The 144,179-nt window shown below is 41.3% G+C and overlaps 4 protein-coding genes across 10 annotated transcripts; 1 reads left to right on the top strand and 3 right to left on the bottom strand.

Moving 5' to 3' along the window:
* Positions 1–28,322: 28,322 nt before the first annotated feature.
* tmem121aa (transmembrane protein 121Aa) lies at positions 28,323–56,016 on the top strand. Of its 3 annotated transcripts, none has more exons than XM_048975736.1 (3): positions 28,323–28,578; positions 53,685–54,052; positions 54,164–56,016. In XM_048975736.1, exon 3 carries the CDS (start codon positions 54,197–54,199, stop codon positions 55,133–55,135), a length of 939 nt encoding a protein of 312 aa, XP_048831693.1. In that variant the 5' UTR covers positions 28,323–28,578; positions 53,685–54,052; positions 54,164–54,196; the 3' UTR covers positions 55,136–56,016. The 3 variants fall into 3 exon arrangements, with proteins under 3 accessions (XP_048831693.1, XP_048831694.1, XP_048831692.1); XM_048975737.1 differs by having other exon boundaries at positions 53,685–54,382; positions 54,482–56,016; XM_048975735.1 differs by having other exon boundaries at positions 53,685–56,016.
* A 4,432-nt stretch (positions 56,017–60,448) lies between these two features.
* pth2 (parathyroid hormone 2) lies at positions 60,449–68,008 on the bottom strand. 3 transcript variants are annotated; one of them, XM_048975389.1, is made up of 4 exons: positions 65,560–68,008; positions 62,866–63,099; positions 61,367–61,455; positions 60,449–61,092 (listed from the first exon to the last, which is right to left on the bottom strand). In XM_048975389.1, exons 3-4 carry the CDS (start codon positions 61,453–61,455, stop codon positions 60,729–60,731), a joined length of 453 nt encoding a protein of 150 aa, XP_048831346.1. In that variant the 5' UTR covers positions 62,866–63,099; positions 65,560–68,008; the 3' UTR covers positions 60,449–60,728. The 3 variants fall into 3 exon arrangements, 2 of the variants coding, with proteins under 2 accessions (XP_048831346.1, XP_048831347.1); XM_048975390.1 differs by lacking the exons at positions 62,866–63,099; positions 65,560–68,008 and adding an exon at positions 62,147–62,248; XR_007382393.1 differs by lacking the exons at positions 60,449–61,092; positions 61,367–61,455; positions 62,866–63,099 and adding an exon at positions 64,792–65,258.
* Positions 68,009–68,016: 8 nt separating this feature from the next.
* Positions 68,017–77,785, bottom strand: rin3 (Ras and Rab interactor 3). 2 transcript variants are annotated; one of them, XM_048975387.1, is made up of 10 exons: positions 77,698–77,785; positions 77,009–77,303; positions 76,770–76,890; positions 76,231–76,303; positions 74,922–75,013; positions 73,010–74,311; positions 71,557–71,865; positions 68,773–68,904; positions 68,425–68,588; positions 68,017–68,332 (listed from the first exon to the last, which is right to left on the bottom strand). In XM_048975387.1, the coding sequence occupies exons 1-10, from the start codon at positions 77,739–77,741 to the stop codon at positions 68,018–68,020; spliced, it is 2,847 nt and encodes a 948-aa protein (XP_048831344.1). In that variant the 5' UTR covers positions 77,742–77,785; the 3' UTR covers position 68,017. The 2 variants fall into 2 exon arrangements, with proteins under 2 accessions (XP_048831344.1, XP_048831345.1); XM_048975388.1 differs by having other exon boundaries at positions 76,776–76,890.
* Positions 77,786–79,545: 1,760 nt separating this feature from the next.
* slc24a4a (solute carrier family 24 member 4a) lies at positions 79,546–124,572 on the bottom strand. Of its 2 annotated transcripts, XM_048974852.1 has the most exons (18): positions 124,502–124,543; positions 123,883–124,262; positions 114,545–114,652; positions 94,531–94,607; positions 92,777–92,851; positions 92,605–92,689; positions 92,285–92,388; positions 91,651–91,725; positions 91,418–91,443; positions 91,281–91,334; positions 89,744–89,889; positions 88,261–88,430; positions 86,511–86,646; positions 85,064–85,230; positions 84,819–84,933; positions 83,946–84,058; positions 83,606–83,671; positions 79,546–82,706 (listed from the first exon to the last, which is right to left on the bottom strand). In XM_048974852.1, exons 2-18 carry the CDS (start codon positions 124,037–124,039, stop codon positions 82,560–82,562), a joined length of 1,821 nt encoding a protein of 606 aa, XP_048830809.1. In that variant the 5' UTR covers positions 124,040–124,262; positions 124,502–124,543; the 3' UTR covers positions 79,546–82,559. The 2 variants fall into 2 exon arrangements, with proteins under 2 accessions (XP_048830809.1, XP_048830810.1); XM_048974853.1 differs by having other exon boundaries at positions 89,801–89,889; positions 123,883–124,572.
* Between the last annotated feature and the right edge of the window lie 19,607 nt (positions 124,573–144,179).

Raw genomic sequence — 144,179 nt, 5'->3', positions numbered from 1 at the left:
CTTTCACCATATTAGGAGTGTAACAGCAAGGCCACACCATCATAACATGTCAAACTGCGATAATTGCCAGGGCAATGTAAAAATAATGCATTAATGGTGAATAAACACATCAAAATAGATTAGATGCCATGTTTGGGCATAGTAGGCATGGCGTGATCCACGTAGTGTATTTTTTGACTGTAACTCCAAAAGAGCTAGATACTGGGATTTAGCAGCTGTTCCTCGTTAGAAAAGGTATCCGCAGGCCTGGCTAATGTGCTTTTTATGTTTTTAGTGAAGGTCTTTAGATTAAGGCTAAATGTCCGTAGTGCCATTTTACTACAGGTGAACCAGTGTTCCTGGCACTGCCAGCATACTGGCCAAATAATATCATTGCCTAAAGAATCCCCCTCCCCCCAGCAAAAAACAATAAAGGCAGTACATGGGAATGGGGAAACGGGGGTCATTCTTCTGGGATTCTGGGACTGGAATATTTTTGTGGGGGTCGACTCCCGTATCCCACTCTAATTAAGTCCTCTGGGGAAGGAAGACCTAGAGGTGGAATTAAGGCATTTTCTCATAATTCATGTTAATCTAAGCTTTGAAGCATGACCTATATTGTAAATGTCTGTCATGGCTATTGCCAGATAATAAAAAAAGTATAGATTATGTAATACATTTGAATGTAATCTGCCTTTGGACAGATACCTTTATAACAGCATGTACAATATAATATGGTATAATACAAAATAGGACTATAAAATGTAATTCATGGACTTAGACCTGTGCCTCTGGTCACAGATTGTGTGCAAAAATTCATATCTGCATCCGGAATTTAAAAATAGAATTGGTGACATTATTCCAGTCGTCATTTTCCCAATGAATGTCTTTAATATAATTGCATATAATTTTGTAAAATAACATTTCATATCCGGCATAGCTGGATATTAATGTGAAAGTCTTTTAGTAAAACGTCCTGCTCCGGGGTCAAACAGCTGTGCTTCTCTCATTTTTTTCCACCTGCACTTGCCACCTGTTGAAATTAATTAATTATCCATGTTCACATATCTTTTCCAGTCAATCTGCATACAGCCCCCCTCCCCCCCAGTAGGTCATGGCCCCCATCACTCCCAAACTCCATTGCCTGCTCCATTTCTGCAAATCTAGATACTTAGCTCCGCTTTATGCTAAACTCAGACTTCCTCAGTTTGGCTACATCCAATCCAACAAACGCTGCACTCAGTTAGGAGCAGAACGTCAAACGGCATGCTTACTGCTAATGGACGCCCATTACGCACTCCCATGAGAATGAGCCTTCTTTTCCAGGCATTTCTGTGTTTTGCTTGCGGGAAGCGACTAAACTATAGAGAGAAAACAATAAGAGAGGCGGCGGAAAAGTTTAGTTCACATTCAAGATACAGAATAATATTCCCTAAACCTTGGAATAAGACCCTAGAAGAGACAGAAAAGGCACACATGTAATTCCTAACTCTGTGGTCAGCAGGGCGGTAAGAACTCTGAACACCTTGGATTGACTCGAGCCATGCTTGCAGAGGTGTACATTTTTAATGCTATTCCATGATTTTATTAATAATAAGTTCCAGTGGCAATGCTGTTGGAATGTTTTTGGGAATGCAGTCCCACCTGCGCGACATCAGCTGGGCCACGGGGAGATGGGAATTCTCTCTCAGGGATAATGAAATGCTCACTGCCTTAGACGTCAGGATCAGAAGTGGATAGGATGGGTTTTCCAGCTCTTCCTTGAAACATCACAGGGGTACAAGAGCAATACCTAGAACACCCTGACACACGAAGGCTATTGGATGGGTCAACTTAGGGCGGGTAGCACAGGGAGAAAGAATCTTTGGGTCTGTCAGGGGCTGATATGCTTGCAAATGGAGAACAAAGTATAGACCTCAGAAATGGGAGAGATATATGGGAAAAGCTGCAGCATATAAGAATTCTATTGATCCATTCATCCACCTTCCTTAGCTACTTATCCAGTACAAGGTAGTGATGAGTTTGGAGCATATCGCAGGAAGCAGAGGGAACAAGGCTGAGGACATGCTTGATGCAATCCCTGTGTAGGGACCTCAGCACCTAACGGACGTCCACACACACCCCAACAGTGCTAGTCACATTGCTTTTGTTAAGCCACACTGAATTATTATTCTGCATATGAACAATGAATGGCCCTCTTTTTTATCTTAATCTTCTGTCCCACATGACAGGTCTCTCCCTGAAGCGCGAAGAGCCTTGTGTGGTCTCTGTATCCAGTTTAGGAAATGAATGACCCAACAAAGCATTGAGGACTAATTGATGTTTGTTTATTTTCTTTAGTGGAACTCTGACAACGCACAAATGATTACATTATGCAAATCTGCCTCTCCAATGACCATGAAAGCCAGGCTTTGTCATGTTTACACCCCAACTAGGGCTGAAAACGGGCGACCAAGGCAAACTCTAGTGCGCACTTAGAGACAATTTTGCTGACAGCAGGATATCAATTTTTATTTTATTTTTTTTTTGCACGGTATGTCGCCCATTGTTGAAACAGCGATTCAGGTTATTGCCCAAATATGTCATAATGCACAGGCTGCTTGAACCGAACTGGAATGAGCCACAGAAGCATTGAAAGAACGTGAGGTTTTTCGCCTCGACAGAAGCACAATGGCTCGGCCAAATCATCACTTACGCCCCACGTAGCGAGGTCTGCTCTCTCCGAGGCGTAGGTGCTGTGGCAGATGACGGTTGTGAAGGTTGCCTTTCATTATTTGGTTAGTAGGGGAAGTGTAGCGTGAGCTAGGCAGCACGCGTATACACAGCCCTTTACCTTCAGTGACCAGACGTGTGAAGCATACAAAATTTCTCATCCTAGAAAAAAATCTGCAGCTTTAAAGACTGTGATGACCCCTGTCCCATTTGGGGGTCGTTCGGTTTGTGCGTATTTTGGATCCTCCTTGTGGGGTTTGGTGGAGCCACTGGTTGTATAGGACAATGGTTCTGGTTTAGCCTCAGGGACCCACATTATTTCTCAGTCATTAAGCCACCACCCCAGGATTCGCTCTATTCATTCTTTTACGTCACAAAATCCCAGGACGACATTGTGTAACATTTGCTACCACGAAAGACATTACAAACAATTTCTAAAGCAATTTTTCTTTTCAACCACACAATCCACCACCTGAAGACAATTGTTCTGTGACCCACTTTTGGGCCACAAGCCCCTCCCCCAGTTGAGAACCACTGGTGTAGGGTACACCTGAGGCAGTGTGCCACTGGATCTGTTTGAACCAGTGCAGGATGACAGTGAAGAGCCTTTTTTTTGTTCCCCAGTACTGATCCTGTAGTTTTATCTGCGTTGCGGTTTTGGTTTGCTTAGGTAATCTTCCCCTTAAATAAATGTATGCCTGGAGGTGTGTGTTTCCAGGTTGTCCCAGTCCTGAGCCAAACTGTGACAAGACCAAGACTTTCAATACAAGCAATCAAACACTTGTTTCTTCAGTCTTAATTTAGCCCAACGCACTTGATAAAGGCATCAAATGGATTAATATAACCCTTCCTTTGTAATATAATTAAAGGAAATATGCACTCTTTGGGTATCAATCCCTTGAAAGTACGAGAATGAATCCCTATGTGCTCACCTGAAAATCTTTATCTAAACCTCAGAGCAAGGTCAGTGCATTGCACTGTGGGATTCGCATGTTCCTGTGTTTGCTCAGTCATCCGTCTGCACTGGAATGCATGTGGTTAGAATTCGAAATGGTGTCTGTAACTGGCCCATCCAGGGTAACTCCCTATTCCATGCCCATTGCTTCCTGGGCTAGATTTTATACTTCCAGTGACCCTATGCTAGGTAAACAGTTCTGGAAAATGTAAATAAGGACATAACGAGACAACAATGATTTGAGAATATAACCGTTGTTCCTCTTGCCTAACTTCAAACAAAGCATGTTTCAAGCCTATAATTTGCAAAGTTTAAAACTGCTGTTAATATCAAAACCTTATTCATTTTTTTTTTAATAAAAGGGGATCGCTAATGAGGATTCCTCTAGCTATTCAAATCAGCAGCTATTAACACTGAGACAGCATTGTACAAATTCTGTGTAATTAACCAGAAGATATGCTTAAACACATAATTACTTATTTATATGAATATGAACCATAGAAGGTCTTTATTTCTTCAGTCTTATCACGCCCTGTTAATATCCCAGTTAATCTGCTGATTTTCTTTCACAATCTCAAATTCCACCATCGCTTTATCAATTTTAATTAAAAATCTTGGGCGAATCAGACACTCAGAATGAATGAAACAGTGTTATGTGCAATGAGAGTTGGAGAAGTTTACAGCAAACGCCTTCACTTCAATTCTTCTCTGTGATCAGAGATATAATCGATTTAATTATCAATGAAATTCAGCATGAAATAGTCCAATTAGAATTAATTCAAAGCAAGGACACCTTCCGCTGAAAACCTGCACTTTAATAGTTCACTGAGACACTAAGAATAAAGCATTACATATTTATGCATTTTGTACCAGTCTTCAGAAGATTCACAACTATATCCAAGGAGGTTTCCACACTCTTTTTCCACAAAAAATATTCAACTGTAGCTTGACAAAATATGCAACCTTGGGTCTATCTGCCTTCCTATGTCACTACACAGTGGCAGACTGGTGTTGTCATATGTGAGATACATTTTTATCTGATATAAAAAAAAATCTGTTCTATTTGATTGTGGCATCAATAGCAAGTGCCAAAGAATGTATCGTAATAATGCAAGTACCACTATTTTCTGTTGGTTCCCTTACTATTACACAAATTCTTTGTTCCCAGTTAATACCATAAGAAATGTATTACAAGTGGGTTTTGCCAAGCCTGGCTTGAACAGCTTTCCGCACACGTTCTGACCTGTGCTCAGAATTACATCCGGCGTCTTCTACCCCGGATGAGTTCTGGCAATAACATACAATGATCAAAGTTACATCTGTATGCTTCTTCACAGAAATATAAGACATAGATCACGGTCTGCTGGCACTCGCCATATATATGGCATATCTCTTGTGCACAGTTTTCTACTCTCAATCCCTGTCTCTATAGAAACACTGCAGAAGGAGCATCATTCAGCACACCCTCCTATTCACGCTGAACAGTGGCACTGCTGATATTGTTCAGTTGTAGGGATGGTAAGGAATTTGATCAGGTTCTTTTACTTGAACTTTGGCAGAACCAAAAAAGGTATCACTTAAAATATGAGGGCTCACCTAACATGTCTAATTCTTTTGAAGTGAAAATGCTTGTGTATTACTGTGAATCGAATGAGCGAATCTAATGAGAAGCCAGTAAAACGCATAAGGAAAGAACAAGAGGTGTATGGCAAAACTCCATCACCCAAGGTTTAAAGATCTGTTTCTGATCTGAGCTGTTCCGAAGTCAGTCTTCATTGTGGACTGGTGTTCTAGCCTCCTCTGGATTTTCTCTCTTTCAGTTCTGTTCGTTTTCTGTTGCCTTTGTGTGACATAGAGATTTGGAGAATTGAATCTACCCCTTGTGCAGATTCTAAAGCATCCTTTGTTCAAATACCTCTAATGCAGAACTATCCTTTTTTGATGAGCGTTGGCTATAATTGTGCACAATATTGTAGGACTGACTATTGTAATATTATACAGCTTGGAGCTTTATACAGACTCACAAATGTATCCAGTCTTTGTGTCTGGGTTTTTAATTACTTTGCTCGACTGTCTCAGCCACTATGACGATATTTTTCACGCACTTCTGTAACCCCTCAGATCTGCTATCACTTCATATAGCGTAGTGTGGAAGGAGAGGGTTAGGGTCAGTGGCAATTGAATATCGCCATGTAACTGGGTTTCTTCATATTTATTTGTACCATTTGCCTCTCCCTCCCCCAAGTACTTTGGATACCAGGTTGACCTATAATCTTCCAAAAGACCCATTAAGTCCTGTATACAGACAGCCCACCTCTCTTGGAAGTTCCGGGAGTCTCTCGCAAATTGAGAGCTGGTACCTGCCAATAATGTGCCACGTCACGGAAATCTGTCGGTCCGCTATTCAGCGATGGTAAAATTAGCCTGCAAGAAGTTTTACCGCTGCAACCTCGCCCCAAATTTTACCACCACTCTCTAGTCCCGGTCGGCAAATTTTACCCGCCCACTTGCCCCCACCTTAGTCAGCATATATATATATACACGGTATTACTAACACCCTCATCTGCCTCCCTGAAATCAATATCCCTAAGGTGAGATGTCTGTGTGTACGTGCTGTGTTTCGTTATTTTTATTTGTATTTTGTAACCCCCCCCCCATGTCCTTTTCTGTTTCCATAGTCTACTGTTTTACTGGTTGCTTGACATGCAGTTACTGTGTTCTGACCTTTCAGCTTAATCCACTATTTCCCATTGTACACGACACCATTGACAACAGTATTGGCTTTTCAAGCTTTAAGGAATTCCACTGCTCTCAGCCCAGAATGACATACGACTTTCCACATATTTAATTTAGAAGTTATTGTTTATACTTTCCCGGTTCCTAAAGTGCAAAAACAGGAGAGGCTGGACAGAAGGGTTTGTATATACAGAGAAATGAGCAGGTAAGAGAGCAGCAGAATATTACAATGGAATAAATACAATGGCTAAAATAAATAACAATAAATGAATAATAGAAAATAATAATAAATTAAATTGACCAGTTTCATGTGTTTGATTGTTTTTATATGGATCTTGGCATTCCAGAAAGGGAATGTTAGGTGAGAGGAGAAGCTAAGTGTGGGATCTACTGCTTGGACAATACTGAGTGAAAGTAATCATGGTAGATAAAAATAATAATGGATATAAATGTTACATTTTGTCAGGGGGTCCAGAATTTCTAGATACCCCCCTGCACTCATAAGGACTGGGGTGTTAGAGTTATGGCCAGATGATCACCCAGCACCACGAGCGCTAAGAGAGGCGTCCATCCGTCCTTCATGACGCAGGATGGTGTCCCAGAGGTCCTAGCACCTGTCCGAGGTAATGTGGGACACACACTGGGGGCCATCGAGGAGCAGCAGTTTGCTGGGAACACGTGCTTTCGGACTGCAGGGGGAGCCACGGTGAGAGTGAGCTCACTCACGCAGGAGTGGGAATTGAAGGTACAGTAAGAGACACTGGTGCCAACTGCTGAACCGCGGCATCTTTCCCAAGGGCATCTCCTCTCCGTTCACTGAAAGTTCACACTAAGGAAATGTATCTGTTTTGCATTGCTGCTGAGGCTTAAAGCACACACACACACACACACACACACACACACACACACACACACACACACATACACACACACACACACACACATACACACACACACACACACACACACACACACACACATACACACACACACACACACACACATACACACACATACACACACACACACACACACACACACACATACACACACACACACACACACACACACACACATACGCGCACACACACACATACATACACACACGCGCACACACGCGCGCACACACACACACACACACACACACACGCACACACATACACACACGCGCACACACACACACACACACACACACACACACACACACACACACACACTGTGTTTACACAGCTACAAAAATCTAGGACAGTTTGACTTGATTTTAAACCTCTTCAGTGAAATTCTATGCCTATCTCACACGTTCCGTAACAGACCAGACACAGAAGACTAAAAAATATAAAATATAAAATCCAATAGGCACTGCTCAGGTTTTCACATGGCTGATTTATTTAATCTCCAAACTAAAAAATATTAAATTATAAATGCATTTTTGTGCTGAAGTATTTCACAATCTAGCTAGTAAACTGCTGGCTGTGTAGGACTAGATAAGCATATAAGCAGTGAAAATGTCCTTTATACTGTATAAGGTTTGTTTTAATTATTTAGGTTTTGCTTCAGGTGCTTCCAGTTCCAACAGAAATGAAATATGATTGTCAGTATTGGACAAGGCTTGTGTGGCAGGGTGACTGTGAGGGTAGTTCTGTTGCCTCATACTATCATGGCTCTGTGTGCATGGAGTTTGCATGTTCATCTTGTACATTTTCCACCTGCAGTCAGGCATTTAGGCTAACTGGTGTCTCTAAATTGCCCGTAGGATGTTTGTGCCCTGCAATGGCCTGGCATCCCATCCAAGGTCTATACCCGTTACGCTGCCTGGCACGGGCTCCAAGTGGCGACCTTGCTCAGGATTTCAGGTTGAAGGATAAGTGTGTAAAGTTATTATAAGTGTTTGAAATGTCTATACAAATTAACAGCTGATGTTACAAAACAATGATGTCTGCTTATGCTGAACTGGCAGCAGAAAAAAAAATAAAAATAAAAAATTGGGACCCCTCTCCCCTGCATCACGGACATTTCCCAGAAACACTGAAAGTCTTTGTCCTGCTCCCATCTGGCAGAAGGTGCCGGAGCATCTGAGGCAGCACTGCCAGGTTCAGCAGCCGTTTATTCCCCAGGGCTGCCAGGACTCTCAATACCCTGCTTCCCACCCTAACCCCCTCACCCATTCCTGAGGTCATACCCACCCCCAGACCGCCACTGCTCACTTTAACTCGTTTGTTATTGTCTGTTTGCCGTTACTTTGTAACCACTGCATTTATTCCAGCCTGTTATGCTGTTGCTGTCTTACTTCTTGTTCACATACATGCACATCGCACTTTGTATATAAACCCTTGCCTGCCTCTGGGATCGGCTACAGAACCCCTGTGACCCTGAACAGGACGAGCGGTTTCAGAAAACGGATGGATGGATGAAAGGATGGATGGATGGATGGATGGATGTAAACACTTGTGTCCAGCTCCCAGATTACGCACTGTTGTGTGTTTTGCACTTTCACTATTGTGAAAACCGTCCCACCCCTGCGTGTTGCACTGTATTCATGCCACTGTATATGGATGGCATGACAAAAAAGTCCGCTTGACTCGACTTGACTGTATTCCTCTGCATCGGGCAATTTCATTTGCTGTTATTATACTACAAGGGTTAACAAACCTCGGTTTAAGGCCCTAAATCATTGCTATGTGTCACACTAGTGTATAGGAACGGCTCTGTTGATGATCGTGAAAAAACAAGTTTTTCAGATAACTGACCTCAGATACAAGGAACTGCTCCCACAGGTAATACAGAAACACTGTGCAGGTATATGATAGGAGGACTGCTTGTATTTTGGTGCCTTTCACACTCACGGTATTTTATCGGAGTCAGCACTGAGGTGGCAGTTTGCCCCTGAGTGAACCCTGATGGAGCCACAGGACATTACTCGACATCTTTGGCTCATATTACTGCTATCCATCTTCGACGTGCTTCCGCTGCTGCCTTCGGCAGTGCAGGGTCTGCCTTCAGCGCAGGGAATTGAAGGGGAGCTGCGTGTGTGTGTGTGTGTGACTCTGTGTGTGCATGTGTGGGTGTACAAAGTGCTGTGAGAGAGAGAGAAAGGTGAGCACTTTGGATTTATTCTGACAGATAAGCCTGTAGTTTCCCCTCTTAGGGTCCTTTGCCATGAGAGATGCAGTGGCTGAATCTAGGCTTTCATGGCTCAATCTTTCATAACAGAACCCCTGTCATGCCACGTATTAGAGCCGCTCAAATCTCACAGGTTCGAGGCAGAACCTTGTATGCCTACAATCTCCCATTCTCAGTGTACACACCAAAAGACCAGCTCATTCAAAACAAAACTGTTATTTTATATTCAGGCATCTTTGCATTGGGAAATCTTTCATAACCAACATACCCAATATACCGTTTTGTGGCATAAAGCCGTAGGATGCACGTCAGCTTTATGGTACAACAGCATGTTCCCGGTGGTCACATGACCTACACCAACCCCTGTCATCTCAAACACTGTAAGCATCAATGATGTGACTAAAGGTTATGAAGACATGGATGTGAATAGATACCTGGAAAAAGGTGGTCTTTGGTCACAATATATTGTGGTACTGTATTTTAAATTAAATTGCCATTAGCCTGCGGTCTCTTGGGAACAATCCATCAGGATATTTAGGCAAGGTTGTTTACCGCTAATTCATACATGATAAACAGAAACAAAGGGTTTGAAGCTTTTATGGTAGTAGATTGTTAGGACATTATATCGTCAAGCACATTCAAATTAACAATAAATATGCAGGACAGTGTTTATGCATTTTATTTAGAGGTTTGTAGAGAAAGGCCTTGTACGTTTACAAAGGACTGGATTTTTTATTTATTTATATTTTTGTTTTCTGCTCTCCATGTTTTCTTGAAATTTTGATATTTCAGCATTAAAGGGGCCACTCTCAATGAGCCCAGTGTGCTCTGATTGGTCAGCTTGCCCTACACGTTCCACACCTGTCTTGCAGTCTGCAGACAGATCCTTGCAGGCAGGTGACCAATAAGGATTGTGTTGTGGTGAGGGTTTACAGACAGTTAACATGCACAGAAAGCTATATGACACGCTAAAGAAAAGGGAAAAAGCAGAAAACCATACTAGGGCACCTTTAACAAGGAAACACATTGATCCATCACTATCTGCTTATACTAGTTTGGGTGGGTCGGGGGGGGGGGGGGGGGGGGGTCAGGAGAGGTGGGAATTTACCACAGGCAGCACAATTAGGATGCGCCCTGGATGGTCCATTGCAGGCTACAATTTAGGCATTATTCTGTGTCACTGATCTGCAGCGAGGAACCTGGACACGTGTTGGAAACCCACACAATATAGGGAGAAGATGTCAACTTCAAAGGTGGGATTCAAAACCGCAACCCTGCAGGCCTCAGTAGTAGTACCCGCTGAGACATGAACATGGAAACTGCACAGCATCAAAATTGATAATTTTACACAAGACCCTTGAGGTATGGATGATTATAAAAAAAAAAAAACAAAAACAAAACAATGAATTGGTCCATCTGTTCAACCTCTCTGTTTACTTATTGAAGTTTGGTAAAAAGCACCCAGGGTAAATTAATTACGAGAGTCACAGCTCAGTACAACTACAGAATTTGTATTCCCATAAGGATACCAAATGCCTCTCATGCCTTTTCTCTCCCCCAGCGCAACCTCCTGTTTCATGAAAAGGGGCATAGTTTGCTATTAGATAGAAAAACGAGGCGAGGGCCGATGAATAGTAACGCTTTTCTAGCTAAAACAATTTAAGAACAGCCATTCATACATAAAGAGTGGGGGTTATCAGTTACAGAGACGTTTATGGTGCAAATTCACTTCGGCTTTAATATTGTGTGCATTCAAAGGATCCGCGGGTTTTCATTGTCATGTACCTCGGCTGCTGCCTACAGGCACAGAAGAGAAACCCTTACTGTAGCTTCTGAAGCATTCGCAACATCACAGACAGAAAAGAGAGAGAGAATAAAGGAAAAATTAATAATAAATAGCGAATAAATAGCAGAAGTAGGCATAAACAAGCTGCTAGCAATGACAATGTGTGACAATGACAGTGTCAGTTGCAGTGCGAACCGTGCAATGTGGAATTGTGCAATGCTAAGTGAAGTGACAATGGGGGTGAGCTGAGTGTAGGTCCGTGTAGGTGGATGCCCCGGGATGTTTCGCAGCCTCCTGGCATGGGGGTAGAAGTCTTCCGGTTCTGGAAGCTGTGGTATCAGCTGCCAGCCTTATGGAAGGTAAATAATCCATGGCAGGGATGACTGGGGTCTTTGACGATTTTGTGGCCTTTCTGCACAGACCTCTCCATATAAATGTCCTCTAAAACTGGGATGCTGCTCCCAGTGATAGTTTGGGCCACCATCACCTCCCTCTGTAAGGCCTTGTGCTTCCTGCTGGTACAGCTGCTATATCAGGTGGACAGGATACTTTCCACGGTCTACTTATACGCCTGTCAGAAAAAAAGTACCAATTTCTACCTCTGAGGGGACAATTCCTTGTCACTGGGGATCTGCCAATTGTACCATAGCTGTTAGTAAATGTACCTTTTAAGGTACAGAAATGGACTCTGAGGAACATTTTTGTACCATAGCGAGTACATTAATGTTATTTATATCTTAGGGGACAAAACTATACCAAGGATGCACCCTGTTTTCTGAAAGTGTAGCCAATGAAAAGGCAGCCCATGGGAGTTTTACTTAGACAAAAATGTTCTGAGGGCAGGAGGAAAAATGATTGGTTAGAGAGATAAGGAGGTTGGTTCAAGCAACTAGAAAAGGCAGGACCAACCAATCAGATGTGTTGGTCCCACCTCCTCTAGTAGCTTGAGCCCACCTCCTCTACAGTCTGATTGGTTATTACTCTGAACCAACCATTTGTCATTCTGCCCTCAGAACATCGTTACGTAAGTAAAACTCCCATGAGTGCAAAGGCAACAGTTTTGTCATAATGTCGGAATGTAGTGACCAATCCCGTCTGTGAAGAAGCCTGAGGAACCTCGAGCTGCTGATCCTCTCCAGATCGGCTCCATTCATGTGCCTGCCTCTCCACTCCCTGTGGTCCATCCTCATCTTCTTAGTTTTGCTGACACTGATGGTGAGGGGGCACCATGGCTCTTACTTGTCTGTTGGCAGCCTCATTGTTTAAGTGATGAGCCCTGTCATGCTGGTGTCACGAGGAAATCGACGATGGAGTTAGAGGCGTGCTTAGGTACGCAGTCTTGGGCTGTGCAGGTGTACAGGATAGGGCATTCTTGTGGGGCTCGTGTTGTCACGCCCTGCTCGTACGATCCTCTCGTGTGCCACGCCCCCTCATTAACCCCGTGTGGAATCCCTACGTTCACCGGCTGTTCCGCATTTCCTGCCTTCAATCCTGTATGTTTAGTCCGCGTTCAAGTCTGTTTCCCCAGTCTGGTCATTAACGTTGCGTCTGCCTCGGTGTCCTGTGTTTGGAAATAAACTCTGCGTTCCCTGATTTTGGACTCCAGTCCCTGTTTCCCCGCTCCGTGTCTCCTGGAGTCGTGACACGTGTCGAAGTACTGATTCTCACCACCTGGGGTCTGCCTGCCAGAAGGTGCACTATGATATTGAATGCTGACCTGTGATCAGTGTGCAATGTCCTCATACTGGTAATGTCATTCTCCAGGCAGGATAGAGGTGTCTAGAGTGTTTCAGCGGTCACGCTGTCCGTTGAACTATTGTTTTTATATGACAGCTGGATTGTCAGACTGGGTGGAGATGTTTTTTTTTACTGTCCTCTCAAAGCATATCATGATGATAAAGGTTTATTCAATAGTAAGATAATCACTTAGCCATACTGCTCTGACTTTTGTGGGAACTGGGATAATGTGTGGTATCCATGTATTTCATGCATAGCTGAAGGCTTGTTTATAGATGGTTGACCAATATATTGACAGACAGTTACAATGAATCATTTGAAAGAAAAAATATAGACAGCAATTGCGTGATAGTAAATGGAAACAAATTTATTTAATGTATAATTTGATCTACAGTAGGTTTGCAGATATTTTACACATGATGAGGAGATGTGTATTGGAAGTCGACAAACTATGAATCAGAATTCCATCAGAAAGCGTTAGGAATGTTTCAGATAAAGTGAAGTATTATCAAAGATCCTAGTCTTTTATATTTTGTAAAGTGCACAGATATTTAACCTATTCTGACACTATTACAGACGTCAGCTGTGATTGGACACTTGCTGAGCAACAAAGTTACCTCTGCAACTCTGACAAGAGCAAGAGATCGGTCACACTGCTATTTAAATCACACAGATGTTTTCAGTGTCAGGGAACAATATGATTCATCACCTGCAAGCTTATTAAATCCCATGCCTCACAGACATTTAATCATACTGCTTCTCCATGAAGGACTTTAATCGAAAATCAATGTTATTTATTTACAGTAGCTGCCGTTTTGTTAAAAATTATTGAACTTGTAAAATCCATTCTGTCAATGAAAACTGGCAGCATATTTTGATTCTGTTTCAACATATGTTGAGCGGATCTCAAGGTCAGAGAAGGCTGACAATGCATTTGTGGTATCCGGAAAACTTCGGCTGAGTATGCTGAGGTCTGGAGGGAATTGCCGTGGGGCTAGGCTGGTGGGATGATCTGTAGATTGGGGGTGGACAGACTGCAGAGGCTGTTATGGGCCTAGCCAGAATCCTTTCCCCCAACACCGGTAGCTTGTTCATTGCCTCTGTGATGTCGCTCTGAAGCATTCCAACTGTGCCTTTTGTTTTCCCGAGATAAAAGCAGAGTTATTTTGTTCCATAAACATTTGTGTTTATACGCATTTGCCTCTACACTGATAGAAAGTGACAAGTTTTCTGAATAATGAATTTCTGCATGTGGGCCTGCCATATGGATGAACACATTTTTCAAGTTTCATAGCTACAAGACAACAGGCTTTAATGACGCGGGGAAATCTCCTTTTCATTAGCCAGATCACGCAAGCTGTAGAAGACAATAATGGTGATCCTTGGAAATCCATATACGTGTTTCCTTTAGTAGATCAGCATGTATCTTCTGTAGGCTTCTGTCCAGTTGATGCCGTTCCATGGAAGCGCAGCGCAAAAGGTTTGAGGAAATCCTGGATGGATACCAGTCCATTGTAGAGCACAAACGTTGCTATATACTGTACGGGGTTGCCAGCTTTGGGCAGCAGACTGGAAAGAGATTTTCAATTCGAGACAAATCTGCACACACATGCACACGCATTTATACGTATGTAACAGTTTTATATATCATAGAAAATGATCAACCAGAGGTAATAGTCTTCAAATATGGTGAAAAATTCAAGGATATTTTACTTACATTTAGACTACATGATCATTAGCAATGTAGCACGTAAAACTGTGACCTGAACTGTTAACAGACAGTTAATTAGCTGTGGCCCAGAAGAGTATAAATTCTCTGTCTAAGTGTTCAGGTTTGTTCTCTAAACAGCTTTGGAGCTTGTGAGCGACATTTCCTGCTGACTGTTACCCTTGATGTTGCAAACGAAGGAACTGCCCTGATTCTGTCACCGGGAAATGTGAAAGCGGAGGTGTTTTGGTTGGATTGCAGCCCTGCTTGGGAGTAGACATAATCGTGTGATCTGTAGATACAGTGTGACTAGCAGTCTGAGCTCAATTTGCATTGGAGAAATTAAACTTATAGCAGCTAATTGTGGGTGGCTACATCCCTCAAAGACTGGGTCTTTAAAGGACAGTTGAGAGATGGGACACTGCTGTGACCAAGGACGACGATCCTACAGGTTTCATGATGCATTGTAATTATCTCTTGATTTATGCCAGAGGTAAGGCGAGGTGACTTGCTGTTTGAATAATTACTTCAATAAAGTAATTAGCTGCTGGAGAATGGCCTTTGAGGGTTGGAGGTACCCACCTATGTTAATATATAATATCACTAAGGACTCCTTCTGAATACCATCAATGATACACCCCTGTTCTTCAAGTTCACCATCTATAGCCTTCTTGGACATCAACCCCATTCACGTGGCTTAAATATATGGGGGTTTTGCCTTTCACAGCACTATTTGAGGGCCAGCACAGAGAAACTCCACCATATTCTTTCGAAAAATTTAATTAGGCCTTCTCTATAGCAATATAATATTGGCCGATGGGGCTGACTGGGCTCGAGTTTCATTACACAGGTTTCCTGACAGTATGTTTTAGCACTAAACATTCAGTTCAAGCATATACCTAGATATATTTGCGATGTGTTTTTTTTTTTTTTTTTTGCTATTTTAACATTCTAAAAAAGAAATTAAAAGTAGCTCTAACCATCTGTGTGAAGCCAATATCGGTGAACAATATGACTACTGACAGTCTGTAATTCTCATATATTTCCAAGGGAAGAATGGCTTTAGATTAGTCTTGTGATGGAGTTACATGGAAGAAATATCTTTAAAGGAAAGAATGTCACTGAAAGATGATTAATGCTGTGAAATGAGGTTCTGAACGTTTACCCAGCAACATGCCAGATATGCTTATCTATTAACTATTTTCACTAAATCAGAAATTAATTTTTTTGCTAAGCTGCTGCTCCCAGCTCATTTACTCTGGAGACTGGGCTCTAATATTCAATACCAGTTTCGGAATAGTCTCACACCATTACTGTAATTACATTTATAACGCCACAATTAATAAACATTTATATTAATTTTAATTACATGGGTATAATTGAATTCATAATCAATTACCTCTGCCTAGAGTGATGTGTCATTATGCCTTGTTAGTGCTTTCTGCTGTATCATTACTCTGTAGCTGTGAAGAGAAAGTGGGGTTTCCCTGTCCAGTCTGTACGAGAGCAACCCTCATCACAGACATAATGCTGTTGGTTTGTTTGTTGTAAATCCAATTTTCTGCACAAGTGACACCCAGGTGGGTTATTTGTCCTGGAAGGACTGATCGATCACTTTAAATGCTGACCAACCCCCCCCCCCCCCCCCCCCCCATATGCTGAGGCAAGCCAGACACTCTGGATGTTCATTACTTTAATTACCCAGCATGCCTCATTAATCCTCTGGTCCACTGGCAGAAACTCTGATCGGCGAGCACTGAAGAATTACCAGAGGGGTATCCCCTCCATGCCACCCAAAAAGGATCCGTTTAAGAAGCGGGCGGGGGGGGGGGGGGGGGGGGTCTCCAAAATACTTAAATAAATTCCCTTTGTGCATATATGGTAAAATACGCTACTTTCCTTTGTAGATAAAGAAACTCATAATGGCTGTCAATTGAGATGAGCACTGGTCCAATTTATTCTTGCAAAGGCTGCCCAAGACACGTGATAACAGGCATGAAATATTAAGCTGTTTTTGGCTTCTACACCTTGAGGCACCTGATAAAGACCCCCCCCCCCTCCCCCCAGCAGTCAATGAGATCCTGAATTGATAAAGAAGGGACTTTAAGATCAGAACCATAAAGGAAGTGCTGTTTACCTCCTGAAGGTAAATTAGGTTACAAAATGTTCATTTGTATGGCCCTCAAGAAACAACTGAAGCATTTTTATCTGACACCATTAAAGGAATTAACTAATGAACAACAGTAATCCTTAAACAACAAGACAAACAGGGGTGAAAAAAGAGAAAGGTGTTAGAAAATATGGAGGAAAACAATACTGATAGTATCATGGAAATGAGACGGACTTAGCCGCCTGATCACTTAAAGAATCAAAGATTTCTCAAGATTACTAGATATAAGTATATAGGGTCAGCTTCAGAGGGCTATACTAGAGTTCATGGCAAATTAAAGCACACACACATATATATATATATATATATATATATATATATATATATATGGCAGGTTGGGAAACCTTGAACAGCACGAGGAACAGGTCTTTGAAAGGGCTGGTAGTCATTCATCATCACATGTTCTGATGATAAGACTTTGGTTACTGCTAGTTCTAGAAGGAAAGAGAGGACTGAGGTGATGTTACATCACTAGCTGGTCAGCGACTAAAGGGCATTTGAAACAAACAAACAAAAAATCCTACAGTAGCCGTCCTCAGGGAAGCCGTCTGTTCCTCTTCCACATCTCATCTGATGTTGACAGCAGTGGCTGACGCTAAAGAGAATTATCACAGGGCAGCTTTTCCGTGAAGAGGTAGGCTTCACATTTTGCGGCTCTCTTCACATGGAGTGGAAGATCACTGAAACACCAGATCCTCTTTCATATTACACAAGCATATTGATTTCTGAAAAGTTCTGAAATGAAATATAATTCATGACTTTTTCATCAGAACAGTGTCTTTGTAACTCTTTGTAGGCTCGCCTGGCACTTGCTGAGTTCTCTGTGATCATGGTTATATGGGGATGAGCTACGACGCTGCAATATTCTTAATACGCTGTGAGGCATAAACAGAAAATGTGAGGAAAATGGAGAAATTAGGAGTATGACAGAAAGGCATGTCCATGAAACAATGAAAGCATTATTCATTTAATAATTTTTGGAATTTAAATTGAACAGAATTTGTATTTAATAAGTGTGTTAAGAGTTTTGCTTCTGAGTCTCTTCTGAAGCTCTTATTCATTAGGGCGACTCAGCCGCTTCTCCTGTATGGATGCACATTTGGGTCCAGTGAGGCAGAGTTTAGGATTTCCCAGGAAATTAATTACGACTTTTCAACTACAGATCCTCCAACTACCATACAGCATTGATTAAGCCATTATAACCTAATTACCCGGATAATCACAATGATAAAATGCAGCAAAAACACCTTGACCATTGGGCGCCTCCAGGCCAGCTGGGCGATTAATGTTAGAAGTAACATGTTTAGCTTTGAGATCTTTTTGAAAGGATCCTGCAGATGTATATGCAGATTGCATCTCCGACCCAATTTCAGGGCTGCAGCAGGGAGATGGAGGATGAAAGTAAGGTTAACAAGAGAGCATACGGCTTGATCGCTTGCTGTAGTTGGCTGACGGGGGAACGACCACCCTGAAGAGGACCATCTTGGTTGACACATCCAGACTGGAGAACTTGCACCTACATCTTCAGGAGAAGAGATTCTCCCACCTTTGAAATGGCAGCCATTGATTCTTTGTTCCTGCAACTTGTGCGAATTTCCTGGACCCTCCCGGGACGCTTATCTACATTTTTGCCCCTTGTGCCTTCTCACCTGCCATGTGGTGTGGACTGTTACCACGGTGCTCATTCTCTCCACATCATGCTATGAGGGAATTCCATGCTGCACGGCTGTAAAATGATTATAATGTGCATTCAGAAAGTTTCCTGGTCGCTTTCCTGTAGCCGAGGGTTTGCTATGTGTGGGAGTGAAAACAGCGTGATCCACTTCGTATGAGACTTCAGAAGCTCTAGCCAGGCTGGCTGTCAGAAGACAAGCCAGGTGAGATCCAGGCTCAGAGAGCATCACACTGAGGATGCGTTCAGCTGAGTCGCCATAAAATAAAGCGAGAAGCCATTTATGGAAAGCAGCTGCAGTGCTGTGTGGTTTTATGCCAATGAATCATGAATTTGTGTGTGTGGGTCATGTATGTAGTACATTATGAGGACCCAATATTCCCCAAAAGTAATACAAACCTGTTATTTAAACATTATGGGGACCAATTTTTCGAACCCAAAAGGGGAAACTCTAAAGATATAAAAAATATAAAAAGATATAAAAATCTGTGACTGCAGTGAAACAACAAAAAAATGCTAAAAGTATTTTGTTTGATTACTTATGGTTAAGGTTATGGCTGGGTGGGGGTTAAGGTCGCCATGTTGGGATTAGAATTTTTCCCATAAAAATGAATGGAGAGTCCCCACAAAGATATGAATGCAAACCTGCGTGTATGTGTGTGTGTGTGAGAGAGCCCTGTGATGGATTATTCCAGGCAAATCCTGCCTGCCCACAGCTCCCAGGCTCCCTACGATTCAGCATCACATAAGTGGTTACTGGAAAATGAACAGATGAAGCTAAAATATTATCATTTTACCCAATTATAATTGATAGTTATATATTATATGACTGTAACCTTCGGTTCCTTTTTGTGATTTTGAAAGTGAATTTTGCAAGACTTTATGATACTTTCACTTACACTTATTGCTCATTTTCAGTTCGTCATCATGGTGCTGTAGGGAGGAGAGAGAGATTAAAAAGTAGCAGCACATTGAGATAGTTGGTCACTCACTTAATATGGAGAGTCGGGCAGTTGAACCCTGTCCTCCTGGCCTTGGTGAGGGGACAGTTTAAAAGAAGTGGTGTAATCAGCCATGATGCGTTAGGGGTGGGATGTCACAGCTATGATCTGATTGACTGTCCGAAAACCAGATGCTGGCAGGTGACTCCCAGCTAACATTTAATGTTGGCCCAACGTTGGTAGAACGTCGGACATTACGTCGGCCCAACGTCATTAGCAGACGTTGGCCGGACGTGCATCTGCACATCGGGTTTACTTGTCCTGTTAACATAGCTGTTATCATAACAACTAGAATGTTAAGGGTTACCTGAAATAAATTATAGGCAACAAGTTGTGACCTCAATTACATATTACATGTATTTGGGTTGTTGATGTCATCCTGGGTAATGCCTGGTGTTCAAGATGCTGTGTATTTCTTGATGTCAGTTTTACTTGGTACCTCGGAACTTTGTACATGTAAAAAGTTAGATTTTATGGGGATTTTAATATTTCATATCCCTTGTAAAATTTATTTTAAGACAATATAATAAATTTCATTTGGAAAATTTGAGTATGTGTGTCTTTTTATTCCCTTTTTAGAGAATTTTGATCATTTTCTTCTTAATTATATTTAGTTTACTGAGCGTTGGCACAACGTGCATTTTACGTTAGCTGCAGACGTTGAGTTGACGTAACCCAGACATTGAAGGTAGGTTGGCACATGGTCCCCATAATGTCCGTGGGACGTTGGTTTTACGTTGGCCCCAGGGAATTGCACACATTTGCTTATCACTACATGGTTTACTGCACGTTGGGACAACGTGCATTTGACGTTCGCTGCAGACGTTGAGTTGACGTAAACCCGATGTGCAGATGCACGTCCGGCCAATGTCTGCTAATGACGTTGGGCCGACGTTATGTCCGACATTCTACCAACGTTGGGCCAACGTTAAATGTTAACTGGGAAGCTGTCATGGTTGTCGTATACTGTACATTCTGGATGTTGGCTGCACGTCTGGACAACGTCCGGGACTGACCATGAGTTAGTCAATACCCGACGTTGTCAGGACATGAAGCCAACGAAGAAAAGGGATTGTTATGGAATCCTTTGAACTTTTTCTGTGGAGGTATAGGTTGTACAGTTCATCTTGATCTGAAAAGAAATCTGTATAAATTCGATCTTGGACATAGAGTAAAGGTCTATGACAGACGTCTGCCAGACGTTACGCCGACGAAAAATTTGGACGACATCAAGTGTATTTCATCGATTCAGAAAGAAAGGAAATTAGCCTATTAAAAGGCAGTTAGTGTATCTAACAAACAATAATATCCAAAAATCTTATTTTCATTATGTAGACCATTATGTTGGCCAGACGTTGTGTCGACGTCCGCTTTTGACGATCGACATAACAACCAACAGCCGACGTCGGCCCAACGAACCAATGCTAGCTGGGCTGCTGTTGGTGGTGCTGTAATTCTTTTGCATTTATATTTATTTTTTTTAGCAGACACCTGTGTACAAAGAGACATGCAAGTAAGGATCAGAGAGCAGCGTCCCTGGAGCAACTGGGATCAAGGACTTTGCTCAACAGTCCAACAGCAGCATTATTCTACCAGGCACAGGATTTGACCTTCCAATTGACCTGTAGAGCCACACACTGGCCCGCCAGTCATTTTGCAGAGGTGTCTTGGTGACACTTGTAAAGATGGACCATTTGCATAAGTGCTGGGTTGGATCGTAGTGTGGGGGCTTGATTTTACATTCTTCTCGCTCAGTTTGACTCCATCATACAATTCAGCAAAAGGCCGCTTGCTCATTTCTCCCTTGCTTACTCATGCCATAACGGCAGGTCAACTATTTCATGAGAAACTGCTTCGTTCTCACTCTAGCTAATTGCAAACCACTAACTGTCGGCCAGCCGAGGTCTGAATTTTACCACTGGCGGCAAACGTATTCAGATACTTCAGATGCTGCAATTCTGCGAATTCTTCCCCGTTAAAATGGTTGAAATTCTTCTTAGGCAGAATCCTCCATTTACAGCTGGCCTCCTATAACTGTCCCCTCCTGTATTAATAAAACACGAGCTTTGCATTCTTGGTTGAAATACCCAAAACTTTTACAGCCCCCGGTCGCTACTTTGTTGTAGCACTGAACACATTTTCATCACCGATAAACAAACAAAATGAGAAATGAAGTGTATACAGTCATGCAGGATATATAAATGAAAATTATTTTTTTTCTTGGATATTACAGAATTATATTTTATATGGAAAGGTAGCTTTTTACAGTGTACCCATTTTGCAGCTGGTCCCTTAGAAAAGATTCTGCCAAAGACTGAAAGCAGTAAACTTCCTCTCTGAGATTCAATTTAAAACTACATGCCCTCATCACGTGACCTAAAATATATAAATCAACCAAATGACTATGCTTTGTCCAGTGAAAAAAAAAATATGCCTTAATGTTGTTATGCCACAATGTTTCCAAAAATTCCGACTGTATTCCCTAGACAGGGATTTCACATAAGACATCAGAAAAGGTTGAAGAGTGAAGATCTGAAACTAATAAAATTCTGAGACAAACTGCATCAAAACTGAAGCAGCACCCGACTGTGGTAATACATGAACGGACAGCCAGAGATGTAGATCTGATGAACCTTATTACATTGAGACAAGTCAAACAAACTGGGCTTTTAATAAAGATGCTTTTTGGAATAATGGGCAGAGTGTGTAGTGGGGATAGAGATTGTTGAGATTGGGGAGTGTTAGAGGAGTAGGGAATAGCTTCGGGGAAGAGGGGTGATGGATTCGTCCGAGGAAATGTTTTAGTCATTCTGGCAGAATCTTGTTTCTTTAACATCTTCCCTCCATGTCCTTCTGTTTATTTGCTGTTTCTGGAAGGTAAAATATAAACGTGTGCTGCAGGTGTAACAGGTGCACATCAGTCACGGCGACTAAACATCAAAGCTCATTCGCTCAATATGCTCCGTAAGCAGCTGCAGCCCTGAGCGATTTCACCTGGGTTAATGTTGACCGCCGCTCCCACATTACCATACAAAGCTCCACACCCAGCATCTTGAGAGGGCAAGGCTCACAAGCATCCCATAATGAAAATAAAAGCACACTGTGTATCGTCATCTGTGGGCTCTATGATTCCCGTGAGGCTGCTGAGCAAGTGATCTGCACAACCAATCCATCACTCTCAAAATGCCCACATGCGATGACCTTGCTTAGATAACGCATAGAGTATATAGTGTAAGTCATTATCCAGCTGTTATGCCGCCATATTGGTGCATATGCATTTTTCATAACTGCTTATCCGGTATAGGCTCAGGGGGAAAGACCATGCCAACATACTCAGGAGCCACACGCAGTCACGCACTATGGACAACTTAGAGTCACCAGTTCAGCATGTTTTTCTTGAATTATGGAAGGAACACCCTCAGGTGGGGTTACCACTTACCCCACACCCCAAGATTGGCTTCAGGCTCTCTGTGAAGCAGAAGAAGGGTTAATGGAATATGAATAGAAATATATGCAGTATATACAGTAACAGACACATAGGTAATAAACACATGATGTGTGTAAGGGGAGTAGAGATAACCGTGGTCTTATTAACATCCCTCTTTGTCTGGTTCTCTTTCAGCTAATACTAGCAAAGTCATGAGGGCATATTAACATAAAGTAGATGATAGAAAATGAAAGCACTGGTTTAAGACAATAGTGTAGCATCAATTTGCCATAATATTTACTCAAAGCAAGTTGTAATGAGGTTTAGTCTATAGACAAAGCCAGACATAGTAATGTTTCGGGATTTAATGAGCTTGCTGCATGCAGAGATGCGTTGAATAGTCCCTTTGTCTCCGTCAGCTCGAGGATTCTCACTCCTACTTCCCCTCGGCCCCCAAGTCAGTCTGACATCTTCTGTGCAGTCACAGCAGTGAGAAATGTGTCACTGGTTTTAGCAATTGTAACCCAGTCCCATTGACACTGGACATCAATGTGTCCAAGTCTCTCTCTTGCCAGCCACTGACCACAGCTATGACTAACCATGGTCATGTGTTAATACTAAGACCAGGACAGATCCCCAAAAATGTATATTAGTGCCATCATTAATGAATGAATACATATCAGGGTATGAACGTCACAGAACATACAGAATTTATTTCAAATGATGCATAATATAGTAGAATACTGAAGAGTTTTATTCTCGGTCAGCATTTCTCATTAATCAGTTCAGTACTGAGAGATGACCCCAGATTACAAGCTCAGATGTCGTTCTCATTCGGCTTTTATTGGCTCATCTACTCCCTCACTTGAGTATAATCATGTTATTCAATTTCCCTCTGTTTTATACCCAGCCTCTCTGATCTGACATTATTTTGCAAGGCGAACACGTTACCCAACAGCCATCTGCTTTTTAATTGAATCTTCTCTGTACCATATTACACACACAGGGATTGTAAGGACCAGGAGTAGTGAAATGTTGTGAATAAATGAAGTAGATTTAGAAATATGAATTAAATTTGGCGTATGAGCCCCAGTAGTGTATTATTTCCTCGTAAAAGACACAGCGAATGTTGTTTTTCTTTCACTGAAGGTTAGCAGTCGATACAATAGGGCTAAAGAGATGGGAAACTTATGGAGAGTCCATTTTCCCTGTGAGCCTTTGAGGGAGCAGTCGGCCCTGTTCCACTATGAATGCATTTTGGTCTGCAGGCAGGACTGAAAGGTCAGCATTTAAATGGTCAGTAAATCCATCAATAGGCTGCCCTGAGGCTAACAGGGAAAGCTGGTTTCCTCTAGGTGACGGGGCACTTGCTGGCTGACAGGAGCTACTTCCCATTCCTTTTTGGGATTATTTGTCAAAAGAAAAAAGGAAAAAAGTCGAAGAGTAGACTTAAAAACAAGGCCTTAGTGCAAACCGTGAGAGGTGTACATTCCAGGGAGAAACCAAGCTGTGATCAACAGGGAAAAAAAATAAAAGTACTGTACTTGTGTACCTGTTACTTGAATTAAAAATATTTTTTCAAAAAAAAAACAACGTCACCTGTGATTATTTGACGCTAACATGTAGACGGCAGCAGACCAAACACTGGTGGTTGACATGCATAGAAATGTGAAGGATGATGGGGAAACCCCCTGTCTCTCTAGCACATGAATATCAACCTAGAGAGGGTCTGCTATCTAACTATGCATGTGGTGCAGATGAAATCGGAACAGCCACAGGCAACGCGCTGAAAAGGTCATCGACGGCATGTGGTACTCAGGGGAGAAAACAAAGAGAGGTAGAGTGTTCATGTTTGTGTTTATTCGTTATTCCGTTGCTATATTGTCAAGCAAAGCTGATACTGGCTAGCAACTGGAGTATTGTTAATGAACGTTACTACTGTGCTGTACTGAGTCTGTTATGCTGTATTTCCTTGCAGAAAGTCATAATGAGACCAAACAAGGAAAAATCAAAGACAACTATGGACTGGGCTGGATTTATTTATTTGTTTTTCCATTAAGATCAGAAGCTCACGGTATGGATGCAATAAAAACAGCTTGAGGTAGAAGTATTAGCTGAAGTCACCTAACTAGCGTGTTTCTTTGTGCTTATGCATAAGGACACAGAGTACCTAGGGCTGTACAGTGGAAAAATAAGGCATGATTTATGCTGGATACTTCGTGATTTCATGTTTTTGCATTGGTTTTCCAGAACCACTCATCCAATGCAGGGTTGCAGTGAACCTGGAGCCCATCGCAAGGTAGAGAACATTCCGGAAGGGATGCCAGTCCTTCACAGCCGCAAACAAAGGGCAATATGTAGGCACACCATAGATATCACCTGTCTATATAGCATGGAACAAACCCACTCCAACCCAAGAATTATGTGCAAAAGCTATACACCAAAACCACAGTGGGAACTGAATCCCTTACAGAAGTGTGAGGTCACACTACCTCCCACTTTTTCAGTATACTGAATACATACAGTACCGAAGGGAGACACTCTGGATTTAATGACATGTCTTATAACAGCTAAACAAGTACTTTGCATATAGTGTTTAGTTCATTAATCCTAGCTCAGTAGATTTCTTCCAGCTCTCCAGATTGACGTGTTCTTGGCCAAACTTATTACTCTGCATTCCTGAAAAAGAGATAAAGCTAAAATAAAACTCGACAAAATAAAACTCAGACCTGGTGCTAAATTCCCCTGTGTCTGACTCTACTCACTGAAGCAGGGAAATACCATACAGATTTCTACAGATTGCTGTGCCAGTGTGCTGTAGACAGGGGTTAATTACAGTCATTGGGGTGAGAAATTAATAAAGTCTGAACACTCAGTTGTAGTGGAGTATACTGGGAATTGGTCCCTAAAATACTCATTCAGGAGAAGTGGCAAGAGCAGGTCAAAACATTAATACATTAAGTGGAGGAAGGGACACACTCTAGACCACTGTTTCCCAAACCGGTCCTTGGGGACCGTCAGACAGTCCACATTTTTGCTCCCTCCCAGCTCCCTGCCAGACAGTCCACATTTTTGCTCCCTCCCAGCTCCCTGCCAGACAGTCCACATTTTTGCCCTCTCCCAGCTCCCTGCCAGACAGTCCACATTTTTGCTCCCTCCCAACAGGGAGCAAAAATGTGCACTGCCTGGGAGTCCCCCGAGGACTGGGTTGGGAAATTCTGACTCTAGGCTGACCAATGGAAGGCATCAGAGGGGTAGGCACACTTAGGCGTCTTGTTTATGTGTCTTGTAGCAAGAACAGTAATTTAATATTAATCATTTTGCGATATTGTTTCTGTCAAAACCCTGTGCCATAAATTCCTTTCTTACACGCACAAACATAAAGTCACGTAGCTGATCGGTTCCAAGAATGCAAGAGGAATTTTCAGGTAGTATTTCGTAATGAGTTTTCCTTGCCAGTTTAAATAAAATTTGATTAAATCTAAAATTTTAACAGACTGATACACAATTTTATGTCATGACTCTTCCTGTTAAAGACAAGCAGTTAAACAGACACAGAAGGGTAGCTAGAATACATATGACAACTCCCTGTGTTGTTACAGATTACTTTAACCTTATGCAGCTGTAACATAACAATTCTCCAATTGTCAGTTTCTTTATCACTGTTTATCACTATCCAGCATCTACTCAGTCTTTTTAGAATTGGCCACTGAGCACATGAGTTCCCCATGGATTCAGAAATACAGCTACCAGTCCGAGCAGCAAAGGCAAAAGCCAAAGCACTAGATGCATATGGGTGGAATCCGGATTAAAGTGGCAAGCACTTTTAGGGAATCTGAACTAGAGTGACACAGAAGTGACACTTTTAGGGAATCTGAACTAGAGTGACACAGAACGAGCACTTTTAGGCAAAAGTATGGTCTGAAAATTGACAAAATAAGAGAGGTGCTCTTTGAAGTCACAGTTACACGTGACAGCAGTGGGATTGGGGCACGGAAGGCAGTATAGTCATGCCAGTGAAATATGAGTGACAGGCAATTAAATCATAGAGTAAATCCGGGTCGAATGTGACTGTCTGACAAGAACAGCACTGTTTAGCTCTTTGGCCAACACTTCTTACTTATAAGTGTGCATCAAGGAGCGCTGAAGGGCACATCCTCACCTCCTAATCAAGAGCAGAATGCATCAGCCACACAAATGCATTTACAGTCAGGTGCTCTTTCTCTCCTTTGATGTTCCCTAAGGCTCAGACCGAGATCTAATACACACAATTACCCTTGTACTGAATGACACGTAGTAAGAGCCTCCTAATATATTATGCATAGTACTCCATCCTAAAATAAAGATATAGTGATGCTTTATGCCAATGACAAGAAAATGCGGGCATATATCTTTTCTTTTTTTTTACATTTTATCATTTCATAAATTATCCTATTTAACGAGACACTATACAGCATTTAATATTTTGTAACGTATGTTTTCAGTATGACAGATATACATATTTCTGATTGATTTTTTAAATTCAAAGTTTAACAATAGAGCCGTTGTTTCTGCTCACATCCAGATTCCACTGCGCATTTCAGGGGATGCTTCATATAAATTGAAATTAAAAAAGAAATTGCAGGAGCATGTTCCACAAAGCAGGATTTCCTGGTTAGCTGCGTAACTTAAGCCAAATGTGGATGCTGTCCAATAGGAGGAGAGATAAGTGACATTCCTTGTGGACAATCCTTATATTTGGCTTAAACTATCTGGCTAATGAAAAGAAAATCCTGGGGGTGGAGGGGTGGTGTTTCACGGAGCAGGATTTCTCTGCTAGCTGGGTTAACTTAAGCTGCAAATCATGATTGTTCAATAGGAATGCTCCTTATCTAAACTCATGTTAGATGATTATTATTTCTAGCTTAAGGATATCCCAGCTATCTGATAAATCCTGCTTCTTGAGCACCCTTCAGGTCCGGTTGCTTAAGGTCAGTGTTTTGGTTTGTTGAACTCACTTCGTAAGTGAACAAACAAACAAAAACAAACAAACAAATAGATAAATAAGGTCCAAAAAAAAAAAAAAAAAAACCCAGAAACCTGACAATACACCAGACGCTTTAAACATTGCTCGCACACTATACGCTTCTGCAGGAAGCTGTTGCATCGTGCAAGAGGCACATTAGAGGGAGGGGCGCGTGGCTTGCGCGCTCCACATAAGCAAATTGCCAATAAATTATGCCAGCTGCTAGGAGGGAGGGGGGGAGATTAAACGAGAGGGAGCTTGAAAGTGCCCGAGTGTGTGTGTGTGTGTATGAGAGAGAGGGAGAGTAACTGAGAGAGAATCTGGGAAGGGGATCCGCTGTGCAACATGCTGGTGGGGGCGCATGTTGCCATTGCTGATGGTCCTGCGATGCTTCTTACAAATTTGCCGGAATTTACTCTTTTCCGCGGTCGCTCTGCGCATCATCCCACCGAGCTCCGTACCGGACTCCGTCTCACGAATGTGCGACGCGCAGCGGCTTAAAGCAGCGATCGCCGAGTGCCCGTCATTGAATGAGGGGGATCAGCACTCCGGACAGAAACTATCCGTGAGGTAGGGGGCTACTCTGTTAGAAGCGATTTTTCCCCCTATATCAATATAAAAAGGAAGTCATTTGTCAACTGTTGTGATAGAGGTGTGAGTTTGGACCACAATGACCACCGAAAGGTTATCTGAATAACATGAAATGAAAAATTAAATAGTAAGATGTTGCTCCGAAGGACTGGAATTAAAAATGAGATTTCATGGTGGAAAATACAGATCCATTCGGAATCCACAGTTCATTTCCACCTTCTCTGATACGAGCACCGTGATTCCCGTCGCTGCTTTTGAAGGGCTGCGCTTTCATTCGTGCGCCGATCCCTTAGCCAGTCCTTGGCTGGTAAATATATTTACTGTACAAGTACTTTTTATCAGATCTAGTGCTTCGCTTCTTGCCGAAAGTGATGGAAAGTTCACATTGCATTCGGGTTCGCTTGTCTTCACCCAGGATATTAACTTATTTCATTTAAGGCTATGTTTAATCCGCCTAGAGGCAATTTTGCACAGGAATCGTCTTTGACTGTGTCTGGTTTACGATAGTCGGGTTATATAAATTTCAGACGGATTGTGGTCGGCTGAGTGGTTTGGGGTAAATGGAGCATTAACGTTACATATGTCATGCGCTAAAGCCGTAATATACAATAGTCCTATACGAGGTAAATGTATTCTGTCTCGTTTTCCCAAGATGGTCCGGCGGGGTCCCAAACCTATATGCACTTCTTACTTTGGCTTTGGTCCTGCCAGCATTTTGTCCTGCCTTCTAGCCCAATACTGCAGTAGGGTTCATCAGTAAGCCAAAAGCTGTGGTCCTTCGAGAGAAATCCTATTGTGTGAAGCAGGAAATTAAATTAACAGCTAACAGTAAAGGCTCTTAACCGTATTATTTCCTGCTTTCTACTTGTAATTTTTTCAAGTTTAACTGAATTTGTTGAATTGGGTTGTTTGTCTTGTTTTTTCTGTAAAATGAACAAAACAAGCATTTTAACGGCCTTGGTTTTCAATCGTACCAAATACCTCAAAACTCAGATTAAATACGGTATTGTATAGAAAGAATTATATAATAATAATAACAATAACAACAACAATAATAATAATAATAATAATAACTGGTAGGATTTGTTGTCTTTTTGAAATGTAGTCCTTACAAAAGACATAAAAATGGAAGTGTTTCTTTTCTGTGTGAATTTGCTTACTGAATAAAGTCGCCCTGCCCCCCCCCCCCCACCCCCCACCCCCCATTAGCGTCCCAAACACTCCTCTTCTTCGTCATTCATCTGCCAGTCATCTACCCCTTCATGCTTTTTTTTCGTTTCCATAACTCAATCATTCTTAGAATGCCTGATTAAATTAACAACCCTCTGTACAGTAATAACAAGGTTAATTTGCTCACGGGTAGAATCGCTTTGCCAATCCTGAGAGCATTTACTGAGGTGTGCATGCACTCAGATGTTTGTAGATTGCATTTATACGTAAGTTTAAGATGGGTCGCTTTGTTGGCTATTTAACTGAAGTGTGAGGTAAGAGAAATATTTCTGTTTATTTTTATTCCGTCACTGACTTACACTCCTCTTGACGTCAGTGAGAATGGTGTCATTTGTCTAGCCATTTCGCCCTCATTTGCTGCTTTGCTCCAGATCACAAGTGACCTGATGTGGCTTCCTTTGAGCTCTGAGTTTCAGTCCTCGTGCATGCCCCCCTCCTCCCTGAGTGCTCTCTTATCACACTGGATGGATGACCTCATTGCCACCGACAGTACGTCTGCCCCTAACAGGCTTATTGTTGTTGCATTGTCGAGGTAGATGTCTGTAACAGTAACTGTGGTAGACGGAGTAATTGTGATCTGCCGGATTTTTCCAGCACTGCTCATACTCAGCTACAGCATCTACAGGTGCATGAGGAAATGGCCTCAACGCTTAGCATGAAGCTGCAAGTTCATGTTTCTGAATCGAATGATATTGAATCGGTCAGTAATCAGCGGGAACAAACGCATTTCTTCATACACTAAACCAGGGCAGTAGGTAGCATGGTTAAGTTCCAGTCCTAGACGGTTCTCTGATACAGTACTCTTTAGCATGGTGCTTTACAAGAATTGGTCCAATGAAACATAATGATACATATGAAGTTAAAACAGCAAACCTGTACTTGATTATGGAAGATGGGTGGATGGTCAGACAATCAATAAAACAATAACGTTACTCAGTGTCCAGTGCTTGATATGTGAATGACAGTAAATATTGTAATTATAACATTTCCATTGGAAAATAGTAACAGTTTCCTCCCTTTCATGTTGCTTTTTGTAACGTGAAACTGTAAACTCCTTACAAAGAAATTCAGACCGATTTCCTGGACCTTATAGGAAGGAAAACTTTTATCAAATCAAACTTAAAGCAAATATATCGATAAATGTATAGTCGCTGCCAAGTTGCTATTATTATACCTCATATTGGATTGGTAGTATCGGGTGAACAGGGTGAGGGTGAGTTATAGTTCACAAACAGGTGGTGGGTCTAGCACCCGATAGGGAGAGAAATACATCCTAAACGTGTCGGGCGGTGCAAGGTAAAGAACCAAAATCACAAACCACAGAGGAGGAAAACACGGAATTGGGATAATGAGTAAAATGCTTTGTAATGTTTAGACAATCAATGCTTTGCAAAGAGATGCCTGAAAAACCAGGTTTATATCATGCCAGTTAATGAAGCAGATGAGCTAAAAGTGTGCTGTAGTATTCAGGGGAGGTGGAGCAGGACCTGCTTGGTCCTGACTGGATGGGTGGCTGGCTGACTTGATGGCCAGCAGCCTAGGACCAGCTACAAGGTGGGCCACTGTGGGGTTGAGGAACAGAAGAGTTGGGGTGAGAAAGGTGGAAATCTTATATGAGGGAACAGTCCACAATGTCGCAGGCACAGACCTACAATTGCTTCTCTGAACAATAGTCTTCCCAGCCCACTGGGAAATGTAATTGACCCCTGTGGCACATACAGTAGGACTGTGTAAGCAGGTACCCCAGCACCATATACTGAGCAGGCCGTGGCTCGGCAGGGGCGGAAGATGAGTTCACTGTCCTGTAGAAAACTGACTTTAGCAAGAAGATGTGGAATATAGATGAATCTAATAACAGGGTGATAACTGTAAATGGTAGATAACGGGGGTTAATATGTTTTATGATCTTGAAGAAACCTATGTATCGGTGGTTGAACTTTTTAGAGGGGAGATGGAGCTTGATGTCCCTGGTGGATATCCAGACTGTTTTTCCAGGGTGGATGATAGGGCAGCAGTGATGGTCAACGAATTGCTTTTGTGTCTTTCTGAGAGTGAGTCATGTAGCAGTTTGAAGTCGAGTGTTTTCAGCCCAAGGAAGAAACCAGCTCAGATCGGTCTGATTTGAGGAAGCAACATTGGCTTAAAAATCACCCAATTTGTTGGTTTAATCTCACAGTCTGGCGATTATTTTTGGGCAGAAGAAAGACCAAGGATAATACTCAGACGATCACAAATGACTCTCTGTATTCAGGATGTGAATTTCAATTATCCATTAGAACCAAAAAAAAACACTTGAACACACGTTCAGCTAGTTCCCTGGCAGTAGGTGGAGCTGAGACGGTTATCAACCAGCACATATTTACATATTTGAAATATTGTCACCAGCAACCAAGATAGTAGTACCTACTCAAGAGGGCTAGATTTGTTACACACTATCTGTGTCTGTGAGGAATAGGTAGAGGTTTTCGGGTAGCTGCGTGGAGTGAACATTCGGGGGAGTTTTTAGTTCAGAGAGATAACCAAGACAGGTGGGATCAAGACATTTGATTGTTGGTCCAGCCTCCTCTAGTTGCTTGGACCCACCTGCTCCACAATCTGATTGGTTATCTCTCTGAACCAATTATTTTTTTCTTCTGCCCTTAGAACATATTTGTGTAAGTAAAACGTCCATAAGCGGAGTGAGCAGTGAGAGTCTTGGGCTGTACGCAGACGGGACGGAAGAGCACAAAATCCCTAATGTCATCCATTTTGGGTCAAAAATTTTGAGTGACAGATTATACCTTAGTGACTGGCACTCAGGGATGTGTGCACCCACTGTAAAAGCTGAGGTCAAATGCTGGATGAAACATAGGTAGTCTTTTGTGAATTTTCCAAGGAAGCTGAGTCAGAGGGCTTCGTGAAGGACATTGAAAGTCTCCTATTTATTATGTACTACAATGAAAGAGGGAGGACAGATGCATGGATCACAGGACTGTGAAGGGGCTCAAATTGGTGTTCTTCATTCCCAGGCAAACCATAGCTTTGAAGTTGAGCATAATGAAAAACAAGGACACAAGACCGGCTGAGGGTTGAGTCTTTCAGGTCCTCGGATATACTCTAGATTCCTATGATCTGTCAGAACCACAAAAGAATGATTTTCTTCCTCTAGCCAATGCCTCCATTCTTTAAACGCCTGCTTGAAAGTCACTGATTCTATTCTTCAGTGCATCATAGTTTCTCTCGGGGGAGGAGAGTTTTTCAGTGGAGAAAATACAAGTAAAATGCCCGGGGGGGGGGTTAGGTCTGGCTGCTTGATCATGGACACAGGTGAACAGCTGCTTCAGCTGCTGGAAGACTGTGAGAACAACATCATCCTGTGTGATTATCTTACATATGAGGGAAATCATTGGGGCGATGGCTGTATAAAGTTGAGATTTAATCTACGGTAGAAGTTTGCGTTAGAGGCATTGCAGGTCTTTGACTTTATTGGGTTTGTGTCCATAACAAACAGCAGATACAAAAGTGTCATCCATACAAATTCTGGTAGCTTAAGGTATGAATTACGTGTGGAGGGCAGGTCCCAGGGAGCATATCATAGCAGGATCCTTCAAGCCAGTGTTTCCCAATCCGGTCCTCGGGGACCCACAGCCGGTCCACATTTTTGCTCCCATCGAGCTCCCTGTCAGAAAGTCCACATTTCTGCTCCCTTCTAGCTCCACTAAAACATGGACTGTCTGTGGGTCCCCGAGGACCGGATTGGGAAACAGTGCCCTAAGTAATGAGAGAGTAACTCCCACTATGATTCCTGACTATTCCATTCTCAGGACATGAACTGAACATTGTCATTGCAAGTACCGCAGGTAGCTTTGGAACTGCTTTTATTTTTCACTTGAAAACATTTCCACACTGCATACATTTAGCATAATTTACGTGCTAGCACTACCCTGTACTGTATACTTTTAAACCTCATTGTCAGAAGGTGTGTAGTATACATCACATACTATACACTGCAATATAAACAGAGCAAAAATGAGAAAAAATACCTAAAACTACATTAAAATGGAATGAATCAGTGACAATTGCTATGACTGACTCTGATGCCGATCGTATAGATGAAATCGGGACATTCCTATAATAGATAGACGTGTTGCAGGCGAGTTAATTAATTATTGTGTCTCGGCAGTGATGCTTGTATGTGCATGTCTGAGCATTCCGTAGATGTCCAGTTCCCATGACAACCCTAGTTTGTGTATTCATGTCAGTTAATGCACCCCATTAGGTGACAAGTTCAGAAACAGAGTAGTGAGGCAAAGGGAAATGTAATGAAATGCTTCTGCTTCATAGGATTGGCAGAAAAAAAAAATCTCATCCGAGTGTAGAATGCCAGTGTGAGGCTAATTATGAAAGGACCTGGTATTCGACACACACTCAGCGTCTTAGTACACAGCAATATGAACAAACTAAAGCCGTGGTTGCCATGGTGAGTTGTGGACAGGCATGGTTAGAGTCATGCAGCTTCATAAAAAGTTCAGTGCTTTGCAGGCAGGTAAACCTGAAACTCTTGATTGCAGGCTGGCACCGATGTATAATTTGCAATGACATAAAAAGGAAGACAAGCTCACGGTAAATGACTTTGTCGCAGTATGTAAATTCTCAGGGTGTTTGCTATAGTGGCAAACATTTCCCACCTTCTGCTTGGATTGTGCATTATTTTGTATGGTTAGAAAAGATTCTGCATGTGCTTGTTTTGAAGGTCTGTCCTCCTTTGTTTTCTCAATATGGTTGAAGTATGCTTTAGCGTGGAAAAGTCCCAACATTAGTTCTTAGGTCCTAACCTTGGTCCTTTGTTTCCTACTCATGGTAAATGGACTGCATTTATATAGCGCTTTTCTACTCCTACGAGTACACATAGCACTTCATATTTTGTGCCTCGCATTCACACACCGGTAGCGGAGGCTGCCATGCAAGGTGCCAACCTGCTCACCGGGAGCAAGTTGGGGTTCAGCGTCTTGCTCAAGGACACTTTGATGGGGTCAGGAGGAAGCAGGGCTTGAACCTGCAACCCTCTGGTTGCTGAACGATAGCACTACCTCCTGCACCGCCATCTTCCCCAGTCACTCATCCCTATGCTTTGCCACCTTGTATTGAAATATAGTTCTGCCTGAAATATGCCTTGTTGCTAAAGGATATTTCACTGCAATCTCTGCAGCCGAAGCCCAAAGGGTATCAACAAGGTTTTTTTTTGCCTCTGTAATAATGCTATCTAGATTCACACCTTTATGATGTGAAAACAAACAAAGCATAATGTGACTGTTCTGCCATTCTGGTTGAGAACGTAGGAGAGATGGTGAGATATTGTATTAGTAAAAATTTGAATATCTGCCTCTGTGGGGAAGCTGAACTGGGTAACAATCTGGCAGAATTGCACATTAATTGGGTTTGTGTCGCGATGTGCTGATAGAGAAGGCGCCCAATGTGGTTGGCTATTCTGACTCCTATACGCAATTAAGGACATTCTCTCTCTCAACTATGTAATCTCAAGTTGACTTGTAGGAAAGGAATAGAGGTAGTCAGCCAACCCAGTTAACGTACTATTGTTAGCCTACATATTTATGCATCTACTGGTATATATAAGTATATATTACAATGCTTCATTGTGCTAAATGGGAAATTAGGCAAAACAGCATGTAGTATATATGTCCTGGTGCCTGTAAACATGGTCAGTTCAACATTTATTTTGTGAAATTTATACTTGATAAGCACCAAGTATTTTACACGAGCTTTGGAATTGTCTGCTGAAGATTAACGCATATGTGGAAGCATTATCAACAGCAGAAAGGTGTTGAATATGTTAGTGTTATGTGGTTATGTGTTATATTAGGTGCTGCCTGGTATTTGCTTGTCTCCTTGTGTCTGTTTGTGGCCCCTTTTCCCGCTGAACCCTTGATATCCTCACTGTTGTAGGACCTTCTTCCTGTCAGCCTTCTCCAATATACCAAAAAAAAGCGTTGGCTACACGTATGTTGCAATTACGCCATAAAAATCACTGTCAGTTTGGTGTTAGCTTTTAAGCATTCCCCCGACAGGGAAAAAAAAAACTATTCCCCACTCTGTACCAACAACACAGCATCTCCCCGCTGAGACGGAGTAAAAACAGCACCTCACAGATGCGGGGAAAGTCCAAAATTCCCTACCTGATGTTCGCTATTTCTGCAATTTGTGAAATAGCGATGTCGAGAAAAGCTTGAGCGAGCTCAAAGAAATCAGTCCCTGCACTCCACCTTGCAGTTATGATTTATTAATAACACATGTTGTCACATGAAGATCTGTTAAAGGATGAAAAGTATAGAACGGAAAAAAAAAACCTCGTGCCTGAATGTGAATGTGGATCACGTCTGTCGCTCTTAATGCTTTGTGGGCTGCGTCTCTGATGGATTCTTTTCCAACCTTTTGTTTCACTCGGTAGTTTATGATTATTGCCACTTGGAGTCGACTCTCTGTGCCATTTGAAACAATGAAACAGAAGTGAGCAGAAGAGAAGTAGTGGCGGTTTTCTGAATGCACGCTTCCATCCATCATCCGTAGCTGCTTATTACGCGCAAGGTCACAGTGAGCTTGGAGCCGAACCCAGGAAGCACATGGCACGAGGCCCCGGGAGCCCAGGACGGGATGCCAGTCATTTCTGAATGCGCTGCCATTCAAATCCCAAATGCTAAAAATATTTCAAATTGTGGAGCTAATCTAGTAATTAAGGGACAAAGCTGCAGAAATATCAGCATGCATATTTGATGCCTGGAAATGAGTATGAATACCTTTTATAGCGGAATATGGGGAATGACTTGGTTTCATAGAACACGGAGAATTTACGCCAGGTCTGAGAAATAATCTGAGCTTCTCCATGTGAACAAGGGCCATTTTTAAAAGATTATTTTCATATCCCATGAAAGCTACAACAGAAGCCTTGTTCAGTTTATTTCTGATTATTTATAGGGTTTTTTTTATATTTCATTTTAATGACCACGCAAGGCCAGTAAAAAATGCACTGTGGGCCAGCTTTCTACACTAATGCAATAGAGAATAAATGGCAATCGAAGTTGACTGTTTTTTATTAATGGGAAAGTTTTCTTTTTCCCTTCAAAAAAAGCAGTTATACTAAAGTTTGATGTTCTGTTAATAGGGGTCTTGCATGGTTTGTGATGCTGGAGAATAATATAACTGCTTTCAATACAGTGTCTTATAAAGTCTCCTGATGTGAAGTCAGTTTCTGGGCAGAAATTAAATAGAAAGTTCTGAAGGTAACTGTCTGTATTTAATGGCTTCCTCTTCCTATGAGGCAGCGAAAAGGGAATGATAAAAAAAACAGTGAGAAGGAGCAGAAGGAATAAAAAACAGCAGGAAGAGGAAAGAGGATGGAAGTGAGGTAATTTGAACATCGTGGGGAAAACAAATCTTGGTTTTGATTAAGCATTCTCGAACAACACGAAATATATGAGTTGTTGTCACGTATTTATTATTCATTATTTGAAATTTCAGCCACATTTTTATGTCATGCAGTGAGTAAAAACAAGACGGTAGTGAGAAGCACAGATGGGCAAACATCATTCTACATTCTCTTCTGTCTCAAGCTGAATATGAATCTGCGTCAAACAATCAAAGTGCGGGTATAAATGCTGATGTAAAGATCTACTGAAGCTACTAAAAATCACGGTGTAAATTCCGATCAGACAGTCAGTATTTTTACTTAAATTATTGAGAAAAAAACCTCAGCTACCAACAATGCAAATGATATGAGATCAAATATGGTTTGGATTATAATTATAGGTTATCTCTAAGAATATAATGTCTGTAAAGAGAAGACAGTAACTGATTGACTGGTTGATTGGCTGAATGACAGAAAGAAACAAAAAATTGTTCCATTTTAAAAATAATTTCGGATAGAAGGCCAAATCTGCAAATTAGGCACATCTCTTAATCTCTTAACGTTAATCAGGTGAGCACTGTAACATGGGAACGAGCTGCAGACACTTTGATCCTTCTAGATAACAACTGCTCAGTTGTGGTGTGCCACCACTAAGGTGCCTAACTCATTCCGTAACACCGCTAAGGTGCCTAACACATTCCGTAACACCGCTAAGGTGCCTAACTCATTCCGTAACACTCCTAAGGTGCCTAACTCATTCCGTAACACTCCTAAGGTGCCTAATTCATTCTGAGTCACCGCTAAGGTGCCTAACTCATTCCGTAACACCGCTAAGGTGCCTAACTCATTCCGCGCCACCGCTAAGGTGCCTAACTCATTCCGTAACACCGCTAAGGTGCCTAACTCATTCCGCGCCACCGCTAAGGTGCCTAACTCATTCCGCGCCACCGCTAAGGTGCCTAACTCATTCCGTAACACCGCTAAGGTGCCTAACTCATTCCGTGCCACCCGCTAAGGTGCCTAACTCATTCCACGCCACCACTAAGGCGCCTAACTCATTCCGTAACACTCCTAAGGTGCCTAACTCATTCCACGGCACCGCTAAGGTGCCTAACTCATTCCGTAACACCGCTAAGGTGCCTAACCCATTCCGTGCCACCCGCTAAGGTGCCTAACTCATTCCACGCCACCACTAAGGTGCCTAACTCATTCCGCGCCACCGCTAAGGTGCCTAACTCATTCCGTAACACCGCTAAGGTGCCTAACTCATTCCGTGCTACCCGCTAAGGTGCCTAACTCATTCCACGCCACCACTAAGGTGCCTAACTCATTCCACGCCACCACTAAGGTGCCTAACTCATTCCGTGCCACCCGCTAAGGTGCCTAACTCATTCCACGCCACCACTAAGGCGCCTAACTCATTCCGTAACACTCCTAAGGCACCTAACTCATTCAGCACCACCACTAAGGTGCCTAACTCATTCCACGCCACCGCTAAGGTGCCTAACTCATTCCGTAACACTCCTAAGGTGCCTAACTCATTCCGTAACACCCCTAAGGCGCCTAACTCATTCAGCGCCACCACTAAGGTGCCTAACTCATTCCACGCCACCGCTAAGGTGCCTAACTCATTCCGTAACACTCCTAAGGCACCTAACTCATTCTGTAACACTCCTAAGGTGCCTAACTCATTCCGAGTTACCGCTAAGGTGCCTAACTCATTCTGTAACACCGCTAAGGTGCCTAACTCATTCCGCGCCACCGCTAAGGTGCCTAACTCATTCCGTGCCACCCGCTAAGGTGCCTAACTCATTCCGTGCCACCCGCTAAGGTGCCTAATATATTCCATGCCACCGGTATGGTGCCTATCTCATTCTGTGCCACCACTTAACTGACCTAAAAATTTTATACACATTAAAGAGGATTTCAGTTAAGCTAAGCTGTTTTGAATGTGACAACAGCTTGTGATGTTTCCAAAAAGCATCAAGGAAGTGAGTATAAAAACAAGAGGGTGGAGATATCGGTCGAATGTAGGCTATGGAATTGTTCCCACGGGCAGTATAGACTACTGCCAGTTTTAGGAGTGCAAATAATTTTAATGAAATGAATCAATTATCTCTGATGGACTGGCACCCTGTCCTGGGCGTCCCCTGCCACATGCCCTGTGCTGTCTGGGATGGACTCCAGGATAAACAGTTATGGGATATGGATCGATGGGTGAATAAATTATTATATTAAAATCTTTCTCTAGTTGACTATTGATTATCTGTTACAAATACACAAAAACAAATGAAAGGGAAGGATTTCTACAAGAGCACTCATTTCAATTAATAAAGGAAAAAAAGGTTTAAAAAAATATGAAGAGACAAATGGTTTGCACTCACAGAAAGACCCTCACTGTACCTGTGAAACCATTTATTTCTGCGGATGAAGTAGACGCTGTTAGGCAGTTAGATGTTGTCAGCAGGAATCAGGCCAATCTATTTGCCAGTCTTCCCCTATATATATTTACCGTACATAACTATGTTTAATAGCAAAATGAAGTTCAGTGCACACAGATAAAGATGCTGAGATCAAAGGTCAAACTCAAGTAAAACAGAACCACTTCTATGTGTCTGGACTGTAATATCAATTAAATTTTTTCCTTGCCCTCTTTTTTTTCAGAAAACGAGGAAAATCCATTAATCGGACTGCATTGCAGGCACGTCCTGAATGATATGAGTTTGACCAAATGTGACATTTATCTTTTGAAATATGTTTTTAAGTATCAAATCTTTTCTGCGGTATGAAAATGCATCGGACTTTCATGACACCCTATCTGCATTTAAAATACTGCACAAACACTCGTGAATTTTCGGCAGATTTATCTCATGCAAATCATTTTACTATGTTGTCTAAGAGCTATTGTTAAAGCACCTTGTACAACACTCATTTGCCATATATGAGATATTTGTCGGGGGTGGCGGATGGTATTTTAGCTGTTATCGTTGATTAAATGTAGAGGACTAAGAAGATCTGATTGCGTGACGTTATCACAAATGTCAAGATTTAGTTGTTTATTTTGCAGATCAAACCAATAAACTAAGATTCTCTTTGTTTCCCTTCATTTCATCTTAAATTTATATGGGAGAATGTTTTTTTTTTAAATTTTATCACAGTGTGTGGTATCTCAGTGGTACTGCTAAGTCCTCACGTCTGCATGGTTTCTGGTTCAGTTCCTCCCCCTACCTTTGTTAGTGGGGCTCATACATCATACACCTCAGGAGGTGGTCTCAGTTTGGTTCGCATTGTGGTTCACTTAAGCTGTGCATTGTGAATACAAATTGCTCCAGGTTCGCTTTGCCTTTTGCCAGTGCATTTTAGCCTTCTCGGCTTGCCGTAGACAAATCACATGCTGTTGCACTGGGAATATACCCATAATTCAAAGCAATAAATGTCTGAGACCTCCAGAGGAACTATAGCGTGAACAGAAAGAGGACTGAGGCCCCATCAGACCCGAAGTGAACCAGAAAGAGAACCGAGTCGTCTTTGAAATGAACTAAAATGTGAAAAGAAACAGGACTAGGTCCCTATTCTATTGGTCTACTTTAGGACTTCTGAGTTTGGTTAATTTTAAAAGGACTACTTGTAAAAACACCCAAAGTTACCAATGATAGGTGGAATTACTTTGCAGTGTCAATCACTACTTGTTTTACCCCAATTACAGCTTAATTAATCAATCAGAATCTAGTTAAACCAATCTGACAGTTTAATTCCATCCTTTGTGGGATTCAAAGGCTCAGTTCTCTCATTTACTATGTTCTGACCTTGTTTCAGTTTTTCCTAAAAGAACAGAACTACAAAACCTAGATATATAAGCTGAGAAATGTCTTATTTTGTACTTTGCCGGTTGAATTGAGCAAGAGAACAAGTTTTGGAGTCTATTCTTGACCATAAGACCAGGATTCATTTTCATAATACTGTATGTTGATATGCCATTATTCTCACAGACCAGCCCAGACGATATTTATTAATAACATTACCGTCTTCAAACAGTCCACGAGTTGCATTTCCTAAAGAATGTCATTTATAAAACCAAGCTTTTACATTGCTGATCGACTTTAATTCATTTAAAAGCAACATTTATGAACGATACCTAGACAATCGGAAACTTAAAATGTGGGACTTAAAAATAGCCCATCGGTACTGCAACTGGAGCCAGATGGGCATCATTAATCAGGGGATGATCACAAAGGGATGAAATGTACCGGGGTATTCTTCCATTGCTGGTAAGTACAGCCATTCCTTCCTGCCGCTGTACAAATGATAAATGATCAGATCCACTCAATTCTGTGATCAATATCTGGCAAAGTTAAAGAAGGGTCTGATCCGGTACATAAGGTGCATTTTTCCCTCGGGGATATGGGACAGAGAAAGGAGGCTGGCCTCTTGGCATTATCTTTACAAAGACTGCAGGATCCACTGAGCACATTCAGATTAGCTGGCATAACAGAATATGAAAGCGAAGGGATATCGAAGGCAGAATATAAATGGACAGAGTCAATGCAGGAAAGGTGGACCATGGCTTTACTGCTGTGAGTGTCCTGACAGACTAAGTGCTTTAATATGTTGTTCTCTCCCATAGACGGAGTTTGCGGCCTGTTGCCAAAAAAGATGGGATTGTTTGTGCTGATGCCATTGTTATTTCTGTCATTTCAGCCACATTTGCTCCTACACTTGTTCATACGCTAAATGGACACTTACTGAAAATGGATGCAAATAGTTAATCCTCTCATCACAACATCAGGGGGGTGGTGTGTGTCTCTGAGAGTTGGGATGCTGTGTGGCTCAAGTCCCAGGGTAAGCAGAGTGGTTTCACTGTCCGTCCCCTGAGCAAGGCCCTTAACTCCCAATTTGACCAGAAAGTGTAGGAAAAGCGGCCGATGAGAGCTCAGCATATATGGTCCTTCAGGAGAGATGGAAAAGCATCCCTGGAGGCCACCTCATGGAACTGGCGTAGAGCAGAGAGGAGGGTCAGCCAGTGCATGGAGCAATTGGGGTTAAGGGCCTTGATCAAGGGCCCAATGGTGGGATCATTCTGCTGACCCAGGGATTTGAACCCATAACCTACTGTGTTCCAACCTACAGAGCTGACCCTCAACAAATTATTTTTTTTGTTTAATAATTTTTTGGTCAGTGCATAATTCCATATGTTATTTTATAATTTTGATGTCTATGATTATTCTAAAATGTAGAGAACAGTACAAAAGAACCTTTAAAAGACTAGGTCTGTCCAATCTTATGTTCTCTGTGCATCTAATAAAAAATAAATAAAATGTAAATTGTTTAAAACACATGCTGTGTGGTACAGCTCGTCAGTACATACAGTTATTAAATGAAAGACTTCAGTGTCGAGCAAATAGGACAGGATTTCTCCCTTAATCCTATGAACTTTTGGGTTTATAAGCAGGTACATAACATGGACATCAAGCAGTTGTGAATAAAAGCATTAAGCCCGGTTTCTATACCCATAAACACAGTGGTTAACCTGATTCGCTTCATTGCGTCAGAGTGTCAGAACATACCTGCTTGCAGTAATGGATGAATCGTAAGGCTTCTCAAACTTGCATGTCTCTCAGGATAGAAACGTCAGCCAAGAAACTACATTTAATGAATTAAGTTAACAAAAACAAGCCCTTGGCCTGTTTCTGCTGTGACTGCTTTAGCAATTTCACTCATAGAGAAGAGCTTTTCATTGCACTTGCCAAGTAAACATAATTGCCATATTTATAATTTCAATCCTTCACTCACTGGCCAAGCTTTCTCTAGACCTTTGCTTGTTTTTTACAACTTAACAGCTGATGTGACAATCATCACCCTGAAAATAATATAAAAATAGTCTTAGTCTTATTACTGCAGTTATCTGGATGCCTTCAGGGAAGGAGATTTAAAACATTAGAGGTTTGTGCTGGAAACATGATTTAGATTTTTTGGGGTGACTGGATGGACCTGAGTCTGGAGATGGACCAGCAACCTTTTGATCACAAGTGTAGCTCTTTGATCAGGATGCTACTTGCTGGCATTTCATATAAAAGTCGTCACTCTCCTATACCTTCTACAAGATAGAAATGTTTTACCTCGACCTGAGAAGCATTTTTGACTATGTCAGTACTTCAGAAAGCTGTTTCTTACACATAATTTTGTTTTTTGTTGAATGTATATTGTAGATTGATTTGTCAGATGTAGGTTGATTTGTATTTTGATTTGTCAGATGTAGCTTGATTTGTATTTTGATTAGTCAGATGTAGGTTGATTTGTAGGTTGATTTGTCAGATGTAGGTTGATTTGGATTTTGATTTGTCAGATGTAGGTTGATTTGTAGGTTGATTTGTCAGATGTAGGTTGATTTGTCAGATGTAGGTTGATTTGTAGGTTGATTTGTCAGATGTAGGTTGATTTGTAGGTTGATTTGTCAGATGTAGGTTGATTTGTATTTTGATTTGTCAGATGTAGCTTGATTTGTAGGTTGATTTGTCAGATGTAGGTTGATTTGTAGGTTGATTTGTCAGATGTAGGTTGATTTGTATTTTGATTTGTCAGATGTAGCTTGATTTGTAGGTTGATTTGTCAGATGTAGGTTGATTTGTAGGTTGATTTGTCAGATGTAGGTTGATTTGTATTTTGATTTGTCAGATGTAGCTTGATTTGTATTTTGATTTGTCAGATGTAGGTTGATTTGTATTTTGATTTGTCAGATGTAGGTTGATTTGTATTTTGATTTGTCAGATGTAGGTTGATTTGTAGGTTGATTTGTCAGATGTAGGTTGATTTGTATTTTGATTTGTCAGATGTAGGTTGATTTGTAGGTTGATTTGTCAGATGTAGATTGACTTGTAGGTTGATTTGTCAGGTGTTTTGCGCTAATAATTACTTAAATATAAGTAAAGCCAGAGCACTACAAAGGTTTATGATTCATTTTTCTCTGTTGGTTCTGCTAAAACAACAAATATTTTTAAGGACTCAGTGCCATTGCTAGTTAGATAACTTGAGGAAGACTAGAAATCATAGCCTATCACAAAGACTTTGTTCCATCGAGAGGCATTTTACATGTCAGGCTGTGCGGTACTACCTTAGTAAGATTATGCAGAGTCAGTAAATGTGCAATGAGTGTATATTGATTTATTCGATCTATGTGCTTCTTACTTGCTCTGGTGCAGCTAATCAGTGCCCTCGGTTTTGCAATTTTTAATTAAAGTCCTGTTCTAATCCTTCCCATCTCCCTGAAGGCTTTACGGCTTAACCCTCGCAGGAGGGGGCAGGATTGAGATCGTCTGATCATCAGGCTGACATCATACCATCCTGTCACAGCCGTGCACAAGGACCCCGACCTTGAGTCAAGCCACGGCACTTTGTAACTCGGTATTGCTAGATCCAAAAGCACATTCATCACAATTAACGTAGAGCCCGGGACCAAAATGACAATTTTGCACAAATGAAGGGATGGCGAACTCCATTGCTGGCACAGTGTGTGTATCACATTTCTGCACCAATGATCTTCCTCGGTTAATTAGCGCTTGTATTTTTAGATAAAAATATAGACAAAGTTTGTAACTGGAATTCACATAATTTATATAGGAAATGCATGTCGTGCCCAACATGGCATCTCACAGGGTGGGCCTTGTTACCTCATACCTTCAGTGCTGCGGGTTTGAGTCCTTCCCGATTCTCTTGGTGTGCTGCTCGCATTACTCAGTGCTGCATAAGCGGCCGCAAGATAGATGAATATTTTTGTGCCAGGAAAGGGAATTAGTTAAGAGAAATACGCTACAGTGAAAACCAGTAAACATAATTATTACATTTGGCGTAGAAGGTGATAGGGCAGGAGACAGCTACTTTGTTACACGTCCTTACAAGCACACGTTCATCTGTCACTTATTCCCTTATTAATTGCTAGAACGTGAAAAAAATCTCTAAAGCGATATAAATTTTATAACGATGTTATTATACCCTGAATACATTGATATATATATATATATATATATATATATATATATATATATATATATATATATATATATATATAGTAAAATATGTATAGTGTGCATGTTTAAAATAAAAATGATTAACAGTTTATGTAAGATATGCCCCAGGGCAAAGCTAACAGGGCCACGAGACACAGGGACTGGAATACAGGCTTTATTTGGGTAGAGGATTAAAAATGGGGTGTGGCTTGAATCAAGGACGAAGTGCTTCCCCTGTAGGTAATATTGGAGTATGAGGGCAGTCCACTTGATTTCTAATCACTTTGTCAGTGGTGCTGGTCTTGGTCTCTCCAGCTGACAGCTTCTGGCTGCTGGATACTCCTTCCCGCAATAGGACCCCCAACTCCCTGTCTAGCCCGTCTAAGTGTAAATTAGAGGGCAGGGAAGAGTGAAGGGGGCAACAACAGGGCACTTAATGGCAAGGTAGAGCGCTTGGCATGGCTCTGTCCACTGAACTGCGTTTGGATGGTGGGCAGACTGCAGTCTTATCGATCTCTAGCCGCACATGTATGACCCCAAGTGGAAGCACAGATTTTCTATCCAACTATGCACTTTGCAGGATTAGTGGTTCGACGCACCTCCCACAGTGACCGCAGCACAGCACTCAGATGGCTCATGGGAGTTTTACTTACATAAAAATATTCTGAGGGCAGAAGGAAAACACGATCGGTTCAGAGAGTTAACCAATCACATTGTAGGGGAGGTGGGTCCAAGCAACTAGAGGAGGCGGGCCCAACCAATCAGATGTTTTGGACCCGCCTCCTCTAGTTGCTTAGACTCACCGCCTCTACAATCTGATTGGTTATCTTTCTAAACCAATCATTTTCCCTTCTCCTCAGAACAATTCAGTGTACTTCAAGTACAACTCCCATGCACACTCAGGTGCTGCAGATACCATGGCTAATCGTTGTGCCGAAGTACATGGTGCACCATGTAACCCTAACGGATGAATACAAATTACAAAAACCCGGAGTCAAGTCCAGTGTGCGATATGGTGTATATGTAGCATTGAATACATATTGAATTTTGACATCTCTTTTACTTTATGTTAGTCAGTACAGAAGCAAGCAGTTTCAATGAATTTGGAATCCAGATAGATGGGTTGTCACTATACCACTCTTGATTACCAGTATCTCTCGCTTCTCATTCTTCCTCAGCCACTGTTTAAATCTGTTTATGCAGATGTTCAGTGAGTGTAGTATAACCAAATAGTTGAGTAAAGACATCTGAAAACTTTATACACAACTTGCTCTTGGCAAGACAGTGACCAGTAGAGGGGCTTTACAAATAGGGACATTGATACTGGGAGTAGACATTTAGAGAGTTTAATAAAATGGTGGAGAGAAATGAGAATAATATAGATCTGCTTTTGTGTTTGTGTAAGGGGGATGCGTAGAGATGGAAATATGACTGTCTGGTCTTGGAAAAGGCAACAAAGGCTTGGCAGTCTGTTCACTCATCAGTAGTGGGGGGATGGCGGAGAGGCAGGGGATTCACTGAAAAGGTAATTCCCCCCACTCCACCCTCCTGGGCTGCCATATTTTACCAAGTGTCTTTTGAGAGCAGATGATCAATTAACCAAGAATCCCCCCAACCCAGGTCAGAAAAGTTCTCAAATTTAACAATTTTTCAAATTTAACAGAGCCCTTTAGGTGTCCTGGTAGAAAAAAAATATCATCTCGTAGTAATTCATGCTCTCGAGTTAATAATTCGAGCTCTTGAGTTGCTAATTTGTGCACTCGAATTAATCACCAATCAGAGAGCACAGATTAGTAACTCGAAAGCACGGATTAGTAATTTGAGGGCATGAATTATTAACTCGAGAGCACAAATTATACTCAAGCCCATGGATTAGTAACTGGAGAGCAGAAATAATTAACTCAAGAACACAAATTATTGTTTTGAGATAATATTTTTTTTTCTACCACGACACCTAACGTAGAAATTCACCATTAGGGATTATAGAGTGCTGCCTGTTTATAAGCTGCATACAAGATGCACACAGGAATTTCCTTGGCTGGGATGCGGGGACAGATGACATTTTGAAATGGTGAAATGATTCCTTGGAAACATTAACAGCTCCAAATTTTTGACGTCTTAGGCAGCAGTCAGAGTAAGATGATGAGCAGGACGAAAAATAAAGATATAGATTTTGAACGAGTTAGAGATGTCTCATCAAGCATGACGGAAGAACCAATTTAGTTTCAAACTGAAATGAAAACAATTTTTTTGTGGTGTCTGGTGGCTCAGTGGGTAGCACTCTTTCTTCCTGAAGCTGTGGCTTCAGAACGTGGTTTGATTGTCTTTCTTATTCTTACACGTAGTGCGGTTGGTAAATGGGTTGGCACCGTGGGAATGCACCGTGGGAATGCACCGTGGGAATGCACCGTGGCCTGACACCTATAGGTTTTTGGTTTGATTTCTGCTCTTGGTTGTGCTAAGATGCTTTGCATGGTTTCCCTGTGCCTGTGCAGGTGTCCTTTGTGTTATCTGGTTCCTCTCTCCTTACAGTATGGCATTGGCTTCAGGATTACTGTGACACTACTAAAGCTATTAAGGAAGCCAGAAGGATGGATGGAGTGCAGGGTGGATGGATGGATGCACTTTTGTGTTTGTCTGTCTCTGTGATTTCAAATCGCTAATATAATTCATAGAAACCAAGCTATAACGTAATGCCAGACATTCACCCACGTTAATGGTAACCCCAGCCCTTATTTTTCTCCTGGGTTCTCATAAGGCAAATGTTCTCTGTTGTATGTTAGTCCCTATTTCCTGAGCTGTAAGAAATGAACAAACAGAAAACCGATTTCATATTCACAATAAAAGCACAGTCCCTTATCATGCTACACATCCAATTCCTGCCCCTTCCCTTATCTTTGAGGTGCTATCCATCCATGCTTTGTCTCATTGTCCACAAAATATAGTCTGAAATTCTTTGATATCTCCTCTAAATGGTTCAGTCCATCTGTCCAAAAGTACTTAAAAATGTACAACTGCCGGAAAAGCCATTTCAGGGTAGCTATTATGTAAACAACATTGTTTAGACAATCACCACTTCACATTTTTGGACGATGCATAAGCCAAAAATATATAAACAATACTGAAAATTATTGGGAACGCACAAAAGGGGTTAGGGGTGGAAGATTACAGAGAATGTAAAAATTTGCAAACAGTACTTGGGCCCATTATTAAAAATGCTAAATTAACAGCACTGAAAAATGTAAAAGTTAACACGCGAGTGAGGCTGGTAGCTGAAACAAAAGTGCGGCATGGCCAAGCTAAGATACGTAGACTCCATAGTTCTTCTTTCTATTGTTTTACTAAAAATAATTGTATTAATATGAATGATTATTAAACATATAGTATGCATGAAAACAAACACATATTAAATAACTAATATTTACAGTATATATGATTTTATGTATCATCCAAATATTCCCGTTTAATTACAGTATTTACAGACAAATCCACAATAACTGAATCCAAGAATGTCAAATTTACAGATCCGTAGGGACGTCTGTATATCATAAATATTTCTTGATTTTATGGTCAATAATTAATTCTGAGGAGATAAAGCCAAATCACGTAAATATGAAGCCAATTCAGTCAATTTTCCACTGATCAATATTCTGTATGAGCTGGAAAAAAATTTAAATAAAAAAAAAACACTGGAAGATGTGTAAAACAGTGTAATATTATCGCACCTGTGCATCATATGAAGTCAGTATTTACATTTGTTGCGTTTGATGGAGGTCTACATCTCAGAGGGTTGCCGATCTGTGCCTGTGTCTGAGAGGTTGTGGGTTCAGATCATTAGCTGGCTGAGCGTAATCAAATCACAGTCACGCCCTTGAGCAATGGCCTTAAACTCAGTGGCTGCTTGGATAACAGCTGATTGGTTTCCCGAACCCCACACTCCCGGCTCATGCAAGTTGCCTTGGACAAAAGCATCTGATAAATAAACATAACTAATGTAGAGGTCACTACAATAATAATAATAATCAAAGTTTATGCAGTGCTACCATAAAGAAATTAACATACGTGATGGATAGGTTAACGTGATGAACAAACTGACATTGATTATTATAATTGCAACTTTAATATATATGTGTATCATGCTCAAGTTTAGGTTTGACTAAGAATAAATATTATTTAAAAGTTATATCATTTGCTAACACACACACACACACACACAAGTTGGCGTACCTCTCTAAATGGGGACCGTCCATTCATTTCTGAGAAAAACCCTAATCCCAATCACAACACCCTTAACCCCCCACCTAGACCTAACCTTAACCATAAATAACCAACCAAAATACAAGGCTTTCAGCACTTTTAGTTTTTTGATTGCATTAACAGGTCTTTGTGGGGACCTGAAAAACAATCCCCACATTGCCAAAAGAACAGGTTTTTCTCACATTGTGGGGGACATTTAATCTCCACAATGTAATATAAACATAATCCACACACACACAGACACACAAAGTGATAAAAATGTTGATCTATGCACACCTCAATAATTCTCGTTGTATTTGCCATGACAATTTTTTGCTGACATTTGTTTGTTCATTTAAGTGCTTGAGTATGTATGACTGTAAAACACGCCGTCTATCGATTTCAGAGCTTAATTGGATTTGTTGTAAATCATATTCTCTTACCTTGTCACTGAGCTCTAGTAATTTCCAGTAGTAACTCCTGTGAGGCAGTGCTTAATGTACAATAATTCCATCCTTTTTTTATAAGTAGGACATTTATGGCTAGAGACGGCAAATGTGATTCGTTCCAGTGTACATAAGACATACATGTCAGGTCTTTTAGCATTTTAATTCTGTTAAAAACTGTTGTAGCATTTTAATTCAAGCAGCTACTGAGTGCTTATTTTGCAGAAAATAGACACAAGTCGTTGGCACTAAATAACGATAACTGTGTACACGTTGGTGAGATCTGTGACCTTTTCAGGCAGGTCAGGATTTGTAAGTGAGACGGTGCTCCTCTGTTGGTTACTGCATGCAGGTGGACGTCGAGGGACGGAGCAGGCAGACACTACTAAAGGGGATTTCTAATGCCAGAGAGTAACAGTTTTGCCTTGTGTATCCTTAAATGTGAAGGATGTATTTGAAAACAGCACAAGCTGGTATCAAAAATGGATGGATGGATGGATGGATGGATTCGCAAATGAGTCTTATGCAATTGCAGCACCAGCGGCTGCAGGGCTAATATGTTACCAAAACAATAAAGTAATAAAACAGTTTAACTCTTAACATATTGTACATAAGGAAATAATGATGGACCAAAGTATGTTATTATATTATAGTTAGAATTAAGGATTTGCAACGGTTATGGATAAATATAGGTCTTGGTTTCAATGAGTGACATTCTCACCTCGCAGGTCCACAGGAAGGCTGCTTCACTTTGCATGTCTTTCCTGTGTTTTATGTCAAATTTTTCCTCTCAACAACAAAAAAAAGGAACGTCCAGGTAAACCGCTGAATACAGTTTGCACAGAAGCTACATCTGTACATTTTTAACGGCTTATCACTGAGTTGTGAACCTGGAACCTTATGTAGGAAACAGAATATACAGTACATGGGTAGGTACACGGGTGGGATGCCAGCCCATTTTAGGGAAAATGACTCAGATGCACAACCCATTTATTAATCCATCCAGTAAATATCAATCCTTATCACATAGCTGGAGGCCGCGACTTTGTGATAAGGATTAATATTTTTTGAATAGATTAAATGTTAGTTCGTCCTACTTTCGCCAACCATTTATTATAGCATTGACATGAATCTGCAGTGTGTGCATTTGATAAATACCTCACTAACCCTGCTTTTGCATATCCAAAGGTATTTTGTAGGTTTGGCTTATGGCCTCATACACCACTGTTAATGGCCTATGAGTACTATTAATCCATCACTTCTAAAGGGCCTCGGTATGTAAGCTGTAAACTGTTCTACATCATTCATTTTATATGAGATATAACATTTAAGTATAACGTTATTCAAAATGCTCGTATGTGTTCGCAAAATCCAGTTATCTGTGTAATCTTGTTACTTACGGCTTTTTGCAGATAAAATAAAAGCAGAAGTTACACGAATGTAACGCAGTTAATTTACATGAACGGCAGTCGCTTTAAATGAATGCCGCAGTTTGCATGCATAAGAGTATCATAGTTACTTAGCATGAATACCATTTCACTGCTTTGTCACTGTATCCAGTATATTATATATAATGGTATATTTTTATCCATTGCATGCAGAGCAACCACTAAATCAGCTACAAGGTGAGAATGGCAACCAATGGACAGTTACCACGACTATCAACGGGCACATGGCTCCATCTTCACTGGTAGCAGTTGTAAAGAGACACTGAAACCCCTTAAAGAGTCATCAGCGATCAATGAGAAGTCAATGAAAAGGATGAGAGCCAACTCAGTGAATGGGGAGTAGAAGCAGTACAGTACCCACAACCTGTGCTTTCTGTGATATTCGTGCAGTTAAGAGGTGGAGTGGAATGCTATTCGAGTAACAACTAAGCTATATTCCAGCTGTACATTTAGGTTATTTCACACTGCATAGTTTCCTGCAGAATGCATATGTTACACGTTATGATTTGAAATCAACTTCATGTACTGTTACGCCGTGAAACGTTCACATTTTTGGCCAGCGGTGCTGTACTATGAAGTCTGTTCCCTTTCCAAAAATCATGGGATGACTGTTCCTTGTGTCAGGTGTATTTTATAATTACTGTCGCAAAATGTTACTGATTTAATTTCCTAGATTATTTCTGAGCAATTGACATCCACTGCAGTGTACAAGTATAAAGGTTTATGGATCTATAAATTTTAATAAAGCTCTCAGGAGAACATGCGGCTAGTGGAAGAATTACTTTCACTATATGGACAAAAGTATCTGGACACCTGGCCATTACACCAAAAGGAACCTTTTGACACCCCAGTCAAGTTCTTTCACACCAAACTCACCCAACCATGTCTTTATGGATCTTGCTTTGTGTGCAAAGATAATGGCCTTCAACAACTGGTACCATAAAGTTGGAAGCAAAGAATTGTCCAGAATATCTTGGTATGCATACCAGGACATTTTAGACAATTCTATGCTTCTAATTTTGTGGGAACAGTATGGGGAAGGCCCGTTGTGTTAGATTACGCATTTTATTTATTTAGTTTTTTATAACATATTGTGTGAAAATGAAAAATAAAGCAGTAATCCTAACAAAGTTATTTACTATAAAATTAATGGATGGATATATTATGAATTCAGACTTTCTTGGGTTGCAAAAAAATGAACAATTTCTTTAGTTGCTAAAAAAGTCTACTTACCAAATAACAATGAATGGCTGCATTGTGCTCAAAGATGAGATGTTATAGACCAAGTGTTTTGTTGAATTCAGCCCACAAATGACATTAAATGGAAGAAGGTAAGGAATAATTACATTTTTCATTGTTGATTTGTGTATTTAGAAGTAGACGTCTTGAATAAAGAAGCAGGTATGGCCTGTATGATGAAGAACGAATACGAACAACACATATTCAACTTCATATCCCTTAAACACAGACTTCTTTCAGATTTCAGGATCAAAATTCAGCCACTTACTTTGCTGCTGTGTTTGGTCCACCCATATAAGCAGAATTGCGGTAACCATGAAAGGATTCTTTAAAAATGTCTGATAAATTCTATGTTCTTTCTGTGTCTTTAGTAGAACTATAATGGTTTCCAGTGATACTTAGTTGCTCGAACCTCAAATTTCTGATATCTCCCGGCATCCAGCCAGAATAAAGCAAATAATTATCAGATAGACTGCTTGGATGAAGACTCTCTCCCTGATATCACACCTCCATTAAATGATCTCTTTTCGAAATTAGATTTTTGTTTATAACTAACTATAAATCCAGTCATTTTTATAATAGAGAAGTACTTCACGGCGTGAACTAAGTCATAAACAGCCCATATATCAGCAACAACTGTGAAGTCATCTGAGAACAAGCACACAATTAAAACAAATTTAAATGTCATAGTGAATAGTGCTCCGAAGTGAATAACAGTGGTCAAGCCACAATTTAAATATCATTATACAAATTTTTTTTTGTGACCCAGGTAACAGGACAGTTCATGTTTATCAATGAAAATTTTGATTAAATTACTGGTGATATTTTTCTTTGCACATAGGATTTTTTTTTTATGTCAGCCATTTACCACGAAGAGTCACCTTTATACAGTAAAGTGTATAAAGTGTATGTAAGTGATGCGCAGCGTATATCAGTGTGACTTTGGCAACACAATTTCTCGTCATGCCAATGAAGCTATTTTAAATTAAATTTCAATTCAAGGACCGGATAGGATCCTATAGAGCTCTGCCTGAGTTATTGCTGCATTTCTGCTGACTCTTATCCATTTACTGTTCCTAAACTGCAGGTATCGGTTGGGGTAGAGGATGTGTCACTAATCCAGGGACGGAGCCCCCAGCTTTAATGAATCTTTCGCAGAGACGGAAAGTCTTCGTGATCAGCTGTTTCCCGTGGACTTGTCTCCAGTAACATGGCTCCGTCGAACGCGAGAGCTTGTCTCAAGTTCCATGATGATTCCACACAGCATGAGAAGTGAAATCCGGTCACAATGTACAGGATCGTGGAATAAAAGAAGTCGCTACAGGAATTTAATGGGACTTCAACGATGAGACTGAGGGTGTCCTTACACAATCTGAGGGACAGACGCAAACGCTGGCCTCAGTACCCCTTTTTTCTTTACGGATTCTGTGGCTCTGCTTTTCCTTAACGTAAAATGTAAGAAAAAAAAAAATGGCCGCCTCGGGGTTTTGAAAATTATGTGAGATAATCATTTTATATCGAAATAAAAACTTCTATTACCAGCACAAAGATATCTGATATCTACAGGAAAGAACAAAAACGTGGAAAGTACCCTCAACCATGGTGCTGCCGCCCCCAGACAAGCGGCATGTGTGTCTCACCACGATCGTCATCATGACCAGCATGGCCTTCATGGACGCTTACCTGGTGGAGCAGAACCAGGGTCCCAGGAAGATTGGGGTCTGCATTATTGTGTTGGTCGGGGACATCTGCTTCCTCATCGTGCTGCGCTACGTCGCCGTGTGGGTGGGTGCCGAGGTCAAGACGGCCAAACGTGGATATGCTATGATCCTCTGGTTCCTCTATATCTTCGTGCTGGAAATCAAACTCTACTTTGTCTTCCAGAACTACAAGGCAGACCGGCGCAATCTAGAGACGGTGGCCCGCAAGGCCCTGACGTTGCTGCTGTCCATCTGCGTGCCGGGCCTGTACCTCATCCTGGTGGCGCTGGACAGCATGGAGTATGTCAGGACGTTCCGTAAGAAGGAGGACATGCGTGGACGCCTCTTCTGGGTGGCCCTTGACTTGCTGGACATCCTGGACATCCAGGCCAACCTGTGGGAGCCGCAGCGGACCGGGCTGCCCATTTGGGCCGAGGGCCTGATGTTCTTCTACTGCTACATATTGCTGCTGATCCTGCCTTGTGTGTCCCTCAGCGAGATCAGCATGCAGGGCGAGCACGTCTCGCCGCAGAAGATGATGGTGTACCCCGTCCTGAGTCTGGTCACCATCAACGTGGTCACCATCCTCATCCGGGCCGTCAACATGGTCCTGTTCCAGGACAGCCGGGTCTCCACCATCTTCATTGGCAAGAACATCGTGGCCATCGCCACTAAGGCCTGCACCTTCTTGGAGTACCAGCGGCAGGTGAAGGAGTTCCCCCAGAACGCCATCGCCATGGAGCTGCAGCAGAATTCGGTGGCCCATAACCAGACCTTGCCCAATGCTACCAGCCTGCCTGACGAACAACCTCCTGTGCAGGAAATTGTAGACTCATGACCAAAGCAGTGTGCTTTTTCACATTCATGTCCTCTGCCCTTGCAGTTTACTTGCTAGCCTCAATTCCAGGGAATTGGTATTACAGAGTGTTTTTATTAGAAAAATGTATTTTTAAGAATTTCTCTGGATTGATAGGGCGGTTGTGAAACAGCCTGCTAACTAAGAGAGACATTGCAGTTGAGCAGCGAATGGCTGATATCCAAGATCTTATTTCGTGTCAATTTGGGGATTTTTAAGGATTTTTTAAAATTCTAATGCTTTACAATGGTCCCGTTATTATTTAATTAGTCAGTATGCTGATTCTTTACAGCCCTTAAATGTTTAACAGAGCAGCTGGTGTGGAGGTGGTCAAGAATAACAAGACACAAGGGGAAGGAAACAGTGGGAGTTTTGGAAAAGGTAGAGACTTTCCAGGGAGGTGCTAGTATGGGGATGGCTGGTTCTCTTGGACGGAACCGGAGCAGTTTGCTCTGTGTTCTCGCACCCAAATGTTCCTTTGACCAGTGATATGTCAGATGAAGGCAGACCTGGTACTTCCTGGACGCTTGTGACAGTGAGGTATGTGAATAAGATGTCTATTCTTTTACTGACTGGGCAGAATGACTGCAATGAGATTATTATGAGCCACCAAACATATGTTAACAACCAGGAAGGCGATGATAAAGAGTGTGACGGATTTTAGTGTGACATGACTGAAGATTTATTGCTATCTCACACCATTTGTTATTCTTATTATTATTGTTATCATTATTGTTGTTGTTGTAGTTATAATTATAACTATTGTTATTGTTATTCGTAATCGTGATTTTTTTTTTGTTGTCACAACTACAAATGATAATCATTATAATATTACTAAGAGTGTAATTATTTTGTTATTGTTATGGGGGGGAGAGAAATATTATGTTTTAATAAAATTCTTAAACTGTGAAACAAACGCATGACTTTCTGGGTATTCTGCCTGGACGTCACTGCTTGTTCGCGAATGAGGAGTTCAGTAGCTGTCTGCCTGCTTTGGGCCGGAATGTGCAACCCGGCAGTATGATTTGTGAGGCCAAAGAATCACACAGTCACTTCCACCAAGACAATATAACATATAGTAACTTTTTTTTTGTTTGAATTGTGCTGTTCATCATCCATTCTTTTTCATTCGGCAACTTTGAATAGTACATAATGATAAAACGAAATAGGCAAAAGTGCTTCATTGTTCATAGGAGTTTCCAAGCTTATAAGTTTGTTCCAATTGAAACTCAGATAAAGGGTCCGATAGTTCGGTTTGATTGAAAGTGGAAACTTCACGCTCACAAAGCATTCTGGCAATAGTTAGAAGAAAGTGGAAATTGAGGTATAAAACTGACCAGTCGTTTTTATTGCTGTATTTGAAAGGGGATGTTTATTTAAGTGATAGAAACATAGTGCATCTTTAGAGCTATAAAATAAGAAATAAAGAAAAACTGCTCAAATTTGTTTATAATATCTGTTTGCGATATATTTTGCTAATAGGCCACAGTGTTTGACTTTGTTTACGGCACTGTTAATTCCATAACAATTTATGGAATTGGTTATTTATGGAATGACTGGCTTCCTTCATTGCAATTCACTTCGATATTTTTTTAGATGCGCCATTGATGAGAGAAGCAGATCTGAGGTATTTAATGATTCTTGCGAACATATTAGGGTAATGAATGCTATTCGGTAATAATTACACAGACCGCGGCTTAATGATGTAGCTCATTGAAATGAATGGAATGCTGAAGCACCGGCAGAGTCACTGTGCAGTTGCTAGGCAGTGGGGTCACGTACTCCTAGCATTACTGACAAAATGCGATGCCATTATGCAAGCCGTATTAGATATTAATGGTTTAAAAGAAGATTGACAAAGTGGTGGCAGTAATATGATAATACTGGCTGCACGATAAAAAAAATTGTGAACCATCTTGCTGAAAAGGAGAAAGTGATCAATTCCGGAGTATGAAATAAAGCAAATCAATTTGAAAAATAAAGGGTTGCGTACATTAGCCCAAAAGGAATTCAGTGCAGTTCATTTGGGTGTATTTGGATTTTCTGTTTGGAAATCGGTCAAAGGTTAGTTTTTGTTTGATTTAAATGCTGATCCATGTCTGTCTGTGCCTAAAAAAACTACACTAGACATTTCCCTTGGAGGGTGCTCCTCAAACTACAGCCGCTGCCTTTTCTGGGGCATGTCGGTCGTCTCGTTACATCGCAGCACTGACCTCCCGTGAAACAGCTGGAAAACCTTCCCCCGTAGCACCAAGGGAACTGCAATACCACCCTGAAAAACAATCAGCTTTCCTGGGAAATTTTCAATGACCCCAGGGCTTCACCTTCCCTTTTTCCAGAGTGAAATGGTGCAGTTCCTTTCTTTATTATCCTGCTGTTTTGGTTGGGTATTAATCATGCAGAGTATCCTCACTCTGTCTTTGTCTTCTCTCCATTTGAAGAGATTATACTTTTTTTTTTTCTTCGTCCTGTGCCATTGACCCCCCCCAGCCTCATGCATTGAGGATTAGGAGCCAGAGGATGGTCCAGCCTTGAGAATACTGATCACCTTTGAAAAGAGATGTTGTAATAACACCAGCACTGTGAGCTGATGAGGCAAATAGCCCACGGGAGGCAATTTAGCACCTGCTGATTGCGTTCTGCTGCCACCTAATACAAATGTGTACTTGGGAAATAATCGTTTAGCTGACGATGCGTCTGTCAGCACCAGTGCTGTGCTGGTACTGAAGCAACACCCTTGGGAGGTCCGAACCCCGTTTTTCAGCAATGACCACCAGGAAATACCCGAACGGGTGCTTCTGTGCGTCTGTTACACTTTCAAAAAAAACTGAAACACATTCCGAATTGCTGGGTCACATGAATCCCGTATTGGCTGTAGATTTCGGTCCATGCTATCAGTGACTGGATTGGATACTACCTGCAGTGAAAGATAAAATGCCTACACTGGGAGAGGAAAAACAAAGCTTAACGGGCCCAAACTCAGCAGTTACCAGCGGGGTTTACAGTTAATTAAAATCCTAAATGTGTGTCTAAGAGCCACACTCTACAAATACATTCCATCACGCTTGATAGAACTTTTCCTTAAGACATAGTAATATATCCCTCTGCATAGATTGGGGGGTAGTATTTTTTTCTGGTAATTAGTTCTGCATATTAAATAATAAACAATATAATCTTCACGTCTATTGTTGCATAGTGTGTTTAGAACATATTTTAGTTAAAAGTACAAATAAAAAATACATACCCTAGCTGCAGACATATTACATGGGCCAACAGCTTCCCTAACAGAGACTAACAAGGTGACATTTATTAATAAATCAAAGACATTGTGCATCAGAAAATGAATGGGCTAGTCTGAAAGTGTAATGGGGTTGTGGAGGTTTCTTTAGGCTTGACCCATGATTAATTTCAAGGTTCTTGCTATATTGAATACTCAGCCTTGAGCACAACGCAACTCAGCAAAGCTTGCATATGGATTATTAACAACCATTGGCCCTTCAGAGATTCATGTTCCCCCCAAGCCTCTCGGACCATGCCTCACAGCTTCTGTTAGATATGCGGCTTTTTGCTTTTTTGCATCATGTACAGCATTAACAGCACAACCTTGCAATTTGTACATATTGCAAAGATTTTCAGGCTTATGCTAGCAGGATGGCATGTACTGCAATTGTAAAGGCCGTGGACTTGGGACCTACAATTTTAATCCCAACTAGATCCTGCAGATGGACCCTTAAACTGCTTTAGTAACACACCATACCAGTAACATGCAATAACATTTATAAATCTACTGCTCCAGGTTTGTCCACCAGAGGGCGCCTTAGGCCCGCTTTTTATGCCAGGCCAATGAGGATACGCAAGAGTTGTGCTCGCCTTACTGACCCTGTGTGATTGTCATCTTCTCTGTCAGGGAAAACACTCCTCTCACCCAACGGCAATTTGCGAAACACTGCTTCAGATTCATAGTAAGAAGCCGAGCCATCCACTGAGGATCAGTAAATTAAACGGCACTATTTTAACCTCAGTTCGATATTCTTGATTGTCTAGGTAGGATGGTCACAGTGTCCTCTGGCCCATGATGGACGGCACATTGACGTGATGAGCACAGTGGTGACCGTCAATAAGTAGCTGTAGATGTGTAGATGGATCAATAGGACGTGTCCTGAGTAAAGGGTCACCAATTAGCCGTAATATGCTGGGATGTGTTGTGGCTTTTTGTATGTGAAGATGTGTATATATATATACACACACACATATATATATATATATATATATATATATATATATACACATAATACTACTGCTTATTAATCCAATTCACGATGACGCAAAATGCACAGAAAAAAAGCATTGATTTCTCGTGTCTTTTCGCCATGATGCCTCGATACGATATTATCGATAGGTCAGAAGATTTAAAAATGACAGCTATAACACTCATTGTTGTAATGATGAAGAGGTGTAATTGTTAGCGGCTATATTTTAGTATAGTAATCTATAACTAATTTTATCTCTATATCTATCTATAGTAATCTATGTCATTTCTCTTCTAGTGATGCCATTTTTATTTGAAGCAGGAACTAACAGACAACAAATAACAAACAAATTGTGACCACAAACACGTATGCAGGATGTACACGTTATGTGAAAATAATTGTTCTGACGCTTTGAGAAAAATATTTTTCCAGTTTTTTTTTTGTAATCTTACAGATATGTGGTATAGTACATGTGGTATAGTACATGTGGTATATGTCTATGGCAGGAGTTCACTGCATCACAATCCTGCAGTCCATAGTTATAGGGATCCATTTATTAAATACCGGACACCAACAGTGTAGGAGAGAGTTTGATATCTGAAGGGCACAAAGGGGGCAAAAGATTGCAAAAGACTAATCATATCCAAAATTTGTGTAGGACATGATGAGAAGGTGGCTTCCCATCTGATAAATATGTATACACACACACACACACACACACACACACACACACACACACACACACACAGACGCGCACATGTAGGGTATACCTATCCTTATGGGGCCCGCTCATTTACTTCTATGGGAAAAATGCTAACGCTAAATATGACAACCTTAACCCCCACCCTGCCCTAACCATAACCATAAGTAACCAAACAAAATACAAGAGTTTTTTCATTTTTAGTTTTTTCATAACAGTCATTGATTTTTATAAAATAGAGATTTTCCTTATGGGGACCAGGAATCTGGTCCCCATAAGGGAAAAAACATGGATATTTATCACGTTATGAAAGGATAGGTATACCTGCTCACACACACACACACACACACAAACACGTATAGATACACATGGTATATACTGTGTATATATATATATATATTGGTTTTGTTATTACATGTGCTCTCCTTCAATTTATAATAAAAAACAACAGATCATGAATAACAACAATAATAATAATAATATACTTCCTTTTGTTTCATTGTATTATGAACCACTCAGTGCTACTGTGCACTTAAATTTTATTAACTGGTAAAGTACACTTCACACACATGGTTTAGTGTTCAGTTACTTATCTTTTAATTCTCTAAGCACACTGGCAAAGACCTCACTGGGAGTTGACCACCAGCAGCTTCTGCATGTAGGAGTTGAGCCACTTCTGTCTCTCCATGGCGGTCAGCAGTTTGCTCTTCTCCCGAAAAGCTGCATCATCTGCTACCACAATGTTCCTCTTCCCTTCATGACCTGCCTGGGATGACCAATCAGATGACCAGCTTTTTTTGATGTCCTCCACGTGTGACTGACCCATTGGAAGCCAGGGCTTATCAGCCACGAGTCCAGGTTTTGCTTTCGAGTTGGCAAACTCGGGACCTGCCATCATCTGTAAGCTCCAATCAAGGAGTGAGATGGAGGGGTACAGAACCTCCCACTGCGCCATTTTGGAATCCTCTTGTCCAATTGGAGGAGAGTATCTGGAGCGGCAAGAAATACGTATTTCTTTTATCAATGGGAAAAAAACCCCCATGTAGAATCATTTGGATGGTCAATATGAATTAAGGCGAGGAAGGACACAGGTGCATAAATTTGGATTTTTTTTATAATTATGAAGCTGTGCTAATTGCCTGACGTCGACATATTTTTAAATCCCCCACATGCAAAATAAAAAACAACAAAAAACAGAGCAGCATTACAGACTTAGAGACCCACAATGAAGCCCAGCCTGTTTCCCTGGGATGTACATCCTACCTCAGAGGAAACCCAGAGGATGCCAAAGTCATGCAGAGGAGTGCTAGCAGGAGGACTGATAAACGGGGAGGGAGAACCAGACCAGCCATCTGCCCCGGGGAAAGACCCAGAAATTACAGAGACCACTAATTACAAAACAGATCCGTCACAATTCACCACTCAATGCTCAACTCCCAAGTAATTAATGAATGCTCTCTAGCTAACATTTATCGGCGGGATATAGACATTAATTTGTAATTAACACATCATTAAAATAATTCAAATAAAGTGAATATTTGCGGTTAAAAAGCTAAACATGTAGCTAATACATTGCATACATTCCAATTTTGAAAGAAATGTCACATTTCAACTGATTATGAAAAGTAATATTGAAATATTATGTTGAAAGTGTAACATTTGTAAACAAATGAAAGTATTAGAATAGGCTCTGATAGCCTCTGATGGCTTAGAAATATCTTGAAAACAAAAAATGCTTTGGATATGTGTCAGATAAATCTGTAAATAGTAATAAAAAAATAAAGCATAGTCATTAAAATTTGTTTGAAAGTGCCTGTGCACATGTGCTACATTAGGATTCAAGAATAGTACATTATATTTTACAGTAACGCTTTTTTATTTTTAAGTAAATATTTCATTTTCAGCTTTGGTCCCTGCGGACACGCTGTGCAGTACGGTGGCCAGAAACACCTTGATGGAATAGCATTCTAATATCGGGACGATCTAGAAAAAAGGACATGTTGTTTAAATAATTAAAACAAAAAGTTGTCTACTTTGGCTTACTTTGATCTGGGGTAATACCTTGCAGTTCTCTTTAAAAGTTCTGGTTTTTTCTGTTGTGGAATTTCAAAGACAAAAAAACATAAATTTTACCTGCAGTTGAGGATACGTCCATGAATATTAAAATTATGACATAATTAAACAATTTTGAATACCATAATTTTACTTCTGTTAACCATTTTTCACCAACTTAACTGCAGTACAATTTTTACATTCTTCCAATTACTGGAAAAAAGAAAAGAACACACTTTACTTGATATATTTCATGAGTGACCTTCGGGTTTTAGTTAACACGCTATAGAAATATCCGTACATTTGCTTTTGAACAGATATCTCTACTGTATGTGAGGCATATCATCAACCCAACGTGGATATTAGAGGGGAAATCAATACATACTTTGCTAAAAGAAATTTGACTTTCTGCTGGCCAACTACAAAGCATTTTTGTATAAAGATCATTTCTGCTTTAAACGTTATTGTTTAGTAGCTTAGCTTCATTATAAAGTTTTGTTACTGTATGACATTTGTGTCAAAAGTGTTTTTGAACGTATAAAATTTAGCAGCAACCTGAAAGCTATTAAATTTGAAATTACAAGGACGCAAGGTTGTTTAGAGATAATTATTATAGTCGTTCAATACATTTTATACTGAATTTTTGAGCCAGAAGGTTGAAATTCATCAGAGATTTATCTCGCACATCTGTCACATAACTCCTTGCTTACCTTAGCGCCTGCCTGCAATGTGCCTGTTCACCCAAAGTGTGTTGGAGTTCGAGCTGCTGAGCACGTTTGCCTTTGCCGTGTGTTCAGCACACGTGCAACTTGAGCAAGTTCTTGTCTTGCGTCCCAGATTCCTAAGCAGTTTTCAGGTGAGCCGTGGTGGGGATGCCAACTGTAGTGTCGATCAGGTTTTCAATGGTGCTTATATACTGCAAGCCCCCTCGCCCCCACCCAGTCCTGGGATATGGAGGACGGGATGATGAAGAGCAAGAGGTAGAAAGACATGTTTCATGCTTCAAAGACATGGAAAACTCCGCCCATGACTGTCCTGTTTGTCACAATTCTTAATATAGCGACGGGGCTCGAAAGACAGGCCCGTTTGGACGTCAGTGCGGTTAATGATGTCTTCGGTGGAACTAGGAAGAATTGCAAGTTAAAAATACATGTATGTGCGTTCTCTTGAGCCAGAAAAAGTCTTTCATCAGTCAAATATCATGTCCATGCGATCACATGACCTCACCCCTATTGTTCCTTGGACCATAACGCCCCTGGTCAGGTAAGACCCCAACATGCTGGTGTAGTTTGACGCCATTGTGGCGCACAGGGAAGTCCAATTTGCATTCGCATGGCTTCCTTTGGCTGCCTACGCACACGCCGAGATGTAAGAACACGATGGCCTCGTTAAATCTAAAAAGACCTTTTTTTTTCCAGCCTCTATCTTCTTCACACATACACAAAATCCCGCCGACACACTCGCAGACACACGTTCAAGCATGGAAACACTTACGCTCACACTCAGAAAAATAAACTTTAGATGAACTTTTAACGTTTGTTTTCATTTTTGTGCAGAACTAGAGGGATGGATTAACACCAATGCTCCACGTTCATTAAACCCTCTTTTAGGATTCAAACATCTTTAAACTTTATGGTACTTTGTGGCCCTGTTCTCATGTCTTCAAAACTTCAAAATTTCAATCTAAAAGGCTTTAACTGTGGAATAAACACCGCCAGAGGAAATTATGGCATTGTTCTGAATGGAGAAAATGGTGTGTGCAATTTTAACAAATACTGCAGCTCTTCTGAATCTCGTCTCACTGAAAAAGGAGAGTGAGGGCCATTTACATGCGTGACAAACTGTCTTGGATGCTATTTTAATATGGCCTAATTTAAAATAATGGCTGTCGACATCGGGTGATGGTGTCAGACTAGGGATGTCTCCCCTCATTACAGCGTGCCGCGGCTCTGGAAAAGGGGTCCATTTTCTGAAAGGTCGCGGAGGGTCAAGCGGTTAATCTGAAACACAGGAGCCTCTGCATTGACTCATTGTGACTTCCTGAGCGGTGCCAAGGCTCACGGAGACTGTGTTACAATTGGCTAGCCATATTAATAAAGGTAACCCTGAAGGCCCAGTGTGCATTGCTGCTTGATCCGAAGTGGATTTATTCAGCCATAGCGAACTCCAAATGACACACGCAAATACACCTACTGCACAACTTTCACCTTTAACTTTCCCTTTCTCTTTTCCATCTACCTCCCAAATACTGGTAGACGCATCACAAGCCAGGCGCCTTCAAGGGTGCAGCCCCAAGTAAATCCAAATGAACCCCAAATGATTTGTTTATGCAGACCATGGAGTCTGAGAGTAACTAAATTTCAATCCTCTGTGTGTCCTGTAAATATAGCAGAATTGATAATACAGATTTTTATATGTCAAAAATGTTTACCAAGCGTTATAATTATGGCATGGAAACATTCAAAGTATTCAGTTGCCTAGATAACCCTAGAACGTTATCCCCCTACTACAATTACTACTACTACCAAAAGTAATAATATCAAAACAAATTAAGGTTTTGGTAGATCAGCAAGTAACACATCAAAGATCACAGGTTCAAGGCTGGATAGCATGTTTGCAATTTGTAGCACATGTAGCACTTTCATAAAAGAATATTTTATTACAAAACAATAAATTTGAAAATTAAGTGCATAAAAGGATGTTGGGGTAATAATGTTATCTCACTGACACCGACAGAACCTTTGATAAAATGTAAAATGGAATTAATGTTCCATTACCTTTACAATATGAATGTTCTCTACCAACTTTGAGAAGACTTTCACATAACGATGGCTAAAGTTCTGGGAACGTTCCCCGTTAGCTGGGAGGATCCTAGCAAGGCCCCTGACTGCTGGCATGGTTCCTTCTTCCTCTGCCTCCCTTATTCTTCCATCTTTCCTCACATCCTGTCCTTCTCGGATCCCTGGTCCTTTCCTGCCACCACCCTCCTCTTGCACGATGCCATCGTTTCAGGTGACAGAATAAAGCAGAACGCAGGATCTCATCCTCCGTGTGCAAATGAGCATGCAACATGGCGTCCAACACACCCCCATCTTCCTTTGTTCTAAAATCAAACACGTGTAACTATGTGTGGTACGCACACAAAGAAATGCAAGCTCTTTTTTATTCTATCAACACGCCACCTCTCTCAGGAACGAAACCATCTGTATTCAGAAGCGATCTGTTTTATTTCGTTATTTGGAAGATACCAGAAGTGTATATGGAAGGTGACGTTTTGTGGTTTTGTATCTGCTGGTGTTGTATTATGATTTTGCATGAATTTCAACTAAATATTACTCCAAAATACTTTTCTTCTGATTAATAATAAATGTCCACCGATGCACTAGGGGGCGCTGCTACTCAACTGTATAGTAGAGGGTGCATGTCCTGGCTTAGAAGAGTTGTGCCAGGTTGCTGGAACGTAGCCAGGGGTCTCTCATTAGGACATCAAAACTGGGAAATAAAGATGCAGATGGGGTGAAGGTTGGAAGCTAGACAACCCAGAACCGCAATGGCTTGTGGTTTGTTTATGTTCTGTAGAGAAACAAATACTCATTTGGAAATCTCAGAGAATTCATTAATTTAATAGCATGTCATTGCAACTTGAGGCAAAGTATTCATTAATGTCCATGTAATCGATATTCCTACATACCAACTCTTGTGATGCAAATTTACATGCTACAGGTTTTAGACATATGTTTAAGCTATGCAGATGCATTATACATACAAAAATACTTCTAATTAAATATTTGTGCAAAATATTTGTATGAAATCTATTATGAACATGTAAAAAAATTATAATTTTTTCAATGCATATAGGCCATTGGTAGCTGGGTATTTTCCTCAAGGTCTATATGGTGTCCCAGTTTAGCACATAAAAGCTGTAATTATATGCACAGTAAGTCACCCCTTGCAGTGTTACATCTGTCAGCCAGTTGCAAATATATACATAATACATACATCTCTAAAACAAAACACTCTCATATTTTGGTCACGTTTTTGTAGATTATAATTTTGACCACTGTTTTGTATGTGAAGGTTTACGTTATGCCTTGAAAGGCATGTGTTTGATGTGTTACATGTTAAGATAATTTAGGAATTGGAACAAAATTTTTATTTCAGACTTTTCAGGCAGTGAAAAGCATGAGAATAGGCAGGCAAGCAACGGCAACTGAGAGACGACTGTGGAGAAATAAGACGATCGAAAGAAAGAAAAAGGAAGGATGGGGCATTTTAAATATGAGATATTCCTGAATAAATGGGAGGCATCTCATTAGCGCCACACATGGGTGGATCCTGGTATGGGCAAGATGGATGGCATCTCTTGAGCTGGGCACTGGCTTAGCAAACTTTTGACCCCCCCCCCCCACCCCCCTGGCAACCTTCACTGTCGACACCCACCCTTGCCCACCGTTCGAAGCAAAGTGAAATTGGGCAGTGAAGTGTTTTTCTAGGGGAGGGGGGAATTTTGCCTAAGCTGCCACATGGGCTACGACGAGCACCAGTGCCACGCTTTCGGGGGGCTGCCATTTCCTGCCAGCCCCCCCACACTGATTTGTGCCTGCACTTTGTATAAACAGGTCAGAGCCAAACTGGGATTAGACTTTCAGGCCCACAATCCCATCAGCCCAGCGGACAACACCTACTATGTCAGATGGCCAGTCCTAGGTTACCATACATCTGGCTTTGCACAAACACATCTTCTTTTTGGGCCCCTGTCCCGGCAGTTTTTCAAAGGTCGGAGGTTTGTCCGGATTTATCGCCGCTACCTGTATGACCCAGTTTTGCAAGTTACAGTGGAGTACCAACCGAAGGAAGAGGCACCGATTTTCAATGTATGGCAACCACTGAGTATCACCACACAGCGTTTGCAAGGCTCGGGCACATGTTAAATGATGTGCACATCCCTACGTGTTAAATGATGTGCACATCCCTACGTGTTAAATGATGTGCACATCCCTACGTGTTAAACGATGTGCACATCCCTACGTGTTAAACGATGTGCACATCCCTACATGTTAAACGATGTGCACATCCCTACGTGTCAAATGATGTGCACATCCCTACGTGTTAAATGATGTGCACATCCCTACGTGTTAAATGATGTGCACATCCCTACATGTTAAACTAGGTGTACATCCCTATGTGTCAAATGATGTGCACATCCCTACGTGTCAAATGATGTGCACATCCCTACGTGTTAAATGATGTGCACATCCCTACGTGTTAAATGATGTACACATCCCCACGTGTCACACTGCTCATGAGTGATGTCAACCTCGGAAACCACTGGCACTCTGACACTTCATTTTCATTGCCTTGTGAACAATAAATCACATTGTTTGCTTGACGTTTAACAAACTTTAGCTTAGCGTTTTGTACTGTAAGTGTTGTTGAAAAACACTTGTATTTTGTGTCAATTGTGTGTAGATTCCTGTAAAGTGTAAACTGTAAGGTTGCCCCGGACGTGAATTTTCATTTTACGGCTTGATTAGGGAAAACTCATTAATATGCATGAGAGAAGCAGTACCTGATTGGCTGGTGAACGCGAAATCTTATTAATTAGAGGACACGCCATCTTTTTTGTCTCACCAATGGTATGGTATGGTTATGGTAACCCTAGCCAGTCCAGCCCTGATATGAGGCTTTAACCAGAATTACACTGATGTGTTAGAAAATAGTGTGAATTCCACATTTATTCACTTAGTATAAATGTTACATAAATGTTTCCTCCATCGTTTTCATCAGTCTGCCCTGAAGACAGACTGTCTTCAGAGGTAGAATCTCTACAGTCAGCCTACCCCCCACCCCCCCCCCCCCAATTCAGATGCCGCTCGGCAATAGGAAACAGGGGACATCATCAGCTTCAGATTCACAGACTCCTGGCCGGTATACGAAATGATACTTTGCACGGTGCTCACTGTGGTGCAAACTGGATTTCACTGACAAAGGAAGTTCCTCTGAGGTCAGGCTTTGGTACTTTCCATCCACCGAAATATATAACCTGTAGGTCTCGGGCTCGACAACCTCAAATGTCTCTGCACAGTGTCTGCAGAGGTCCTGTATGGTAGTGCTGGCTCGGATGCCAAGAGTCTTGGTGTTGGCACCAGCCTCCAGCAAGGATACCTTCACGAAGTCCTGCAGGGAAGAACAGTAGTGAGGTTAATATTTCCCACAGACCTACACTGGAGCCTTGAGACACCATCATTTGTTGCCCAGGCCTACTGCACCTCTACAGGAGAGCCAGACAGACGCTTTTTGCTCAAGGTGCGATGCCTTTCCCAGCGATGGATGGAGTCTTGCACTTCCGAACTAAGTTGCCGGGTCATTTGCATAATGTCATAGTTCTTTATATGCTCAAGTGCCCCATAGGTTGTTGTCAAGTAGTAGGAGCCTAGAGGATATATAAGTATAGCAGGTTATGATTTCAAAATGTAGCTGTGTAGAATTGCTTGAATGCATCCAAACACTCTGCTGCTCTGATGCATATGTGCTCCTAGGGGACAGGGTGAGGGGGTGTGGCTTCCTGTAATGAATAGCGCGATCTGTGAGGCATGCCTCGCAGCGAACCGCCTTGCCTTCTCCGAGCTGCATGGCGGGGTCCATGAGTTCCATCATGTATTCCACGTCCAGCATTAAAGGTGTAATGTTGCTATGGGCCACTACATACATTAAGACCGGGAGGAAGTCATCGGCCCCCAGGGTCCGTCCTGCAGAAAGGCACAGAGTCAAGGCTGCAGATAGAGAGATGTCCATGTGCAGGCGCACACACACACACACACACACACACACACACACACACACACACACACGCTTGCACATGCATGTTAAAAAAAAAAAAAAAACTAATCACGTCACAGGAATCCCACAACCACACAAATGAAATGGACTTCAAACAAACAGGTAACAGTCTTGCAGATAACGCACCTACGCACACATAATACACACTTTCCCAACCATGGGTCAGAATAGCAGAAACACCACTGGTTAAAAATTACACATGCAAACTAACACAAAGACACACACACACACACACACACACAAAAACACTCCAAAGGAATCATAGTGGTCATACCACAACCTATTTAGAGCAAAACACAGAAAAACACAGTGAAATATATAGCTTCAAAACCACAACTGCACAACTAACTTCTGTACCTTTGGTCATGGGTTTGAATCCCACTTGTGGCACTGAACAAGACCCTTAACCCCCACTTCTATACAGGGAGACTGTCCCTGAATTTAGAAAAATGGAAGTCTAGATAAGAGTGACTACTAAATGCAGTAAACGTGCACATAACTGGACTCATAAATAGTTAATTTAATGAGATACACAAGATATCATCACTGTCTGATGAAAAGCACATATCTTCATTACTTCAAGAGTGCTAAAAAATGCACGTTCTTTACAAAGTAAACTAAAGCAATGCAATGAGATATCCTTAACACCACAAATAGAAACCTGTCAGTAAATGGTTTAATGCTTTGAATGGACTTACATGGATTGTTGTCAGCAAAGGAAATGTGTCAGTGTCAAGAAGATACAAACTAATCTCGTTTTATATTCACAACTGATGCCTTTAGTTAGCTAGCTATCTACCTATCAATCTTAATTGTTAAAAATTAGTGATATAATGTAATCCATACAAACGACCAAAATGAATACAAATGTAAAGTAGTACAAACATATACAAACTAGGTAAACAGGTGACTTCATAAAAGTTTCATAGATCAATTGGATGTCAAATACTATGAGTTGACAGAGCAGAATGTGCATATTCCATTTATAGTAAAAAGTCACAATCATCAAAGAGTGGGCAGGCGGTTTTCGTCAGACAGTGTCGATATGCCAGCACCTTGCTCTCTTCACTAAATCATTATACATTTGCAAGATGTTCATATGGCTTTTGCTTGCATCCCACATCAAAGCTTCCAACAATCAATGAAATATTCCGTATAGATATCCTGCTAAAATAAAAATACATCACGGTTTTAAAGTTTTATTTCTGATCACTGCTGAAGTGGAAAGCACCGGTTTCCCAAACGACTCCACATTTCACAACCACTTTACCACGGCAGGGCACTAATGAAGCTGTGTTTCCCAGGAAACACCCCGGATGGGATGCCAAGGCAGACGCGTAGACACCGATCTACCTAAACTACGTGCAGTCAGAGGAAGCCGTACAAAGCTCTGAAGCTGCACGAAGAAGTAGGGACCAAATCCACAAACTTTCAAGCTAAAACAAATTTCGTTTTTAGACTAATAGTGCATGACAGAGGTTTACGAACGAGCCATTTAACAAATGACTTTAACTATTTGGAATTAGCGAGTCTATGCCCGAATGTTTGCCGCCAAAAACTGGCTAAGATATTGCCGTGCACATTAAGCTATGGCCTTAATTGCTGTTTTTAGCACATTACTATTGCTCTTTGACTACGTAATTACCTCTGCTCAGTTGTCTAAAATGAGCAGCTGAATAAATTTAAATATGTATATATGTAAGTGTGGTTTAGCTATGTGCTGCCTTATTTTGAGCGAGTTGCTTTTAACATGGTGATCTGTCCTACCACCAGTTCGCTGTTTGGACACAAAATTTGGTCACAAAATTTGTCGAATCTGTCTATTAACTGGATCTTTGGTGCTGTACATCAAGGCCATTCTGGTAGGTATAAGATGTAAAGCTCTGCACACTGCACACATCCACATTCGCAGAAACAGTTTTGAAACACTGTTTTCATTTAGAAAGGTGGAGCGAGTGCCGGAGAAAACATGGAGAAACGAGAAGGATCTATTGCAGCTGCACACAAACCACCAGCCAAACGTTTTCACACACCGTGGATTTTTTTACCACTTTCCCATTTATTTCAAAAACTGCAGATTTTTTATTCTTGCTAAGCATTAGGAAGTGAATGACTATGAATGAAAATATACAAATTAAATCAAACAAATAAAAGATTTTCCTTTATAACATGGAAAGAGTATCTAAGTGCATGGTTGTGTTATTAACTAGCATAATCAAATTCTAGGCTGTCCTTTAATGCACTAGTTAACTGTTTCATCCCATGAAACAGAGCAGTATGTAATGTCCCTTGTAGAAAAGAATGTCTCGAATTTGCTCTGCTGTTATAATTGCTAGAGGAGGTTGTTTTGATGAAGCAAACGTTTTCTTGCTGATAAAGGTACTCAAATGGTGACCACACTGTGAATGCATTTGTTAGCAAACAATATTGAGTGTATTTTTAGACAACGTTACATGAGTAACATGAAAATGTAGAAAATCTCAGTGTCTGCAAAAACCTTTGACTGGTAGTGTAGCTACCCACTAAGGGTTTCCAGTAAGGCACTGGCTAGATGTACTCACCAGGACAGCTGACCGACATGGACTCGTAAATAAGCTTGCAGGCCTTTAACAGGATAGAGATTTTCTTTTCAGGGGAGTACTGTTTGTGTAGCATGTCCAGCTTGAATTTAATCTTCTCCACATCGGCTGATTCCGGCACACTGGTGGTAACTCCCAGGTCAGTGGTGGTGGTGTTGAGCACCACCTGCTGGTTGTCACGCAGCTTCATCAGTGAGTTATTCCCCGTGTGAAGGTCCCACAGCCTTGCATAGATCGCATCCCGCAGAGGTTTCAGAACGCACTTGAACAGCGTTGTCTCTATTATGGACTCTGAAGGGACCAGAGAGAGAACCTGTTAGCCAACTGGGCCTACATTTGGATTTCAGTCAACCTTGAATTACCCCAGGATTTCAGTCATCCTACTGTCAGCTGTGAATGACCCCAGGATTTCAGTCATCCTACTGTCAGCTGTGAATGACCCCAGGATTTCAGTCATCCTACTGTCAGCTTTGAATGACCCCACTGGTTATTCCTTGGCTACTCTTACCTACAATTGAGGACACTATTTCTCATGAGGAGTACTAATAAGTATGGTGAGTAGTTAAAATACTGATAAGAAAATGGGAACAAAGCATTTAAAATTCAAAGTTCTAGAAAGCGAAGGGATATCTTGATCCGTGAACAAGAACGTTAAAATCTGCTTTAGTAAAATCCACAGTTGCCTAAATGTCACTTAACCTTGTACTGCCGCACAGGGTTGACTTGAGACAACGAAAATTATTGGGGTGCTGGGGTCAAAGGTCACACAGGCAATTATTATATGGAAACATAATCAAAGAGTCCTTAGCTTATACAAACCTGGATGCATTTTTTAGGTGCATTAGATAAACTGTCTACCCTCTCAGAAACAAGGATAAAAATTAGTACCTTTGCTTGTCACTGTTGCTGTACCCTTGTATTTGTACCTTTAAGGTACATAAATAGACTCTGGGGAACATTCCAAAGGTACAAACAGCATTAATGTACCATCAGTGGTACAGAAATGTTCCTCAGAATCCAATTCTGAACCTTAAAAGGTACAATTACCTACAGCGAGGGTAAAATTTGCAGGCCCTTGAGGGTACAGCCCCAGTGATAAGCAAAGGTACAAAGGTTTTCTGAGAGTGTGTCCAAATACAGTGTAAAACAAACTTTGTCATTCAGAAGATCTTTATCATTATTTATATGTGCTTCAGTGATCTTAGAAAGTTGCTACGTGTCAGAAAAGAGGGAAATGGGAGGAACAAACAAACATTTCACAGCTATCAGCGCTTATTGCTTTTTGAAACAAACTTGTTGCAGAAAATTTTTAATTGCATTGTGTTGCAAAGGTTCTTGAATGCTTTTAACATTTTACATTTAGCTTAAAAATAGCACAGTGTGCTGTTTTCGAATATTCTATCACTCTCTGTGTATTTGCTGAACGTCGAATTACCTAACTTCTCCTCAGGGTACACTGAAGACTCTAGGATTGCCTGAAGCTCAGTACTCTGAATGAGGTATCCCTTCAGCTGGGTTAGCATCTGCCGGATCTCCTGCAGCATCTCCGTGCTGGATGTGCGCTTCTGCATGGCTTCCAGTGTGAATGCCCGGTAGTCCAGTACAAGATTCCCGAAGTATGAGTCTCTGTCTTGCGCAAGGTTCAAAATCCGGTGCTGGAGTTTCTTCTCAGCAGATATGAGGCCTGTGAGCATCTGTGATAGGTTGACCCGTGACAGCCGCTTCTTGGCCTTGTTGATCATAAGCGTGGGATTCTGCTTATGGGTCTTCGCCAGTCTGACGGCAATATCAGCTTCCTCCTCTGTGCTGCTGGCAGAGGGGGAGTCGTGGTCCAGACGTGAAGACCCACCCTCGAGAGAACAAACTGCGCTTTTGGAGGGCATCACGGAGGCAGATGGCTGCAGCATCTTGGAAGGAGACTTCTGGGGTATTGGTTCTGAGTTCCTCTGAGGTCTTTGCAGATCTTCTACCATTGTGGACCTTGTGGAGCAGAATGGAACTCGGGAGTTTCTGTTCTTCCTTGGTGGAGGGATAGGGGCTTCCTTCTTCCTTGTGTCCTGGCTGATTGCAGGGCCTTTGTTGCTGTCAGTCATGGCTGAACTTGCAGGTTCCTTTACCAACGGCCAAGCGTCCTCCAGAAAGGGCCCCTCAGTGTTGTTCACGCCGCTAATACGTAACAAGGAGGGGATAGTTGCCACGTCGAGCCCTTCGCCTGAAGTCACGCCACCCTTCCTATGTTCAGATGGACTCTCTGAGTGCAGTTCAGAGAACCAGAGGCTGGACGACTCAGAAACTTGGTGTCTGCTTGAGTGCAAAGACGACACCTCTGCCACCTCCGCTGTGGCTGTCTCTGAGCTGCCACCCAGTACTGTCACTGCATGGCCGCCACAGTCCTCTTCCTCTTTTGCTGTAGTTAGCTGGGAGGAGGAGCTGGGGGGAGGGTGTGGCGGAAGTAGGGCCGTCCTCCAGGGCCTGCTCTGGTCCAGCGAAGCCGGCAAAGTCAGGCTCTGGCTCCTAGCAATGGAGACATCTGCGAGCAGCCCGCCGTAGAACTCCTCCAGCCGGACGGGGTTCACGTACCACAGGCCGTCGCTTCTGGCAGGCGGCTCGACTTCGCAGGAGTCGCGACTGCCGTGGTTGTGGTATGAGCTCAGTGAGTCTTGTCCGTCTCTCTCGCCACTGTGCCCTCCCCCAGCAGCGAGGCCACAATGCCTATTTAAGGAAGAGCCCCAGAAATCTGCAGAGAGGAGAGAAACCTGTGGTCAAGCTGTTCTGCTTCTCCACACTTCTGACATTCTTCCCTCTATTACTTTTTCAACGGCTTTATATTACTTTTTCATTTGAAGTAATTAAAACAAAAATTGGCCGATTGGCAACACACTGAACACATAGCCCTAAATAATACATAATTTATACTGACATTGAAAAGGATGTTGTGTAAAGTATGAAGGAAGGAAACTGAATATTGCCCCTGTCAAATATATTGAAGTTGCAAAACACCAACTGCTAACACATTTACACAACCTATGACTTGCATTACCATATCATAAAATCCCCTGACCCAACAACATTGATAGAGGAGGAAGTTATAATTTATGTCTGTAATCCTTCTGTTACTCTCAGCTGAGAATATTAATTCACCCATTTTTGTTTTGAATCTACAAAAGGTAAAACCTATAACCATATATAACAGTAACTATATATAAACATATATACCGATATTTACCCATTAGCACAATATCTTTGCTTTGGCTTACCAGAGTAAAGTAAGATCACTCTGCCTTAACAGATGCTAATCGACCATAAACGTATCATGGCTATAAATGCCACCCCCCCCACACCATTACCTGAACCAAGGCTTGATATAATCTCCATGTGTTCGTATTTTGTTGCCTGGACGATGGCATTTGGCAGTCTCAGTTTGAATGGAAGAATATCTCTGAAGCAGAGGAAAAAGGGAGTTTTGTGATGCAGTCTGTAACATAATGGGCACCTGATACAGCATAAAGTGAGCTTTGCAGAAGTGCATGCAGAGAACCGCAAAAAGCCAACCAATAGCGGCACGGAATCAATCCATAAGACGTTATGAAAAAAACAAGACATATACTTTCTCCCCCAAAATAGCTTGTTTTATTCAGTACTTCATCAAAAACATGAGAAGTAAAATGGATTAAAAGGTAAATACTCAAAGTGGGATATTATACCGATAGCATAGTATTATACTCATAGCAGGGTATTAAACTCATAGCAGGGTATTATACTCATAGTAGGGTATTATACTCACAGTAACCTATTATACTCATAGTAGGGTATTCTACTCATTGTAACGTATTATACTCATAGCAGGGTATTATACTCACAGTAACCTATTATACTCATAGCAGGGTATTATACTCATAGCAGGGTATTATACTCACAGTAACCTATTATACTCATAGCAGGGTATTATACTCATAGCAGGGTATTATACTCACAGTAACCTATTATACTCACAGTAACCTATTATACTCATAGCAGGGTATTATACTCACAGTAACCTATTATACTCATAGCAGGGTATTATACTCATAGCAGGGTATTATACTCACAGTAACCTATTATACTCATAGTAGGGTATTCTACTCATTGTAACGTATTATACTCATAATAGGGTATTATACTCATAGTAGCGTATTATACTCTTAGTAACGTGTTATACTCATAGTAGCATATTATACTCATAGTACGTTATTATACTCATAGTAAGAAAGTATATGATCTGATGGAAGAGTGCGGGCCAATTCCGGGCAGAGAGACAGTTAGTCAGGTCAGACGACAATACTTAAAGTGACATCCAGAACTGGGCTTTGAACAGGTGCTTGGTTTGGTCAAACGAGGCTGTACTTAATGGAATCAGATGGTCTCTGTCAAGCCCTTCCAGAAACACAGCTTGCCAACCCCCCCCCCCCCCTTCCCCCCACCAGCACCCATAAGAATCGCACATCACCGACGAGCTGTCTGAGCTGCACAGCGACATGGAGCAGAAGCCCGAAATAGCTGCTTACAGACACAAGAGGGCAGTGTTGCTGATGCTTATTGAATAGACACGAGTTCAAGGTGACATTGGCAGTAACACTTATGAAGCATGCTTTCTGAGCCTGTTAGGGAACGTCATACCGGCTGACACAGTAGAAGGCGATGAGTTTGAAAATATCGTCAAAGACCAGGACGGAACCTTCCAGATACATTACTGCACAGGTGACAAATGGGAGAGAAAAGACAAGAATATGTCATTCAGGGATGTAGCTGAAGTGACTCAACTAATCCCATGGATGTGTTCATAATTTATGAATGCATTGCAGTCGTCATAATCTTGCTTTGAAAAGGGAGCAACTAAGCTTTATCACTACAGAGTACTTATAGTGAATCAAGTGAATGAATGCATGAGTAAATACACAGGCGGGGAGCGATACATGAGAATTTCCTGTGACATCACCACAAATACTATAAATAGGCTAAAAAGACTGCAGCCCAGCCCCCCAGGTATGGACCTCCGTTTTGAGAGGAAGAAAGCAGAGTATTTTCTGCCCAGCACGGAATGTGGTCTGTCACATCATCTGCTTCTCTACTCTCCCCACACTGCCATCTCAATTTAATCTGACCAAGCCCAAGATGGAAGGCGCGTTCAGCGCTGACGTGCAAATACAGCTCCTTACACTCACATAAGTTCTCCTCTTTGACTGGTATGTCCTGAACTTGTGGCCTGCTCTTCTGGTTGAAAAGACGTACTGACAGGATCATCCTCTTCTTATGCATGTCTCTTCTGACTAAAAATATCTGAGATCAAAAGCGAAAGACTTCGCATATAAATACCGATCACCAAAATTTTCATTGCGGAACTGAAGATTTTTGACTGTGGGTGTAATCTGTCTGATTTGGGCATGAGACCACTTACCCCGGGAGTTTCTCCCTGCAGGATGCGAGTGGCTCTACTCTCTGTGATTCCCAATTGGAGCCATACGGGACACGTCTTGATGAGTTTGTCTAAGATGCTAATGTCTGCCGGAGAAGGCAGGAGGGCTGGTGGTGAGACAGGCCTGCAGCTCGACGGGCTTTGACCCCCCGGGACCAGGGATGAAGAGACCTCGGTGACAGTAGGTGAGAAAGACACAGGCACTGCAGGAATGCCAGGCATGGCGGAGTCTTGGGACGACGCAGGGAAGCTTCCGGAGACGTTGGGTGAAAGGCGACTAGGAAGAACATTGTAGAAAGCAGGAGTTAGATACTGAACAGAGAGCACTGCCACTTCACAGAAACAATGCCGCTCAAAGATAATAGCAAGGATACAAAAACAGTGAGACAGGTAACTGTCAAAAAGTTACAGTAAATGTGCTACTGAAGAAATATTAGAAAAAGAACAGAAATAATCAGCAATGCAGCAACATTTAGCATATTGCAATTTGATAAAACAGTGAATTTTAAAACAATGCAATACTAAATATCTATTCTATTCTATTATATTCTTATTATGCATAAGGTTCTATGTCATTTAAAAGGCCATAACCATTTACTTTTAGGTAGCTATACAGAGAGCTTGGAAGAAGTTTGGATTAAAAAGAAGAGAGAGAAAGAGAACTTCCATACCCCGAATATGGTTCTGCATCTGGCGGGAGAGCCGCTGTAATCATCCTGGAGTTTCACTGGCAGCACCCACTGTTCTCTTCTGTCCCCCCCCACCCCCCCTGGTCACAGACACCCCCCAAAACACTGTCTGTATTCCCCTCTGCCAGTGTCCACTCCGCTCAGGTCATTTTCACTCTGGAGGAGCAGCGAGAAGAGTGAGTGTGTGTGTGTGTGCTTCTGCTTCAGCAAGTGGACAGAGGTGAGTGCATCTGCTCCGTCTACATCGGCTGCGGCGGCGTTATGGGGGGGCCACCAGCGGAAGTCACCCAACACCCACACTCCGCCCACGTGAACTCGAGTCCAGGCTCCAATCCCCCTTTAACGTTCACTTTCAGATCTATTTAGCCAATCAATACTAAAGTGTTGTGACAGTGAAGAACTGAAGTTCCCACACACACATTGTCTTAGATGTGCCTGGAATTCACACACCGCCTTCCGCACCATACATCTGACATTAAACAAAAGAAATGTGGAGCCCCCCCCCAGCCCCCTGCAACCCACCCTCAGAATGTAGCATTGTGTCTCATTAATGTCCCACTTCCTCCAGTTGATTTCTGTTCCTAGCAGACAAAACCAACACACTAGTACCTTAAATAATTCTATTATTTATAACAAGTACTTAAAAAACCCCTACAGCGAAACTAATTGTTACACCTTGCCGGATTGTATTTCCTCAAACTCACTTGTGCCACAGAGCAGCTACAAGAAACAAATAAGAAAAAAAATGCTTAACCAATCACTTTCTCAGAACACTTGGGCAGACTTTGAAGCAGTAAGTTAGAAACAGCAGATGTTTCCTCTCTTATCAGAGTGTGACTTGGGCTGCTGCACTTAGCGTGTTTACATGCAGGAGCGAGGGAGCCGGCTATTCACTCTGCAGTAAAGGAAACATCTTTTTTGTTTTTTCTCTGTCTGAGTTTAGTCAGGAGGCTAATGGAAAAGTCTCAGAAATCTGTCTATCCACCATCCAAACGTCATCCAGGCTTATGGTGAAGCTTGGGACTTTAATCCCTGAAAAATAGTTTAAAATAACAATGGGGTGTGAAGCAATTTATGAGAAAGTACTGCTTCACCTTTGCTTTGTCAGACATTGTTACACGTCACCTAGCCTTAACCCACCATACTGTGATAGTGATATTGATTAAGAGTATTGTGATGCGGCACAGCCGGTCACTTCCTTAATTATGCAGGTTCCCGGCACGTCTAGTGCGTTATTCACTCATTTAATGCGAACCTGCCACATATTTCATGTTGTAAATAGTTAGAGTCGTACCCTCTGTAAAGTGCCTGTGTTCTGTTAATGTCTCACCCCGAGTGTTATGGAAATAACCATCTTGCTTTGTCTGTGCTGCTGTTAGGAGAGTGAGAGTGTGCAGTGACTGTGTACTACAAAGAAGGGACATCCGGTAAATTAAACCGCCGTGACCCACAAGCTCGTCGCAGCATCTTATGAGTGCCTCTGACCGTCCTTTAACTTCTAAAATCTAACTCATCATATACATTGCGTAGTTTACCATTATTTTCCCCGCCTGAAACATTCTACATTTTAAAAAAAGGCTATCCCACTTGCAGAAGTTTACACACGATAGACAACCTGAGAAAACCAAATGAACCGAATCACGTCGCATGTTTATGCACCGCAAGAGGAAACTCAAACATCACGACTCCTCATGCGTGGAGGTCGTGAACCACTACGCCCCCTACTGCCAAAAAAAAAGTTACACTAAATGACGAAATGATACCGCATGAAAATGCTCAGCTGAACATGCTTTACTTTACATAAATGAAAATACTTGAAACAATGAGCAGTAATTTTTCCATATGACTTTGTTTATTGCTTTACAGTAAAATGCATTGGTTGGATACATCCATTGATAGCAAGACAATACATTCATATAAGTTAAACACAGATGTCTTCAGTTGGTTTCATAGCAACTATATTTTATATATCCACGTATTTATATTTGATGAATGAGCCCACATCACTTTTGCATTCACAGTGAATTAGGTCACATTCAACACTCTTGTATGTTCGTTTCTGTAGGTGTGCCCATATGTAAATGTGTGCGTGTTTCCTTCTACAGAATATGTCAGACAGGTGTAGATTTATGCCTGTATAAATTACAGAAATGCGTTCATTGTTTAGAAAAGTGACTTAATAAAGAGGTATGAAAAATATGTGTATAGTGTGCATGTGACCATCGTAAAATGCTCAAGCAACATGGCCACATTTCTCAGTGCTACTTTGCACAAAGAAGAGTAAAAAAGTAAGTACCATGCATTTTTTCCATTTATAAACTAAAACAAGTAACTCCTCCCATTCACAGAGTAACCAATAAAATATAACCACAAAATGGATTTTTTTCCAAAAACATCCAATAAAATTTACAAAGAGATACTGATCAGGAAGGAGAGTGAACACTGGTTTAATAGTGAAGTGTGGGTCAAATGTGGCAACCTCCTGGAAACACACACATCAGATGGAACCTTCTGGGTCATCTCTCATTAGGTTGCTAGTTTGGGGCCCAGCGTATTGTGTACAGAATGAAGTATACAACAATAAAAAAGTTATTTTTCCAGTTTTTGTGATTATAGAAAAGGATAAAAGTTACACAATTCAAGGCTTTCACATTGCCAGAACAGTTGCACTCAGTTTACAGCTTCAGTATTGTGAGAGTAATGCCCTTGTTCGGAATCCGCTTTCAGAGTGTGTTATTACTCTGTAATGCTTTTTAGCAGCTCTCTTTAACACCTGCTAAATGTTCTATTGAACAAGGCTAGATCATAGCCGCAAAACTCTTTAGAGCAGTACAATATAATCTGTTCCCTGAAGAAATCAGTGAACTCATTACCTCATACGCACGACTCCTCTGTACCCCATTAGCGTGCAAAATAGGAAAAATGGCGTCTGGTCTGTGAACAGAATTGAGGGGGTTGTGTGTGGCATGTGTGCGTCTGCGTGTGAAGTCATGTGCACATGTGTGGTGGAGTGAGTGAGATACTTCCATCACCTCTAGAACCCAAGGGTAATTACTTATAATGCATATACCGCCGTTTCCCTGGAAACCAACAACAGGGCTGTACTTATTGAAATTGCATATACTAGCACTGCAACACCTGCCTTTTGACACAGACATAAGAGACGGGTGCTTATTAACACGGACACCGACACCCACATTTTCACCACGGACATAGACACAATGACTCAGTGCCCCCCCCCCCAACCCCCCCAGCATCTAGCAGGGGCTCCTGCATAATTGCACAGAAATGCGTAGCTGCCAGTTTCTGGGACATAGATCCCACAGGATGGAAAGGGGTACCAAGGGCTAAAGCCGAGAGTCCTCAGCGAACCCCCCCTTCGGGGAAATAAGAATCTGCCCGGGCCTATGTAGCCCCCACCTGGCAGAAGGAAGCACTGTTTCCAAACGCGACGACTGCAACATGTCAACATGTCAACATGTCAAGCCTCGTTATATAGATGCAGTTTACAATGCAGGAACATGCAGCAGTTTTCGTCTTCGTCTGGCAGTTCTGACACGGCTTTCCCCTTCGCTGACGACCACCACAACTGTGGCAGGGACGTCTGTGCTCTCAGAGACCCCCCTCCCCCCCCCCCACCACCAGGAGCAGTTCATACATTTTTCCAGAACCTCTAGGCTCATGTGCTCTGCCCTGTTCGCCAAACACCCCTTTCCAGCATGAGGACTGGGAGAATGAGAGAAACCAGACGGCCGTTCGGCCATGAAAAGCCTGAGGAGGTTCCTCTCATGTGGTGACACCCCGAGATTCCCAGGATGCACTGGGACTCCCCTCCAGCTGCGCCGTTTCTGAGCACATGCCGGTGCACCGGACTGATGCCAGCGACGAGGGCGAAGCAGAGACGCTTCAGTTCAATGGAGAGAGGGGGAGCAGATCCCCATGCAGAAACAGAAACTGGATGGAACTACGGAACATCAGTGCACAAAACCCGCCAGCTTCCTTTGGAAAGAAAGAGGCCACCCATTCTCCATTTCTCACCATCCTATCGGGTTGGCTGTGCAGCTGAGTGCAGAGAACTTTGAATATCACATGCACACTGACGTTATATATATATGCGTGTATACACACACACACACACACGAAACAGACACAAAAAGGAACGTCACACCCTCTCCTAGGCACGCACACAAAGACACGTGAGATAAGATATCTTTCTGTCATGCACCGTTGCTAGTGCAGTTTGGTTCATACTGCTTGAGAGAATACAGAATGACCCCCGGATTACTTCTCCTTATGGCGACGCCGAAAGAAATAACCCCAAAATCTCTCTGCTGTCCCCTTATTGCACCAAGCCGGGAAAATAATCTGGAACATTCCCCAGGCAGTTTCTTATAAAATCTGGTTTTATATCTTTCAACAAGCCTATTTCTAAAGTGCAACATGTTTATTGGACATGTTTGGTTAACTTCTTTTTACCATTTCCAAAAAAAGCTAATTAAAAATAAACAAAAATCTATGCGCACATGATGACTTGCGGGAAAGATATTTCAAAACCCTCGATTCCTGACGCAAGTCTGACGGAGCTGTCAGATTGAAATACAATCATTCTGACGAGGAGTGATAGAGGAAATTAAAGGAACAGAGGAGGATCAAAACAGCAGGATGCCCTGGATCACGAGTCTCCTTAGTGTAGAGTTCTTTGAGGTTTGCTTCAGATCAAGCTGAGGTCTTGGAACGAACGAAGAAAAATTTGATGGCCCAATCCGAAGATCGTATATTTTGTAGGAGAAGTAAACAGCGAGAATATCGTAGGGATTATATTACAGTTTCTACATGTCCGACGGTTACTCCTGGCACATGGGCAAGTTGACAAATGTGAAGACGTTGTACTCAATCATGATGGAGAAGCAGAGGAAGATGGCGTACATCACCAGCACATAGATCCCCAGCTTTAGGTCCAGCCTCCACTTGTTCACATGGATTCCCAAAACCTGCAAGCAGGGAAGACCATGAAGGCGCAGTAGACACAGAGGACCTGTTACCCTGCAGACACACTGCATGCACAGAAACACACAGACCGATCTTTATGTCGGTACAACAGTATGGCTGCAAGTTTGTAGTACATCAGCTGCGACATTTGAAAAATGTCTCCTAGATGCCAATATTTGCAGTAACCAACCGATATGCCATAAGGTATGTATTTGTTGACTTGACAACTAGCATGCCATGTTTTGCTAATATCGCATCAAATTTATTTAAGAAATTGATTAAGTTAATTAATTAAGTGAGCTGCAGTTGAAATTTAACGAATACATGGAATGGCTGGGGTGCCCCTGAGGAGAGGTTTGGGAACTGAAGCCGTGTTCATCTAGCCATCCAGCAGGATATTAGAACTTTTTGAAGAACAGACAAAATTAAGGTTATCTTTTCATTTGAATATATTTTAATATTAAATTAACTTCAATCGCAAATATATACCTACTACCCAGATAAAAAACTTCAGGGGCAGGGGGAAATAGTCATGTCCACTTGTCTCTGCGCTCTGATGTAACCTTCTGCCTGTTCATTTTTGTTTCTAAATTGCCAAAGCCTGCTGAACTCACGATGCATGCTGGGATTTGGCTAATGCTGCCGGTGACATAACAGTAAATATACAGCTGATGGGTAGATTTCAGAACTCACCTATAAAAAATTGCATTTTATATATAAAAAAGATATAATTCAGGCTTCTATTAATACAGGTTTATCAGCTTGCATTAACCTATTTGCTTTTTTTTTTTTGGGATTGTTCTTCACTACCTTTTAAATGCTGCCACCCCAACGGTTGCATGGTCCATGCTGTGTATATATCACAAAAACCAAGTGTGCGTTTACAAAGGTCTTCACTTACAGTGAGGGCTACGGAGCCAAGCAGCAGCACTACTGAATACACCAACCCCCGGCTGTTTATCTGCACCTACGTCAGTGACAAGAGAGAAATCGTTAAACGACACAGCTGAGAGTCCAGGCGTGCGCTGGCCGGCTTCAGGGCAGGTATTTGCTGGGGAAGTTACACCGTAGCCAAATGAAACACCGGGGAAGCAAATCGATTTGTCATTTTGACAAGGTTACCCGACTGTGAACCTTAGCCTAGTGACACGAGTCAGAATGGCTGCCTGTGAGCGCAGCTAAACCTGGCAGATCATTTAGGCTTGTCCGCCCTGTGCTGGTGGTGAGGAAGGCCTCATTACCTCAGAGCCGTAACTGACAGCCATAGTCTGAATCGCCCACGGAACACCCAGTCCCACCAGGATGTCGAAAACGTTGCTGCCAATGGTGTTGGACACGGCCATGTCCCCTAAGCCTGGAGAGAGAGAGAGACACTTTACTGCAATGTTCCACAAGGTCACAAGCTCCATGCAACCGAAATCCAGGCATGCTCAGCTGAAAACACAAAATACAGCTCTAGCCATACTATATTAATTTATGCAGTACAAGTCAACTCACTATATTACACACATATAAACATTTTATCAATCTAGTGTAGTGTTCACCCACTGGTGGCCTCCGATCCACATCTGGACCAAACTACAAATTATTCTTGATCATGTGATTTATTCCCTCCATTATCGGTCTTTAACTATTTTGGACGCAGCAGACCCCGGCTTTGTGCTGCTGATTGATTTTGGCCCTTGGGGGGCCCTGCTGTAGTATATATGGCGCAGGACACAGCTGGCAGGCCACAAATACCACATCGGTGTTTCCCAATCCGGTCCACAGGAACCCCCAGCAGTCCATGTTTTTGCTCCCACCCAGCTCCCGGTAGCAAAAATCTGGACTGTGGGGGAGGGAGTTGGGAAGGAGCAAAAACATGGACTGGCCGGGGACGTACTACAGAATTACATTAATCACCAGTCGACTCTGTATTTGTGTTACAACACTTACAAACTGCTTTGGACATCTGTTAAAAGGGGAAATAGACTCAAACATAAAAATGAAAAACCTCACCGTGAAGACTACAGTTCTACTGTTTTACTGGTGATCTATGTGGCTCAACAAACCCTAAAATTATATTCTGCATTGAGCAGAAAGCTGCATAAAGCAAATGAGAGCAGAAGCGGCACCTTGTCGAGCCACAATGAGGCTAGCGATGCAGTCAGGAACGCTGGTCCCGGCAGCCAGGAAGGTGATGCCCATGATGACGTCTGGAATTCCGAGAGTGTAACCGATTATCGTCACCTGCGAACGCACACATTTCCATGCCTTTTCACTCCCGTTTCTCCATACATGAGAAATGGCACGATCAGATGTATGTCCAGACGCTCACGTCTCAACGTGCACAAACGCAGGTACTCCCAGAAATACTCACCATCCACACCATGAAGTAGGAAAAGACAGCAATCCAGAGTGTTGACAGGATGAAGGACAGCATGAAGAACTTCTCCCAGCGTGGCCTGGCGCAGTTTGGCACAGTGAAATAGAGAATCACCAGCAGAGGCCAGGAGATGAGCCACTTAACCCTGTTCATGGCACCTCCTTTACACAGAATAAATAAAAACAAAAGTTACACGTAGATGAATGGTGGGCGGACAAACAAAATGCAGAGAGGGGGCACTGGCTTAGAAAAATTATGCGTGCTGTTACAATTGATTATAAAGTGCATCATTATGCCACAAACACTCTAACAGATCAATTAACCTCAGGAAATACGTAGCATCCATCACATGATAGATGACAGCGGCTCTCTGAGCTCGAGTTCAAAAGAGCCAATGACGTTTACCGATATAAAGCAGACAGCTAATTTCTTGAAATACCGTGGGAAAGTTGCCAGCTCGGAGTCCACTACACGCAACGCATCCCGACAAACTTACGCTACATTAGCTAGCTCACGCTCACCCGGACAATCGATCAAGTGGGCTCGTGAGGATTTGAAAATACAGGCTCGAACGTGACTTCGGTTTTAGTTCATTATGCTGAGCTGAATTTTGTTTTAGTATTTCAAACAAACAAACAAATAAAGAAGATAATTAAAATTAGGCCTTAATCATCACTGAGGGGATGAGGTAGTTCATCTTATCAGGCGACACCCCCTTACACCCCCCCTTCCCCCATGGGGCGGGGCCTGTATTGCATGTATCGTTATATGGACTGTCAAAAACAGCCATCTTATTTACAATGTTGAAAATGTTATTTGAATGGTCAAGCCTCTGTGTTATGTAGCTTTATTTTAATACTTTGTGTGGCCAAGTTATAATAAAGAACAGACATTGATAATTGCTTTAAAATACATTAAATGTGCAATTGATCATGATTATATTAAATGATTGGCAGCATAAAAATAAATACAAAATCAGTGTTAGTAATTACCATACATCAGCTCAGAAATGCATATTCCATCAGTACAATAAAAGCTGGAGTTATATTTGAACTAGGATAACTTCTGTTGGGTCAGTATAGTACTTAATGCGTTCAAAAATATATTGTCAATTTTTCAAGGCAATCTAATCAATTCAGACTGAATTCAGTCAATTTAAATTGAGAGTTTCTTTGAAAGAGAATAAACTGAGTTTTATTCTCATTTAAACTCTGATATAAAACTTTATACACCATATTGTGTTAGTAGCCCCCAGTCGTCAATATATGCTATTCTGTCGATTGAGTTTTATTAAATTCTAAAATGGGCTCTAGAAATGGAGTTGGGATGTAACTTCACTGCGTTTAAGCTGCTGACTCAAAGAAGATCTAATTACTGTATGCTGCTTCTTTGCTAAGCTTCAGACCCACTTGCTAATCTGATCCCCGTGAAGGACACCCACCTGGCCAGATGAACGGGGAGGACAGCTCATTCTCAGCTTCCTCGGGCTGCTTGTCCTCTACCACCGTGCCATTCTCGATTTCAGGTTTTCCATCCACGACAGCAGCTTCAACGCCATTTGTGGCCTGGACCATCCTCTGTCGCTACCCAGAAAGCAGACGCCCAGAAGCGGCACGGAGGAAGGGAAACAATGTTAGACTCGATACGCGCCAAAGGCTCGGGTTACTCCAATTATCTCTGATCCCATCTGGAATCGATCGGAGATCAATAGGCATGTAAGATCTGAACCTGAACTAATGGCGTTGATGGGGAACTCTTCCTCTGCCAAAGGATCCAACTTACCCATGTATCAGCAGAAATCCTATTAGCATTACGGTTTTAGCTGCAAATAAGACAAACTTCCCTGCCGGGTGTTTTTAAATGGCTGATACGAAACATTACAATCCGAGTGCAAATGCTGAGAAGGCAGCCAATAAGAAATGAAAGCGCCTCCGACAGATGGAATTTATTATGGGTGCAGATACATATATAACTGTTCTGTGACAAAACCAACAAGAATTTCGTATATTGTACTTCATGTATTACACTTATACTTCAGGCCCCTACCACCAACTCTTTCACTTCACCATGAATCAGTCGACTTAAAGGTATACAATAGATTTGTTTAATTTTTTAATTAAAAATAAAAAAGCCAAATAATAATACGCAAGTGGATTTGCTCAAACCCTATTTAGAAATTTGAGTGCTGCCTCAGTGAGGAACCTGCATTTATTTTTCTAATGCTTTCCCACTTTCTGTGGCCTGATTTGGTCCCATATTTAATGCTGTTTGATTCAATGGCGTTTCTAAAAAATTTGATTTTCTGAAAGAACACAACTAATTATAATGAGAACACACCATTTTGTTTTACGTTTTAATGGTTAAAGATCAGAATCATATATAGAAAAACTTTATTGATCCCAGTAAATTGATTAAAGCTTTATTCTAGGAAGTATCGCTTACTATTATTTTTGTTGAACAACACCTTGTTTCAAGGTCTTCAGATTTCAAGTTTCAAGTGTTTATTGTGAACTGTGCTCCGAAGAACATAGTGAAATTCTTGTACCGTAGTTGCAGGGGAGGGGACAGGTTCATGGTGGACAAAAACAGGACAAAAAATAGTGATATACAGGACAATAACTGTACAGACAAACACAGGCCAATACGAGGAATGAATCAATACATATGCAACAAATAAACCAACAAACAGACAAATAAATCAATGGATGAATAGCCAAACAAACAAAGAGGAGGTAAGGAGTGCACGCGGATGAAGTGCCTCGTCGCACCCACCACATGGTGAACCACCTCAGGAATGAGAACCTGAGTGCAGTCATGCAGTGGGTGATACATCAGTACCACACCATTTTGGATGGAATAAAACAATGTGAAGTTTTTTTCCAGTGGGTGGAGTGCCAATCCTGCCACCAGCCCGCAAATTTTCCCTGAAAGCTGGAGGACCTGCGGACAGCGCTGGATGTTAGGCTTTGCTCAAGGGCCCAACGGAGCAGGATCACTCCTGGCATTCATGGGATTTGAACCAACAACCAACAACCAGCAAAAAACCCTAGCCTTGGAGCCACAAACAAATAAACAAATAGTCTCCCAGCTGTAATATTCCTGTTTCCCTGTCTACTTTCAGCCTCAGCTTCATGTCCCTGGAGTTACTAACCACCGTCTCGAACCCTGAGCCGACCCATCCATTTGTGCACCTCGTTGATGATGAGACGGCTTGCCATGCGGAGGCGTGTCTTGGGTCCGAAGCGGTTGGTGATCATGACACGCAGGCCGGCTTCTGGGAAACGGTAGTTCGGGGGACTGGAGTTCATGATCTCATCCACCATCACCACAGAGCCTCGGCTGTACGTTTTGCTGGGCTTCACTGCGGGTGAATAGACGCTTGTCAGGGTGAAGCACTGAGGCGCTAAAAACAGCTCTGCACATTCACAGGGGCGTGCAAACTCAGCAACACTGACATTTGCTCCAATCGAAACACTGATAAATGCACGTTTACGTGGTATGGTACAGTTAGGTATTTTCTCTGGCAGAATAGCCATTTACCCTAGTGGGCAGAGTACAAGGCCAGCAGAGGCCTTAAAACAATATTATTTATTGAGATTTAACATGAAACATGCTAAAAAGAATACCTGACTCATAAATTATTACTTTCAGTCAGTGGCAAATGGTAGATTAGTTCTATGAATATATTCTTTAAGAAATTTCATTGTATATTACGGAAAATCATTATTATCATTTATTGTTGTTGTTGCCATTAATAAAAATATTACCTGAAAAAGCCATTGTCAAAAAACAATTATTTCAGGACATTGTTTTTCTATGTATCCAGCCAGCAAGTTCACATACCTAAGAACCAGAAAAAGCGTAACACAAGACACTGCAAGGAAACACACAGCAAGACACTGAAAGACATAAGCGACACTGAGCTTAGTAAGGCTAAACAGACAGGCTTCAGCAATTAGTCACAAATATTTGTTAAAGCAGGGTAGCTTAGAGAACTTAGAAGTTGGCTGACACTACTGCAGTCTACATTTGCATCTGCTGTAAACACGATATGTGAAATTACTAGACAAAAACAATAAGGGAGAGAGATTAAGAGAAAAAGCAGTCAAAGGCGGAACTGAAAGTGTTTCAAGGCAACAGAATCCCAGCTGGTTTGGAAAGTGCTCCACCTGGCTACCGCAGTGCATTACAGCAAAAGAGACACAGAACTTTGTCATTTTTTATCTACTCAGTGCTGTAGATTAGATATTACGATATGTGTCATTTCTGAACAGCGTGTGAAGGTGCAGTTTGCAGGAACGTTAATGCATTGACCCTTGATTATAGTGACAGTACCAAATTTTGGTCATCCCATCATCCAGGCCTCCCCCCACCCACCCGGTACAGCAGAGACCACCCATGGGAGTTTTACTCACAGAAAAATGTTCTGAGGGCAGAAGGAGAGATAACCAATCAAATTTTTGCGGAGCTGGGTCCAAGCAACTAGAGGAAGCGGGACCAACCAATCAGATATCTTGGCCACGCCTCCTCTAGCTGCTTTCACTCACCTCCTACAACAATCTGATTGGTTATCACTCTGAACCAATCATTGGGCCTTCTGCCCTCAGAACATCTTTGTGTAAGTACAGCTCCCAGAGACCCAAAGTGCAGCAGAGCCTGTCTGGTTACCCTTACCTGGACAAAGTAATGGCAACGTAGGGTCATCCCATATATCGTCATAACATGCATTACCATCCTCCAGCTCGTTGCTGACTGTGTTACCGTTGGCGATGTGCTTATCCTCTTTCCCTGTGAAGTATTCCTGTATACGTGAGTTAAATCTGGGCAAGAGAAACCCTTTGATTAGAAGCGGCTCTCCCTGTGATTCATATTACTAATATTCTCAACATGACAGCGACTTCAATAACAATGACTCCTCTAGGTGCCTTTCGTGTATGTGAGGGTGCATGGCATGAAAAACAGTCTGAGGTAGCTGGGAATCATTTAAAGATACCTGCGAGTGATTCCAAGATGATTTTAAACCATATCACAAATATTCAGAGTTGAACTTGTCAGGACCGCTGAAACACGACGGGAAGGGAAGCATGGAAGACCAAGTATGAGGGGTAAATTTGGGGTTTATTAAGCGGGGGACACACAATCGGGGGCGCAGAGAGATGTCAGCAACTACAAAACTTTAATGACAAGACTGGGGAAAAACTAACTGGGAAGCACTAAAATACACAGACTTGATTGGACAAGACTCGAAACAGCTGGTAATCAAGAGGATTCCACACGAGGTTAACAAACTTTAAACCAGTGATTCTCAACTGGTTTAGCCTTAGGACCCAGATTATTCCTGCCATTAAGTAATGGCCCTAAGTTTTATAAATCTATTTATTTGCTTGTTTGTTTATTTTATTTGTTTATTTCATCAAAAATGGAGGGTGCTGGCAGTAAATATAAATAAAGAATAAAAATATTGACAGTACCACATTGTGCATTCGCAACTACAAAAGTCTAACTGTGTTACAAGTGCTCTACCAACCATGGGATTTGAATCCACAACCTTCCACAAATAGACCACTAACCCAATGAGAGGCACCCTGGCCATAGATATCATAAAGAATATTCATACTGTATAAAGCTTAAGACTTAGGGAGATGTTTAAATATCTTATAAAAGAAATTCAAAATATCTTAAAATGAATATCTATTTATATTATTCAAAAGGACCTTTTAGGATATATGAATTATTTTTACAGTTGTATAAATCATTTAATGATGTCTTTAAATCATCTTATTATGTCTGGTCGTTTCCTTGCATTTCTGCACTTTGAGGTATAAAAGCTTTTTCTCAGTATTTATGAGGTAAGCATCTTCTTGCAAAAACAATTCTGAGCCATCAATTTCTTCGGGGAAACTATCAAGAAAACCATTTATGGAAGGAAGGGATAAGGCAGCCGAGTGAGGAGAATTCTGGGTGAATTAATGACACGCAGATTAAGTATAAACATACTGTAACTGCAATACATATACAGACATGCCAGGATGTAGAATCACACAGTCCCAGCTTCTTCTCCTGGGCTGCACCTATCATATTTACCACTAATGCCACTGTATCCCATTGCAATCCCATTATATGGTATACCACAGCATTGAAGTTTCCCTCCGATGTCACATGACTCTCAGAACGTAAGGACAGAACCAGGTTCCCCAGCTGAATGACTCACTTCATGATCACAATGTATCCCAGGTACATCACCACCAGCACCAGACTCTCCCACCTAAAGCAGAAGGGTAGCCAGTCAACTCTCCACATACTCAGGTCACCAAAGACGTGCTGGTCTTAAAGCAGAGAGATGCTTACCACACAATCTTCTCATCATAGATGAACTGGAAGAGGAGAGGAGGGAACACTGTCATTTTGCTCTTGATGTTAATGATTTAGCCAGTTTTGATCGGCGCGTCATTGGAGAAGGAGTGGAAATGTAAGCGCTAAGAGTTCATGCATCTGTGCAGGCAATTTTTGGAACTACAGGGACAAAGGTTGGAGAGGTGACATTGCTGAAGTCTTTGCATGACCCGAGAGGCGTGACTCACCACAATCAGAGCCACCACGGACAGGGTGTAGTAGAGAGAGTCACGGAACACTGCATAGCGGGTGAGATACACCACCTGGGGGATGGAAGAGTAACAGAGATTCTCATGTTAACACTGTACACATACAGCTCTGGAAGAAATTAAGAGACTACTCTATATTTTTTTAAAATATCTGCATTTTTACATCCTGTAAGGCAGGCTGCTTCCAGGCTCAAAGTGTCAGACAGCAGTACACAAGAACGAGGTGAAGCAGGAGACACTGGAAATGACCAAAAACCAGCCAGGTAGAGGGCAGAAGCAACTTTATAATGTCAGAGGTGACCATCAACCATCATAAATTGAAGGATGACCTCAAATGAACTTCAAAAAGATTGGGAAACATGAAGGGGGTGTGCACTGCTAGGGCAATTCATAAAGCAGAGATGAAGCCTTCTCGTCTGTGAGAAGCTAGGCTGGAGTTTGCAAGAAAAATAATATATATTTGACACAGGCGTGAATCGATAAATTGAGAAATGAGTAAAACTGAAAATTCTGCTGTGGTCTCAATTTTTTTCCAGAGCTGTATCTACATCATACATCAAATAGGGTGGCGTACAGGAGACAAGAGGAGCTGTACTATAGGAGAGCCACAGACCTGGCCAGCGAAGATCCCACACACGCCAATAATGCAGAGGATGTTGAAGACGGCAGAGCCAACGATCGTGCCAACTCCTACGTCTCCATGGGTAATAAAGACACCTGATGGATGGCAGAAGGTGTTGATGATCACAGTCAGAGATCTACAGCGGGACTGCCTGCTGTGCATGTGTGAGAAAGATATTAAGCTTCCGGACTCAAGGTGAGTGCACTAGCCATCTGTGAAACTACTGCACTTATTTGTCTGTTGGATGCTTTTATAATTAATTTGCAGAACAACTGTATATACGGTCGACAAAAAACGGTCTTTCTTCCCACCTATGATAGAGGCAAAAAGTTCTGGAGCTGAACTTCCTGCCGCCATAAACGTGGCCCCAGCCACATCCTCACTCATGTGAAGTTTCTGCGGGTAGGAGAGTAAAGAGAGGGAATGAGACCACTGAGTGGACGTGTGACTCAGCAATCCGGTCGATCTCCACATGGATCCCACCTCGCAGATCTTCTCAAGTGACGTCACAAAGAAGTCGTCACAGACGATGGCCAGGGCCAGGAACATGTAAAGTGCCTGTAACGATTAAAGAAAGCGTGAGTTAACTAACCTCACAGCAGAACTAAAAAAAATGGTCTTTTAAGATTATGGCTACCATGCCGTGGTACCAGATTCAGCTTAAGTACTGTAACATTATTCACCTGGTTTCCATCCATTGCACTTAATCTTTTCCTCAGTGTAGCTTTTTTTTGCAAAGGAAGCACTGTCAAATTGAATTAAAAGTAATTTTAACATTTTACCAAAGGGAAAAAAAATGCATTATGGGAACAATTTAGCTATTGGTTTTTGAATTGGATAATTGCCAAATTGAATTGCTTTATTTCTTTAGATAACTGCCTTTCATTTAGTCGTTTGCATGATGAAATTTCCATAGAGTCCCTAAGAAGCTGTCAACTCCATAACGATAATTTGGTAAAAGCACCCAAAAATAAATCTCAGTTTTAATGGAAGACTAGAAAAAAAAAAACGCCACGATCCCTTTGAGAATCAGATGTAAAATTAAATATTTCTTCTGGCATTGGAAGCAGGAAGTCAAAAATGTAAATGTGGACGCAGAGCAAGGCCACACATTTTCTTCTTTAATTAAACTTGGCTGCTCAACCTTTACGAAGACGGCACATTCCCCAACAAGCCTCACCCCACTATCGAAAGGCAGCGAACCCCGGCCTCTACCTGATTCTAACCAAACTATTGAAAACAAGAGGCAGCATGCTGCCCCCTGAGCCTGGCTTTGAGGTGGTGTGACCGTCATGTAGGCCAGGGGGGGGGGGCACTGGGTTCTGGCGACAGGCTCCTGGAGTGGCTAAAGCAACATGAGGTGTCACACACTCTACAAGACCCCTGCACCGGTACTGGGTCAAAGAATCCAGGGACCCCAATGTCCAATAGTCATTGCTGCACCTTAAAGGACAAATCTTTTCCTCTAGGGGCGCTGCCTGCACCCTGGCCCTGTCTATCAAAGGCAGCCTCCTGTCTGCCACTTTCCCTGGTTCTGATGAGCAACCCAGTGGACCACCTTCTGATACTGGCTTTACTCCCGTTCACGCAAAATGGAGCACGGCTGATTTGATCCATGTCAATTCCTGCATGGCGAAGCAGTATGTCCATAGGACCAAGGGCAGATGGAGGATAACTGCGTGTGTGTGTCCCCATCAGCACTGCCGGCTGCATCGCCAGTGTTTAGTTCACCGTTGCTCGGGGTTGGGCAGGGTGAACTGTATCCTTCTCACTTGCAGGCAGTGACACCTCCTGAAAGTCCCTCCTCTGATCGATAAGCAGATTTTCCAGGCCGCGAATTGAGAGATTATCAGACATCAGCTTCTAACGCATCGTCACAGTGATGATCAAAGGGCGTAACGTTGGTTTGAACATTGGTGGGGTTGAGGTCTCCACCCATTTAGTGGGAGACAGGATTATTAAGGGGGGTTGTATTAGGTGGTTTTGATTATTGGGGGGGGGGGGGGGGGGTTATTATTTGGGTTCCCTAAAACGGTGTTAAAATGACACCGAGGACATCAGGTACAATTACAGATTAACATGCATAACTCTTAAAAGGCAATCAAACGTGTGGTGCAGGACATGCAATCTGTAGGATGATGCAGCGCAGTTCAGACAGTGCTGATGGTGCATGGTGCTGAAGGATCAACGCTACAGAATGAGAATCAAGGTTGTCAAACAGGCTGAAGATCTCATACCGCAATAATGTGCAGCAAAATGGCTCCCTGCTTGCGTTCCCGGCTGGTGAACAGGTCTGCGGGAAACTCGTGGATAGCTGAAATATAAAATAAACAAATAAATGCATTAACAAAAACATGTTCAAATATGGAACTCCTCCTTCTTGCCTTGAATTGAACCATGGATACTAGCAGGAGGAATAAATTTACCTTCTACCAGTCAATGTTTCATAAGGACGTGCAACATAGGGTTATGCTGGCTGGAGCCTTTCCCAGAATACACTGGGCAGGGGGAGGGGGGACCCTGGTTAGGAGCCAGTTCATTGCAGGGTACGCACACACACACACACACACCCCAGGTTTGTAATTATATCTTTGTGGGGACTTCATTTCTACGGCGAAAATTCTAATATGACGACCTTAACCCCCACCCAGCCCTAACCTTAACGATAAGTAGCCAAACAAAACACTAGATTTTAGGTATTTTTAATTTTTTCATTGCATCCACAGATCTTTGTAGGCACCTGAAAAATGGTCCCCACAATGTCAAAATAACATGCTTTTGTCACAATGTGGGGAGCATTAGGTCCCCACAAACTAATAACCGTAAATAACCGTAAAACCCTTAACCAAAAGTAGTAAGCAAACAAAGGACAAGACTTTTGGCATTTCCAGATTAGATGAAATTAAAGATTTCCTTATGGGGACTGAAAAAAAATTCCCAATGAATTAAATCTGGTCCCCACAATGCAATAATTACAAAAACGAACACATATGCACAAGAACATAGAAGAATGTGAAAGCATTTGGATTTAATAGCAAAGCTTAGTTATGAACCATGAGTCATTCAACAGCCTGGCCCGTACTTTTACCATGACTCTGTCTGGAACAATGAACTGCTCTTCTTTTGCTGAAACCAAGCTGGACAAGCATCAATGCCAGACTGGCCCAGATGCATGAGAAATCATAACAATTACAGTCATTATTCCGCTGGGAAAAGCTTAACCCACTTATATTCTGAAAGGTCAGGCATCATCTGACCGTACAGCTCCTCTGGATAATCAAAACAAAGTTTATACAGTAGATGCAATTCTTATAACGAAAGCGGCAAAAATACCCATATTTTGCGTAATTTAATATTAGGGACAACGTACAGGTAAGTGCTCTTCAGTCAATTGGTATATTTCCGTTGAGTCCACGAGTTAATGACGACATGCAAACTGGACGAGGCGACAATAAATGAGATGGTTTATTCGTTTTGCTTCTGAATTTAAAAACGTTAAAATAGAATTCTCAAACAGCATATAGCTGTCCGAAACATATTTTGCCAAAAAAGCATTTTATAAACAGCCAGCCGATTTCTCAAAGTTTTGTTTCTGTAAACTTTTGTTTTGCTATTCTCTTGAGAAGCATAAAGTCAAAATTGACTAGAGTGCAAATATTCCCACTGGCATGCCTACATATCTTTAAAGGTTCATTTTTATGCTGACAAGGTTTAAGACAGCACTGTCATAATTAAGATCATTTGCTGAAGGGAATCTCTTTTTCCAGTCTGTGTTAATCTCCGGGTGGGATTAAAGGAGGATTATCTTTTAGGTACAAGACAGAAGATGTAATGTGCTTAAAGGCAGTGTAAGAGTTGCGGAATGACGGACTTTTGGGATGGAGACAGTGAGTGACTCCTCATCCGTATGTGTTGTCAGCTGTCAGGGGACTGGAGGAGCAGCCTGCTCAGGTCTGCCGTAACACTGGCATGGAAGACTTGGCGCCACTCACTGTCACGGCTTTCAGAAAGCCTGTGTGCATGTCACGATTTGAGAAGGGGGGCACTGGGGGCGTACAGAGACACCCACATGCCCGAACGTCTAATAATACATCACCACAGCCCAGGAGTGGCACCAGAGTCGTATGGAAAGGGGAGGCATGCCTTCATTAGGGGGTCTGATTTTAATGAATGAGAACGCACTATTTCAACTAATTACTGTACATTTATTTAGGAGGGGGGTAATGGACATTTTGGGGATCCAAGGTCCCCAACAAACAGCCCAAGTGACCCCTTTGCCACAGCAAATGACCAAATCCCAATCCCCAAACGAAGGAGTCAGAAATGAGAAAAGAGCTGCAAATTCTCAGATAGCCCAGTGGGGTGATGTAACTGATATACAAAACAAAATGTCACATATAAATATACATACACAGACACACTGAATAAACAGTGTAGCCAGAGATCTAAACCCATTTAAATAGTTATTAAAGGTAGAAGAGAACAGGCTACGGCACAGATGATGTATAATTCTGGAAGAAAGAAAACTGTGAAAGAAATGCTGTATTTATCTGAATACTGATCACACCACAGAGCACAAGTCACAAAACACATCTAAGTTTAATGCAAGTGAAAACTGAACCTGATAAATACTGCCGATGATGCTGTATATTATTATAACACTGCAATGGAATATACGTTGTGGAGCAATGTGTTTTGTATTTAAAAAAGCATGTGTATTCTAGTATTGTGCAAATTCAGCTTTCAGAAGATGACCATAGCCTCAGTGTTGGCGTGACAGTATTCATTTGTTGCTCATTTGCACTGTAACATGGCTGATAATTCGGTCCGTCCTTATTATTTAATAAGCAGATCATCAATTAAAATTAATTACAAATTCTTAAGATGAAGAAATCATAGATAGAAATTTCTCTGTTCTAACATGACAATGTATATCTTTTACAAGTCCTGCTTCCATTTAATAGACCACGCCTAAGGAAAACTGCCCGTATGACGCTTAAAACATGGGGTAACCCCAGTGCAGGTCAATCTATTAACCAACCCAGGCGGTGGCCTGGAGTGCTGTCTTCTGAGGGGACACACATCCTCCCAGCAAGCTTCACCACCTGTGCCCCCCGTTGCCCACCCCCCCCAGCCTAGTTTGCCAACGGCACCACATGCGTTTCGACCAGCGCTGAGCGAGACATCCGATTTTTCCTGTCTCCTTTCACACTTGTACTATGAATGGTTTTTGTTCCAGAGAACTTTGCTCTCACTGTCATCCAGCTTGCTGGTGATGCCTCACTTCCGAAGGACCCTTTCCACCATATCTGATGTCATCCATCCATCCGCGACACAGCTTTGCCTCCGATTCCACAAGCAGGTATCATCAGGCTGCCACTGGTACCAACCCAGTTGATGTTCTGCTCCCATAGTCTGTACTTAACAGGTATTGTTTACTGTACAAATACATTAACAACTGAAGAGAAGAGGTCACATGTCCAGGATCAGAAATCGGAGCTAATTTTGTTTTTCTTTGTTTTGGTTTTGGTCACATTATAATTCTTGAACTACTGAAATAAATAAATAAAAGGGGACACTGACATTTTCTGAGGCGTCTAACCAAAGGAGATCTTGTGGACACGGGGGGGGGCAAACGGGTCCAACATGACGAAAGTTAAGACCATTATTCTAATGTGAAGTCTAAATGAGTAATATCATCAAATGAAATTTCATAAACCAGATTCCTTTATCTTCACTTTACTGTGAAAAAAACAACACATAAATAAAGGAGGTTTGTCACTGCGATGTGCTGCGTGAGCAGGGGCCCCAGACGATTGCCTGCCTTGCCTGTCGTGTCCCTGCGCCTCAGAGTATAACAACAGGAGAAGTACTTACTGTATGACAAAGTCACTAAACGGAATGCAGGCAAGTTCACAGCTAGGGGGCTGCATTTGACAGTCGGAGGGCCTATCCTAGACACGCAGCATGCTTTGTGGCGTACCTTTTCAGATATCGCAGTCATTAAGCTCGCAATACCTGAACACTTTTCCAAAAAAAGAACACACAGGGAATTTCCAAGACGAGAAGCGACTACTTAAGGTCCACTGATATCAATGTGCACATTTATCGTAAAAAAGGAATTATCCCATGTGATAAATCTTTGTAATAATCACACCTGGCACATTTTAAAGCACTGCATAAAAATATCACTTGCCTCTGAATACAAATTGAAGTAAATAAGATTTTTGCTGACATGCTTACAGAGGAACACAAAATAAATGGTTACATGCAGCTTATTTTATGTTTTTCTTCGAATGTCAGTATTGTGGATGTTGCTGCAGTATGCAGTTTAAATAATTTCAAAACACAAATCCCAGAGGCCTGGCAGCTGCTTTAGAGGAGATTAAAGTGGTTATTCACAGCTCTTTACCTTATATATTACATGTTCTGGAAAGCTAGAAATAACTAATGCAATGCCAATTTGTAACGAGAGAAGCGATGCCTCGCTTGAAATACAGCTATGAAGACTATGATGTGTTGCAAAGTAAAACTACTTAATAAGGAACGATTTGTTAAGGCACAAGTATCATGAAAGGCTAGAAAGGCAGATCTATGTGACTTGTTAGGTTTCTTTGATGCATCAATGATAGTTAATTTTAAGGGTATGATACGATTTATTGGACTTTTACAAGTTATTTGATTAAATCTTGAGTAAAAGCAGATGCTCCATCATCTGCCTTGAAGATAAGGTAACAAAAATGGATTTGGACATTGATAAACTAGAGCAAATAAAGATTTTTTTTTATCCTAGAAAGTACATTCAGTAGCCTTGTTTCAAAGAAGATGCTGCTGGAGACAAGAGTGCTATAAAAGGGGGGGGGGGGGGGGTTGGATGATTTCAGGGGCCATTAAGTTGGACTAATCTGGGTTGGAAGCCCAGTGTAATATGCTTTCAAATTTCTAGCAGCATTCCTTGGTGCAGATCAGTGCTGCTGCAGAATGATAATAATATGAGAATATGGTATTCTGAGATGTCCCGAACTGATATCAAACATCCTAATTGGGGCTCATCCAGCCGTTTTTCAATGGATCGGTATCAGCTACCACAGCCCCATCTGAAGCCCAACCTATTTCACTCCTTGTATTCACCTGATTTATGTCAATTACTCAGGCTGCAAAGTTCCATCGCACGCTGCCGTAAGCCTGAGGCACATGGCCTGAAACTACTAACTATCGCGAAGTCAGTCATGTGGAGATTCTTTAAAATGGAAACTCAAAACAGTCCAACAGCTACTGCTCAGAAGATTTTTGTGCAAGTGAAACTCCCACAAGCTCAGTGGAAGGGTAGGGTGCAGTTTTGTAGCTAGCTTTAGGTATGCACAGCGACATACGCGGAAGTATGAATGATAACATATACAAAGGCAGTCTGGGTGACCGTTTTCACGTTACAGTAACGGCTTCTATCCTGATAGGAGTGGAATCCTAAATGGTGCCAGTGACCATTCGCCCAGGGTAAGAGTGGGCACTAAGTGAGACAGAGACGAGGTACAACAACAATGCAAAGCAAGTTTCTCAACAATGCAAAGCTCTCGCCGCAGCTGAGTGCCAATCAACAAAACCAGATCACAGAATCGCTTGGAAAAGAACGGTGTCACATCCGGAAACATGCAATATATTTAGTAAGGTACAGATTCTTCACTTGTGAAGCTGTTCTGCTGGCCCGTTTTCATCTCGAAGACCTATTAAGAGAATTCCTCCTCTAGTAAGTATTCACAGGTTGTGCACGCCCAGTGTAGCCACAGATTCTGGGTCAGGGGAAAGCTGTAGAAATATTGAAGAAAAAGGGTGGCGTAATGGATAGCACTGCGGCCTAACGCCTGCAGCACTGTCCCATTCCTCTCCCTGGCTCCATTTGTTTGTAATTTGTACACTTTGTCTAAGTGCTGGTTTCCTTTTTAGGCAATTCGGTGTCTCGTGTTGAACACAGTGTGTGGATGGATGCGCCTGCTTCCCTGTGCTTCCTGGGACAGTCTGTAGGAACACCTGAACCCTGCACTGATAGGGACAAACTGTCCACAGAGAAACCCTACCATAATTTCTTCCATTTAAAACATCCCCATGCAACGTTATTAGTTAAACGTTGCCATTGTAGGTGAAATGGAACTTTATCTCTCAGACACTGCCCTTGATGTTCGTGCTGGGAAGGTGAGGGGCGTAATTAAGGTAAGATTATTGATTCTTTTTCGATCTGCTTTTTCGTAGCTCTCCTGTGAGAGAATTCTGGTGTCTCTGAATATCTGAATACACACAAAAGTAGATGCCGTTAAAGTAAATTGGATACTATTGCTTTAGTCTACCACATTTCTTCAGCCTAATTTAGGAGGCTTATTACATTTATTGGAAAAGTAAAAGCTAGTAAAAGCTTTGGTCCAAAGCGATGTAAAGGTGAGGCAAATAGCACATTATAAACATACGTGCCGTCAAGGAGTCAACTAGGCATAAGTGCAGCTAGGCTGAGCTTCCAATGAATAGCCACTTAACAGTTTAAGCAATATTGATGCAAGATCTACTGAACATCTTCCAAACTATGGCTGAGCGATATATTGATAATATATCATATCAGAATTATGAACATTCAAATCACCGTCTTACGTGAATACAGTGAGTATCGTGGTATAGCCGAAACACTTGTGCACTAATTATTGCATAATTAAAAGTTATAATACACTATTGGTAAGCAAGTTCCATCTGTTGTTGGAGCGATTTATCCTTATTCCTGTCATATGCTCTATTAGTAAAACAATTTTCTCATCATAACTAGAAAAACTCACCTGACATATTTTGCTAATTGCTACTGTACATATCAGTTTTAGAATATCATGATATATCTTGATATTGTGAAAATCTCTGAAAATACTGTGATATCATATTTAGGCATTATCACCCGGCCCTATTCCAACCAAAGCAGAACCTAATTAGACTGCAATTCGATGACCAGAAAATGCAACATTCAGGGACTGTTTAAGGGGATCAGGCAGGTAGAGGCATCCCTGCAAGGGTTACATGGCATTTATCTATGTGATCAGGTGACTGACAGTTCAGTCACGGTAAAGGGAACATTAGCCGAATATTCAAATATTTGTCTGGAAGGTCTGGATTCTGTTTGGCCAGAGTTGATTGGGGACACGGAGGCAACAATTAAACTGCACACACACAGAGGTGCCGGCTACCCACGGGCCCGGAGGTGTGAAGCCAGGACGAGAAGCAGTGACAAAGCGAAGCACTGAGCCGCTCTGCCAGCCGCTCTGGGTAATATGAAGTTGCAATTTTAGTTCTGCAAAGAGAATGACTAATTTCAGCTATCAGATCAAAGGTGCAGACACCATAGCTAATAAACAGCTAAATAATTCATTTTAATTGTATTTTTTTATCAGTGTTTGTAATGTGCTATTTGCCTCACGTGAATGTCGCTTTGCACAAAGTCTATGCTAAGCAAAGCGAATGTTAATTTAATAAGTTTCCACGAAGTTACTTACTTGGATTAGAAAAAAAGCTAAACAATTATCATGCCAAAACACAGCCTCCCTAGAGGCTGTACCAGTCAAAATAAAGTATATTTTACTGCAAGGATGTGAATTCGATCCTTGCATTAGCTGTCTGTGGCAAGAGAATGAACGCCGGCTTGTCTTCCATCAGGTGGGTTGTTTAGTGCTGGCTGTGTTCCTACAAGGCTGTGGGATGAATTAAACGAACATCGAGCTCCTTCAGGTTTGCTACATTTGCTCCATGGAACCTTCAGCCCACGGAGAGTGAGTGGATGACATATCAGAGGAGGTGTGTGCTAATGCCCCCACCCTCAGGAAGCAACCATGGCAGTCACCTTTGAGGGAGGGACTTAAGATGTGAATAACTACCGATTTAAGATTGAGTGAAAATGTTGAGGGGCGTCTTTAGCACTCTAGGGTCTAGGGGCAGGGAACACACATTCACTGACTGGGGCATGGTCACACATTTCATTCAATATCATAAATTTAATTCACGGCAAATAAATAATTTCTTATATATTTATTTTGGCATTACACTCATGCATCACTCTCCGCAAATGGTGAGTTTCCAAGGACCAAATGTTTCCCATCGCAATAACCCCCCCAGACTCATCGAGATGCACATCTAGGAGCTAAAAGAGGTGGCGGTGGCAGTTTTATGTCAGTCACAGGCAAACTGGACCAGCCCATTGCAGCTTGATTAAATGACATCTCCCCAGCTTTGCCCAAGAATAGCATCGATATAGATTAATAGACCAACTGGGTCAAGGTGACTTTCATGCTCCATCTCAGTCCAGTTTGTGCTATAAATTCACTGCACATCATTTTCACTGCGCAGCAAGGTTACATAATGTCTGAAGCTAACTTAAGTTTGTTAAAAAAAATAAATGTGACTTTGTTTTCACGCTTTGTGGGTAACATGGAGCAGTGGGATTATCAACATGCCAATATTTATTCACACACATACATACAGTTTTGAAATGCTTAATCACAGTAAGTAGGCATTATGAATCTTTTTAGATGTAAAAAAATCTAAAACAAAACACAGAAAAATATTCTATTTCCAGGAAAGTGTATATGTGAATAATAATTATGAATATTTCCTTTAACGTTGGTAAGTTGACAGTGCATAAGTATCTCTTAAAGGGCCAAAAATCACATCAGTCTACAATTACAAGCATTTTACAAGACTAGTAATTGCAGAAGATTCACAAATACACAGAATTTACATAAATTTCTCTAATGTTATTTAAAAGGGGAGCGTCGAGCAATGGCAGGAAACTCCCTTTGATATCTGTCATGTTTAGAGAACTGACAACAGCTCTAAAAAACAAGAAAATATTGAGTCATTGCTCCCGGGGAGAAGAGGTGATGCTTGTTTGGATTTGCCCACAGACGCAAACAGAGGGGGGAGGATAAGCTCCAGATCTAAAAATAATTTCCAAGTTCTCCTTTTGGACACCTGACGGAGCTGCTTAGGGAGGAAATGAGTGCCAGCACTTTGGTTCATCTCTCTGTACCCCAACCAAGCACCCACAGCCGGCCCCCTCCCCTTTAATCCCCTGGGTAATTTTAAACCGTCCCTTTAAGCTATTTTCTTTAGCAACTCTTCTTTCTGTACCCTTTCTTTAAGATGCCGACACGCTTCTCGCGTGGTTTTCCTATGCAAACCCCTTTCCGTTTCCTTCCATCACGTTTCTGAGCACATGCCTTGAAAACATTTTCTATCAGAAACGTCATTTCACAGATATGACAAATGGATAGAAGTTTCGAGAGTCATGAGACAGGAACTAAAGTGGTATAAAATAGCAGAGCACAAATCCAATAAGTGCATTATATTTATTAAAGCATGAATGCTATACTACATTCAGTTGCCCTTCTACTATCCATCATTCCATTACTTCTGCAATAAAGTTCCGTCTGTCTGCCTGTCTAAGTGTCTATCTATCTACCTCCCTATTGCTTCAACTAGCCATCATGTACTGTACTGTATTCTGAAAGCAATGGCTGTCTTCCCATTTTTTTATGCCAGACTTAACACTTCTTCATATGGGAACCCGGAATTATAAAAAAGCATCATATGTTTCTTAAATTTTTAGTATTTCGTGTGAATTTTGAGATGCTGATTAAGGCAGATTTATGCATGACTGGCTTGTGATGCATATGGGAGGTTAACGCCATTTAATTATGCCATTAAGCAACAAAACAGGTGTGACAGTAAACTCACCCGAGAGAAAAGAACACACCCTGAAGTCATCTGGTAAGAACTGAAATCCAGCTGAATATCAACTTTCATCAAGCTTTCAAACATTACTACATCAACTGAAGACCATAATAAACTTTGTATTCCTCTGCCCTTTAGGGAAAGACAGCTTTTGTTTTAGCCAAAATAAAATGTGTTTAGTTTTACAGCAAAATCCAAAAAGGCATCAAAATCTTTACGATGAAATACCTGCCAAATGACGCGGCTCATTCCCTGGTGGAACTCACAGATTTCTTACTAGAAGCCCATAGTAGGATGTAAAGTTATTGTTAAGTGCCTGGCTGTACCTTGTTCTTAAGGAAATGTCAGGAATCCATTTGTCTTGGGGTAATAAGCAGCTGGACGTTTTAAAGATAACATCCACTATCCAGTACAAAGTCACAAAAAGTCTGGGGCTTAACTCAGGAAGCCCAGGGTAGGGGAGACCCTGGGGGTCGGATCCCCAAAAAATAGCTACTAACGGCATTTTTCCCATCATACAAGTTGCTAACGGAAGCATTTTGGGAAATGCAGCCCCGAATGGAAAATAATTCCATGACACAAATTCAAACACCCTATACTGGAGAAAACTGAGAACCCAGAATGATCCTGCCCAAATGGTCAGGAATCAAATCCACAATGCGGGAGGTACGAGACAATAGCAGTAACCGCTGAGCTAGTGCACCACAATTTGAAGATCAATAACTGGTAGCTGTATTCATAAACATTCAATGACTCTGGCTACCAAGTGGCTAAGTTACAGCACAAGTCAAATCACACCCCATGATCCAACAGCTCTTCCAAAAGCCAACTGTGAGGTGCTCTGGGATACAGATATTTTAAGCCAATAAAGGCTCTGTGGGATCCAAATATTTTAAGCCAACTGAGAGAGTTATGATCCAGATATTTTGGACTAATAGAGAGATAATACAGAATACAGAAACAGCAGCAAACCTCTCACAGCCCTCACAGATCCACAACAAAAATGTAACGACCTGGAAAAATGAAGTGTACGACAGAAAATGAAACCGTACTAGACGTGCTAGAAAACTCCACATAACATGCACCTACCTATGATGTCTCAACAATATGAGATTGTTCTCTAATGCCACTAGATATACCGTACGGACAAAGGTATTGGGACACCTGGCCATTACATGTACAGGAACTTTTATGACACCCCATTCTAAATCAATAGGTATCAATATGGAGTTGGTCCCTCCTTTGCATCTATAATTATCTAAATAGTTGCCACTCTTCTGGGAAGGATTTCCACAAGATTTTGGAATTTTTGCCCATTCATCCAGTAGAGCATTTGTGAGATCAGGCATTAATGTTGGACGTGAAGGTCTGGCTCCTTCTAATTCATCCCAAAGTCTTCGAAGGGGTTGATGTCTGGGCTCTATGCAGGCTAGTAAAGTTCTTCCACACCAAACTCACCCGACCATGTCTTTATGGACCTTGCTTTGTGTGCTGGGGCACAGTCATGCTGGACCAGAAAACGGCCTTCCCCAAACTGTACCCACTTGGAAGCACAGAATGTCTTGATATGCTGAAGCATTATGAGATTCCTTCACAATAACTAACGGGCCCAGCCTAGCCCCTGAAAAACATCCCCATACCATTATCCCTCCTCCACCAAACTTTACCGTTGGCACAACGCAGTCAGGCAGGTAACGTTCTCCTGTCATCTGCCAAACTTAGACTTGTCCGTCAACTGCCAGACAAAGAAACGTGATTGGTAACTCCACGGAACACACTTGCACTGCTCCTTAGTGCAGTGGCAGCATGCTTTACACAACTCCTTCCAAGGCTTGGCATTGCGCTTGGGGATGGTTGGTTTGCCTGCAGCTTCTCGGCTATGGAAGCCCATTACATGAAGCTCCTGGTGCACAGTTTTTGTGCTGGAGTTAATGCCAGAGGAAGTTTGGAACTCTGCAGTTAATGAGTCAACAAAGCGTTGGCAACTTTTACACACTATGCGCGTCAGCATTCAGTGGCCCTGCTCTGTTACTTTACGTGACATGCCACTTTGTTCCTAAATGCTTCCACTATGCAATAATACCACTTATGGTGGGCTGTGGAATATCTAGCAGGGAAGAAATTTCACAAACTGACTTATTGGAATGGTGGCATCCTATGACAGCACCATGTTTGAATTCCCTGAACTCTTCAGATTGCCCCATTCTTTCAAAAATGTCTATAAATATGTAAATATGTAAATATGACTGAATGGCTAGGTGATTGATTTTTCTACTAAGTGAAACAAATTCACTAATACATTAACACACTGAAGGACCATCCTAAGAGACTAAGTAAAACACTAATATAGTCATATGAGCAATAACACAGCAATACTTCAATATTATATGGCCAATAATACTGAAAGTACCTAAAAGTAGCATATCTATCAATCATGTCATTAAATGAAGCTGTTAAGTCTGATTGAGTATTTAGAGATGTTAAAACGTTACATAAACATCAACTTCAACTGTGTTGTGATATTCAAAATCTTGTTCAGAAACATTAAAGGACAGAGAAGGCAACTATTGTGATTATACTGTACCACCATCATCTTCAGTGGGCATTTGATACAACTCATAATAATATTACATTTTATATATAACGCACTTTACACACAGTGTTTAATAATGTTTTCTCTATTAACAAGAATATACCTGGCAGCAGAAGTGCTACATCCTGTAGTTAGTTTGGTTCAATATAGAGTCCATGTGTCATCTAGTTTGGGTGGCCTTGGTCAGCACCCCCTGAGGGGAGAAGTAGCAGCTGATTCGGCACCTTCTCCACACAGCGGAGTCACACGGCGACAGAGCAGTGACACAAACACATCACACTGTCTTCTCATTTCCATGAGATACTGGGAGCTTACAGAACTCTCCTTTACTCCCACAGTGGCAACTGTTCTGGTGCTGGGTAATAAAACCATCTTTATCTACATGACCGTAACATTATATTGGCCTACTTTAAGGTAGTGAAGACGCTGAAAAAGGCCTTAAATAAGGCAATACATAGTCATACTAGGTTCTTGTCTTGCTAGTTGTTGTGTGGTTCCTGCTCCAGTACCACTTACACTTATTCCAGGACATTCACTGGAAATTCAGCCTAGCTGCACTTATACCTAGCTGACACCTCGACAGCACGCATGTTTGCAGTGTGTTTGCCTCCCTTGTATGTAACTGTGGACAAAAGCGGCTGCTAAATATGTAAAATGTAAAGTATATCCAGTTTCCCAAAATATCAGTCATGCTCTGTTCTCGTTAGGAAGTTCAATTGGCAAGTTACATGATTACTAGCTAATTATGTAAGGGACCACCCACTTGCCCAATGACAGAATTCATTTGGGCAGCCAAAAATGGGTGTAGGTCTTTCCATGCACTCCTGAAAAATGACGTTACAATACTATTACCTAGATCATCAACGAGACAATTTCTTGGACAAAACATACAATACTACTTGTTTTAAAGAAATTTCCATGAATATATTTACAGAAAATGTCCTTTGGTTGCATTTTTAAATATTTGTATCCCGCAATTTTAGCGATACAAGACCAAAATAAGTAGTGTCTTGCCTATAGTTGAGTTCAAAACTTAATAAAAAAAAGGTAAAAAGGTTAAACATCCACATGAGGTCCTCTAATAAAGCATTAGAAATAAATGAGCTGCCAGAACAGCTTTAACGCACCATGACACAGACTCTCACCGTGTAGAGCACAACTGCAGGGATTCAACGTAATTCCTAGAAAAACATATGAAGTCTATTTGGCCCTGCAGACTTCTCAGTTATTCTCTTTCTTTTTGTAAGTGATATTCAAAGAACATACATGTTACTAATGAATCTGAACTAGGAATTCAAGTATGCTTACTTACACAACATGCAATATATCCCCCGAACCTGACTGTTCCAGAGTGTGATTACATCGAGTAATACAGCTTGTGGCAATCTTACTTTTCTTAGCAAGGCACAGGTTCAACACAAGCTGTCAGAACAGCCACCACGCACTGCGAGCTGTACCGTGGCCTAGATATCACTGTTGCCTGGGCATATATTGGGGGGATCTGACAACATTGTTCCATAACAAGTTTCATCCTACTATGTCAATTATGGTGGAAAACAGTTTCAGGCGCTGCTCCAGAATCACCCATTAGCGCTCAGCTATGTTGGGTGCTAGTGGCTGGAATAGCTACGCCATATGGATTATGCTGTTTTCAGGATCATCACACCTTCCACTGTCACTTGGTCTTCGTGGATATGGGTACTGTCATCCTGGCAAATTCCACTCCCATCTGGGCACCAGCTTTACTGTAGGATGAATGTGCACTGAATTTGCTGGCATCTTACCTCGCCCTGGGGCTCAGTTGGCTTGAACCCTACTGGGAAAACACACCCTATTCTATAACCTCTCCCGATAAATGTCTTATTTTTTCACAGTTGACTCAAGTCATCAGGAGCCATCAGCAAACCAAAGGGTCTGTCACTAAAACGCCCATTAATCAGGCTCTAAGTCACGGAGAACGTAAAACTTCAGCCATGGTGCTTAGAACAATGGACAACTGGGCCTGCCTATATTCTTGAGTCGTCACTCATTCTTTAGTCGTCACACTAATTCACTCATTCTTTAGTGTCTGACAGATATGAAGTACACCGACCGTCTTTACTTAACACCGCGGTATAAAATTAATGACCAACATGCACTGCATGTGGATATGGCTGATATGCAAATTAGTATCTCATGTGTCCAATCAGAATATATGACAGGCCTACCCGATATTTTTACATATGAGTCTAAGCATGATGCAATGCAAATTACTTCAATAACAAAGGAACTGTCAGGCCAGATGTTTGATAAAGCTTTTTTAAGCCTCCATGACAGCATACACATAAAGATTAAAAAGCAGCCATTGTGAGCTGTGAAATTCCTGTATCTGTAATGCTCTGATTAAAGCACACACCCCAAGCGACACATCCTATTTGCTCGCCCTGTCGCCCTGTCCCCTCTGCTGAGCAGAGCGGTGAAAGCCTCATAGCCAATCCTTCGGGCCAACGCTGCACACTGCAGCAGAAGTTATTTTCAAATCCGGCCATTTGTGTAGCATCCTCGCATAGGCAATCGAGCACGCTGACAGGTCCGCATGCAGGTCTACACGAGCCCAGCACGCGCTGTGATGCTTACTGGAGCTATGGCTAATTTAAGCTGACCTTTCCCTTATGCTAAACAGTCACGCCCAGTCGCATCTCAAATGCCATCTGAAAATGTTAGAGGCGTAGCTCCTCTACATTAAAACAAAATCGGCATGCAACACGCCTTAAATTTTTAGAAGTCAATCTTTTAAATACTGTTTAGGAGGACGTCTAATGCACATGTCAACTATAGTAAAACATAGTGAACATTTGTTAATTACTTTACTACCCCTAAGCTGAGCAAAAACTTTAGCATCAGTCTTTCTTAAAGAATTTGAAATATATGTTACTCTTTAAGCATGTATACTGAACTGCTCTATATATTTGTTGAAATATTAATATATTCCAAATTCCAAAAAGATGATCCAGTCAGACCAACCCAAAGAAATCGTTGTTAGAAAGATAAATAAGGGGACAATGTCAAGGAAGTTTAATATCAACTGTTTTTATAATATTAGTAAGCAAAATAAGGTGCTGAACTATAACTATATAAAGTGAATTTATAAGCCAGTGCATATGCATAGGCTTCTTAAAATATGAACATTGTGTTACACAACACAACATGCACATGAATAAATCTAAAAACACATGGACGGTCTACCCAATTGCTTTACACATAAAAATAGAAATTCTCAGACAATGTAACAGTTTTATAATTGAAATAAGGCAATTAATGAGCAGAACACCACAGCACCCCCCCACCACTGGGTTGCTGATTTTTGCCTTTCATTTTGTCCATTTCATTTTCATATCCAAGTCACTTTTTCATAAAAGGATATAATTAGGCTGGTAATGCTTTACATTAACTGCACCTTCATAATGCATTCATTATACCTTCATAGAACATTCAGTACTCCTTCATAATGCATTCATTATGCCTTCGTAGAACATTCAGTACTCCTTCATAATGCATTCATTATGCCTTCGTAGAACATTCAGTACTCCTTCATAATGCATTCATTATGCCTTCGTAGAACATTCAGTACTCCTTCATAATGCATTCATTATGCCTTCGTAGAACATTCAGTACTCCTTCATAATGCATTCATTATGCCTTCGTAGAACATTCAGTACTCCTTCATAATGCATTCATTATGCCTTCGTAGAACATTCAGTACACCTTCATAATGCATTCATTATGCCTTCGTAGAACATTCAGTACACCTTCTTAATGCATTCATTATGCCTTCGTAGAACATTCAGTACTCCTTCATAATGCATTCATTATGCCTTCGTAGAACATTCAGTACACCTTCATAATGTGTTCATTATGCCTTCGTAGAACATTCAGTACTCCTTCATAATGCATTCATTATGCCTTCGTAGAACATTCAGTACACCTTCATAATGTGTTCATTATGCCTTCGTAGAACATTCAGTGCACCTTCATAATGCATTCATTATGCCTTCGTAGAACATTCAGTACTCCTTCATAATACATTCATTATGCCTTCGTAGAACATTCAGTACACCTTCATACGGCGCAGTGGTTAGCACTGTTGCTTCACATGTCTGGGACCAGGATCTCCACCATGACTCCATATGTGTGGAATTTGCATGTTCTCCTTGTGTCATTGTGTTTCCTCCCGTACTCCCTTTTGCTGAGGTTACTTGAAGTTACCAAATTGCCTGCAGGCGTGCATGTGTGTATGACTGTGCCCTGCAATGGATTAGTGCTCCATCATGGCTTGTTCCCTGCCTTGTTTCTGTGGCCTCCATGTTAGGCTCCGGACCCCCCATGACCCTGAATAGGACAAGTGGTTGCAAAAATGGATGGATGGAGAACATTCATAAGCAACATGTTAAGTATACCTTAACATTCTAATATACCTTAACTGCTTTAAAATACATTAATATCAAGCATTATCCATCCATCCATCCATTTTCCAAACCGCTTATCCTATTGGGTCGCAGGGGGTCTGGAGCCTATCCCGGAAACAATGGGCACGAGGCAGGGAACAACCCAGGATGGGGGGCCAGCCCATCGCAGGGCACACTCACACACCATGCACTCATGCATGCACACCTACGGGCAATTTAGCAACTCCAATTAGCCTCAGCATGTTTTTGGACTATGGGGGGAAACCGGAGTACCCGGAGGAAACCCCACGACGACATGGGGAGAACATGCAAACTCCACACACATGTGACCCAGGCGGAGACTCGAACCCGGGTCCCAGAGGTGTGAGGCAGCAGTGCTAACCACTGCACCACCATGCCGCCCCCTAACAAGCATTATATGATTAGAAAATTATAATGTGTGTTATTATCATATAATGTAGCTTTTAATGCATACTACAGTTGTGAAAGACAAATATATCAACATATTGGGACACCAGGCCATTACATGTACAGGAACTTTTATGACACCCCATTCTAAATCCATAGGCATCAATATGAAGTTGGTCCCTCCTTTGCAGCTATAGCAGCTGCCACTCTTCTGAGAAGACTTTCCACCAGATTTTAGAGTTTGTATGTCGGAATTTTTATTTTTTTTGCATGCATCTGTGAGGTCAGACACTAATGCTGGACGTGAAGGCCTGGCTTGCAATCCCCGTTCTAGTTCATCCAAAAGGTGTTTGATGGGGTTGAGGTCAGGGCTTTCTGCCAGCCAGTCAGGTTCTTTCACACCAACCTCACCCAGTCATGCAAACCAAGGCACTGAATGCTCTGCGAATGCATTATAAAGCCTTTATGAAGGTGCTGTTGATGTAAAGCACTACCAGTATGATTAGTAACTGAATTGAGCGACGGCCGTAAAACTGACCACATATAGCAGCACAACCTATATGTGACGCCGAGGTTTGTCAAAGCATGCGGTCATCTCCATAGCAACAGGAATGCGGAGATTTATTTTTTCTTATTCCTTTTATTCTTATTCTGATGAGGATACAAGTAGCAACTATCCCTAAGGAGAATGGGATAAAGCAGGGCAGGATTACAGATGAAGAGTCCCTTCCTTCTTGCACTGAAAGGGCAGACCTTAAGCTTATAAAAACAGGTCCATCATTTATTTCCCAAAAGCACAATCTAACCATTTTAATACCAACACATATCATACAAACCAGTTAGTAAAATTACCTAAAAACTATTTGTGCATTTAGAGGAAACACTAAAGGAATGTACTGTGCATGTGCAAACATAGAATTTTGTTAAATAATAGTGAGTTAAACTGCTTCTTTCAGAGCAATTACAAATGAGGAAATCATCGTAGCATCACTAGAGGACACAACAAGATGTGTTTAAATAAAGTAAATGTTGATTCAAATTATACAAAAACGAACCAAATAGTATTTGAAGACAGTCAACAACACCTTAAGGTAAACAGTACAGCTTGATAGCTTGATAGCTTTGTGTATTTTTCTACTATATTACAGAATGATAGTTATTTTTTTGCTGAACATGAAACATAGGACAAGCTTAGGATTTTACTTATATTCTTCTCTCAGAATCATGGGTGTTTCAGTGAGCGATATCCTTGAGTACGTCTTCAAATTGGCAAGAAATTATATCTGCGTCTGCGATCTTACCTGGAACTAAGCCAAACTGTCACATTGATTGCGGGCCAGCAGCACTTAAGTAATGTCACCGTCACCTTAACATCTTCCTTGACCTCACTGTAAATAATGTGCCGGGACGGTCTCTGCCACGTCAAGAGACAGATGCTTCCAAGCTGAGTGGGCTGCTGCTGGACCCTGATAGGGAGTAAAGCTCTTATTGACCTTGAGCTCATTTTACTGCCACTCGCTGAGCTGGACACGTCCCTTTTATATCTATAAATTAAGGGCTGTGTTGCCAAATGCTACATTAGCTGAATGCTGCCAGCTGAATCCTCATACGCCCTTTACATTCGGCCTGCTGTCTGCAGACAGCCATTTTCCTCTGAATCCTCGGAAACGGTTCATTACTCAAACGCAGCAAACGGAAGTTTGGGTAGCTGTTCTTCAAAACTACAGAAAAACATGAGGCTAAATTAGGCTTGAAGGTCAACTAAGCCATATATAAATAGCGGTCCCATTATCTTCTGATGTATGGAATGATCAAAGCTCAGATTTCCAATTATCGCTGTAACATTTTCGCGTCGCAGACTCACTCAACCAGTGATAGTTACAGATTGAAGAGTTTCATCCGCTTTTCAGACCTTTCAAACACCCTCCTTTACATGCTCTTTCCTCCGAGTAGCCAAATACAATATGGGTCCTGCTGTGGTCTTTGCACCCACTCGAAACAGATAAACAAACACAGAAAGAAAGTAATTTCATGTTCCACAACCTTGTTGAAACCCTGCAACCTACACAATCTGTACAGATTCTCCAAGCTAGCTTTGTTTCAGACCGCTATCGGAGAGTTATTTGCACATACCTGATTAGAAATCTGTTAAACAGGGGCAATATGCATTACCTGGATTTGTTCATTTGGCCAGGAGCTAAAATGTTTTATTTTTTTTCTGCGTCATAATTTTTTTGTGTTATAATATTGTATTTTTATTCCCAGTTGATTACAAACAGCTCTTATATCATGCATGATTTGCTTGCATAATTACGGAGTTTGCTTGGCTCTTTCTGGATTTTGGTCACTTCAGTATTGTATATTTAATTATTGTTTGTTGGCTGTGTTAATTTACAATGTCCACCGGGGCTTTAGCAGTGGATTTTCCACCAATGCTGATAAATTTGTGGAACCTTAATTATTGGACAGTTTTACTGAGTAAAATGTGTACTCTTCATAGTAAACTTACAATAAACAAGACAGTCTGCATGGTTATTTACGATGGGACTAAGTGAAACAAAACTGTGATTCTGGCAAGATTCTATATTGTTCTAAACAATAATGCATAATACTGTATAAAGTCACCTAGTTAAAATCTGTCATTTATTTTTGCTAAGAATGTTTTTAATTCACAGATACTGATAACTACGTGAGAGATGCATAGAGGGCATGGATGTTTTGGTAAAGGTGTAAGGACACAGGACATGCTCTTCTACTCACCTACAATCATCTAGCAAATCCGTAAAGTAAGTCTGCTCTGTGTGCGAGCCAGGGAGACTCGGAGCAGTGGTGTAGCATTTCGTAATTTGTTTTAGTTAGAAAAATGGTTATTTAGTATCTTAGCCGCTTACATTTTTAAACTACTGCCTATTTTGAGGCAGTAAAGGTTTTAGGTTCCTATACGACCTGAGGTCCAACGTTAGTTACAGATGAATTAATTGTGATGACCTGCCCACCGTGTCCCTCGGGGCATCGTGCACGAGCCGCCTCCACTATCAAGGTAACACAGCCTACCTGGCTCGGTGCAGTTCTTCGCTTCTTCGGTGTCGTTGTCCTCCATCATGGCCATTAATTTCCGCCCCCAGGGCTGCCGTGAGCCCCCCTCAATTAACAGTCCATGACCTGTGGGTTAAGAAATGCAGCTTTACTCATGTATTAGAAGGAAATAGAGCAAGTATGCTTTTCTTGGCGTTAAAACTTGCAATAGTACTGACAGCAGGGATGAATGCAAACAATTAAAGTTATATAATATACATGTGTGGACAAACATACTGAAAGTCATTTGTTTTTCAACAAGATAACAGTCCAAGTACAATTCAAGGTTATGTAAGTTCTGTATTATCTTGTGAACAAGGAAAGAGGGAGTGCTGTGACAGATGACCTGGCCCCCACAACCCCCCCTGACCTACAGTAAACCCTACAGAGCTGGTTATGGATGAGTTGAATTAAAGAGTAAGGATAAAGTAACTGACTTGTGCCCAGAACTTGTGTAAACTCCTTCAGGACGGTTGGAGAAGCATTCCAGGTGGCTACAACTGCAAGCTGTCTGAAAGAATACCAAGAGTCTGCAACGCTGCCATCGAAGCTAAGGGGGGTTATTTTGAAGAGTCTGAAATTTTAGAAAATTCTGAAATGTCCTTGTAATATTTGATACATATCACTTCATTACCTCAAGGCCTTAAAGGTGAATAAAAGCTCAAATATACAAATGCCTTAAAAGCAGGTGTGTCCAGACTTTTGACTGGTACTGCATATATATGTTAATCGTATGTTTCATTCCCTTACTTCAGGGAGCAAATGATGGGAATGGAAAATACCAAACATAATAATGTCCAGGATTTGTTAATGTGTAGGGCAATCTTTTGTCTTCAGAAATGCTTCAGTCCTTGTTGGAAAGCTGTGATACAAGTCATAAAGCACAGTGTGATATTAGACCAATCAGCATGAATGGAAGGTTCCCAGACTTCAAGGGATAAAGAAGGTAGAATTCTGCTTTGTACTCAGCTACTGATTGGGGAGGCCATGCAAGGCATTTGACTTCAACTTTGTATTACACTGGAATCTGTTTGGCAGTGTATTTAAGTGCATGACTAGAACATCATGAAGGTACCTTGATTGCACAATAGGGTGCATCTGGTTCTGTTAAATAGTCTCTTATTCCTTGGCCATTGTATGACAATGAAGAGCAATCAATAGACTGCCACTAGATGTCTGTCCAAACCAACAGACTTTGGGGGTTGAAGGCATTCATTGGGTTTCTCCGCCATTAACCCAGGGCTCCCTAATTCCAGTCCTGGAGGGCCAGCCTGCAGCACAGATTGCAGATTTCCCCGCTCAAACACACCTACGAAACTTGGCACTTGGCTGGTGAGTAGAATATGATATGTTTCAGCAGAGAAATCTGCAAACTCTACAGGACTGGAATTGGCAAACCTTGCTTCAACCTTACACCACAACTTTGATAAATACTTTTTTCTTATTGGTTCAGAGATATCATGTGGGTGTTGATTAATTTTGTGTTCCAGCAACCTAATAACAATCTTATATTAATGTGTTTTAATGTTTTATTAAACATGTTATTATAAACTGAATTTTTCAAGCATCTGTCTGTTGATGGTTTCTGTGGTAACTTAACGGACTTGCCGGTTCCAGTAAGTAGCCTGAACAGACATTCTCTTCGTACAGGATTCATTTCTACGAGAACATCATTAAATGCTAATTGATATAATTTTCTTCTGAAAACTTAACCTTGACTAGTTTACTCTGTTAATATTTTCTGTTTGTTAGCCATGGTGTAAGCAGAATAAACCACTTTGAGGTGTGTGGTAATATGAAAAAAATTTACTCCAACTTAGTTATTACACCAACGTGGGTACTACATAAAGTTATCATTGAATATTTCCATATAAACCTGGTTTATCACTTATATATTACATATTTCCATTGCTCAGGAGTCCAAGTTATGTGCTCCTTACATCAGGTTGTGCACCTTTATGTACAAACCTTACACACAAGTGGTTTCCGAACTGCAGTGTAGCCATAATTATTAGCTTTGTGAAAGTCCTAGGGTAGTTTTTGCTAATGCAGTTTGTCTGTGTGAATGTTCTCATGATTTCGAAGACTGTTTCCCTTAACACAATAAATAATTTTGCAGTTTTTACGATTAAGCACAATTCTACCACTCACTATTTTCCCTCTTTGCAGCTATTCTAGTTGCCTCAGGTTGCTTATAAAACTTGTATATCAAAATGCCCATTTTCAGAAACTCTTTTAGAGCTGAGTGACCTTTGAAGCACCACTTGTTATTATAGTTTAGCTACTTCAGATTTAAAGGCCCCCTTTATATAACACTATAGAAGACATTTTCAGTGGTTGTGTAAAATTTGTCAACACGAAATAAATTTACATTCTCTTAATAAATTCAAAAATGATAAATAGTCTACCATTTTTTTTGCATAAATGTCACAATATGCTTGCAAATTCTTTGGGTAATCATAACAAAACTCAAACCACTTCTACATATATGGAGGTGTAGGGAAATGCATTAAACGCTGACACTTTGCTTTTTTGGAAACTGTCCAAGAAAAGTGTCAGATTGTCAGCTTGATAATAACAAAGCCTGTTTCTGAGAGTTGATGTCTTACAGCTTAGTCAGTTCATTGCCTTCCAGTAGAACCACAACCTCATGAAATTGACTGTTTTGGAGGAACGACAGGCAAACCTGTGACACTTGTATCTGCCTTCTACTCTTGTCATTGGCTAATAAAGGCTTAGGGTTGTCCAGGTTATGCTGTAGAACAAAGCTCTTCCAAGGTTTCATATCACCTGTCGACCGGCTGAGGTATCTGTGTCAGCTTTATGCATTTCTCCACAGCCTACAGTGATGCATACAGGCATGAGCATTACAGCTTTCCTTCATAACTCCCTACAATTTTGTCTTTGAGCTTTGGAGTTGAAATTTAAACTAGTTCTGTGAGCTATGCATGTAGAAACCCTTTGCCAACTGAGGCCATTGTCTTCTAGACTTGCAATTATCTTGCTGTAGATGGCTTTCAGATGGGTGTTCATGGTTGTCATACAAGTGTAAGATTCTATTCTTTAACCTAGCGCTGCTGTTAAGTCTTATACCTTCAAAGAGGTATATATGATATGACAGGATAGCTATATCAGGTTGGGATGACCGTCTAACGACCCTCGAAAAAGACAGAAGCCAATCTTCCCCTGCTACAGAACCACGTATTTGGTCACATTGTTCTCCTGTTTCTGGATCTAGCTGAACGCGACATCATGCCAGATGATCTGAACGGCGACGCTGAACAGTTTAATTACGATAAGTCAAGCTACAGTATCATAAAAATAAAATCTATGTTATGTTCCTCTCTCTTATCGAGCTGCATTTCTCATGTGGATCACAATGGGACTGTTTAACATGCTGTTCCTCTCCGAGGGAAATTGGAAAAAAAAAATGCAGAGTGCAAAATGAATAAAGCCGTTTATGTGTCGTAAGGCATAGATCTGAAAGTTCTCTCCTAGTCCTTATTGCAATGGCAGTTTTATTTCCTATTGCTCTGCACCATTGATCCAAAAGGCAATTGCTGTCAGAAAGTGAAGTTTCAGCCTGGATTTTCACATTTTCCACCAATGCTGATGTAGCAGCTGCAGACGAATAGCGTGACGACATTGTTTACTCATGGAAAACCAGTAAAACATACACAATGATGCTTCATTGCATAGCTGCACCTTGAAATTAATTTAAAAAATCACAATGATCTCAAATGTCTAATTTATCATTTAGCTCGAAATGTGAGATATGTACTGCTGCCGGACGCAGAAGAGTGTTTTAAAATTCTGAACGGTCATGCACAAACATCTGGTCATCTCCATGCACAGGTAGAGGGCTTCTCTGATATGCCGCAGAAGGTGCATGTGCCTCACTGACACATCTGCTCCTTACACCTTACAGCAGGAGCCTCACTTATCAAGGTATGCAAGATGTCGGACCTAAATTTCACATGACTTAATTGGTGCACTGGCTTTTCCTGTTCAACTGTTCAATTATTGTAAGTTTTAATGCTCACTGTTATCACCGTTAGTATGTGCATGACAGTATGAAGATCGGTCTGTCATTGGGTCAATTAAACTCCATAATTTTCAAATAGATGGTATATTATAAGCACTCTCAAGTTTATATTAATCTAATTTGTATTTACAGAACTTAAAACAGAAAAATAATATACCAACTAAAATGAACTTTTCAGTGATCAGATTAAATAAGGAAATCTAAGCCTTTAAATGAATAATTAAAATCAAGGCCTTATGAAGAAGAGGTCAAAGTGTCGAAGACAGGTTTATAATCGATCTGTCATTGGATGTGCAATCATTGTCCCATCATTATTACAATGAAAGACTGATAATGTAAGTAACTGCCATTACTCATTGATCAACAATTATGATATACATGCAATGTTGTCAATATAATTATCTACCACTGCATAGATGAAGAAAAGTTATAATTTTTGCAAAATATTTCAAGAGCACCATATTAATTATGCAATTACTTTGATTATGCAAAATAAATCGATGCCAAGAAATAGCAATTCCCCAAAATTACAGTATACTCTTTTACAACTGATATTAATAACATACTATTAAATTAATTAGTCAGCGTATCATTTTAGTAAGAACAAACCCTTAACCTAGTTTCAATTATCTAAAACATAATGCAATAATTGCAATTGTGCTTTCAATTGAATTAAATGCCTTTCTCTATTATATCACTTAGTACATATAGAATTATAGTTTATACAGATTTTTTACTTAATATTCCCTGTTCATGGTTTAGTTACTTTGTAAATATCTCATGAACCAAAAATGTAAAATGAGGAACAAAACATAGATATTCTTGTATTACAAATGAACACAATCAATGTATTTAACAAAATACCTGTGTATATTCTGCAATGAGAATGCTTCATTTTGAAACTAGAATGTTCATAAAATCCTACATAGGAGAGAGAGCTCCTTTGGACTGAAAGGTTCAGCCCTGCTTTTACATTAATGATTTTAATGAAGACCAAACAGGGTAAGGGCTAACAGTGTATGCAGCTGAACATTTAAGAAGAATAAAATTACCATCATCGTTAGCAGAATCAGGCGAGGACAGCACCTTACAAAAATGTTAGTAACACTTAAGGCCATGTTTATATACACGTATAAAGACATTCACAGGCGTTTATAATGCATTATAAACATGGCAATAAACATTTATAAAAAAGCATAACACATTATAGCTATGTTATGCATTATGAAGTTAAGTGCTTAGTTGTCCTTGCTGACACACCGTGCACAATAATGAAATGTGTCCTCTGCATTTAACCCATAAGTGAGATAACAGGGGGCAGGTAATTCAGCACCCAGGAAGCAGAAGCATAATCAGAATTACCTCAGCAGTAGTCTGCTGGTTGGGGGATTAGAACAGCAACCTGTTAATTACAACTGCACCTTCCTAACCGTTGGGTCACCACTGATTCATGATGCCCTCATCTATAATGCACTATAGATACCTTCATAATGCAGTATACAACCACCCTTAATGCTTATACCGAACAATATAATGCATTATAACGGCATCTATAGTGCATTATACATGAAAGCTTCATAGAGTATTCATAATGCATAATAAATATGGCTATAATGCGTTATGCCTTTTGGTGAATGTTTATAACAATTTATGAATGCATTATTTGTTATAAATGTGTTTATATATTACTAAAAAGATGGCCTTAAGTAAAGTGTTACCCCAGTTTTATACTGTAAGGCTGGGTTTTAGGTAGTTAACTCTCTTGAAGCTGTCAGATAAGGTCACAGGAAAATTAACACATTATTAACAATCACCAAATGATTCCATCTCTATGCTTTCATATATTCGCATGCCTGCTGTATCCCCCTGTAATCACAGCTGGCTCCTCACCATTAATTCCTCATTAGTAATACAGCTGGCACCTGTGCCTAATTGGGATAAGTTTTTAATCCATAGACCTTGAGCACGCTGTTTTTCACCGATAATATAAAAACAATGAATTCATAAGCTTATTTGCGCATTCATTCTTACAGCGAATTCAAACTATCCTATCCTATTATTAACAACTGCTCTAGGGTTGTTGGTTCAAGCCCAGTCCCCCAGGTGTGTGAAATTTGCATATTCCTCCAGGTTTGGCGAGGCGTGTCCTGCAAAATCTGGATTTTAGTGTAGCTCAGAGCCATGCGGTGAATTGCTCATTGTGTGTGATTGTGTGGCCTGTGATGGACTGCTTCTAGGATCGCCACAGCCCTGGATCCTCAGAGATGATGCGTTCTCCATTTTAATCAAATATCGGTAACACTTTACTTGAGGGGGCACAAATACTTAGTAGCAACTCAAGTAACAAGTCATGAATAAATACATTAGCCACTTGAAATAAAAGATGAACCATGATTCATTAATGATGAACAAATACAAGATCACTTTTTTTGCATTAATACTAGTTCGTTCTGTAGTTCCTTCAGTAGTTCACAGTGATTTACAATGCAGATATATTAACAACTATAGTAATTGTTTGACATAAAATATACAGGATTCATTAATGGTGAACAAGCGATAAGAATGTAACTAAGTCTTTGTTTGTGGTTAATTAATACATAAATAAGAACACAATACTATGTTATTTGTGTCCCCTCAAGTAAAGTGTTAGTCAAATACCTAAAGCTCTGCTTAACATGCCGAACTGAATATATGAAAACATCACAGTCTCCTCCCATTTCTTGAACAGAAGTCTAAATTCTGCCGTATGCCAGTAGCCTGCCATGCTGACCCTGGGAACCAGTTACACCTCGTTAGGAGGAAGTCATCCACCAAACAGATTTCATTCTCGTGTTCTTTACAGAAGATTACGAAATAAATCTTTCAAAATAAAGCCTTTAGGTACAGTCATTCTTTCTCATAATATGTGGTCTGATTGCATAACCGGAGTCATGATTGCACAGTTAGCCTATATTGAGACAGGCTCTATATAATGGATGTTCTGCCACAGAAACAGCCTGATCAGTACTTGCACTGAAACAGATGGTTTGATTCTGCACATGGTCTCTTGCTAAATATATAACCGCCATAATACAGCCCCCACACAACATCAAGGGCAATCCAGTGCTGATCAAAAACACTTTTGCTATTATTTTTTGTTTTTACAGATGCATGGGAAACATATTTCCTTCCATTTCTTTATTTTATTGGGCTTTGTTAAAACAAAGCACATGTTTGTAATCATTTGCAAATAATTAACAAATAATAAACAATAAAGAATAACAGGATAAATGTATGCAAGATGTCTCATCTAAAAGAATGGAAAAAGCACAAGACAAATATTTTGGGAAGAGCGACAGGGTGACCCCCCTCAAACTGAAAGAGTGCATAATTTCCCTTCAAAATATACGAGTATATATGTAAAAATCCATAGATAACCGGTCCAGCCCGCTATTCTTTAAATGAGTGAACAGACAGATAGCAACACGTTGGTCTATCTAATAGTGCCACAGTAGCAAAACCGGAGCTCCAAACCCAGAATAAAACACACTGACAAACGACAAAATAAAGGCAAAAACTGGTGAATACATAACACCATAAATTTCTATAGAAAACAGACATATGGACAGCAACAGTACTGACTGAAATGTTTGCATATTAATCTATCATACAACATTTTCTTGCTGGCATATGCGATGCATACGGGTGTGTTTTCATGGGCTATACGAGGGCCTGTTAGCTGGCACCTGTATTTTTTTCCCCCTCAGAATAACAGGTTTTGCAGCTGGCTGAATATACTTGTGGGTAGACTCTCAATGTATTAAACTTTAATGAGAATAAATGTATCTGCCTTTTACAAGTAACGGAAAACTGCTGACTGGAACGTGCCCCAATAATTAAAAGAGCTACGCCCGAACAGAAAACGGGTGATATTTTCTACCCAAGTGATTACTCTAATCCGTTAAGAGACAGTGAGCACAGAAACATCGCGGAGATTAGATAATCTTGTCACAAGTTTGGATTTCTTAAATACCACTCAACGAAATTTTCCAGTAAAAATTGCTAAATGGGGTAAACGGAGCTTTACTGTATTTCAGTAGTATGCAGACTGTTATACACGACAATGTCAAAAATGTATGCCTTTGGTCAGTAGGTAAACTGCAGGGCAATGCAAGTCGCCTTCAAAGATAGAGATTCTATGTTGGGCTCTCAACTAACGAATGTGTTAACACACCGCGGCAATAAACCCAAATGTGTTTTCCACAGCAGACAACATAATGGTATCTTTGCAAATCACCCAAGGTAAACAGATCCCCACCTTCTCAGATTTATATTATTTTGTCGTACTACCTGAAAATTAATAGATTTTTCTGTGTTTGCGTTATGTTAAAATTTACCTATAAACGAGAGAGACAAAAAAAAACATATAGCTGTAACACAAACATCCACAGCTTGGTCTCCTAGTTTTCGAAAATGTATTCCAAACACAGCTGACAGGTTCAGCCAAAAGAACATGCAATATAATTCACTGCTTATCTCCATCGACAGAGTCCCCATCTTCAATTAAAAGATCAGATCAGATCAAGCTCGGTCAAATTACAGAAATACGTGACTACTGAGATGAGACAGTTATCGAGTAACACTCTTGAGGTCCCAAACGGCTGCGAGACTAGGATTCAACAATCAAGGCATCACTTTCCGGATACAGAATACATGCATATACTGCGATCATTTGGGGAACTGTGATTTTGGATCCTAGCGCCTTATAATAATATTTAGGGACGGCGTGTGAGGGGTCCCGCACACTGCGGCACGCCGACACACATGCTCGCGCGTTCACGCGGGCGCGCACACGGCGGTCGGAAATCCTCTCTTCCTTAACCTACACCGCCCGCTTCAAGGCCACCTCTCGGAAACATGAGCAAGGTTCAAAGAAGCAGGTTAGGGGACGCATGTGCTACTGCCAAATGCGAGCCGATGGCGCACAGCCTGCATACGCGTGAATGCCAAACGCCATCGCCTTAATAAACTGCCAAATCATATAACGTCAGTCGCTCTCTGACTGTAAGGAATAAATTGCAACGGATTATGTCTAACAATCTCTCACGACAAAATATCCAAATTACCAAGTGAGTTTTACATTTCAAGTCAAACACAGTATAGATATAGTAAAATATGTCCCTATCGTCTATCTCAGCGGAAGATCTGGGAATGCAGTTTGGTGAACCTGGTGTATCTCTTATACTGAGGCACGATCAGTGGTGACCACAAACAATCCTCTAGTAGTACTCACCTGTTTTGGCCATCAGGATTGACATGCACCACGCCACGAAGAGGACACTGCAGATGAAGCAGACCTGCATAAAGAGCATTTCTCTCCTCTTGCGAACTTTGAAAATCTTTGCAATTATTGCTTTTTTAGACACGTTGCATTGCTTGTCAGGGTCCATGGTCGTGAGCAGGAGCGCAGCGGCGCCTGTCCCCTTATTCTCCGCCTTGTTTTTCTCTTGCCGAGTTGGTTTCACAGCGTGCAGGTCCGGGCTGTGCTCCTCATGCTTCCCTGCGGATCACGGACGGGCAGCCGCCAAAATACCGCTCAGCACAGGGATCTCAAAGCGGCCAGCCGTATCCTAATATAGCTGGGATCCCCCGGTATTTTAATTAACTCCCGATCTGCAATGTTAAAATTCGGTTACGGATATAACACATACAATAAAAACGTAAAATCGTTCTCTTTTTTCCTACAAAGTCCTGATTGGTCTCAAACCAGATTGCATGGCTGTACTGGCTACACGAAGCCTATAAAATTAAAACATTAGGGTGGCAGGTTTATGTTTGCTCTTATTTCTTTTGTAAAATAGCCGCTGCTAAGACCTAATCGCATGGTGTCGTGCCATTCGATCCCTTCTTACACTGAAATGTTCTCATCCTCGGCTGCAACTTTTTCCCCGTAACGTGGTATGTCATACGCGGACACGTGGCTTATTTATTTATTACATTTTTTGTAGTAATTTATGTCCCTCCCCGGTCGCTGGGGCTTCACCTTCAAAACGTAACATTCACCTTCAAAAGCAGCTGTGCTGGCCGACGCTGGGCACCCCCTCATCGGCACATAGGTGATCATTCCAATAGACAGAATAGCAGATATTCATAACAGTATTTAACTTATCTTACTGTCCGGATTTCGAGAAATACATGAACATAAAGCTTATATAATAATGGAAAAGCGAGTTCTTACTCTCTGTGCCGAAACATGCTTGCATTTCTACGCCGGATTGCTCTTTTCCTGGATTTTCCCAGTTTTTTTACTTGTTATCTTATTTTATTTTTATTGTCACTCCATGATCATGTCTCTGTACGTCTCTAACCCACCTTCCGCCATACATTGTTCATTTCGCGCAAACAGGATATCAAACATATAACTGTCTCATTGTTATCTTTCATAAAAGACACTGTTACACCAGAAAAACAACCGCTTCGAATGTTGTCTCAACCGCTTTGCCCATGATAATGATTTATTGACAAGCAGAATGCCGTTTCTGTAGCCCTACATTTAAAAAAAATGTATTAATAAACTACATTCATCTGTTTTCTATATCTGCTTGTTTTATACTGGTGGTCCAGAGCCTGTCCCAGAAGCTACAGACACAACGACTGGTAATAAAACAGGATGGGCTCAGCTCATTGCTGAGCAAGCTCATATATATTTGCATACAGGTTTTAGATCTACGTATATATTTTAGAAACATGGGAATCGAGGGGCTAGTCTGCCTAGTGTTGTACTAGTTGAAAAATATTTCAAAATGTAATCCTACAAGAGGCATGTACTCATCAGTCATTTGGTTTACTTCACTTTCCATCCTGTTATTCTGCCTTATTGGGTTTTTTTTAAGCTACATTTAGTACGTTTCTTATGTATCGTTTACGCAAAATTTTATTATAAAAAAATGTAAAAGTATATATTCAGTATTTACAAAATTCTTTCTTTTGTAACCCATTACAAATATATCGCATGGAATATACAAAGCAGGTAGTTGTTAAGGACGGCGATCGGTTCACCTTTTGGCATTCAAATTCAGTCATTTGGCCACAAGTCCTGTCCTTACCCACCAAGTTGGTGAAATATTATATAGCCTGGACAGTACAGGGTGGGTGTATGAGACACACATGATTCTAGAGAAAGGAAGCACAGTGTGAAGGGATCTGCTGGCCCTCATGAGGTTTTCTGCGTCTGAGTGGCAACATCACATGATCCCGCAGGAGTCCTGACTGGCCCGAGGCTTGCTCAGATGACCGCATTCTCCTGAGTAATCTCCATCACGTCTTTCAATGGTACATGAGCTAAATTCCACAAATTCTCAAGTGGAAACAGAGAAACCGCTGGGGTCAGAGCCGTGGGTGGTCCATTTTAATTAATTTTCTTTCTTGACTTGAGTATTGAAGGAACTATTGGTGTGCATGTCTTGTGAAGAAACCATGACTGTACATCCTAGTGTCACTAAATGAGTATTCATTGCTTGTATTTCACCTTTTACATTTTTTATTTTTTTTTACTATTCCCATGTTCCATCTTGCGTTTAATATTTAACACCGCAGCAGAGTCATTTTTCACACTTAGCAATGACAAATAATGAAGTAATTTTTTTTTGCCGTTTGTCAAGATTAAGTAAAGATGTTATGTAAACCTTTGCGAATGTGGGGGTGTCAATCAAATGGTGCTACTGTGAATGAGTCCGTTTAGCTACCATGTACTAAGCAGAATTCTGTGGGTGCCACACCTCTGCAATACATATAGTGATAGAGTAGAGATTTTATTTGTCATTTATTTTCTTGGATGGGTTTTCTTCAATTTTAACCCCCAGCAGCGTAATCAAACCGCTTGCACCAATCCCCATGCCGACCCAGATGCCTAAACTGTGGGTGGATCTGCCTGCAAGGCAAAGCACTGTCTACCAAGCAGTTTTCCGTGATTGCACACTGCAGGTAGCACAGCACTGCGCCGGAGTGTCTGTACCAACAGGAGAAGAGAACGTCCTCCTGGCAGCTGCCCATCCTGCAAGTGCGTTCGTTTGTAAGAACCTCTAATAGATGAAGTGGAAATGTTGTTCTTAATTGCCGCTACTGTGAGTAATTATCCCGTGCCATTATAAACCCACTGTGAAAGAAAAATAAAAAAGGATAAAGGTTAAAGTTAACTTAAGGGAAGATAGTGTGGGTGACAATGATGAAGCACAATGCTGCTCTTAGAATCAGTAATAATGGAACTGATTAATTCTGAACAACACAGGGAATATTTGTTCATTTGAAGTGAGACGAGCACACGATGTAGATCGAGCTTTTTGTTGTCGCTGTTTCCAGCTACCAGGGCATGATTCTATTGTTATAAGGAATAACGGCATAAAGTTCTTTTTTAGCTCATCGACGAATTAAATTTTATGCTATTGCAGTACAGAGGTATACATTTTAAGATCAGGTATGAAATGCTTAAAGGGGTAAAGGTTAAGATGAAAATGTGTAAGAAAATAAAACAAAATTACTGCGAACCGTTGCCTGATGTAGCAGCATGTGCTCCATTACTCAAGCCATTCATAGATAGTTATATTTCACTGCAGTCATGAAGTACAGAATCTTAGCACTGGAATGATTTGAAATGTCAGTGAAGCACAAGAACTACAGTGCCGCCATACCGACCTTAGAGAAACAATAGCAATGAAATACAACTTGACTTAACAAGTCAATTTATAAATTGTGCTTTTATTCTAATTACTTTCTAATTCTCCATGTGATCCCAAGCATTATAAATGCACAGGCATAGGTTTGGTTTCGACATTGGAAGGGACCGGATCAGCCCTGATCCCCCTGCCCCCCTAATTACATGGAACAGTCTGACCAGAGAGTGAAGGAAAAGCGGCCAATGAGAGCTCAGCATATACGTATGTGGGCGGTCCCTCAGGACAGCTGGAAAAGCATCCCAGGAGGCCACCTCAAGGAACTGGCGTAGAGGAGACAGTAGGGTCAGCCAGTCCCTGGGGCAATTGGGGTGATGGGCCTTGATCAAGGGCCCAATGGTGGGATCATTCTGCCAACCCAGGGATTTGAACCGACAACCTTTTGAGTTCTAACCCACAGAGCTGCCCCCCTACCAACAAATATATATATTTTTTGTTCAATACTTTTTTGATCAGCGCATAATTCCATAGGTTATCTTATAGTTCTGATGTGAATGATTATTGTAAAATGTATAACCCTTTCTCTGGGTAGATGTGCCCTAACTTTCGACTGGTGCTGTACATGTCTTGTTCGCCTTTTTGCCAAGCGATTATTCCGCCAGCTTGGGCTTTATCAGTAGGCGACCTGAGAGATACGTCAATGGGCTTACTTTGCTGGTGTTCGCCCCTCTGCCTTTGATATAAATCAGGTCTCCAGTGACCTCTTCTTCAAAGAGAAACAATGGTGGTTTTCTGGGTCAGCTATAACGCTTAACTTTCAGTGGTGTGTATGTTCGCGGTATATGTATGTGTAGAAACAGTGAAGTAGAAGGTACAGGCTGAAGTGTGTGATGACTAATTCTCCAGACGCCATCCCACATTAATCCATCTGCTGCATGGTGTCACACTCTTCCAAGTCATGCATCTGTCAGTTGTTCATCTGAAATAAATACCTGGGCTGCTTCAGCACTGTTAACCATTATTTGGAGAAATGTTAGTTCTCACTGATATTCTTATTTTGACGTCATTATGATGGAAAGAGCAGTTGTTAACGAAAGCCAAATGTTACCATAAAGTGTGGGATAATAACTGTTAATATTTATGTCGTAAGACTGGGAGTCAGAGACTGGGCTCCACTGGCCATCTGGTATACTGGGCATTTTCCCACTGGGCTGATTGGTTTGTCGTGGCGGACTTTTTGCCAACTGGGAGGCACCCGCTTCAGTGTATTTGCCAGCCGGGGGAGGATCAAAAAGCGTCAGTTATAACCTCAAAAGGAGGAGAACGTTTGGACAAAAGAGTGTTTAGGCAACCTGTTTTTTTGACCTTGTGGGGACCATTTTTCAGGTCCCCACGAAGATCTGTGAATGCAGTCAAAAAAGTAAAAATGCCAAAAGTCCCATAATGTGTTTGGCTACTTATGGTTAAGGTTAGGGCTAGGTTGGGGTTAAGGTCGTCATGTCGAGATTAGACATTTCCCCATAAAAGTTATATAATTAATATATAATTAAATTGTTATATAAAAGACATAATTACAAGCTTGTGTGCATGCGTGTGTGTGTGTGTGTGTGTGTGTGTGTGTGTGTATGTCGAGTATGTGTAAATAACATTATAGGGACCAAATGTTACCCATAATGTGATGAAAACCTGTTATTTTGTATTTCAGGTCCCCACAAAGACTGGTGAATGCAATCAAAAACGGAAAAATGCCAAAAGCCTCGTCCTTTGTTCTCCCCACTGGTGCTGTGATTTCCTTCCGCCACCCAAAAGCACACAGTGATGTGACCTGGTATCTGTAAACTGCCCTGTGTGTAAGTTTGTCTCTGTGCCCTGTGGTGAGCTGGCATCCAGCCAGGGGGCATCACACCTCGCGCTCTGTGGGCGCCTGACAGCTCGTGCTGCAACTTCCCTGTGAATGAATGCTCACGGCCGCAAGGAGGACAACCTTTATCGCATCAGCATTCTACGTCAGCATAGGACGCCCTGACAAAGCTGTATAGCTGGGCACTGTACTAGTTAGGCTGGACAACTTCATCTTTACCCTCAACAACAGGAAAGAGCATTTGATATTGCAATTTAATAATTTAAACACAAAGGTTTATTTATTGTGGGGAATGAATAAAGCCAACTTAAATTTTGTGAGGTTCACGTTGTCCCCATCCTCTAGATTCCTAAGCCCATGTTTACCCTGTTAAGGGGTAGTTTTACACTGGATCCACAGACTATATACTGTATAACTGATATTTTGTTAAATGCTAAGCTGCATAATTTAGCTGTTTTGTATCACTGCGCAGAAGATGCAAGCACGAGCACCCCGGCGATATCTTCTGCGTAGCGATACGATTGTTGTGTGGAGTTCGGTAGAAGGAAATAGTAGAAGGAAACTGTTCAGTGCAAAGTATGTGGATTATCTTCAGTAATGTGGTCATGATTGCTGGTAAGAGACATTACTGTAGAATTTTTTTGGCTCTTTAAACGCTATAGACTTTTACAGTGAACTGCCCTGTTAACTAATCTCTCAGCCTCAGGCTGACATCGGCACGGACATGATTTAACTAATTGTCCCTGTTTTCCAGGTTGGGATGGGGACCCAGCTGTTTGCCAGGGTCTAAGCTATAACCTGCACAATAATCTGTGCCTGGGTTCTACAGAGAGAAGAACATATTTTCCTTTTTGAGTATGATGTTACTGTACTGCCTTAGGATTCTGAACCTGCATATTTTCATTTTGGTCATATGTTACAAAAATAGCCTTCCTCCAAGATTCAGTCCCTCAAGTCCCTAGAAATCTGATGTAGCTTTTACAGAAAAATTGTTGGTTAGTTATTTTATATATACATTGATATAATTTAAAACCCCATTTCTATGTAAACGCAGCAGTCTGAAATCATTTGCCAGTCATGTATCACCTATTGTGCTGTATATTTTTACATGTAAAACAAAAAATATGTAAATGTATTCATATTTACATTCATTCCACACTCACCCTGCTGTACTCATTCTAGCGAGGAAAATAATGTTCTTCCATGTCATTCTTGGATTATTTCTTTAGCTCTTGAGAAATGTAGATGGGGAAATGACTTTTTAAGTGTAACTGAATGGGACTTATTGAACCCAACGATGGGAAGCCAGACATCGGTAAATGCAGATATTGAAAAAGCAGAGCAGCTGTTAAGTTAGCAATAGAAATGATATTTGTCTTTTTTGTTTAATGCTGACCTGAGTTCGATATCGAGTAATCAAGACCATCAGCACAGTGGCTCTGTGGGAAATACTGAGGTTGCAGGTTTACATATCAACCCGATACTTTTATTCGAGAATAAAGAATAACGAAATATGATTGGTTCGGAGAGATCACCGATCAGATTGTAGAGGAGGAAGGTTCAAGGAACTATAGGAGTCGTAACCAAGACATCTGATTGGTTTATCTGGTCTCATCTAGTTTATTGGTCCCAACTTGTCTATAATCTGATTGGTTATCTCTCTGAAACAGTCATTTTTCATTCTGCTTTCGAAACATTTTTTGTGTAAGTAAAATTCCCATCAGCGAAGAACTGCCTGATGAGAAGCCATTGATTTATTAATTAAGCTTTATGTATATCCTGGTATTCAAGTGCATTATGGGAAAAAACTGACTTATTTAGTGGTTACCTATTATTAAAACTGGACTTGTGTACCATCTTGTTAAACACGGCTGTAAACTCTGTCTGGACTATAAGTGCATTACAATGGTAAATCATTTTGATATCTTACCACTAACCATAGGTCCTAGTCCACAGTTTGAAACACTGTTGCTACCTAAGTTACTTGTAGCCATTCGTATCCTTTTATAGTTTCCATTAAGTAACGTTTGAATTAAAGATCATAATCGCGCATTGATTTACTATTGTTATTCGCCTGGCTGGTACTGAACGTGCAGTTATAGAAAATTAATCAACACCCTTCAGATTCTAGAACTCGACAGTGTTGCAGTATAAATCTGGATAATCAGGTTTTGCTCCGCAGTCTAATGAAATGTAGTGTAGGGGGATCTCAGTGTGTAACTCTGGCTGTGTGTGTGTGATGGACTGTCCACCCGGCCAGCTGTAAGTGTAGGTTCCACGCTCACCGTGACCCTAACGAGTTTCAGCGCTTATGGAAGAACAGATGGGTGAAAGAGAAGAGCCCAGTCCTCAACTAGACAAAAGGGTATTGCGGTGAAATCAATAAAAGTCTATTACAGAAAATCAAGTACTCAATAGCGTTCAATTTAAATCGTGTAGTTTTAGTCAAGAAGTAAAATATTAAACTGCCTGACACTTGGGAGTAAAGGGAATCGGTTCATAGGGAAGGATATATATATATCCATAGATTATTCGGAAAGTGTGTGCAGTCAGTGGTGAGGGGTGAGAGGGGCAGACAATCTGGCCACTGAAATGAGGAAGGGCTCCGTGGAGTGCGAGGATGCAGACCCGCTGAGCGATCATGTGAGTCCTCACATGTAGCACAAGGAGGAGGAGCTCGGAGTCACAGCCGTCAGCTCGGCGAGGTTTCACGCTTCGCGGCACCATACAGGAATAACAGCGGAGAGGGCGTGACCTTCTGTTCACGAAATATTCGAAAACTTGGAAGTTTAGGTGAAGCAGTAAATGTCAGAAGTATAGTAACATGGTCCGAGGCCCCTGGGCTACTTGTGGAGTCAGAGCTCTCCTCTCCTATTTTATACAGTATAGCGGTGTAGTTGTTGACTAGGCTGGGGTAAAAAAAATTTAGTTAGAGGGAGCTTCTGGGGTTCAGCTTGGGTAACCCTGTGCATTACAGAGCCCCTGTTCACATTGTATTACGTCAATTAGCTGGGATGTTTTACTTAGCAGTGATCATTAAGCTGAACAGAAATATTGTAGATGCAGGTCACAGCAGACTGTATTGCAGAGAAACACATTTAAGGCACGTCGACATAAACACTCTTTTTTTGGAGTTAGGCTGAATTGTAAGCTTTGCAAACGGGTTTTGTATGAGAAAGCTGAGAAAATTAACTGAGTGTGAATCCAACGAACGGTTTGTCCGTTTTTAAACTGTGAGCTTGACTTGATATTAACCTGACGTCCAGTGATTCAGAGCCGCGGCTTGCGCAGTCAGCTGCCTGGGATTTCAGTCGAGGATCAGCTGTGCAGTGAAAAGCGGTACGGATGAGCCGACGACAAAGTGATTTCATAACTGGACCGTATTACTAAGCATCTCTAACAGACGGATTGCAAAATTTTAAGTTGGTTTTGTTTTTCTTTCCCAGCAGAGCCTTTGTGACATTTCTCAGAATATAATATGCTGCACACCCAGCATTCACTATAGAAAATCATTCCCTGAGATGGAAGAAGGAATTCCGGATTATAGCAAAGCAGCCCCAGCGCAGTGTCAGACACATCAACTGCATTTATAATGGACCCTCACTGTACAGGCAAACATAAAGAGCGGTCACTGCTGACGCCAGTGTAGCAACCAACTATCCATTAAAAATAACAAAAATAACAGGCACTGTATTAGCAAAGTGCTTTATATGCTCTTTGAACCGTTTCATTTCCATTTACCACTAAAAGGCTAACAGGTAGCATGGTAGCATTACAGCCAGCTCTGCTGCATCATACCTCATTGACTAGAGGTTCTCATCTCCTCTCTGAATGTCAGCAATTCACATGTTCTCCCCATATTTTGCAAGTTTCCTTGTGCAGGTTAAATTCATGTGATTAGGCTAATTGGCATTTCTAAATCACCTGCAGTGTGTGAATGTGCTCTGCATCAAACTGATGTGCCCTTGTTCTGTGACCCCTACATGTTTGGGAGATGGATACATTATGGAGCTTGTCTACAAGCTTTCTTCCACAAGCCTCGCTTAGAAAATTCAATTAACTCGTGTCAGATAAAGCTGCACGCTTTCATTTAGCTAATGAAGCACAAAATCCACAAATCCACGTTATTATTTTGAGTTTAAAGAATTCTGACACATAAGTGCATAACTCCACATGGCCTGTGTGTGTCTGTTCTGAATCGTAAAGTGAATATTCGACATCATAAAGCAAACATATCTTTCTTGAGAAAAATGTGCAAAAGTATCACAGCACAAACATTACGCTTTCCATACAGTGACATTAACTTAGTCTTTCCTTTACAAATCCTGTCATTCGACTGGTATTTAATTGAACATCATCACCCTGTCATATTATCTGCAAAGCACCTTGCACTCATTGGGTATAACCATACAATGCCTCCCCGCTGCTGGTAACTGGGACCAACAGGTTCCATAAGAGGATAACATCAGTCAGTAAGAGGCTCAAATATTGCAGACCTGCTAATGTACTTTGCAAATGAATGGATATGTTGGAACTGCAGTGCTGAGAGCCTTTATGTAAGAATGAAGGCAGTGAAGGGAAGGGGTTCTTCCCCTTTGTGTGGGAATTAGTGTGAGTGAGTAGGTGGATCATAAATAAGAGCAGTGGATCCATGCCATGAGTGTGAGACACTTTCACATCCAAGAAACCCTACAGGTCCATCCCGGGTTTACCTGCCGGCACCTGACCAGTCTTGATGACGGCTAGGATCTAAAACGTGCCTGCAGTTATTGGTTTTTAAACCTTGATATTGTGATGCCCGGCTCGTCCGCTCCTCCTGTGTGCCACGCCCCCTAATTACCCACGTGTTCTTTCCCGATCGTACCCAGCTGTGTCTGATTATTTTCAGTCAGTCCTGTGTATTTCAGTCCGTGTCTTACCTGAGTCCGTTGTCTGTCATTAGTGATGTTACCCAGTGTTCGTGGTGTAACATGTTTCCTGCTCCCGTCCCGGTTAATAAATCCCCGTTTGTTCTACTCTCGCCTGTGAGTCACTTGCTTGGCCGCTCGCACAGCCTGTGCGTTGCCCTGTCTCACACTACGCGTTGCCCTGTCTCACACTACGCGTTGCCCTGTCTCACACTACGCGTGACAGATATAGACTTCACTTCTATATTTCCATCTCTCAAGGGAAATGCTTTGGTTAATTTTCAGATAATTTCTGTGCATACCAACGCCTCAGCCAGTATGTTCTGTGAGTTTAACTAAGAATAGGCTGCCACTGACTGAAACCTTTAAAGACTTGAAACCTTAACAGGCAAATTTTGATTTCCATTGAGAAGCTATGAATGTATTTGTTGGGGTTTCAGGACATCAGCACACAGGGGTGTTTCTGGAGATTTTGGGCCCCCTAATCCAGACCAATCCAGTTATGTTCCAAATTTGGAACCGTCTTAACTCCCCTTTGCCCCCTTATTGTGCTCCTGTCAGCATATACGTTAAAATGTATGTAACATTATCTTGTAAATAGCTTGTAGGGTTTGCAGACAACCCCAACACTCTTGATGTAGCTAATTTTAGGTTTATAATGGAATAATAGTGTGAGAGTCTGAAAGCATGAGAGTCATGCCAGATGCAAATATCTATGGATGCTATTAAGTTTATCATTATGAAAATTTGCCTCACAGCTAAATGCATGTATCACATGCAATCACTCACAGAAAGGCACACATATAACACATATGCATGAGGAATGACAATGTGCTTTGTTTTCTTAATGAATTATGGCTCTTGGTTTTCTATATTCTTAAAGGCTATAGCCTCAGCGAACATTTGCAAGAGATACCTGCTAGAATGATTTATTTATAAATAATATTTTATTATGTGTTTCTGCAAGGTCGCTTTTTTGCCAGGAGGGGGCAGAGAAACAGACTTTTGCTGGGCATTCTGATATTCATGTCAGCCCCTTGCTGTAGCAGACTATTACATTAACTTGAGGCTGCTGTACATGTAACAGAGGCCAGCCCCAGCACAGCTAAGATGATTAGGTGATGGATGTGACTTGCTTTGCGAGTTAATTCAGCATCAGACATGCAACGGCCATGTGCACAACTCAAAATTTGATCACACAAGGGGTTACTGAAGCACAATAAAAAATGCATTACACAACATTTGGAAATGTTATTTTCAATATTATTAATGTATATGTGCGCCACTGATGTTAAAGTGTTACTTAAAGTTCTGTGGCAGCTTCCTCTGCCTCATTTCTCACAATAGGATAAAAAAAAACTGGCTTAGAGACGCATAAGACTCTTTTCCACAGTCCTCTGTACTGTCTGCTGTATCAAATTATGGCCAAAGCTAGACTGTTCATGCTCCACTTTAGAAAAGACTCATCGTGGTATGTTTGATGTCAATTATTAGTGTAATTTCACTGGGATATAACCCAGAATGTGATAGATTTCACTGAGCCTCTAGATCTAAGTTTAAGCACTGACATCCCTGCAGGAGGTATTAACTTTATATGTGCACAGCAAGAAAACTAACTGCACTTTCCCCTAGTTAAATAATTTAAAAATGCATGAAAAACAGACAACATTGTTACAGACGGCAGAGACTCTGACAATTTGGCTGTCCTTCTGCGATTGAGAAAAGAATATCTAAAATATTTAATCTCTAATAATCTTAAAATAAATACACAATAGGGGGTGAGGAGGAGCCACTGTGATCTAGTTTAGCATAGATGGTACAGGAAGGACTATCTGAGCTAAATGACCGCAGATCCAGGAAGCGTTATGCAGTAATTATCCATCTATCCATCCATTTTCTGAAACCGCTTGTCCTATTCAGGGTCGCGGGGGGGGGGGGGGGGGGGGGGGGGGTCTGAAGTCTATCCTGGAGGGTACGGGCACAAGGTAGGGAACAACCCAGGATGGGGCCCCAACTCAATGTAGGATGGAGTAATTATATGCTTTAAATAATAATAATAATAATAATAATAATAATAATAATAATAATAAAAAGAAGAAGAAGAAGAAGAATATCTAGGCCCTGTTTCATATATCAGGATTTCTCGCTTAGCTGGATAACTTGTTGGATCCATTTAAGTCCATTTAAGCTGCGGTAACTTATATCCAGCACGTTATCTGGCTAAGCAAGAAATCCTGCTTTGTGAAACAGGCCCCTACTCCCCTGTGAAAACTGAAAGCTATCGTGCCATTTCTTGTTATTTGAAATCTATTGTCAATAACCTTCCCTTCAACAACAAGCGTAACAGCTTGACAAATCCAGCCTGTGTATGTCTGCCTTTTACAGTTAACAGAAGCAAGATAGCGAGGACTGACGATATCGTCAAGAGAAAGGTGAAATGTGATGTAATGTTTGGCAAACGGCGGAAAGAGATGATGTGTGCAAAGTCACGTTTTCACTTCAGGTGTGGCAGCCTTAAAAAATATGAGGCAGAAAGGTGCTTTTGCCTTTTTTGTGTGTTAATATTTTTATTCTTGTAAAAGTTATCTGTATAGTGAAATGGAAACTTCAGTCTAAAAACCACAAAGACCAATGCGATGCAGCTGGAGAATAGAGACATAAATGATGACTAAACATAGACAAACTTAATCTCTTCTAAGATGTAAGTTAAATCTGTAGGTAAGTCGGAACAACAGCAAAAACAAAAATAACAATAATAATAATAATATATTAATAATAAAAATCTTAATCTTTACCTTACTGTAACTCAAGCCTGACATTATCGCTGAAGCCATGCATTGCTTTCATGACAGTCAAAAAAACTTTCATTGTTACGAATCATTGTATTTTACTCAATTTTTTTATACAATAGGTTTTACGGCAGTCCGTTCATACTGGAAGTACGAGTTGTTGAAAGTCTAAATTTCTAAATTTCTGCCTGTACTTAAACAAATCTGAGCAACTTGAATGCATATGAGTGTACGTGCAAAGACAAGAACAAAACAAATCAAATGAAAAACAAATAAAAAACAAAACGGCATTTTCCATTCCGGTACTTTGCAGGTAAATATATTTTTATATCAAGTACTTTTTACATTAATTTAAGTATAGAATTCCTCTTCTTTTTCAGTGTACAGACCATAATATCGCAGTCTTCTCATGTACCACCTGGGGGCACTCAAGAGGTCCACTGTTGGTACGCGTAGCGCAGTTTGAGCACAAAAGCAATGGGAACGTGGACGGATTGACGGATACCAGGTATTCTTCAACACAGCAGCTGAACGGTTAGCACTGTGGCAGCAAAGATCAAGAGCCGTGGAATCGATTTGCCTCTCCAGTTTTGCTAGCATGGAGGGTCCTCCTGCCACATGTTCTTTGTTTACCAAGATAGGCTCTGGGCTCAATGTGACCCTACACTGGATAAGTAATTATCCTAAATGAATGGATGCAAGTTACTCAACATGGACACAAAGTCTGTTATTAGAGAAACAAATAAGGATGTTATTGGTGAAGCACATTCTTAAGAGCCAGGTCAATACTAAAGCTCACACCTTCTTGTTTGTGCTATTCAATCCACTAGTTTAAACCTTGAAACTTTGAAGTGGTCGATAATAACTGGAATTATGTGGCTGTTGTTGTTACTGAGCAGATTTTTGAAGTGTCACGTGACTGTTTGATGCCAGTAATATGAAATGCTGTCCTCCAGTGTCCTGCAGTACATACCCTTCAGCACAGTCAGCGCACAAGGTTACTATATACGAATGTTGGACCTTCTCAGATTCAATCACTAGCTCAAGGTTACAAGGATAACTGCACCAGGACCTGAACCCATAACCCTGTACGACACTTTTCATCAGGTTTACATTTTCTGGACAATTTAAAGAATGAAGACTCAGCAGAGGCAGATGATGCAACTAAAGGCTAACGATCTGTTGAAAATCTGCATTCCATAAATCAGTGTACTGAAAATATACATTTGGGACATATTACTGAGTATAGTCGTGTAAGCATACAGTATATGTCTTACTTAAATTGCTCTTGTGCTCCTCTCTGTGGCAAATTTTGGGATTGCAGATGAAAAATAACATTAGTACAGTACCCAGTTTTGTTTGTTTGTTTGTTTTGTAGACCCAAGAACACAATAACAATAAATAATATGCAATACGATGTAGAACAAAACACTGTTAGCTGGAAACTATGTTAAAGGCTACTGCAAAAATGTCCATATTACAGTGTATCAGCTCAGGTTTATGTTATAACTGAAATACCACACATCAAGACAATAGATATATGTTAACATAGCAGAGCGACATTAGTTACAATATACAGTAGCACAATATAAAGCACTATTCATATTTAGCATTTTTTACATGTATTCTTTCACAAGAGGTGTGTTCACTCATGTTGGATTATATAGCCTCTTCTTTAAATGTACTGTTATAACTCCATGTAAGCAGAATGAGGACAGAATACTTGTATTTCTGCATGTGTGGGACTCCGGAACAGCTGAGAATGTCAATGAAGGCCCCAAAAACACGACACTGGGCTGGATAAAACATCAAAAGATGCCTCTATTTTCTGAGGTAATCCTGTGAGCCCATTGATCAGGATACAGCTGGAAAACCGGAGGTGAAAGGGACAAGCACTCTAACACTCTCCTATAAGAACATGAAAGTCCGTGTATTCTAGCAGACGGGTGCGAAAATGCTTTAGTGAAATGTCTCTTTTAACAGGACCCTGCAGTAATGTCACACAGTCACGCAAGGCACAGTGGGTAGGATTTCCTTGCAGAAAATTCGGAAAAATGCACAAGTTTACAGTATATATTGTGGTTAGTTTCAATTCAAAACCTTTATCCAACCATTTTCAATAACTTCTTACTCATTGACGATTGTTTTGGTTCGCAGCTTATCCCAAAAAAAAATCACAAGGCAGACATTTGGACAGGATGCTGCACACATTACAGAGCATTCAGACCTCTGGGGTGTGAGGCATCTAACCTGCTCTCTAACTCTCATAACTGATGTCAAAACAAATAGTCATTTCTGCTGTTAATGCATTTTTGAGCAATACTACTTTGTCACTCTTATTTGAACTCCCAGTGTACTTTTGTGTTCTACAAGGGATGGAACTCAGTACAGGGTGTCTGATATTTCCCATTTGTTTATCCACAAAGGACAGCGCGTTTCACCATTGTTGTGAATTTCCCAGGCACACAGTGCAGCCCATCTGCCAGCAGTGATTTAGCTTAAGCTCCTCTTTAACCCTGCTCATCAAACAAAGGGCAAAGCTGGAATCGCTGCCGGAACCAAAAGTACCCCGTTTCTACAGATGCATTCGACGGATTTCAGCTGAATAGTGGATCTGTAGAATACACGACCACTTTAAGCAGCATACGATTGCTGTTTATGAGATTACTGTGTATAGTATGAGAGCCATAGTAATTACCCCTGTTTAGAAAAGCGATAGGATTGTATGACTACCTGTCTTTTATAAATAGTTAAAATATTTGCGTGGGTGACAAATTCAAGAATAGTGATACTATATACTGACATACCTCCATCAAACACTCATCCAGCAAAGATACTTTACAGGATCTTCTGAAAATCAAACAAATGCTTATGTTGAGCCATTTTGCTTTCTCGTTGCTGCAAATTATGCATTAGTAGTGACTATATAGGGAACGTACTGCCTGGGAAGCATGGGCAGGGATTTAACCCCTGGACGCTCGCATAACAATTAACCTCTCAGACACACTGGGAATATTCCGGCTCCCCTAGGACCGAATAATGTCAGTACCAACCAAGCTTTTAACACATTTACACAACTGTCTCAGTAAAACAAGGATTAGCCGAGCCATTTAAACATTCAAAGCTGTGTCCTTAGGCTGAAACTGATATATTCTGCATTGATTCAAAATAGTTTTGCTATGACTCTTAAAATGCATAATTTGAGGTGCAGTTGTAAGCAGATTCGCAGCACAAATTATGGTTGCACTTTCAGTCAGCTTTCATTATGGATACTTGTATTTTCATGAATATGAAATCGGCGAGACGTTGCCAAATGCACATACAACTGCGGAAAAAATGAAGAGACCACAACACAATTTCTTGTTTTGCTCATTTCTCGATTTATGGGTATTCGTCTGTGAATAATATATATTTTTCTATAAACTGCAGCCTGGTTCTTCTCTGCTTCTCATTAATGAAGGGCTTCTTCCTTGCTTTATGGGACTTCAGTCCTGCTTCTATGAGCCTGACATGAACTGTCCTAGCAGTGCACTTCACACCTGCACTTAATGTTTCCCATTCTTTCTGAAGGTCACTTGAGGTCATTTTGACTCATGACAAACTGTCTGATAAGTTAACGGTCATCTCTGGCATTAGAAAGTTGCTTCTGCCCTTTACCTGGCTGGTTTCTGGTCATTCCCAGGGTCTCCGGCTTCACCTTATTCTTGTGTACTGCTGTCTTAGAGATTTTGAACTGGACAGTGTCCTGCTGCTTAGCGTTCTGCCAGCAGAACCGGGATTAAAGCAGGATTTAAGAATGCAGATTTGTTTAAAAACATAGAGTGGTCTCTTAATTTTTTCCACAGCTGTATATGAGTGATTAAGGTGCTCATGCTTTAATTTTGGACCGATGCATATTCATTTTACCAGGTTTACCTTTCAGACACATCAGACACCCACTGTTAAAATTATGTAATAACAATACATTTAGTTTTAGTATTGTGAAAAGGGAGTCAATTAAATCAATGCTGACGATAAAAAAATCATCGCAGGTTTGGTCACTCATAAAGTTTCTTCCTCAAACTGTTACCCCATTTATAAGGCGCCAGCTCGTGATTAATTGGTGTAGTTCTGAAGAATTGCACTTTTGAGATGTGGCCAACTGTGCACGCAGTCAGGCGGGGGGGTCGCCGCTGGGCTCTTGGACTTTTGGAAGGTCGCAGCAATAATTTCTTGCCGTATTGCTAGGAAAGTGTCAGCGAGCATTCGTCGCTGTATGATTACTTGTCACAGTATCGACAGCAGTGAAATGAAGGTCTTCTCATTCTGGCTGGCATCCGTTTAAATTAGGCCAGAGCCTGAAGTGAGCAACAAAGAATCAAAGAAAAATCTAACAGACTTAAGCAGTAATTCTCGGAACAATAATGCAGATTGATATAAGTCACTCAGTGTGTGATCATTAATATCCGTATATCCAAAGGTATACCAGTATGTTTATGTGGTTTAATGTTAGAATTGAATATTTAATGACCGGGAAAAAGAAAAAGAGAAAACCGATGATTGAAAGGTATTATACAGTACAGTACGTGTGCTGTGGCACTGTGTAATCTTTGGCCCTCGGTTCGAATCCCCATTTATAAGATTTACTTCCTTACATCTTTATTTCCTGTTTTATTTCCACTGAAAGCCGTCCTTTCATAATTCCCAAGACGAATTCTGAAAACAGACACCTTCATGTCACTCCTAAGTCTGACCACTTGGTGTCCTCATTCTACCACCAGACTGGAAGCCAAGCACGTCGTCTTTGTCCATAGACTTGATCTGGATGTTGAGTGTTGCAATGTGTTTTCACACAGGCTTTAATGTGAGAATTAGCTATTAGTTTATTTGTAAAGCAAATAGACTCTCCAAGGTCAAATAGGAATAAGTGTTTGTCCACCCTGGTCTTGGTCACACAATACTGGAGTTGCTATTAGACTGGAGTGAATAGTTATGACTATCAAACTGGGGGGGGGGGGGGGGGGGGGGGGGGGGGGGGAGGAGGAACCCGAACTAATCAGGTGTGATTTAAACCTCAAACCATTTGGGTGTGAGGCAACAGTGACCACTGAGTCACATACCAGCAGTGTAAAAGCATTTTCAATAAATATATTCATTTTATTGCCTATATTCCTCAAGAATAAAAATAAAATAAAATTATACTAAAATTATACATACCCCCAACCCCCATTAATGCAATACATTTTGGATATTAAATTGATTTTGGTCAACTGTCAGCTCAATGAAGCAAACATAATTAAGAGCTTAAAGAGAAAATACCGGAAAAAAAAAACCCAACAGGACTTGGACCAAGATACAGCAGCACATCATACAATATGTTTCCTACACCTACAATGACTCTACTTCTGAATACTCAGACCTACACTCTGTGTCCTCCAAAATGATCTTGAGAAGATGTAATTTTTAATAAGCATACTGATGTGTCTTCCCTCATCTAAGAAGACCTCTGCAGAGCACCTCACTTATAGTTCCCTCTCCTGTGGCACATTTTCTATTCTTTATTCCATTTTTACAGTCGAGAACATCTACCAGCCCCTGTTTGACAAATAGCTTTGTCCCATCCAGCACGACATAACGCGGTGAGCTTTGATCTGCTCCACCTGAGATTTTGGTAAGTGTTCCAGACTAGAGAGGAACCATAGGAGACCTGAAAAACACAGAATACCAGCTCCTTCTGTTGCAGATTCGTAAATATCAAAGCGCTACAATCATTAAATGTGGCAAAAGCCAGTGTTGCTCAAATTGCAGTCCCGTGGGAAAATGAAAGCGATAGATGAAATGTGGCTATTAAGCTAAATGTTCCAAAGTAATATCCAGCCTAAAAAAACTGCATTCTGTTCAGACATATGGCACGATGATTTTGTCAAACTAGTAAATAGGTACATTTTCCTGGTAAAATTTATACATAAACAGATCCCTCGAACACAGCAAACATCACCAGGGAAATTAATGTTATTCTGAACAATTCAAATAATTCGGTGACTAGAAATACAACGAAACTCCCTGATTGCTTTTCTTTAAAATGGTGTAATTTTCACAGGGGACATTCATCAGGGAAATGGATGAACTGAAATTAAAGTAATTATGTGGGTATTTGGGGGCGGCATGGTGGTGCAGTGGACCCGGGACCTCTGGGACCCGGGTTCGAGTCTCCGCCTGGGTCACATGTGTGTGGAGTTTGCATGTTCTCCCCATGTCGTCGTGGGGTTTCCTCCGGGTACTCCGGTTTCCCCCCACAGTCCAAAAACATGCTGAGGCTAATTGGACTTGCTAAATTGTCCATAGGTGTGCATGCGTGAGTGAATGGTGTGTGAGTGTGCCCTGCGATGGGCTGGCCCCCCATCCTGGGTTGTTCCCTGCCTCGTGCCCATTGGAATAGGCTCCGGACCCCCTGCGACCCAACAGGATAAGCAGTTTGGAAAATGGATGGAGGGATGTGGGTATTTTTTGCGTTGTATGTAAGAACATTGCTCTCCATGCTCATGTGAACTGCTTTAAAGAAACACCGTGTTTCCTAGTTAGCTAATCTATTAGTATGCAGCATATCTGAGAGTTCTATACATCCCACCTTAGAACTCTCCAGCCTTGAGAACCGTATCAGTGGCTGGGCAAACTAGAGGTACTTTCAGGATGCTGTATGGTGAGGTCAGTCTGTGAAGAAGAGTAGCACATCCAAAACAAGGGACTACTGCTGGTCACTGACTCGCACCCTATGGTGGCTGAGAACTGTCAATGTGCTGCAAAGTCAGAAAATACTTACAAATTCTGAAAACACATGCAAAACAAAAAACACTGCAAATCCACTCTCAAAACAATGGATGGTTAAAGGGGACAACGAAATGAATGAGGGGACCATTAGGGCTGGGTGGTATATCGAATGTTTACAGTATATCGGTATATTTTTCAAAACAATATATAGAATAACATAATACCATTTGTATCAAAATACTTTTATCGTGCATTCAAATTACGGCTTCGTTACAGATTTTGAATAGAGACCAGCAGCAGTATTCCATCCTGTGCTGCATTTCGCAAAAGTACAGTTGCTAACTACTCTGGCAAATTACACAGTTGGGACAATGCAATTGCAATGCAAATGTTTCCCGAAACTATAGTTTGAACTATTGAGGTAACTATGTCGAAAACATGCATAGTACAAACCATCATTAAACAGCACGGCTGTTTCCCAAAACCATAGTTCGAACTACATTTTGCAAACACTGACATTAAGTTGTGTAGTGTGCAGCTTTCAAGCTATGGTTATTTCCTGGTGCCATTTTTGATGGCAGGAGATGCAGTTAGGAAGGGGGGGGCAGTCATCATGT

The sequence above is a fragment of the Brienomyrus brachyistius genome, chromosome 14, assembly GCF_023856365.1.
Source record: "Brienomyrus brachyistius isolate T26 chromosome 14, BBRACH_0.4, whole genome shotgun sequence".
Lineage (NCBI taxonomy): Eukaryota > Metazoa > Chordata > Actinopteri > Osteoglossiformes > Mormyridae > Brienomyrus > Brienomyrus brachyistius.
The sequence above is the reverse complement of the archived record's forward strand: the minus strand, read 5'-3'. Positions and strand labels throughout refer to the sequence as shown.

Bases quoted from the DNA above. Each gene is read 5' to 3' on its own strand.
- tmem121aa (XM_048975736.1), top strand. From the start codon at position 54,197: ATGGTGCTGCCGCCCCCAGACAAGCGGCATGTGTGTCTCACCACGATC.
- rin3 (XM_048975387.1), bottom strand. From the start codon at position 77,741: ATGATTACAGCGGCTCTCCCGCCAGATGCAGAACCATATTCGGG. The intron at 76,304-76,769 runs GTAAGGAGCTGT...TCACCTGTGCAG, and splicing joins AGAGGAGAACTTATGTGAGT to TAATGTATCTGGAAGGTTCC. The intron at 71,866-73,009 runs GTAATTCGACGT...TGGTCCCTTCAG, and splicing joins GTACCCTGAGGAGAAGTTAG to AGTCCATAATAGAGACAACG.
- pth2 (XM_048975389.1), bottom strand. From the start codon at position 61,455: ATGGCTGGTCTGGTTCTCCCTCCCCGTTTATCAGTCCTCCTGCTAGCA. The intron at 61,093-61,366 runs GTAGGATGTACA...TTGCCGCTCCAG, and splicing joins TCCTCTGGGTTTCCTCTGAG to ATACTCTCCTCCAATTGGAC.
- slc24a4a (XM_048974852.1), bottom strand. From the start codon at position 124,039: ATGGACCCTGACAAGCAATGCAACGTGTCTAAAAAAGCAATAATTGCA. The intron at 114,653-123,882 runs GTGAGTACTACT...CTTAACCCACAG, and splicing joins AATCCTGATGGCCAAAACAG to GTCATGGACTGTTAATTGAG. The intron at 89,890-91,280 runs GTGAGTCATTCA...TCTCTTGCCCAG, and splicing joins GGATACATTGTGATCATGAA to ATTTAACTCACGTATACAGG.